The following is a 144,179-nucleotide window of genomic DNA, read 5'->3' on the forward strand; positions in this document are numbered from 1 at the left end:
CTAGGAGTAGAAAAGATTAAATTCTCAAGTTAACGTGTGGTTGGATATTAACCAGAGCCAAACTTCTTGCCTATCCTTAAAAATCACTTATACTTTTCAGAATTATCTCTCTCAGTATTTCTGCATTTCCATTTTGCCTATTCTAAGAAATCACAGATACTTTTCTGAATTATCTCTCTCAGTTTTTGTACATTTCTATTTTGGATGTTCAATTTTTTTCAAATCCAAACTTGAGTTTTCACTCTCCCATTCTTCTCATAAAAAAAAAAGATATAAGGCAAATAGATCACAACAAAATGAAAATTTTAGAATTTTTTTAGGCAAAAATATTTGAAAACTATAATAAATGCAAGTGAAGAAAATTTATTCACGCATTACAAATGAACTCCAAAGTTTTGTTATCCTTGTTTGGGAAATTCGAATAGTTCAACCCCTAATAGCTTGGGGGAATTTTATACGAAAGTGATTTCTAACAGATCCTAACATGTTTTGAGGTGGATATGCATGCCAGAAACATGTTGAAGATGCAAATGACCTAATAATCCAAAATTTTCAAGGTGTAGAACTAATTCCATTCTCAAGTAAACGTGTGTTTGGATATTTACCAGAGCCAAACTTCTTGCCTATCCTTTAAAATCACAGATACTTTTAGGAATCTCTCTCTCAACATTTGTCCATTTCCATTTTGGATGTTCAATTTTTTTTCAAATCCAAACTTGAGTTTTTACTCTCCTATTCTTCTCGTAAACAAAAAGATATAAGGCAAATAGATCAGAACAAAATGAAAATTTTAAAGTTTACGTACTCAAAAGTATTTGAAAACTATAATAAATGAAAGTGAAGAAAATTATTTCACACACTGAAAATGAACTCCAAAGTTTTGTTACCCATGTTTGGGAAATTCCTTTAGTACACCCCAAATAGCTTGGGGGAATTTTATAAGAAAGCGACTTCTAACAGATCCTAACATGTTTTAAATGTGGTGGATATGCATGCCAAAAACATGTTGAAGATGCAAATGACCTAATGATCCAAAAATTTTAGGAAGTGGAAAAAATTAAATTCTCAAGTTAACGTGTGGTTGGATATTCACCAGAGCCAGAATTCTTGCCTATCCATAAAAATCACAGATACCCTTTCGAAATATCTCTCTCAGCATTTGTGCATTTCTATTTTGGATGTGTTATTTTTATTCAAATCCAAACTCTAGTTTTCACTCTCCCATTCTTCTCATAAAAAAATAAAAAAAAAGATATAAGGCAAATAGATCACATCATAATGAAAATTTTAAAGTTTATGTACACAAAAATATTTGAAAACTATAATAAAAGCAAGTGAAGATAATTATTTGACTACTAAAAATAAACTCCAATGTTTTGTTATCCATGTTTGGGAAATTTCACAAGTACAACCCCTAATAACTTGGGGGAATTTTATAAGAAAGTGACTTCTAACTGATCCTAACATGTTTTAAATGTGGCGCATATGCATGTCAGAAACATGTTGAAGATACAAATGACCTAACGCTCGAAAATTTTCAAGGAGTAGAAAAAATTAAATTCTCAAGTTAACGTGTGGTTGGATATTTATCGGAGCCAAACTTCTTGCCTATGCTATGAAATCACAGATACTTTTCGGAATTATCTCTCTCAGCATTTGTACATTTCCATTTTGGATGTTCAATTTTTCTTCAAATCCAAACTTGATTTTTAATTCACCCATTCTTCTCGTAAAGAAAAAGATATAAGGCAAATAGATCACAACAAAAATAAAATTTTAGAGTTTATGTTCGCAAATTTGTTGGAAACAAATAATAAATGCAAGTGAAGTAATTTTTTTCATGCAATAAAATGGAACTCCACTGTTTGGTTATCCAAGTTTGGGAAATTCCACTAGTACAACCCCTAATAGCTTAGGGAAATTGTACAAGAAAGTGACTTCTAACTGATCCTAACATGTTTTAATTGTGGTGGATATGCATGCCAAAAACATGTTGAAGATGCAAATGACCTAATGATCAAAAAATTCGAGTAGAAAAATCAAATTCTCAAGTTAACATGTGGTTGGATATTTAATTGAACCAAACTTCTTGCTTACCCTTAAAAATCACAGATACTTTTCGGAATTATTTCTCTCTGCATTTGTGCATTTCCTTTTTTGAATGTTCAATTTTTTTCAAAATCAAAACTTGAGTTTTCACTCTCCCATTCTTCTCGTAAACAAAAAGATATAAGGCAAATTTAGATCACAACAAAATGAAAATTTTAGAGTTTATGTTCGCAAAAATATATGAAAACTATAATAAATGAAAGCGAATAAAATTATTTCACGCACTAAAAATGAACTCCAAAGTTTTGTTATCCATGTTATGGAAATTCCCCTAAAACAACTCCTAATAGCTTGGGGAAATTTTATAACAAAGTGACTGCTAACTGATCCTAACATGTTTTAAATGTGGTGGATATGCATGCCAGAAACATGTTGAATATTCAAATTACCTAATGATCCAAAAATTTCAATGAGTAGAAAAAATTAAGTTTTTAGTTAATGTGTGGTTGGATATTTATCAGAGCCAAAACTTCTTGCCGATCCGTAAAAATCACAGATACTTTTTGGAATTACTTCTCTCAGCAATTCTGCATTCCCATTTTTTATGTTCAATTTTGTTTCAAATCCAAACTTGAGTTTTCACTTTCCCATTCTTCTCGTAAACAAAAAGATATAAGGCAACAATATCACAACAAAATGAAATTTTAGAGTTTATGTATGCAAAAATATTTGAAAACTACAATAAATGCAAGTGAAGAAAATTATTTCACGCATCCAGAGTTTTGTTATCCATGTTTGGGAAATTCCACTAGTACAACCCCTAATAGCTTGGGGGAGTTTTATAAGAAAGTGACTTCTAACTGATCCTAACATGTTTTAAATGTGGTGGATATCCATGCCAAAAACATGTTGAAGATGCAAATGGCCTAATGATCCAAAAATTTTGAGTAGAAAAAATTAAATTCTCAAGTTAACGTGTGGTTGGATATTTACCAGAACCAAACTTCTTGCCTACCCTTAAAAATCAAAGATACTTTTCGAAATTATTTCTCTCAGCATTTGTGCATTTCCTTTTTTGGATGTTCAATTTTTTTTCAAATCCAAACATGAGTTTTCACTCTACCATTCTTATCGTAAACAAAAAGATAAAAAACAAATTTAGATCACAACAAAATTAAATTTTTAGAGTTTATGTACGAAAAAATATTTGAAAACTATAATAAATGTAAGTGAAGAAAATTATTTCATGCACTAAAAATGAACTCCAAAGTTTTGTTATCCTTGTTTTGCAAATTCCCCTAATAGAACTCCTAATAGCTTGGGGGAATTTTATAAGAAAGTGATTTCTAACTGATCCTAACTTGTTTTAAATGTGGTGGATATGCATGCCAGAAACATGTTGAAGATGCAAATTACATTATGATACAAAAATTTTGAGTAAAAAAATTAAATTCTCTAGTCAACGTGTGGTTGGACATTTACCAGAGTCAAACTTCTTGCCTATCCTTAAAAATCACAGATACTTTTCGGAATTATCTCTCTCAGCATTTCTGCAATTCCATTTTGTATGTTCAATTTTTTTTCAAATCCAAACTTGAGTCTTCACTCTCCCATCCTTCTCGTAAACAAAAACATATAAGGCAAATAGATCACAACAAAATGAATATTTTAGAAAATATGTACGCAAAAATATTTGAAAACTATAATAAATGCAAGTGAAGAAAATTATTTCACGCACTAAAAATGTACTCCAGAGTTTTGTTATCCATGTTTGGGAAATTCCACTAGTACAACCCCTAATAGTTTTTGGGAGCTTTATAAGAAAGTGACTTCTAACTGATCCTAACATGTTTTAAACGTGGTGGATATGCATGCCAGAAACATGTTGAAGATGCAAATGACCTAATGATCCAAAAATTTCAAGGAGTAGAAAAATTAAATTCTCAAGTTAACGTGTGGTTGGATATTTACCAGAACCAAACTTCTTGTCTATCCATAAAAATGACAGATACTTTTGGAATTATCTCTGTCAGCATTTGTGCATTTCCATTTTGAATGTTCAATTTTTTTTCAAATCCAAACTTGAGTTTTCACTCTCCCATTCTTCTCGTAAACAAAAAGAAATAAGGCACATAGATCACAACAAAATGAAAATTTTAGAGTTTATGTATGCAAAAATATTTGAAAACTATAATTAATGCAAAAGAAGAAAATTATTTCACGTGCTAAAAATGAACTCCAAAGTTTTGTTATCCATGTTTGGGAAATTCCACGAGTACAACCCCTAATAGCTTGGGGTAATTTTTAAGAAAGTGACTTCTAACTGATCCTAACTTGTTTTAAATGTGGTAGATATGCATGCCAGAAACAGGTTGAAGATGCAAATGACGTAAAGATCAAAAAATTTCAAGGAGTAGAAAAAATTAAATTCTCAAGTTAAAGTGTGGTTGGTTATTTACCAGAGCCAAACTTCTTGCCTATCCTTAAAAATCACATGGAATTTTTGGAATAATCTCTCTCAGCATTTGTGCATTTCCATTCTAGATGTTCAATTTTTTTTTTACATCCAAACTTGAGTCTTCACTCACCCATTCTTCTCATAAACAAAAAGATATAGTTCACAACAAAATTAAAATTTTAGAGTTTATGTATGCAAAAATATTTCAAAACTATAATAAACGTAAGTGAAAAAAATTACTTCACGCACTAAAAATGAACTCCAAAGTTTTGTTATCCATGTTTGGGAAATTCCACTAATACAACCCCTAATAGCTTTGGGGAAATTTATAAGAAAGTGACTTCTAACTGATCCTAACATGTTTTAAATGTGGTGGATATGCATGCCAGAAACATGTTGAAGATGCAAATCACCTAATGATCCAAAACTTTCGAGTAGAAAAAATTAAATTCTCAAGTTAACGTGTGGTTGGATATTTACCAGAGCCAAACTTTTTGCCTATCCTTAAAAATCACAGATACTTTTCAGAATTATCTCTCTTAGCATTTGTGCATTTCCATTTTGGATGTTCAATTTTTTTTCAAATCCGAACTTGAGTTTTCACTCTCCCATTCTTCTCTTAAACAAAAAGATATAGATCACAACAAAATGAAAATTTTAGACTTTATGTATGCAAAAATATTTGGAAACGATAATAAATGCAAGTGAAGAAAATTATTTCACGCACAAAAAAAGAACTCCAAAGTTTTGTTATACATGTTTGGGAAATTCCACTAGTACAACAACCCCTAATAGCTTGGGGGGATTTTATAAGAAAGTGACTTCTAACTGATCCTAACATGTTATAAATGTGTTGGATATGCATGCCAGAAACATGTTGAAGATTCAAATGACCTCATGATCCAAAAATTTCAAGGAGTCGAAAAAATTAAATTCTCAAGTTAACATGTGGTTGGATAGTTACCAGAGCCTAACTTCTTGTCTATCCTTAAAAATAGAATATACTTTTCGGAATTATCACTCTCAGCATTTGTGCATTTCCATTTTTGAAGTTCTATTTTTTTTCAAATCCAAACTGGAGTTTTCATTCACCCATTCTTCTCGTAAACAAAAAGATATAAGGCAAATAGATCAGAAAAAAAATAAAATTTTAGAGTTTACATATGCAAAAATATTTGAAAACTATAATAAATGCAAGTGAATAAAATTATTTCACGCACTAAAAATGAACTCCAAAGTTTTTTTATCCATGTTTGGGAAATTCCACTAGTACAACCCCTAATTGCTTGGGGGAATTTAATAAGAAAGTGACTTCTAACTGATCCCAACATGTTTTAAATGTGGTGGATATGCATGCCAGAAACATATCGAAGATGCAAATGACCTAATGATCCAAAAATTTCAAGAAGTAGAAAAAATTAAATTCTCAAGTTATCGTGTGGTTTGATATTTACCAGAGCCACACTTCTTGCCTAACCTTAAAAATCACAGATACTTTTCAGAATTATCTCTCTCAGCATTTGTGCATTTCCATTTTTGATGTTCTATTTTTTTTTAAATCATAACTGGAGTTTTCATTCACCCATTCTTCTCGTAAACAAAAAGATATAAGGAAAATAGATCAGAACAAAATAAAATTTTAGAGTTTACATATGAAAAAATATTTGAAAACTATAATAAATGCAAGTGAAGAAAATTATTTCACATACTAAAAATGAACTCCAAAGTTTTTTTATTCATATTTGGGTAATTCCACTAGTACAACCCCTAATAGCTTGGGGGAATTTTATAAGAAAGTGACTTCCAACTCAACCTAACATGTTTTGAATGTGGTGGATATGTATGCCAGAAACATGTTGAAGATGCAAATGACCTAATGATCCAGAAATTTCAAGCTGTAGAAAAAATTAAATTCTCAAGTTAACGTGTGGTTGGATATTTACCAGAGCCAAACTTCTTGCCTAACCTTAAAAATCACAGATACTTTTTGGAATTATCTCTCTCAACATTTTTGCATTTCCATTTCTGGTGTTCAATTTTTTTTCAAATCCAAACTTGAGTTTTCACTCTCGCATTCATCTCATAAACAAAAAGATATAAGTATATCACAACAAAATGAAAATTTTAGAGTTTATGTATGCAAAGATATTTGAAAACTATAATAAATGCAAGTAAAGAAAATTATTTAAAGCATTAAAAATGAACTTCAAAGTTTTGTTATCCATGTTTGGGAAATTCCACTAGTACAACCCCTAATATCTTGGGGGAATTTTATAAGAAAGTGACATCTAACCGATGCTAACATGTTTTTAATGTGGTGGATATACATGCTAGAAACATGTTGAAGATGCACATGACCTAATGATGCAAAAATTTCAAGGAATTGAAAAAATTAAATTCTCAAGTTAACGTGTGGTTGGATATTTACCAGAGCCACAATTCTTGCCTATCTTTAAAAATCGGAGATACCATTTGGAATTACCTCTCTCAGCATTTGTGCATTTCCATTTTGGATGTTCAATTTTTTTTCAAATCCAAACTTGAGTTTTCACTCTGCCATTCTTCTCGTCAGCAAAAAGATAAAAGGCAAATAGATCACAACAAAATGAAAATTTTAGCGTTTATGTATGCAAAAATATTAGAAAACAATAATAAATGCAAGTGAAGAAAATTAGTTCTCGCACTAAAAATGAACTCCAAAGCTTGTTTATCCAAGTTTGGGAAATTCCACTAGTACAACCCCTAATAGCTTGGGGAAACTTTATAAAAGAAAGTGACTTCTAGCTGATCCTAACAAGTTTGAAATGTGGTGGATATGCATGCAAGAAACATGTTGAAGACAAATGACCTAATGATCCAAAAATTTCAAGGAGTAAAAAAAATTAAATTCTCAAGTTAACGTGTGGTTGGATATTTACTAGAGCCAAACTTCTTGCCTATCCTTAAAAATCAAACAGACTTTTTGGAATTATCTCTCTCTGCAATTGTGCATTTCCATTTTGGATGTTCAATTTTTTTTCAAATCCAAACTTAGGTTTTCACTCTCCCATTCTTCTCGTAGACAAAAAGATACAAGGCAAATAGATCATTAAAAAAATGAAAACTTTAGAGTTGATGTATGAAAAAATATTTGAATACTACAATAAATGCAAGTGCAGAAAATTATTTCACGCACTAAAAATGAAGTCCAAAGTTTTGTTATCCATGTTTTGGATATTTCACTAGTACTACCCCTAATAGCTTGGGAGAATTTTATAAGAAAGTGATTTCTAACTGATCCTAACTTGTTTTAAATGTGGTGGATATGCATGCAAGAAACATGTTGAAGATGCAAATGACCTATTGATCCTAAAATTTTGAGTACAAAAAATTAAATTCTTAAGTTAACATGTGGTTGGATATTTACCAGAGCCAAACTTCTTGCCTAACATTAAAAATCACAGATACTTTTTGGAATTATCTCTCTCAGCATTTGTGCTTTTCTATTTTGGATGTTGAATGTTTTTTCAAATCCAAACTTGAGTTTTCACTCTCCAATTCTTCTTGTAAACAAAAAAATATAAGGCAACAAAATGAAAATTTTAGTGTTTATCTAGGCAAACTTATTTGAAAACTTTAATAAATGCAATTGTAAAAAAAATTTTCAAGCACTAAAAATGAACTCCAAAGTTTTGTTATCCATGTTTGGGAAATTCTGCTATTACAACCTCTAATAGGTTGGGGAAATTTTATATAAGAAAGTGACTTCTAAGTGATCCTAACATGTTTTAAATGTGGTGGATATGCATGCCAAAAACATGTTGAAGATGCAAATGACCTAATCATCCAAAAATTTTAAAGAGTTGAAAAAATTAAATTCTCAAGTTAACATGTCATTGGATATTTAGCAGAGCCAAACTTCTTGCCTAAAAATCGCAGATACTTTTTGAGTTATCTCTCTCAGGTTTTGTGCATTTCCATTTTGGAAATTCAATTTTTTTTAAATCCAAACTTGAGTTTTCAATGTCCCATTCTTGTCGTAAACAGAAAGATATAAGGCATATAGATCACAACAAAATGAAAATTTTAGAGTTTATGTATGCAAAGATATTTGAAAACTATAGTAAATGCAAGTGAAGAAAATTTTTTCTCGCACTAAAAATGAACTCCAAAGTTTTGTTATCCATGTTTGGGAAATTCCACTAGTACAACCCCCTCAATAGCTTGGGGGAATTTTATGAGAAAGTGACTTCTAACAGATCATAACTTGTTTTAAGTGTGGTAGATATGCATGCCAGAAACATGTTGAAGATGCAAATGACCTAATGATCCAAAAATTTCAAGGAGTAGAAAAAATTAAATTCTCAAGTTAACGTGTGTTTGGATATTTACCCGAGCCAAACTTCCTGCCTATCCTTAAAAATCACATATACTTTCTGGAATTATCTCTCTCAGCATTTGTGCATTTCCATTTCTAATGCTCAATTTTTTTTCAAATCTAAACTAGAGTTTTCAATCTTCCATTCTTCTCGTAAACAAAAAGATATAAAGAATATAGATCACAAAAAAATGAAAATTTTAGAGTTTATGAATGCAAAAATATTTGAAAACTATAATAAATGCAAGTGAAGAAAATTATTTCACGCACTAAAAATGAACTCCAAAGTGTTTTTATCCTTGTTTTGGAAATTCCACTAGTACAACCCCTAATAGCTTGGGGGAATTTTATTAGAAAGTGACTTCTAACTCATCCTAACATGTTTTAAATGTGGTGGATATACATGCCAGAAACATGTCGAAGATGCAAATGACCTAATGATCCAAAAATTTCTAGGAGTAGAAAAAATTAAATTCTCAAGTTAACGTGTGGTTGGATATTTACCAGAGCCAAACTTCTTGCCTATCCATAAAACCACAGATACTTTTTGGAATTATCTCTCTCAGCATTTGTGCATTTCCATTTAGGACGTTCAATTTTTTTCGTATCCAAAGTTGAGTTTTCACTCTCCCATTCTTCTCGTAAACAAAAAGATATAAAGCAAAGAGATCACTACAAAATCAAAATAGTAGAGTTTATGTAGGCAAAAATATTTGAAAACTATAATAAATGCAAGTGTTGAAAATTATTTCAAGCATTAAAATTGAACTCCAAAGTTTTGTTATCCATGTTTTGGAAATTCCACTAGTACAGCCCCAAATAGCTTGGGTGAATTTTATGTAAGAAAGTGACTTCTAACTGATCCTAACATGTTTTAAATGTGGTGTATATGCATTCCAGAAACATGTTGAAGATGCAAATGACCTAATGAACCAAAAATTTCAAGGAGTAGAAAAAATTAAATTCTCAACTTAACGTGTGGTTGCATATTTACCTGAGCCAAACTACTTGCCTAAAAATCACAGATACTTTTTTGGAATTATCTCTCTAAGCATTTGTGCAATTCCATTTTGCATGTTCAATTTTTTTTCAAATCCAAACTTGAGTTTTCACTCTCCCATTCTTCTCAAAAATAAAAAGTTATAAGGCATATAGATCACAACAAAATGAAAATTTTAGAGTTTAAGTATGCAAAAATATTTGAAAACTATAATAAATGCAAGTGAAGAAAATTATTTTTCGGACTAAAAATGAACTCCAAATTTTTGTTATCCATGTTTGGGAAATTCCACTAGTACAACCCCAATTAGCTTGAGGGAATTTTATACAAGAAAGTGACTTCTAACTGATCCTAACATGATTTAAATGTGGTGGATATGCATGCCAGAAACATGTTGAAGTTGCAAATAAGCTTAATATCCAAAAATTTCAAGGAGTAGAAAAAATTAAATTCTCAAGTTAACGAGTGGTTGGATATTTACCAGAGCCAAAGTTCTTGCCTATCTTTGAAAATCGCTGATACTTTTTGGAATTATCTCTCTCAAGTTTTGTGCATTTCCATTTCTAATGTTCAATTTTTTTTCAAATCCAAAGTTCGGTTTTCACTCTTCCATTCTTCTCGTAAACAAAAATATATAAGGCAAATAGATCACAACAAAATGAAAATTGTATAGTTTATGTATGCAAAAATATTTGAAAACTATAATAAATGCAAGTGAAGAAAATTATTTCACGCGCTAAAAATGAACTCCAAAGTTTTGTTATCCATGTTTGGGAAATTCCACTAGTACAACCCCCAATAGCTTTGGGTAATTTTATATAAGAAAGTGATTTCTAACTGATCCTAACATGTTTCAAATGTGGTGGATAAGCATCCAAGAAACATGTTGAAGATGCAAATGACCTAATGATCCAAAAATTTCAAGGATTTGAAAAAATTAAATTATCAAGTTAACTTGTGGTTGGATATTTACAAAAGGCAAACTTCTTGCCTATCCTTAAAAATCAGAGATACGTTTTGGATTTATCTCTCTCAGCGTTTGTGCATTTCTATTTTGGATGTTCAATTGTTTTGTCAAATCCAAACTTGAGTTTTCACTCTCCCATTCTTCTCATAAATAGAAAGATATAAGGCAAATAGATCACAACGAAATGAAAATTTTAGAGTTTTTGTATGCAAAAATATTTGAAAACTGTAATAAATGCAATTGAAGAAAATTATTTCTCGCACTAAAAAACTAATCCAAAGTTTTGTTATCCAAGTTTGGGAAATTCCTCTAGTACAACCCCTAATAGCTTGTGGGAATTTTATATAAGAAAGTGACTTCTAACTGATCGTAATATGTTTTAAATGTGGTGGATATGCATGCCAGAATCACGTTGAAGATGCAAATGACCTAATTATCCAACAATTTCAAGGAGTAGAAAAAATTAAATTCTCAAGTTAACGTGTGGTTGGATATTTACTAGAGCCAAACTTGTTGCCTATCCTTGAAAATCACAGATACTTTTTGGAATTATCTCTCTCAGCTTTTGTGCATTTCCGCTTCTGATGTTCAATATTTTTTCAAATCCAAACTTGAGTTTTCACTCTCCCATTCTTACCGTAAACAAAAAGATATAAGGTAAATCCATCACAACAAAATGAAAATTTTAGAGTTTATGTACGCAAAAATATTTGAAAACTATAACAAATGCAAGTGAAGAAATTTATTTCATGCACTAAAAATGAACTCCAAAGTTTTGCTATCCATGTTTGGGAAATTCAACTAGTACAACCCCTAATAGCTTTGTGGAATTTTATACAAGAAAGTGACTTCTAACTGATGCTAACATGTTTTAATTGTGGCGGATATGCATGCCAGAAACATGTTGAAGATACAAAGAACCTAATGATCCAAAAATTTCCAGCGGTAGAAAAAATTAAATTCTCAAGTTAACCTGTGGTTAAATATTTACAAAAGCCCAACTCCTTGCCAATCCTTGAAAATCGCATATACTTTTTTGAATTATCTCTCTCAGCATTTCTGCATTTCCATTTTGGATGTTCGATTTTTTTTCAAATCCAATCTTGAGTTTTCAATCTCCCATTCTTCTCGTAAACAAAAAGATATAAGGCATATAGATCACAACAAAAGGAAAACTTTGGAGTTTGAGTATGCAAAAATATTTGAAAACTATAATAAATGCAAGTGAAGAAAATTATTTCTCGCACTAAAAATGAACTCCAAAGATTTGTTATCCATGTTTACGAAATTCCACTAGTACAACCCCTAATAGATTGGTGGAATTTTATATAAGAAAGTGACTTCTAACTGATCCTAACATGTTTTAAATGTGGTGGATATGCATGCCAGAAACATGTTGAAGATGCAAATGACCTAATTATCCAAAAATTTCAAGGAGTAGAAATAGTTAAATTCTCAAGTTAACGTGTTGGTGGATATTTATCAGAACCAAACTTCTTTTCTATCCTTAAAAATCACACATACTTTTTGGAATTATCTCTCTCAGCTTTTGTACATTTCCATTTCTGATGTTCAATTATTTTTCAAATCCAAACAAGAGTTTTCACTCTCCCATTCTTTTCATAAACAAAAAGATATAAGAAAAATAGATCACAACAATATGAAAATTTTAGAGTTTAAGTATTCAAAAATATTTGAAAACTATAATAAATGCAAGGGTAGAAAATTATTTCACTCACTAAAAGTGAACTCCAAAGTTTTCTTATCCAACTTTGGGAAATTCCACTAGTACAACCCCTAATAGCTAGGGTGAATTTTATAAGAAAGTGACTTCTAATAAATGTAAGTGAAGAAAATTATTTCACGCACTAAAAATGAACTCCAAAGTTTTGTTATCCATGTTTGGGAAATTCCACTAGTACAACCCCTAATAGCTTCATGCAATTTTATAGGAAAGAGACTTCTAACTGATCCGAACATGTTTTAAATGTCGTGGAAATGCATGCAAGAAACATGTTGAGGATGCAAGTGACCTAATGATCCAAAAATTTCAACGAGTAGAAAAAATTAAATTCTAAAGTTAACGTGTGGGTGGATATTTACCAGAGCTAAACAACCCACTTTTTGCCAATCCTTAAAAATCAAAGATACTTTTTGGAATTTTCTCTCTCAGCATTTGTGCATTTCCATTTTGGATGTTCGAATTGTTTTTAAGATCCAAACTTGAGTTTTCACTCTCCCATTTTTCTCGTGAACAAAAAAGATAAAGGCAAAGAGATTGCAACAAAATAAAAATTTTAGAGTTGATGTATGCAAAAAATTTTGAAAACTTTTAATAAATGTAAGTGAAACAAATTATTTCACGCACTAAAAACAGAACTCCAAAGTTTTATTATCCATGTTTGGAAAATTCCACTAGTATAACCCCAAATAGCTTGGTAGAATTTTATAGGAAAGAGACTTCTAACTGATCCTAACATGTTTTAAATGTGGTGGATATGCATGCTAGAAACAAGTTGAGGATGAGAGAGACCTAATGATATAAAAATTTCAAGGAGTAGAAAAAATTAAATTCTCAAGTTAACGTGTGATTGGATATTTTGCTAGAGCCAAACAACCCACTTTTTTCCTATCCTTAAAAATCACAGATACTTTTTGGAATTATCTCTCTCAGTATTTGTGCATTTCCATTTTCGATGGTTGAATTTTTTTTCAGATCGAAACTTGAGTTTCCTCTCTCCCATTTTTCTCGTAAACAAAAAAGATAAAAGGCAAATAGATCACAACCAAATGAAAATTTTAGAGTTTATGTATACAAAAAAATTATAAAACTATAATACATGTAAGTGAAGAAAACTATTTCACGCACTAACAATGAACTCCAAAGTAGTGTTATCCATGTTTTGGAAATTCCACTAGTACAACCCCTAATAGCTTGGTGGAATTATATAGGAAAGAGACTTCTAACTGATCCTAACATGTTTTAAATGTGGTGGATATGCATGCCAGAAACATGTTGAGGATGCTAGTGACCTAATTACCCAAAAATTTCATGGAGTAGAAAAAATTTAATTCTCAAGTTAACGTGTGGTTGGATATTTACCAAAGCCAAACAACCCACTTTTTGCCTATCCATTAAAATCACAAATACTTTTTGTAATTATCTCTCTCACTATTTGTGCATTTCCATTTTGGATGTTCAAACTTTTTTTTCAGATTCAAACTTGAGTTTTCACTCTCCCATTTTTCTTATAAACCAAAAAGATATAAGGCAAACAGATCGCAACAAAATGAAAATTTGAGAGTTTATGTATGCAAAACAATTGAAACCTATAATAAATGTAAGTTAAGAAAATAATTTCACGCCCTAAAAATGAACCCCAATGTTTTTCTATCCATGTTTGGGAAATTCCACTAGTGCAACCCTCAATAGCTTGGTGGAATTTTATTAGAAAGAGACTTCTAACTAATCCTAACATGTTTTAAATGTGGTGGATATGCATGCTAGAAAGATGTAGAGGATACAAGTGACCTAATGATCCAAAAATATCAAGGAGTAGAAAAAAATAAATTCTCAAGTGAACGTGTGGTTGGATATTTAGCAGAGCCAAACAACTCACTTTTTACCTATCCTTAAAAATCTCAGATACGTTTTGGAATTATCTCTCTCAGCTTTTGTGCATTTCTATTTTGGATGTTCAAATTTTTTTTTGAGATCCAAACTTGAGTTTTCACTTTCCCATTTTTCACGTAAACAAAAAAGATTCAAGGCAAATATATCACAACTAAATGAAAATTTTAGAGTTTATGTATGCAAAAAAATATGAAAACTATAATAAATGTAAGTGAAGAAAATTATTTCACACACTAAAAATGAACTCCAAAGTTTTGTTATCCATGTTTGGGAAATTCCACAAGTACAACCCTTAATAGCTTGGTGGAATTTATAGGAAAGAGACTTCTAACTGTTCCTAACATGTTTTAAATGTGGTGGATATGCATGCCAGAAACATGTTGAGGATGTATGTGACCTAATAATGATCCAAAATTCCAAGGAGTAGAAAGAATTAAATTCTCAAGTTATCGGGTAGTTGGATAAATACCAGAGCCAAACAACCCACTTTTTCCTTATCATTAAAAATCACAGATACTTTTTGGAATTATCTCTCTCAGCATTTGTTCATTTCCATTTTGGATGTTTGAATTTTTTTTTTCAGATCCAAACTTGAGTTTTCACTATGCCATTTTTCTCGAAAACAAAAAAGATATAGGGCAAATAGGTCACAACAAAATGAAAATTTTAGAGTTTATGCATGGCAGAAAGATGTTGTGGATGCAAGTAACCTAATGATCAAAAAATTTCAAGGAGTAGAACAAATTAAATTCTGAAGTTAACGTGTGGTTGGATATTTACCAGAGCCAAAGAACCCACATTTTGCCTATCCTTAAAATTCACATACTTTTTGGAATTATCTCTCTCAGCATTTGTGCATTTCCATTTTGGATGTTCGAATTGTTTTTTCAGATTGAAACTTGAGTTTGCACTCTCATTTCTCTCGTAAACAAAAAATATATAAGGTAAAATGATCGCAACAAAATGAAAATTTTAGATTTTATGTATGTGAAAAAATTTGAAAACTACAATAACTATAAATGAAGAAAATTATTTCACGAACTAAAAATGTACTCCAAAGTTTTGTTATCCATGTTTGGGAAATTCCAGTAGTACAACCCCTAAATAGCTTGGTGAAATTTTATGGGAAAAAGACTTCTAACTGATCCTAACATGTTTTAAATGTGGTGGATATGCATGCCAGAAACATGTTGAGGATGCAAGTGACCTAATGATCCAAAATTTTCAAGGAGTAGAAAAAATTATATTCTCAAATTAATGTGTGTTCGGATATTTACCAGAGCCAAACAACCCACTTTTTGCGTATCCTTAAAAATCACACATACTTTTTGGAATTATCTCTCTCTCAGCATTTTTGCATTTTCATTTTGGATGTTCGATTATTTTTTTTCAGATCCAAACTTGAGTTTGAACTCTCCCATTTTTCTCGTAAACAAAAAATATATATGGTAAATAGATCGCAACAAACTGATAATTTTAGAGTTTATGTATGCAAAAAAATTTGAAAACTATAATAAATGTATGTGAAGAAACATATTTCACGCACTAAAAATGTACTCCAAATTTTTGTTATCCATGTTTGGGAAAATCCACTAGTACAACCCCTAATAGCTTGGCGGAATTTTATTGGAAAGAGACTACTAACTGATCCTAACATGTTTTAAATGTGGTGGATATGCATGCCAAAAACATGTTAAGGACGCATGTGACCTAATGATCCAAAAATTTCAAGGAGTAGAAAAAATTAAATTCTGGAGTTGACCTGTGGTTGGATATTTACCACAGCCAAACAACCCACTGTTTACCTATCCTTAAAATTCATAGATACTTTTTGGAATTATCTCTCTTAGCATTTGTTCATATCCATTTTGGATGTTCAAATTTTTTTTTCAGATCCAAATTTGAGTTTGCACTCTCCCATTTTCTCGTAAACTAAAATTAGAGTTTATGTATGGAAAAAAAAATTAAAACTATAATAAATGTAAGTGAAGAAAATTATTTCATGCCCTAAAAATGAACTCCAAAGTTTTGTTATTGATGAATGGGAAATTCCACTAGTACAACCCCTAATAGCTTGGTGCAATTTTATAGGAAAGAGACTTTTAACTAACCCTAACATGTTTTAAATGTGGTGGATATGCATGCCAGAAACATGTTGAGGATGCAAGTGACCTAAAGATAAAAAAAAATCAAGGAGTAGAAAAAATTAAATTCTCAAGTTAACGTGTGGTTGGATATTTACTAGAGCCAAACAACCCTTTTTTTGCCTATCCTTAAAAATCACAGATACTTTTTTGAATTATCTCTCTCAGCAGTTGTGCATTTCCATTTTGGATTTTTGAATTGTTTTTTTCAGATCTAAACTTGAGTTTTCACTCTCCTATTTTTCTCGTAAACAAAAAAGATACAAGGCAAAAAGGTCGCCACAAAATAAAATTTTTAGAGTTTATGTATGCGAAAAAATTTGAAAACTATAATCAATGTAAGTGAAGAAAATTATTTCATGAACTAAGAATGAACTCCAAAGTTTTGTTATCCATGTTTGGGAAATGCCACTAGTACAACCCCTAATAGCTTGGTGGAATTTTATAGGAAAGAGACTTCTAATTGATCCTAACATGTTTTAAATGTGACGGATATGCATGCCAGAAACATGTTGAGGATGCATGTGACATAACAAACCAAAAATTTTGAGTAGAAAAAATTAAAATCTCAAGTTAACGAGTGGTTGGATATTTACCAGAGCCAAACAACTCACTTTTTACCTATCCTTAAAAATCACAGATACTTTTTGGAATTATCTCTCTCAACAATTGTGCATTTCCATTTTGGATGTTCAAATATTTTTTCAAATGCAAACATGTGTTTTCACTCTCACATTTTTCTCGAAAACAAAAAAGATATTAGGCATATAGATCGTAACAAAATGAAAATTTTAGAGTTTATTTATGCAAAAAAATTTGAAAACTATAATAAATGTAAGTGAAGAAAATTATTTCACGCACTAAAAATGAACTCCAATGTTTTGGTATCCATGTTTGGGAAATTCCACTAGTTAAAACGCTAATACCGTGGTGGAATTTTATAGGAAAGAGACTTCTAACTGATTCTAACATGTTTTAAATGTGGTGGATATGCATGCTAGAAACATGTTGAGGATGCAAGTGACCTAATGATCCAAAAATTTCATGGAGTAGAAAAAATTAAATTCTCAAGTGAACGTGTGGTTGGATATTTATCAGAGCCAAACAACCCACTTTTTTCCTATCCTTAAAAATCACAAATACTTTTTTGAATTATCTATCTCAGCATTTTGCATATCTATTTTGGATATTCAAATTTTTTTTTTCATATCCAAACTTGAGTTTTCACTCTCCCATTTTTCTCGTAAACAAAAAAGATATAAGGCAAATAGATCGCAACATAATGAAAATATTAGAGTTTATGTATGCAAAAAAATTTGAAGACTATAATAAATGTAAGTGAAGAAAATTATTTGACAACTAAAAATGAACTCCAAAGTTTTGTTATCCATGTTTGGGAAATTCCACTCGTACAAGCCCTAATAGCTTGGTGGAATTTTATTGGAAAGAGACTTCTAAGTGATCCTAACATGTTTTAAATCTGGTGGAGATGCATGCCAGAAACATGTTGAGGATGCAAGTGACCTAATGATAAGAAAATTTCAAGGAGTAGAAAAAATTAAATCCTCAGCAACCCCCTTTTCCCTATCCTTAAAATCACAGATACTTTTGAGAATTATATCTCTCAACAATTTTGCATTTCCATTTTGGATGTTCGAATTTTTTTTTTCAGATCCAAACTTGAGTTTTCTCTGTCCCATTTTTCTCGTAAATAAAAAAGATATCAGGCAAATAGATCGCAACAAAATGAAAATTTTAGTGTTTAAGTAGGCAAAAAAATTTGAAAACTATAATAACTATAAATGAAGAAAATTATTTCACGCACTAAAATGAACTGCAAAGTTTTATTATCCATGTTTGGAAAATTCCACTAGTACAACCACTTATAGCTTGGTGGAATTTTATAGGAAAGAGACTTCTAACTGATCCTAACATGTTTTAAATGTGGTGGAAATGCATGCTAGAAACATGTTGAGGATGCAAGTGACGTAATGATCCAAAAATTTCTAGGAGTAGAAAAAATTAAATTCTCAAGTTAACGCGTGGTTGGATATTTACCAGAGCCAAACAACCCACTTTTGGCCTATCCTTAAAAATCACAGATACTTTTAGGAATTATCTCTCTCAGCATTTGTGCATTTCCATTTTGGATGTTCAATTTTTTGTTTTCAAATTGAAACTTGAGTTTTCAGTATCACATTTTCCTCGTAAACAAAAAGATATAAGGCAAATAGATCGCAAGAAAATGAAAATTTTAGAGTTTATCTATGCAAAAAAAATTGAAAACTATAATAAATGTAAGTGAAGAAAATTATTAGCAGCACAAAAAATAATCTCCAAAGTTTTGTTATTCGTATTTGGGAAATTCCACAAGTACAACCCCTAATAGCTTGGTGGAATTTTATAGTAAAGAGACTTCTAACTGATCCTAACATGTTTTAAATGTGGTGGATATGCATGCCAGAAACATGTTGAGGATGCAAGTGACCTAAGGATCCAAAAATTTCAAGGAGTACAAAAAATTAAATTCTCAAGTTAACGTGTGGTTGGATAATTACTAGAGCCAAACAACCCACTTTTTGCCTATACTTAAAAATCACAGATACTTTTTGGAACTATCTCTTTGAGCATTTGAGCATTTCCAGTTTGGATCTTCAAAAATTGTTTCAGATCCAAACTTGTGTTGTCACTCACCCATTTTTCTTGTAAACGAATAAAAAATAAGGCAAATAGATCGCAACAAAATGAAAATTTTAGAGTTTATGCATTCATAAAAGTTTGAAAACTATAATAAATGTAAGTGAAGAAAATTATTTCAAGCACTTAAAATGAACTCCAAAGTTTTGTTATCCATGTTTGGGAAATTCCTTTAGTACAACCCCTAATAGCTTGGAGAAATTTTATATGAAAGAGACTTATAACTGATCCTAACATGTTTTAAATGTGGTGGATATGCTTGCCAGAAAAATGTTGAGGATACAAGTGACCTATGGATCCCAAAATTTGAAGCAGTAGAAAAAATTAAATTCTAAAGTTAATGTGTGGTTGGATACTTTTGGCCTATCCTTAAAAATCACAGATACTTTTTGGAATTATCTCTCTCAGCATTTGTGCATTTTTATTTTGGATGTTCAAATTTTTTTTTTCTGATCCAAACTTGAGTTTTCAGTATCACATTTTCCTCGTAAACAAAAAGATATAAAGGCAAATAGATCGCAACAAAATGAAAATTTTAGATTTTATGTATGCAAAAAAATTTGAAAACTATAATAAATGAAAGTGAAGAAAGTTATTTCAAGCACTAAAAATAATCTCCAAAGTTTTGTTATTCGTATTTGGGAAATTCCACAAGTACAACCCTTAATAGCTTGGTGGAATTTTATAGTAAAGAGACTTCTAACTGATCCTAACATGTTTTAAATGTGGTGTATATGCATGCCAAAAACATGTTGAGGATGCAAGTGACCTAAGGATCCAAAAATTTCAAGGAGTAGAAAAAATGAAATTCTCAAGTTAATGTGTGGTTGGATATTTACTAGAGCCAAACAACCAACTTTTTGCCTATACTTAAAAATCACAGATACTTTTTTGAATTATCTCTCTCACCATTTGTGCATTTCCATTTTGGATGTTGGAATTTTTCTTTCCAATACAAACTTGAGTTTTCTCACTCCCATTTTTCTTGTAATTAAAAAAGATATTAGTCAAATAGATTGTAACTAAATGAAAATTTTAGAGTTTATGTATGCAAAAAAATTTCAAAAATAAAATAAATGTAAGTGAAGAAAATTATTTCACGTACTAAAAATGAACTCCAAAGTTTAGTTATCCATGTTGGGGAAATTCCACTAGTACAGCCCCTAATAGCTTGGTGGAATTTTATAGGAAAGAGACTTATAACTGATCCGAACATGTTTTAAATGTGGTGGATATGCTTGCCAGAAAAATGTTGAGGATGCAAGTGACCTATGGATCCCAAAATTTGAAGCAGTAGAAAAAATTAAATTTTGAAGTTAACGTGTGGTTGGATACTTTTGGCCTATCCTTAAAAATCACAGATACTTTTTGGAATTATCTCTCTCAGAATTTGTGCATTTTCATTTTGGATGTTCAAAATTTTTTTTTTTTATCCAAACTTGAGTTTTCAGTATCACATTTTCCTCGTAAACTAAAAGATATAAAGGCAAATAGATCGCAACAAAATGAAAATTTTAGAGTTTATGTATGCAAAAAAAAATTGAAAACTATAATAAATGTAAGTGAAGAAAATTATTTCTCTCACTAAAAATAATCTCCAAAGTTTTGTAATCCGTATTTGGGAAATTCCACAAGTACAACCCCTAATAGCTTGGTGAAATTTTATAGGAAAGAGACTTCTAACTGATCCTAACATGTTTTAAATGTGGTGGATATGCATGCCAGAAACATTTTGAGGAAGCTAGTGACCTAAGGATCCAAAAATTTCAAGGAGAAAAAAAATAAAATTCTCAAGTTAATGTGTGGTTGGATATTTACCTGAGCCAAACAACCCACTTTTTGCTTATCCTTTAAAATCACAGCTACTTTTTGGAATTATCACTCTCAGCATTTGTGCATTTGCATTTTGGATGTTCGAATTGTTTTTTCAGATCCAAACTTCAGTTTGCACTCTCCCATTTTTCTCGTAAGCAAAAAAAATATAGGCAAATATATCGCGACAAAAAGAAAATTTTAGAGTTTCTGTTTACAAAAAAATTTGAAAACTATAATAAATGTAAGAGAAGAAAATTATTTCACGCTCTAAAAATGAACTCCAAAGTTTTTTTATCCATGTTTGGGAAATTCCAATTGTACAACCCCTAATAGCTTGGTGGAATTTTATAGGAAAGAGACTTCTAACTAATCCTAAAATGTTTTTAAAGTGGTGGATATGCATGCCAGAAGCATGTTGTGGATTCAAGTGACCTAATTATCCAAAATTTTCAAGGAGTAGAAAGAATTAAATTCCCAAGTGAACGTGTGGTTGGATATTTATCAGAGCCAAACAACCCACTTTTTGCCTATCCTTAAAAATTATAAATACTTTTAGGAATTATCTCTCTCTATATTTGTGCATTTCTATTTTGGATGTTCAAATTTTTTTTTTCAGATTGAAACTTGAGTTTTCACTCTCCCATTTTTCTCGTAAACAAAAAAGATATAAAGCAAATAGATCAGAACAAAATGAAAATTTTAGAGTTTAGGTATGCAAAAAAAATTGAAAACTTTAATTAATGTAAGTGAAGAAAATTATTTCACGCACTAAAATGAACTCCAAGGTTTTGTTATCCATGTTTGGGAAATTCCACTAGTACAACCCTAATAGCTTGGTGGAATTTTATAGGAAAGAGACTTCTAAGTGATCCTAACATGTTGTAAATGTGGTGAAAATTCATGCCAGAAACATGTTGAGGATGCAAGTGACCTAATGATCCAAAAATTTCAAGCAGTAGAAAAAATGAAATTCTCAAGTTAACTAGTGGTTGGATATTTACCAGAGCCAAAAAACCCACTTTTTGCCTGTGCTTAAAAATAAAAGATACTTTTCGGAATTATCTCTCTTAGCATTTGTGCATATCCATTTTGGATGTTCGAATTTTTTTTTCAGATCCAAATTTGGGTTTGCACTCTCCCATTTTCTCGTAAACAAAAAACATATAAGGCTAATAGATCACAAGAAATGAAAATTTTAGAGTTTATGTATGCAAAAAAATTTGAAAACTATAATAAATGTAAGTGAAGAAAATTATTTGACGCACTAAAAATGAACTCCAAAGTTTTGTTATCCATGAATGGGAAATTCCACAAGTACAAACCCTAATAGCTTGGTGGAATTTTACGGGAAAGAGACATCTAACTCATCCTAACATGTTTTAAATGTGGTGGAGATGCATGCCAGAAACATGTTGAAGATGCAAACGACCTAATGATCCAAAAATTTCAAGGAGAAGAAAAAATTAAATTTTGAAGTGAACTTGTGGTTGGATAATTACCAGAGCCAAACAACCCACTTTTTTACTATCCTTAAAAATCACAGATACTTTTTGAAATTATCTCTCTCATCATTTGTGCATTTCCATTTTGGATGTTCGAATTTTTGAGTCAGATCCAAACTTAAGTTTTCACTCTCCCATTTTTCTCGTAAACAGAAAAGACACAAGGCAAATAGATTGAAACAAATTGAAAATTTTAGATTTTATGTATTCAAAGAAATTTGAAAACTATAATAAATGTCAGTGAAGAAAATTATTTCACTCATTAAAAATTAACGGCAAAGTTTTGTTATCCATGTTTGGGAAATTCCACTAGCACAACCCCTTAGCTTGGTGGAATTTATAGGAAAGAGACTTCTAACTGATCCTAACATGTTTTAAATGTGGTGGATATGCATGCCAGAAACATGTTGAGGACGCAAGTGACCTATTGATCCAAAAATTTCGTGGAGTAGAAAAAAATAAATTCTCAAGTTAACGTGTGGTTGGATATTTACCAGAGCCAAACAACCCACTTTTTGCCAATCCTTAAAAATCACAGATACTTTTTGGAATTATCTCTCTCTTCATTTGTGCATTTCCATTTTGGATGTTCGAATTTTTGTTTCAGATCCAAACTTGAGTTTTCATTCTTTCATTTTTCTCCTAAACAAAAAAGATATAAGGCAAATACATTCCAAGAAAATGAAAATTTTAGAGTTTTGTATGCAAAGAAATTTTAAAACTATAATAAATGACAGTGAAGAAAAATATTTCATGCACTAAAAATCAACGCCAAAGTTTTGTTATCCATGTTTGGGAAATTCCATTAGTACCACCCCTAATTGCTTGGTGGAATTTTATAGGACAGAGACTTCTAACTGATCATAACATGTTTTAAATGTGGTGGATATGCATGCAAGAAACATGTTGAGGATGCAAGTGACCTATTTATCAAAAAATTTCAAGGAGTAGAAAAAATTAAATTCTCATGTTAACGTGTGGTTCGATATTTACGAGAGCGAAACAAACCACTTTTTGCCTATCCAAACAAATCACAGATACTTTTTGGAATTATCTCTCTCAGCATTTGTGCATTTCCATTTTGGATGTTTGATTTTTTTTTTCATATCCAAACTTGAGTTTGCACTCTCCCATTTTTCTCAAAAATAAAAAATAAAGATATAAGGCATATATATCACAACAGAATGAAAATTTTAGAGTTTATGTATGCAAAAAAAAAAAAATTGAAAACTATAATAAATATAAGTGAAGAAAATTATTTCATGCACTAAAAATGTACTCCAAAGTTTTCTTATCCATTTCGACTTGTACAACCCCTAATAGCTTGGTGGAATTTTATTGGAAAGAGATTTCTAACTGATCCTAACATTTTTAAATGTGGTAGATATGCATGCCAGAACATGTTGAGGATGCAAGTGACCTAATGATCCAAAAATTTCGAGCAGAAAAAAATTAAATTCTCAAATTAACATGTGGTTGGATATTTACCAGAGCCAAACACTTGACTTTTTGCCTATCCTTAAAAATTACAGATACTTTTTCGAATTATCTCTCTCAGCATTTTTGCATTTCCAATTTGGATGTTCGAATTTTTTTTCAGATCCAAACTTGAGTTTGCATTCTCCCATTTTTCTCGTAAACAAAAAAGTTATAAGGCAAATAGATCGCAACAAAACGAAAATTTTAGAGTTTATGTATGCCAAAAAATTTGAAAACTATAATAAATGTAAGTGAAGAAAATTATTTCACGCACTAAAAATGAAATCCAAAGTTTTGTTATCTATGTTTAGGAAATTCCACTACTACAACCCCAAATAGCTTGGTGGAATTTTATAGGAAAGATACTTCTAACTAATCCTAACATGTTTTAAATGTGGTGAATATGCATGCCAGAAACATGTTGAGGATGGAAGTGACCTAATGATCCAAACATTTCACAGAGTAGAAAATATGAAATTCTCAAGTTAACGAGTGGTTGGATATTTACTAGAGCCAAACAACCCACATTTTGCCTATCCTTAAAAATGACAGATACGTTTTTGAATTATCTCTCTCAGCATTTGTGCATTTCCATTTTTGATGGTTGAATTTTTTTTTCAGATCCAAATTTGAGTTTGCACTCTCCCATTTTTCTTGTTAACAAAAAAAATATAAGGAAAATAGATCGCAACAAAATGAAAATTTTAGAGTTTATATATGCAAAAAAAATTGAAAACTAAAATAAATGCAAGTGAAGAAAATTATTTCACGCACTAAAAATGAACTCCAAAGTTTTGTTATCCATGTTTGGGAAATTCCACTAGTACGACCCCTAATAGCTTGGTGGAATTTTATAGGAAAGAGACTTCTAACGGATGCTAACATGTTTTAAATGTGGTGGATAAGCATGCCAGAAACATGTTGAGGATGCATGTGACCTATTGATCCAAAAATTTCATGGAGAAGAAAAAAATAAATACTCAAGTTAAAGTGTGGTTGGATTTACAAGAGCCAAACAACCCACTTTTTCCCAATCCTAAAAAATCACAGATACTTTTTGGAATTATCTCTCTCAGCATTTGAGCATTTCAATTTTGGATGTTCGAATTTTTTTTTAGATCGAAACTTGAGTTTTCTCTCTCCAATTTATATCGTGAACAAAAAAGATATAAGGCAAATAGATCACAACAAAATGAAAATTTTAGAGTTTATGTATGCAAAAAAAATTGAAAACTATAATAAATGTAAGTGAAGAAAATTATTTCACGCACTAAAAATGAACTCGAAAGTTTTGTTCTCCATGTTTGGGAAATTCCACTAGTACAACCCCTAATGGCTTGGTGGAATTTTATAGGAAAGGGATTTCTAACTGATCCTAACATGTTTTATACGTGGTGGATATGCATGCCAGAAACATGTTGAGGATGCAGGTGTCTTAATGATCCAAAAATTTCAAGGAGTTGAAAAAATTATATTCTCAAGTGAACGTGTGGTTGGATATTTACCAGACCCAAACAACCCACTCTTTGCCTATCCTTAAAAATCACAGATACTTTTTGGTATGCATAAAAATTTAAAAACTGTAATAAATGTAAGTGCGGAAAATTATTTCACGCACTACAAATGTACTCCAAAGTTTTGTTATCCATGTTTGGGAAATTCCACTAGTACAACCCCTAATAGCTTGGTGGAATTTTAAAGGAAAGAGACTTCTAACTGATCCTAACTTGTTTTAAATGAGGTGGAATTGCATGCCAGAAACATGTTGAGGATGTAAGTGACCTGATTATCATAAAATTTCATGGAGTAGAAAAAATTTAATTATGAAGTTAACGTGTGGTTGGATATTTACTAGAGCCAAACAACCCACTGTTTGCCTATCCTTAAAATCATAGATACTTTTTGGAATTATCTCTCCCAACATTTGTGCATATCCATTTTGGATGTTGGAATTTTTCTTTCAAATCCAAACTTGAGTTTTGACTCTCCCATTTTTTTCGTAATTAAAAAAGATATATGGCAAATAGATCGTAACAAAATGAAAATTTTAGAGTTTATGTATGCAAAGAAATTTGAAAACTACAATAAATGTAAGTGAAGAAAATTATTTCACGTACTAAAAACGAACTTCAAAGTTTTGTTATTCATGTTAGGGAAATTCCACTAGTATAAACCCTAATAGTTTGGGGAATTTTATAGCAAAGAGACTTCTAACTAATCCTAACATGTTTTAAATGTGGTGGAAATGCATGCCAAAACATGTTGAGGACGCAAGTGACCTAATGATCCAAAAATTTCATGGAGTAGAAAAAATTAAATTCTCAATTTAACATGTGGTTGGATATTTAATAAAGCCAAACAACCCACTTTTTGCCTTTCCTTAAAAATCACAGATATGTTTTGGAATTACCTCTCTCAGCTTTTGTGCATTTCCATTTTGGATGTTCGAATTTTTTTTTCAGATCAAAACTTTATTTTTCCCTCTCCCATTTTTCTCGTAAACAAAAACATTATAAGGAAAATAGATCGCAACAAAATGAAAATTTTAGAGTTTATGTATGCAAAGAAATTTGAAAACTATAATAAATGTAAGAGAAAAAATTTATTTCACACACTACAAATGAACTCCAAAGTTTTTTTATCCATGTTTGGGAAATTCTACAAGTACAACCCCTAATAGCTTGGTGGAATTTTAAAGGAAAGAGACTGCAAACTGATCCTAACATCTTTTAAATGTGGTGGAAATGCAAGTGACCTAATTATCCAAAAATTTCATGGAGTAGAAAAAATTTAATTCTCTAGTTAACGTGTGGTTGGATATTTACCAGAGCTAAACAACCCACTTTTTTCCTACCCTTAAAAATCATAGATAGTTTTTGGAATTATCTCTCTCAGCATTTGTACATTTCCATTTTGGATGTTGGAATTTTCCTTTCAAATCCGAACTTGAGTTTTCACTCTCCCATTTTTCTCTTAATTAAAAAAGAAATAAGGAAAAAAGATCGTAACAAAATGAAAATTTAAGAGTTTATGTAAACAAAGAAATTTGAAAACTATAATAAATGTAAGTGAAGAATATTATTTCACGTACTAAAAATGAACTCCAAAGTTTTGTTATCCATGTTTGGGAAATTCCACTAGTACAACCCCTTATAGCTTGGTGGAATTTTATAAGACAGAGACTTCTAACTGATCCTAACATGTTTTAAATGTGGTGGATATGCATGCCAAAAACATGTTGAGGATGCAAGTGACCTAGTGATCCAAAAATTTCATTCAGTAGAAAAAATGAAATTCTCAAGTTAACGTGTGGTTTGATATTTACAAGAGCCAAACAACCCACTTTTTGCCTATCCTGAAAAATCACAGATACTTTTTGGAATTATCACTCACAACATTTGTGCATTTCCATTTTTTATGGTTGAATATTTTTTTCAGATCCAAATTTGAGTTTGCACTCTACCATTTTTCTCGTAAACAAAAAAGATATAAGGCAAAAAGATCGCAACAAAATAAAAATTTTAGAGTTTATTTATGCAAAAAAAATTGAAAAATTTAATTAATGTAAGTGAAGAAAATTATTTCACGCACTAAAATGAACTCCAAGGTTTTGTTATCCATGTTTGGGAAATTCCACTAGTACAACCCCTAATAGCTTGGTGGAATTTTATAGGAAAGAGACTTCTAAGTGATCCTAACATGTTTTAAATGTGGTGAAAATTCATGCCAGAAACATGTTGAGGATGCAAGTGACCTAATGATCCAAAAATTTCAAGCAGTAGAAAAAATGAAATTCTCAAGTTAACTAGTGGTTGGATATTTACCAGAGCCAAAAAACCCACTTTTTGCCTGTGCTTAAAAATAAAAGATACTTTTCGGAATTATCTCTCTTAGCATTTGTGCATATCCATTTTGGATGTTCGAATTTTTTTTTCAGATCCAAATTTGGGTTTGCACTCTCCCATTTTCTCGTAAACAAAAAACATATAAGGCTAATAGATCACAAGAAATGAAAATTTTAGAGTTTATGTATGCAAAAAAATTTGAAAACTATAATAAATGTAAGTGAAGAAAATTATTTGACGCACTAAAAATGAACTCCAAAGTTTTGTTATCCATGAATGGGAAATTCCACAAGTACAAACCCTAATAGCTTGGTGGAATTTTACGGGAAAGAGACATCTAACTCATCCTAACATGTTTTAAATGTGGTGGAGATGCATGCCAGAAACATGTTGAAGATGCAAACGACCTAATGATCCAAAAATTTCAAGGAGAAGAAAAAATTAAATTTTGAAGTGAACTTGTGGTTGGATAATTACCAGAGCCAAACAACCCACTTTTTTACTATCCTTAAAAATCACAGATACTTTTTGAAATTATCTCTCTCATCATTTGTGCATTTCCATTTTGGATGTTCGAATTTTTGAGTCAGATCCAAACTTAAGTTTTCACTCTCCCATTTTTCTCGTAAACAGAAAAGACACAAGGCAAATAGATTGAAACAAATTGAAAATTTTAGATTTTATGTATTCAAAGAAATTTGAAAACTATAATAAATGTCAGTGAAGAAAATTATTTCACTCATTAAAAATTAACGGCAAAGTTTTGTTATCCATGTTTGGGAAATTCCACTAGCACAACCCCTTAGCTTGGTGGAATTTATAGGAAAGAGACTTCTAACTGATCCTAACATGTTTTAAATGTGGTGGATATGCATGCCAGAAACATGTTGAGGACGCAAGTGACCTATTGATCCAAAAATTTCGTGGAGTAGAAAAAAATAAATTCTCAAGTTAACGTGTGGTTGGATATTTACCAGAGCCAAACAACCCACTTTTTGCCAATCCTTAAAAATCACAGATACTTTTTGGAATTATCTCTCTCTTCATTTGTGCATTTCCATTTTGGATGTTCGAATTTTTGTTTCAGATCCAAACTTGAGTTTTCATTCTTTCATTTTTCTCCTAAACAAAAAAGATATAAGGCAAATACATTCCAAGAAAATGAAAATTTTAGAGTTTTGTATGCAAAGAAATTTTAAAACTATAATAAATGACAGTGAAGAAAAATATTTCATGCACTAAAAATCAACGCCAAAGTTTTGTTATCCATGTTTGGGAAATTCCATTAGTACCACCCCTAATTGCTTGGTGGAATTTTATAGGACAGAGACTTCTAACTGATCATAACATGTTTTAAATGTGGTGGATATGCATGCAAGAAACATGTTGAGGATGCAAGTGACCTATTTATCAAAAAATTTCAAGGAGTAGAAAAAATTAAATTCTCAAGTTAACGTGTGGTTCGATATTTACGAGAGCGAAACAAACCACTTTTTGCCTATCCAAACAAATCACAGATACTTTTTGGAATTATCTCTCTCAGCATTTGTGCATTTCCATTTTGGATGTTTGATTTTTTTTTCATATCCAAACTTGAGTTTGCACTCTCCCATTTTTCTCAAAAATAAAAAATAAAGATATAAGGCATATATATCACAACAGAATGAAAATTTTAGAGTTTATGTATGCAAAAAAAAAAAAATTGAAAACTATAATAAATATAAGTGAAGAAAATTATTTCATGCACTAAAAATGTACTCCAAAGTTTTCTTATCCATTTCGACTTGTACAACCCCTAATAGCTTGGTGGAATTTTATTGGAAAGAGATTTCTAACTGATCCTAACATTTTTAAATGTGGTAGATATGCATGCCAGAACATGTTGAGGATGCAAGTGACCTAATGATCCAAAAATTTCGAGCAGAAAAAAATTAAATTCTCAAATTAACATGTGGTTGGATATTTACCAGAGCCAAACACTTGACTTTTTGCCTATCCTTAAAAATTACAGATACTTTTTAGAATTATCTCTCTCAGCATTTTTGCATTTCCAATTTGGATGTTCAAATTTTTTTTCAGATCCAAACTTGAGTTTGCATTCTCCCATTTTTCTTGTAAACAAAAAAGTTATAAGGCAAATAGATCGCAACAAAACAAAAATTTTAGAGTTTATGTATGCCAAAAAATTTGAAAACTATAATAAATGTAAGTGAAGAAAATTATTTCACGCACTAAAAATGAAATCCAAAGTTTTGTTATCTATGTTTAGGAAATTCCACTACTACAACCCCAAATAGCTTGGTGGAATTTTATAGGAAAGATACTTCTAACTAATCCTAACATGTTTTAAATGTGGTGAATATGCATGCCAGAAACATGTTGAGGATGGAAGTGACCTAATGATCCAAACATTTCACGGAGTAGAAAATATGAAATTCTCAAGTTAACGAGTGGTTGGATATTTACTACAGCCAAACAACACACATTTTGCCTATCCTTAAAAATGACAGATACGTTTTTGAATTATCTCTCTCAGCATTTGTGCATTTCCATTTTTGATGGTTGAATTTTTTTTTCAGATCCAAATTTGAGTTTGCACTCTCCCATTTTTCTTGTTAACAAAAAAAATATAAGGAAAATAGATCGCAACAAAATGAAAATTTTAGAGTTTATATATGCAAAAAAAATTGAAAACTAAAATAAATGCAAGTGAAGAAAATTATTTCACGCACTAAAAATGAACTCCAAATTTTTGTTATCCATGTTTGGGAAATTCCACTAGTACGACCCCTAATAGCTTGGTGGAATTTTATAGGAAAGAGACTTCTAACGGATGCTAACATGTTTTAAATGTGGTGGATAAGCATGCCAGAAACATGTTGAGGATGCATGTGACCTATTGATCCAAAAATTTCATGGAGAAGAAAAAAATAAATACTCAAGTTAAAGTGTGGTTGGATTTACAAGAGCCAAACAACCCACTTTTTCCCAATCCTAAAAAATCACAGATACTTTTTGGAATTATCTCTCTCAGCATTTGAGCATTTCAATTTTGGATGTTCGAATTTTTTTTTAGATCGAAACTTGAGTTTTCTCTCTCCAATTTATATCGTGAACAAAAAAGATATAAGGCAAATAGATCACAACAAAATGAAAATTTTAGAGTTTATGTATGCAAAAAAAATTGAAAACTATAATAAATGTAAGTGAAGAAAATTATTTCACGCACTAAAAATGAACTCGAAAGTTTTGTTCTCCATGTTTGGGAAATTCCACTAGTACAACCCCTAATGGCTTGGTGGAATTTTATAGGAAAGGGATTTCTAACTGATCCTAACATGTTTTAAACGTGGTGGATATGCATGCCAGAAACATGTTGAGGATGCAGGTGTCTTAATGATCCAAAAATTTCAAGGAGTTGAAAAAATTATATTCTCAAGTGAACGTGTGGTTGGATATTTACCAGACCCAAACAACCCACTCTTTGCCTATCCTTAAAAATCACAGATACTTTTTGGTATGCATAAAAATTTAAAAACTGTAATAAATGTAAGTGCGGAAAATTATTTCACGCACTACAAATGTACTCCAAAGTTTTGTTATCCATGTTTGGGAAATTCCACTAGTACAACCCCTAATAGCTTGGTGGAATTTTAAAGGAAAGAGACTTCTAACTGATCCTAACTTGTTTTAAATGAGGTGGAATTGCATGCCAGAAACATGTTGAGGATGCAAGTGACCTGATTATCATAAAATTTCATGGAGTAGAAAAAATTTAATTATGAAGTTAACGTGTGGTTGGATATTTACTAGAGCCAAACAACCCACTGTTTGCCTATCCTTAAAATCATAGATACTTTTTGGAATTATCTCTCTCAGCATTTGTGCATTTCCATTTTGGATGTTGGAATTTTTCTTTCAAATCCAAACTTGAGTTTTGACTCTCCCATTTTTTTCGTAATTAAAAAATATATATGGCAAATAGATCGTAACAAAATGAAAATTTTAGAGTTTATGTATGCAAAGAAATTTGAAAACTACAATCAATGTAAGTGAAGAAAATTATTTCACGTACTAAAAACGAACTTCAAAGTTTTGTTATTCATGTTAGGGAAATTTCACTAGTATAAACCCTAATAGTTTGGGGAATTTTATAGCAAAGAGACTTCTAACTGATCCTAACATGTTTTAAATGTGGTGGAAATGCATGCCAAAACATGTTGAGGACGCAAGTGACCTAATGATCCAAAAATTTCATGGAGTAGAAAAAATTAAATTCTCAATTTAACATGTGGTTGGATATTTAATAGAGCCAAACAACCCACTTTTTGCCTTTCCTTAAAAATCACAGATACGTTTTGGAATTACCTCTCTCAGCTTTTGTGCATTTCCATTTTGGATGTTCGAATTTTTTTTTCAGATCAAAACTTTATTTTTCACTCTCCCAATTTTCTCGTAAACAAAAACATTATAAGGAAAATAGATCGCAACAAAATGAAAATTTTAGAGTTTATGTATGCAAAGAAATTTGAAAACTAAAATAAATGTAAGAGAAAAAATTTATTTCACACACTACAAATGAACTCCAAAGTTTTTTTATCCATGTTTGGGAAATTCTACAAGTACAACCCCTAATAGCTTGGTGGAATTTTAAAGGAAAGAGAATGCAAACTGATCCTAACATCTTTTAAATGTGGTGGAAATGCAAGTGACCTAATTATCCAAAAATTTCATGGAGTAGAAAAAATTTAATTCTCTAGTTAACGTGTGGTTGGATATTTACCAGAGCTAAGCAACCCACTTTTTTCCTACCCTTAAAAATCATAGATAGTTTTTGGAATTATCTCTCTCAGCATTTGTTCATTTCCATTTTGGATGTTGGAATTTTCCTTTCAAATCCAAACTTGAGTTTTCACTCTCCCAATTTTCTCGTAATTAAAAAAGAAATAAGGAAAAAAGATCGTAACAAAATGAAAATTTAAGAGTTTATGTAAACAAAGAAATTTGAAAACTATAATAAATTTAAGTGAAGAATATTATTTCACGTACTAAAAATGAACTCCAAAGTTTTGTTATCCATGTTTGGGAAATTCCACTAGTACAACCCCTTATAGCTTGGTGGAATTTTATAAGACAGAGACTTCTAACTGATCCTAACATGTTTTAAATGTGGTGGATATGCATGCCAAAAACATGTTGAGGATGCAAGTGACCTAGTGATCCAAAAATTTCATTCAGTAGAAAAAATGAAATTCTCAAGTTAACGTGTGGTTTGATATTTACAAGAGCCAAACAACCCACTTTTTGCCTATCCTGAAAAATCACAGATACTTTTTGGAATTATCACTCACAACATTTGTGCATTTCCATTTTTTATGGTTGAATTTTTTTTTCAGATCCAAATTTGAGTTTGCACTCTACCATTTTTCTCGTAAACAAAAAAGATATAAGGCAAAAAGATCGCAACAAAATAAAAATTTTAGAGTTTATTTATGAAAAAAAAATTGAAAACTATAATAAATGCAAGTGAAGAAAATTATTTCATGCACTAAAAATGAACTCCAAAGTTTTGTTATCCATGATTGGGAAATTCCACTAGTACAAACCCTAATAGCTTGGTGGAATTTTATAGGAAAGAGAGTTCTAACTGATCCTAACATATTTTAAATGTGGTGGATATGCATGCTAGAAACATGTTGAAGATGCAAATGACCTAATGATCCAAAAATTTCAAGGAGAAGAAAAAATTAAATTTTGAAGTTAACTTGTGGTTGGATAATTACCAGAGCTAAACAACCCACTTTTTTCCTACCCTTAAAAATCATAGATACTTTTTGGAATTATCTCTCTCAGCATTTGTGCATTTCCATTTTGGATGTTGGAATTTTCCTTTCAAATCCAAACTTGAGTTTTCACTCTCCCATTTTTCTCCTAATTAAAAAAGAAATAAGGCAAACAGATCGTAACAAAATGAAAATTTAAGAGTTTATGTAAGCAAAGAAATTTGAAAACTTAAACAAATGTAAGTGAAGAAAATTATTTCACGTACTAAAAATGAACTCCAAAGTTTTGTTATCCATGTTTGGGAAATTCCACTAGTACAACCCCTTATAGCTTGGTGGAATTTTATAGGACAGAGACTTCTAACTGATCCTAACATGTTTTAAATGTGGCGAATATGCATGCCTGAAACATGTTGAGGATGCAAGTGACCTAATGATCCAAAAATTTCAAAGTGTTGAAAAAATTAAATTCTCAAGTTAATGTGTGGTTGTATATTTACCAGATCCAAGCAACCCACTTTTTGCCTATCCTTAAAAATAACAAATAATTTTTTGGAATTATCACTCTCACCATTTGTCCATTTCCATTTTGGATGTTTGAATTTTTCCTTCAGATCCAGACTTGAGTTTTCACTCTCCCTTTTTTCTCGTACACAAAAAAGATATAAGGCAAATAGATCGCAACAAAATGAAAATTTTAGAGTTATGTATGCAAATGAATTTAAAAACCATAAGAAATGAAAGCGAAAAAATTATTTCACGCACTACAAATGAACTCCAAAGTTTTGTTATCCATGTTTGGGAAATTCAACTAGTACAACCCCTAATAGCTTGGTGGAATTTTATAGGAAAGGGACTTCTACTTCATCCTAACATGTTTTAAATGTGGTGGATATGCAAGCCAGAAACATGTTGAGGATGCAAGTGACCTAATTATCCAAAAAATTCATGCAGTTGAAAAAATTTAATTCTCAAGTTAACGTGTGGTTGGATTTTTACCAGAGCCAAACCACCCACTTTTTGCCTATCCTTAAAAATCATAGATACTTTTTGGAATTATCTCTCTTAGCATTTGTGGATTTCCATTTTGGATGCTGGAATTTTTCTTTCAAATCAAAAATTGAGTTTTCCCTCTCCCATTTTTCTCGTAATTAAAAAATATATAAGGCAAATAGATCGTAACAAAATGAAAATTTTAGAGTTTATGTATGCAAATAAATTTGAAAACTATAATAAATGTAAGTGAAGAAAATTATTTCACGTTCTAAAAATGAACTCCAAAGTTTTGTTATCTAGGTTTGGGAAATTCCACTAGTACAGCCCCTAATAGCTTGGTGGAATTTTTTAGGGAAGAGACTTCTAACTGGTCCTAACATGTTTTAAACGTGGTGAATATGCATGCCAGAAACATGTTGAGGATTCAAGCGACCTAATGATCCAAAAGTTTCAAGGAGTAGAAAAAATTAAATTCTCAAGTTAACGTGTGGTTGGATATTTACCAAAACCAAACAACCTACTTTTCGCCTATCCTTAAAAATCACAAATACTTTTTGGAATTATCACTCTCACCATTTGTGCATTTCAATTTTTGGATGTTCGAATTTTTCTTTCAGATCCAAACTTGAGTTTTCACTCTCCCATTTTTCTCGTAAACAAAAAGATATAAGGCAAATATCTCTCAACAAAAAGAAAATTTTAGAGTTATGTATGCAAAGAAATTTGAATACTAAAATAAATGTAAGTGAAGAAAAATATTTCACGCACTAAAAATGAACTCCAAAGTTTTGTTATCCATGTTTGGAAAATTCCACTAGTACAACCCCGAATAGCTTGGTGGAATTTTATAGGAAAGAGACTTCTAACTGATCCTAACATGTTTTAAATGAGGTGGATATGCATGCCAAAAACATGTTGAGGATGCATGTGACCTAGTGATCCAAAAATTTCATTCAGTAGAAAAAATGAAATTCTCAAGTTAACGTGTGGTTTGATATTTACAAGAGCCAAACAACCCACTTTTTGCCTATCCTTAAAAATCACAAATACTTTTTGGAATTATCACTCACAACATTTGTGCATTTCCATTTTTTATGGTTGAATTTTTTTTTCAGATCCAAATTTGAGTTTGCACTCTACCATTTTTCTCCTAAACAAAAAAGATATAAGGCAAAAAGATCGCAACAAAATAAAAATTTTAGAGTTTATGTATGCAAAAAAATTTAAAAACTATAATAAATGCAAGTGAAGAAAATTATTTCACGCACTAAAAATGAACTCGAAAGTTTTGTTATCCATGATTGGGAAATTCCACTAGTACAAACCCTAATAGCTTGGTGGAATTTTATAGGAAAGAGAGTTCTAACTGATCCTAACATATTTTAAATGTGGTGGATATGCATGCTAGAAACATGTTGTGGTTGCAAACGACCTAATGATCCAAAAATTTCTAGGAGAAGAAAAAATTAAATTCTGAAGTTAACGTGTGGTTGGATATTTACAAGAGCCAAACAACCCACTTTTTACCTATCCTTAAAAATCACTAATACATTTTGGAAATATCTCTCTCATCATTTGTGCATTTCCATTTTGGATGGTCGAATTTTTTTTTCAGATCCAAACTTGGGTTTTGATTCTTTCATTTTTCTCGTAAACAAAAAAGATATAAGGCAAATAGATTCCAACAAAAATGAAAATTTTAGAGTTTATGTATGCAAAGAAATTTGAATATTATAATAAATGATTGTGAAGAAAAATATTTCACTCACTAAAAATGAACGCCAAAGTTTTGTTATCCATGTTTGGGAAATTCCACTAGTACAACCCCTAATTGCTTGGTGGAATTTTATAGGAAAGAGACTTCTACCTGATCATAACATGTTTTAAATGTGGTGGATATGCATGCCTGAAACATGTTGAGGATGCAAGTGACCTAATGATCAAAAAATTTCAAGGAGTAGAAAAAATTAAATTCTCAAGTTAACGTGTGCTTGGATATTTACAAGAGCCAAACAACCCACTTTTTGCCTATCCTTAAAAATCACAGATACTTTTTAGAATTATCTCTCTCCTCATTTTTGCATTTCCATTTTTGATGTTTGAATTTTTTTTTCAGATTCAAATTTGAGTTTGCACTGTCCCATTTTTCTCGTAAACAAAAAAGATATAAGGCAAATAGATCGCAACAAAATGAAAATATTAGAGTTTATGTATGCAAAGAAATATGAAAGCTATAATAAAAGTAAGTGAAGAAAATTATTTCACGCACTAAAAATGAACTCCAAAGTTTTGTTATGCATGATTTGGGAAATTCCACTAGTACAAACCCTAAAAGCTTTGTGGAATTTTATCAGAAAGAGACTTCTTACTGATCCTAACATGTTTTAAATGTGGTGGATATGCATGCTAGAAACATGTTGAGGTTGCAAACGACCTAATGATCCAAAAATTTCCAAGGAGAAGAAAAAATTAAATTCTGAAGTTAATGTGTGGTTGGATAATTACGAGAGCCAAACAACCCACTTTTTGCCTATCCCTAAAAATCACAGATACTTTTCAGAATTATCTCTCTCGGCATTTTTGCATTTCCAATTTGGATGTTCGAATTTTCTTTCCAGATCCAAACTTGAGTTTGCATTCTCCCATTTTTCTCGTAAACAAAAAAGATATAAGGCAAATAGATCGCAACAAAATGAAAATTTTAGAGTTTATGTATGCAAAAAAACTTGAAAACTATAATAAATGTAAGTGAAGAAAATTATTTCACGCACTAAAAATGAAATCCAAAGTTTTGTTATCTAAGTTTGGGAAATTCCACTAGTACAACCCCAAATAACTTGGTGGCATTTTATAGGAAAGAGACTTCTAACTGATCCTAACATGTTTTGAATGTGGTGAATATGCATGCGAGAAACATGTTGAGGATGCAAGTGACCTAATGATCAAAAAATTTCAAGGAGTAGAAAAAATGAAATTCTCATGTTAACAAGTGGTTGGATATTTACCAGAGCCAAACAACCCACTTTTTGCCTATCCTTAAAAATCACAGATACATTTTGGAATTATCTCTCTCAGCATTTGTGCATTTCCATTTTTGATGGTTGAATTTTTTTTTCAGATCCAAATTTGTGTTTTCACTGTCCCATTTTTCTCGTAAACAAAAAAGATATAAGGCAAATAGATTGCAACAAAATCAAAATTTTAGAGTTCATGTATGCAAAAAAAATTGAAAACTATAGTAAATGTAAGTGAAGAAAATTATTTCACGCACTAAAAATGAAATCCAAAGTTTTGTTATCCATGTTTGGGAAATTCTACTAGTACAACCCCTAATAGCTTGGTGGAATTTTGTACGCATGAGACTTCTAACTGATCCTAACATGTTTTAAATATGGTGGATATGCATACAAGAAAACTGTTGAGGATGCAGGTGACCTAATGATCCAAAAATTTCGAGGAGTAGAAAAAATTAAATTCTCTAGTTAACTTGTGGTTGGATATTTACCAGAGCGAAACAAACCACTTTTTGCCTATCTTTACAAATCACAGATACTTTTTGGAATTATCTCTCTTAGATTTTGTGCATTTCCATTTTGGATGTTCGATTTTTTTTTTCAGATCCAAACTTGAGTTTGCACTCTCCCATTTTTCTCAAAAATAAAAAAAGATATAAGGAAAATAGATCACCACAGAGTGAAAATTTTAGAGTTTATGCATGCAAAAAATCGAAAACTATAATAAATGTAAGTGAAGGAAATTATTTCACGCACTAAAAAAGTACTCCAAAGTTTTCTTATCCATGTTTAGGAAATTCCACCTGTACAACCCCTAATAGCTTGGTGGAATTTTATAGGAAAGAGACTTCTTAATGACCCTAACATGTTTTAAATGTGGTGGATATGCATGGCAAAACATGTTGAGGATGCAAGTGACCTCATGATCCAAAAATTTCGAGTAGAAAAAATTAAATTCTCAAGTTAACGTGTTGTTGGATATTTTACCAGAGCCAAACAACCGACTTTTTGGCTATCCTTAAAAATCACAGACACTTTTTAGAATTATCTCTCTCAGCATTTTTGCATTTCCAATTTGGATGTATGAATTTTTTTTTCACATCCAAACTAGAGTTTGCATTCTCCCAATTTTCTCGTAAACAAAAAAGTTATAAGGCAAATAGATCGCAACAAAATGAAAATTTTAGATTTTATGTATGCAAAAAAATTTGAAAACTATAATAAATGTAAGTGAAGAAAATTATTTCACGCACTAAAAGTGAAATCCAAAGTTTTGTTATCCATGTTTGGCAAATTCCACTAGTGCAACCCGAAATTGCTTGGTGGAATTTTATAGGAAAGAGACTTCTAACTGATCGTAACATGTTTTAAATGTGGTGAATATGCATGCCAGAAACATGTTGAGGATGCAAGTGACCTAATGAACCAAAAATTTCAAGCAGTAGAAAATATGAAATTCTCAAGTTAACGAGTGGTTGGATATTTAATAGACCCAAACAACCCACTTTTTGCCTATCCTTAAAAATCACAGATACTTTTTTGAATTATCTCTCTCAGCATTTGTGCATTTCCATTTTTGATGGTTGAATTTTTTTTTGAAGATCCAAATTTGAGTTTGCACTCTCCCATTTTTCTCGTAAACAAAAAAGATATAAGGCAAATAGATCGCAACAAAATAAAAATTTTAGAGTTTTTGTATGCAAAAAAATTTGAAAACTATAATAAATGCAAGTGAAGAAAATTATTTCATGCACTAAAAATGAACTCCAAAGTTTTGTTATCCATGATTGGGAAATTCCACTAGTACAAACCCTAATAGCTTGGTGGAATTTTATGGGAAAGAGACTTCTAACTGATCCTAACTTGTTTTAAATGTGGTGGATATGCATGCCAGAAATATGTTGAGGTTGCGAACGACCTAGTGATCCAAAAATTTCTAGGAGAAGAAAAAATTAAATTCCGAAGTTAACGTGTGGTTGGATATTTACAAGAGCCAAACAACCTACTTTTTGCCTATCCTTTAAAATCACAGATACTTTTTGGAATTATCTCTCTCACCATTTGTGCATTTCCATTTTGGATGTACGAATATTTGTTTCAGATCCAAACTTGAGTTTTCATTTTTCTTGTAAACAAAAAAGATATAAGGCAAATAGATTCCAACAAAATGAAAAGTTCAGAGTCTATGAATGCAAAGAAATTTGAAAACAACAATAAATGATAGTGAAGAAAAATATTTCATGTACTAAAAATGAACCCCAAAGTTTTGTTATCCATGTTTGGGAAATTCCACTAGTACGACCCTAATAGCTTGGTGGAATTTAATAGGAAAGAGACTTCTAACTGATTCTAACATGTTTTAAATGTGGCGGATATGCATGCCAGAAACATGTTGAGGATGCATGTGACATATTAATCCCAAAATATCATGCAGTAGAAAAAAATAAATACTCAAGTTAACGTGTGGTTGGATATTTACAAGAGCCAAACAACCCACGTTTTCCCATTCCTAAAAAATCACAGATACTTTTTGGAATTATCTCTCTCAGCATTTGAGCATTTCAATTTTGGATGTTCGAATTGTTTTTTTAGATCCAAACTTGAGTTTTCTCTCCCAATTTTTCTCGTAAACAAAAAAGATATAAGGCAAATAGATCACAACAAAATGAAAATTTTAGAAATTATGTATGCAAAAAAATTTGAAAACTATAATAAATGTAAGTTAAGAAAATAATTTCTCACACTAAAAATGAATTCCAAAGTTTTGTTATCCATGTTTGGGAAATTCCACTAGTACAACCCCTAATTGCTTGGTGGAATTTTATAGGAAGGAGATTTCTAACTGATCCTAACATGTTTTCGACGTGGTGGATTTGCATGCCAGAAACATGTTGAGGATGCAGGTGTCCTAATGATCCAAAAATTTCAAGGAGTAGAAAAAATTAAATTCTCAAGTGAACGTGTGGTTGGATATTTACCAGAGCCAAACAACCCACTTTTTGCCTATCCTTCAAAATCACAGATACTTTTTGGTATGCAAAAAAATTTGAAAACTATAATAAATATAAGTGCAGAAAATTATTTCACGCACTAAAAATGTACTCCAAGGTTTTGTTATCCATGTCAAGGAAATTCCACTAGTACAACCCCTAATAGCTTGGTGGAATTTTATAGGAAAGAGACTTCTAATTGATCCTAACTTGTTTTAAATGAGGTGGATATGCATGCCATAAACATGTTGAGGATGCTAGTGACCTAATTACCCAAAAATTTCATGGAGTAGAAAAAATTTAATTCTCAAGTTAACGTGTGGTTGGATATTTACCAGAGCCAAACAACCCACTTTTTGCCTATCCTTAAAAATCATAGATACTTTTTGGAATTATCTCTCTCAGCATTTGTGCATTTCCATTTTGGATGTTGGAATTTTTCTTTGAAATCCAAACTTGAGTTTTCACTCTCCCATTTTTCTCGTAATTAAAAAAGATATTAGGCAAATAGATCGTAACAAAATGAAAATTTTAGAGTTTATGTATGGAAAGAAATATGAAATCTATAATAAATCTAAGTGAAGAAAATTATTTCACGTACTAAAAATGAACTTCAAAGTTTGGTTATCCATCTTTGGGAAATTCCACTAGTACAACCCCTAATAGCTTGGTGGAATTTTATAGGAAAGAGACTTCTACCTGATCCTAACATGTTTTAAATGTGGAGAATATGCATCCAAGAAACATGTTGAGGATGCAAGTGACCTAGTGATCCAAAAATTTCAAGAAGTAGAAAAAAATAAATTCTCAAGTTATCGTGTGGTTGGATATTTAATAGAACCAAACAACACACTTTTTGCCTATCCTTAAAAATCACATATACTTTTTTGGAATTATCACTCTCACCATTTGTGCATTTCCATTTTGGATGTTCGAATTTTTCTTTCAGATCCAAATTTGATATTTCACTTTCGCATTTTTCTCGTAATTAAAAAAGATATAAGGCAAATAGATTGCAACAAAATGATAATTTTAGAGTTATGTATGCAAAGAAATTCGAAAAATATAATAATTGTAAGTGAAGAAAATTATTTCACGCACTAAAAATGAACTCCAAAGTTTTGTTATCCGTGTTTGGGAAATTCCACTAGTACAACCCCTAATGGCTTGGTGGAATTTTAAAGGAAAGAGACTTCTAACTGATCCTAACATGTTTCAAATGTGGTGGAAATGCATGCCAAAAGAATCATGAGGAAGCAAGTGACCTAATGATCCAAAAATTTCATGAGTAGAAAAAATTAAATTCTCAAGTTAACGTGTGGTTGGATATTTACCAGAGCCAAACAGCCTACTTTTTGCCTATCCTTAAAAATCACAAATACTTTTTGGAATTATCTCTCTCAGCATTTGTGCATTTCCATTTTGGATGTTCGATTTTTTTTTCAAATCCAAACTTTCTTTTTCACTCTCCCATTTTTCTTGTAAACAAAAAAGATATAAGGCAAATAGATCGCAACAAAATGAAAATTTTAGAGTTTATGCATGCAAAGAAATTTGAAAACTATAATAAATGTAAGAGAAGAAAATTATTTCACCCACTTCAAATGAACTCCAAAGTTTTGTTATCCATGCTTGGGAAATTCAACTAGTACAACCCCTAATAGCTTGGTGGAATTTTATAAGAAAAAGACTGCACGTTGATCCTAACATGTTTTAAATGTGGTGGATAAGCATGTCAGAAACATGTTGAGGATGTAAGTGACCTAATTATCCAAAAATTTCAAGGAGTAGAAAAAATTAAATTCTCAAGTTAACATGTGGTTGGATATTTACCAGAACAAAACAACCCACTTTTTAACTACCCTTAAAAATCACAAATACTTTTTTTGAATTATCACTCTCACCATTTGTGCATTTCCATTTTGGATGTTCAAATTTTTCTTTCAGATCCAAACTTGAGTTTTCACTCACCCATTTTTCTCGTAAATAAAAAAAGATATAAGGCAAATAGATCGCAACAAAATGAAAATTTTAGAGTTATGTATGCAAAGAAATTTGAAAACTATAATAAAGGATAGTGAAGAAAATTATTTCACACACTAAAAATGAACTCCAAAGTTTTGTTATCTATGTTTGGGAAATTCCACAAGTACAACCCCTAATAGTTTGGTGGAATTTAATAGGAAAGAGACTTCTAACTGGTCCTAACATGTTTCAAATGTGGTGGATATTCATGCCAAAAGCATGTTGAGGATGCAAGTGACCTAATCATCCAAAAATTTCATTGAGTAGAAAAAATTAAATTCTCAAGTTAACGTGCGGTTGGATATTTACAAGAGCCAAACAACCCACTTTTTGCCTATCCTTAAAAATAACAGATACTTTTTGGAATTATCTCTCTCAGCATTTGTGCATTTCCATTTTTTATGTTTGAATTTTTTTTTTCAGATTCAAATTTGAGTTTTCACTCTTGCATTTTTCTCGTAAAAAAAAAGATATAAGGAAAAAAGATCGCAACAAAATGAAAATTTTAGAGTCCATGTATGCAAAAAAAATTGAAACTATAATAAATGTAAGTGAAGAAAATTATTTCACGCTCTAAAAATGAACTCCAAAGTTTTGCTATCCATGATTGGGAAATTCCACTAGTACAAACCCTAATAGCTAGGTGGAATTTTATGGGAAAGAGACTTCTAACTGATCCTAACATGTTTTAAATGTGGTGGATATCCATGGGAGAAACATGTTTAGGATGCAAGTGACCTAATGATCAAAAAATTTGAAGGAGTAGAAAAAATTAAATCCTCAAGTTAACGTGTGGTTGGATATTTACCAAAGCCAAACAACCCACTTTTTGCCTATAATTAAAAATCACAGATACTATTTAGAATTATATGTCTCACCAATTTTGCATTTCCATTTTGGATGTTCGAATTTTTTTTTTTAGATCCAAACTTGAGTTTTCAGTCTCCCATTTTTCTCGGAAACAAAAAAGATATAAGGCAAATAGATCGTAACAAAATGAAAATTTTAGAGTTTATGTAAGCAAAAATATTTGAAAACTGTAATAAATGTAAGTGAAGTAAATTATTTCACGCACTAAAAATGAACTCTAAAGTTTTGTTATGCATGTTTTGGAAATTCCACTAGTACAACCCCTAATAGCTTGGTGGAGTTTTATAGGAAAGACACTTCTAACTAATCCTAACATGTTTTAAATGTGGTGGATATGCATGCCAGAAACATGTTGAGGATGCAAGTGATGTAATGATCCAAAAATTTCAAGGAGTAGAAAAAATTAAATTCTCAAGTTAACGTGTGGTTGGATATTTACCAGAGCCACACAAACCACTTTTGGCCTATCCATAAAAATCACATATACTTTTTGGAAATATATCTCTCAGGATTTGTGCATTTCCATTTTGGATGTTTAAATTTTGCTTTTTTATCCAGTCTTGAGTTTTCAGTATCCCATTTTCCTCGTAAACAAAAAAGATATAAGGCAAATAGATCGCCACAAAGAGAAAATTTTAGAGTTTATGTATGCAAAAAAATTTGCAAACTATAATCAATGTAAGTGAAGAAAATTATTTCACACACTAAAAATAATTTCCAAAGTTTTGTTATCCGTGTTTGGGAAATTCCACAAGTACAACCCCTAATAGCTTGGTGGAATTTTATTGCAAAGAGACTTCTAACTGATCCTAATATGTTTTAAATGTAGTGGATATGCATGCCAGAAATATGTTGAGGATGTAAGTGACCTAAGGATCCAAAAATTTGGAGTAGAAAAATTTAAATTCTCAAGTTAACATGTGGTGGGATATTTATCTGAGCTAAACAACCCACTTTTTGCTTATGCTTAAAAATCACAGCTACTTTTTGGAATTATCTCACTCAGCATTTGTGCATTTCTATTTTGGATATTCGAATTGTTTTTTCAGATCCAAACTTGAGTTTGCACTCTCCCATTTTTCTTGTAAACAAAAAAGATATAAGGCAAATAGATCGCAACAAAATGAAAATTTTAGAGTTTATACATTCAAAAAAAATTGAAAACTATAATAAATGTAAGTGAAGAAAATTAGTTCACGCACTAAAAATGAACTCCAAAGTTTTGTTATCCATGTTTGGCAAATTCCACTAGTACAACCTCTAATAGCTTGGTGGAATTTTATAGGAAAGAGACTTCTAACTAATCCTAACATGTTTTAAATGTGGTTGATATGCATGCCAGAAACATGTTGAGGATGCAAGTGACCTAAGCATCCAAAAATTTTGAGTAGAAAAATTTAAATTCTCAAGTTAACATGTGGTGGGATATTTATCTGAGCCAAACAACCCACTTTTTGCTTATGCTTAAAAATCATAGCTACTTTTTGGAATTATCTCACTCAGCATTTGTGCATTTCTATTTTGGATGTTCGAATTGTTTTTTCAGATCCAAACTTGAGTTTGCACTCTCCCATTTTTCTTGTATAAAAAAAAGATATAAGGCAAATAGATCGCAACAAAATGAAAATTTAAGAGTTTATGTGTGCAAAAAAAATTGAAAACTATAATCAATGTAAGTGAAGAAAATTATTTCACGCATTAAAAATGAACTCCAAAGTTTTGTTATCCACGTTTGGGAAATTCGACTAGTAAAACCCTTAATAGCTTGGTGGAATTTCATAGGAAAGAGACTTCTAACTGATCCTGACATGTTTTAAATGTGGTGAAAATGCATGCGAGAAACAGGTTGAGGATGCAAGTGACCTAATGATCCAAAAATTTCGAGTAGAAAAAATGAAATTCTCAAGTTAACTTGTGGTTGGATATTTACGAGAGTCAAACAACCCACTTTTTGCTTATCCTTAAAAATCTCAAATACTTTTTGGAATTATCTCTCTCAGCATTTGTGCATTTCCATTTTTTATGTTTGAATTTTTTTTATCCAAATTTTAGTTTGCACTGTCCCATTTTTCTCCTAAACAAAAAAGATATGAGGCCAAAAACAAAAATTTTAGAGTTTATGTACGCAAAAATATTTGAAAACTATAATAAATGTAAGAGAAGAAAATTATTTCACGCCCTAAAAATGAACTCCAAAGTTTTGTTATCCATGATTGGGAAATTCCACTAGTACAAACCCTAATAGGTTGGTGGAGTTTTACGGGAAAGAGACTTCTAACTGATCCTAACATGTTTTAAATGTGCTGGATATGCATGCCAGAAACATGTTGAGGTTGCAAACGACCTAATGATGCAATTATTTCACGGAGAAGAACAAATTAAATTCAGAAGTTAACGTGTGGTTGGATATTTACCAGAGCCAAACAACCCCCTTTTACCTATCCTAAAAAATCACGGATACTTTTTTGTATGCAAAAAAATTTGTAAACTATAATAAATGTAAGTGCAGAAAATTATTTCACGCACTAAAAATGTACTCCAAAGTTTTTTTATCCATGTTTGGGAAATTCCACAAGTACAACCCCTAATAGCTTGGTGGAATTTTATAGGAAAGAGACTTCTAACTGATCCTAACATGTTTTAAATGAGGTGGATATGCACGCCAGAAACATGTTGTGGATGCAAGTTACCTAATGATCCAAAAATTTCTAGGAGTAGAAAAAATTAAATTCTCAAGTTAACGTGTGGTTGGATATTTTCCAGAGCCAAACAACCCACTTTTTGCCTATCCTTAAAAATCATGGATACTTTTTGGAATTATCTCTCTCAGCATTTGTTCATTTTCATTTTGGATGTTCCAATTGTTTTTTCATATCCAAACTTGAGTTATCACTCTGCCATTTTTCTCATAAACAAAAAAGATATAATGCAAATAGATCGTAACAAAATGATTATTTTAGAGTTTAAGTATGCAAAAAAAATTGAAAACTATAATAAATGTAAGAGAAAAAAATTATTTGACGCACTACAAATGAACTCCAAAGTTTTGTTATCCAAGTTTGGGAAAGTCAACTAGTACAACCCCTAATAGCTTGGTGGAATTTTATAGGAAAAAGACTTCTAACTAATCCTAACATGTTTTAAATGTGGTGGATATGCATTTCAGAAACATGTTGAGGATGCAAGTGACCTAATTATCCAAAAATTTCATGGAGTAGAAAAAATTTAATTCTCAATTTAATGTGTTGTTGGTTATTTACAAGAGCAAAACAACCCACTTTTTGCCCATCCTTAAAAATCAAAGATACTTTTTGGAATTATCGCTCTCAGCATTTGTGCATTTCCATCTTGGATGTTGGAATTTTTCTTTCAAATCCAAACTTGAGTTTTCACTCTCCCATTTTTCTCGTAATTAAAAAAGATATAAGTCAAATAGATCGTAACATAATGAAAATTTTAGAGTTTATGTATGCAAAGAAATTTGAAAACTATAATAAATGTAAGTGAAGAAAATTATTTCGCGTACGAAAAATTAACTCCAAAGTTTTGTTATCCATGTTTGGGAAATTCCACTAGTACAACCCCTAATAGCTTGGTGGAATTTTATAGGAAAGAGACTTCTAACTGATCCTAACAAGTTTTAAATGGGGTGGATATGCATGTCAAAAACATGATGAGGATGCAAGAGGCCTAATGATCCAAAAATTTCAAGGAGTAGAAAAAATTAAATTCTCAAGTTAACGTGTGGTTGAATATTTACCAGAACCAAACAACCCACTTTTTGCCTACCCTTAAAAATCACAAATACGTTTTTGGAATTATCACTCTCACCACTTGTGCATTTCCATTTTGGATGTTCAAAATTTTCTTTCAGATCCAAACTTGAGTTTTTTCTCTCCCTTTTTTCGCATAAACAAAAAAGATATAAGGCAAATAGATCGCAAAAAATGAAAATTTTAGAGTTATGTATGCAAAGAAATTTGAAAACTATAATAAATGAAAGAGAAGAAAATTATTTCACGCACTACAAATGAACTCGAAAGTTTTGTTATCCATATTTGGGAAATTCAACTAGTACAACCCCTAATAGCTTGGTGGAAATTTATTGGAAAGAGACTTCTAACTGATCCTAACATGTTTTAAATGTGGTGGATATGCATGTCAGAAACATGTTCAGGATGCAAGTGACCTAATTATCCAAAAATTTCGTGGAGTAGAAAAAATTTAATTCTCAAGTTAACGTGTGGTTTGATATTTACTAAACTTAAAAATCACCGATAGTTTTTTGAATTATCTCTCTCACCATTTGTGCATTTCCATTTTGGATGTTGGAATTTTTCTTTCAAATCCAAACTTGAGTTTTCTCACTCCCATTTTTCTCGTAATTAAAAAAGATATTTGTCAAATAGATTGTAACTAAATGAAAATTTTAGAGTCTATGTATGCAAAGAAATTTCAAAAATAAAATAAATGTAAGTGAAGAAAATTATTTCACGTACTAAAAATGAACTCCAAAGTATAGTTATCCATGTTGGGGAAATTCCACTAGTACAGCCCCTAATAGCTTGGTAGAATTTTATAGGAAAAAGACTTCTAACTAATCCTAACATGTTTTAAATGTCGTGAATATGCATGCCATAAACATGTTGAGGATGCAAGTGACCTAATGACCCAAAAATTTTAAGGAGTAGAAAAAATTAAATTCTCAAGTTAACGTGTGGTTGGATATTTAGCAGAGCCAAAAAACCCACTTTTTGCCTATCCTTAAAAATCAGAGATAATTTTTTGAATTACCTCTGTCAGCATTTGTGCATTATCATTTTGGACGTTCCAATTGTTTTTTCAGATCCAAACTTGAGTTTTCACTCTCCCATTTTTCTCGTAAACAAAAAAGATATAAGGCAAATAGATCACAAAAAAATGAAAATTTCAGAGTTTATGTATGCAAAAAAATTTGAAAACTACAATAAATGTAAGTGAAGAAAATTATTTCATGCTCTAAAAATGAACTCAGATGTTTTGTTATCCATGTTTGGGAAATTCCACAAGTACAACCCCTAATAGCTTGGTGGAATTTTATAGGAAAGAGACTTCTAACTAATACTAACATGTTTTAAATGAGGTTGATATGCATGCCAGAAAGATGTTGACGATGCTAGTGACCTAATGATCCAAAAATTTCTAGGAGTAGAAAAAATTAAATTCTCTAGTTAACGTGTGGTTGGATATTTACCAAAGCCAAACAACCCACTTTTTGCCTATCCTTAAAAATCACAGATACTTTTTGGAATTATCTCTCTCAGCATTTGTCCATTTCCATTTTGGATGTTCGAATTTTTTTTTCAGATCCAAACTTGAGTTTTCACTCTCTCATTTTTCACATAAACAAAAAAGATATAAGGCAAATAGATCGCAATAGAATGAAAATTTTAGAGTTTTGGTATGCAAAAAAATTTGAAAACTATAATAAATCTAAGAGAAGAAATTTATTTCACGCACTACAAATGAACTCCAAAGTTTTGTTATCCTTGTTTGGGAAATTCAACTAGTACAACCCCTAATAGCTTAGTGGAATATTATGGGAAAGAGACTTCTAACTGATCCTAAAAAGTTTTAAATCTAGTGGATATGCATGTCAGAAAGATGTTGAGGATGCAAGTGACCTAATTATCCAAAAATTTCAAGCAGTAGAAAAAATTAAATTCTCAAGTTAACGTGTGGTTGGATATTTTCCAGAGCCAAACAACCCACTTTTTTCCTATACTTAAAAATCACCGATACTTTTTTGAATTATCTCTCTCAGCTTTTGTGCATTTCCATTTTGGACGTTCCAATATTTTTTTCAGATCCAAACTTGAGTTTTCACTCTCCCATTTTTCTCGTAAACAAAAAAGATATATGGCAAATAGATCGCATCAAAATGAAAATTTTAGAGTTTAGGTATGCAAAAAATTTGAAAACTACAATAAATGTAAGTGAAGAAAATCATTTCACGCATTAAAAATGAACTCAGATGTTTTGTTACCCATGTTTGTGAAATTCCACTAATACAACCCCTAATAGCTTGGTAGAATTTTATAGGAATGAGACTTCTAACTGATCCTAACATGTTTTAAATGAAGAGAATATTCATGCTAGAAACAAGTTGAGGATGCAAGTGACGTAGTTATCCAAATATTTCATGGAGTAATAAAAATAAATTCTCAAGTTAACGTGTGGTTGGATTTTCACCAGAGCTAAACAACCCACTTTTTGCCTTTCCTTGAAAATCACAGACACTTTTTGGAATTACCTCTGTCTGCATTTGTGCATTTCCATTTTGGATGTTCGAATTGTTTTTTCAGATCCAAACTTGAGTTTTCACTCTCCAATTTTTCTCGTAAACAAAAAAGATATAAGGCAAATAGATCGCAACAAAATGAAAATTTCAGAGTTTATGTATGCAAAAAAATTTGAAAACTACAATAAATGTAAGTGAAGAAAATTATTTCACGCACTAAAAATGAAATGAGATGTTTTGTTATCCATGTTTGGGAAATTCCACAAGTACAACCCCTAATAGCTTGGTTGAATTTTATAGGAAAGAGACTTCTAACTGATACTAACATGTTTTAAATGAGGTGGATATCCATGCCAGAAACAAGTTGACGATGCTAGTGACCTAATGATCCAAAAATTTCTAGGAGTAGAAAAAATTAAATTCTCAAGTTAACGTGTGATTGGATATTTACCAAAGCCAAACAACCCACTTTTTGCCAATCCTTAAAAATCACATATACTTTTTGGAATTATCTCTCTCAACATTTGTGCATTTCCATTTTGGATGTTCGAATTTTTTTTTTCAGATCCAAACTTAAGTTTTCACTCTCCCATTTTTCTCATAAAAAAAAATATATAAGGCAAATAGATCGCAACAGAATGAAAATTTTAGAGTTTTTGTATGAAAAGAAATTTGAAAACTATAATAAATGTAAATGAAGAAAATTATTTCACGCACTACAAATGAACTCCAAAGTTTTGTTATCCTTGTTTGGGAAATTCAACTTGTACAACCCCTAATAGCTTAGTAAAATATTATAGGAAAAAGACTTCTAACTGATCCTAAGAAGTTTTAAATGTGGTGGATATGCATGTCAGAAAGATGTTGAGGATGCAAGTGACCTAATTATCCAAAAATTTCAATGAGTAGAAAAAATTAAACTCTCAAGTTAAAGTGTGGTTGGATATTTACCAGAGCCAAACAACCCACTTTTTGCCTATACTTAAAAATCACCGATACTTTTTTGAATTATCTCTCTCAGCTTTTGTGCATTTCCATTTTGGACGTTCCAATTGTTTTTTCAGATTCAAACTTGAGTTTTCACTCTCCCATTTTTCTCGTAAACAAAAAAGATATATGGCAATTAGATCGCATCAAAATGAAAATTTTAGAGTTTATGTATGTAAAAAATTTGAAAACTACAATAAATGTATGTGAAGAAAATTATTTCACGCATTAAAAATGAACTCAGATGTTTTTTTACCCATGTTTGTGAAATTCCACTAGTACAACCCCTAACAGCTTGGTGGAATTTTATAGGAAAGAGACTTCTAACTCATCCTAACATGTTTTAAATGTGGAGAATATTCATGCTAGAAACAAGTTGAGGATGCAAGTGACATAATTATCCAAATATTTCATGGAGTAATAAAATTAAATTCTCAAGTTAACGTGTGGTTGGATATTCACCAGAGCTAAACAACCCACTTTTTGCCTTTCCTTGAAAATCACAGAAACTTTTTGGAATTACCTCTCTCAGCATTTGTGCATTTCCATTTTGGATTTTGGATTTTTTTTTTCAGATCCAAACTTGAGTTTTCACTCTCCCATTTTTCTCGTAAAAAAAAAAGGTATAAGGCAAATAAATCGCAACAAAATGAAAATTTCAGAGTTTATATATGCAAAAAAATTTGAAAACTACAATAAATGTAAGTGAAGAAAATTATTTCACACACTAAAAATGAACTCAAACGTTTTGTTATCCATGTTTGGGAAATTCCACAAGTACAACCCCTAATAGCTTGGAGGAATTTTTATAGGAAAGAGACTTCTAACTGATACTAACATGTTTTAAATGAGGTGGATATGCATGCCAGAAACATGTTGACGATGCTAGTGACCTAATGATCCAAAAATTTCTAGGAGTAGAAAAATTAAATTCTCATGTTAACGTGTGGTTGGATATTTACCAAAACCAAACAACCCACTTTTTGCCTATCCTTAAAAATCACAGATACTTTTTGGAATTATCTCTCTCAGCATTTGTGCATTTCCATTTTGGATGTTCGAATTTTTTTTTTCAGATCCAAACTTGAGTTTTCACTCTCCCATTTTTCTCATAAACAAAAAAGATATAATGCAAATAGATCGCAACAGAATGAAAATTTTAGAGTTTTTGTATGCAAAGAAATTTGAAAACTATAATAAATGTAAGTGAAGAAAATTATTTCACGCACTACAAATGAACTCCAAAGTTTTGTTATCCTTGTTTTGGAAATTCAACTAGTACAACCCCTAATAGCTTAGCGGAATATTATAGGAAAGAGACTTCTAACTGATCCTAAGAAGTTTTAAATGTGGTGGATATGCATGTCAGAAAGATATTGAGGATGCAAGTGACCTAATTATCCAAAAATTTCAAGGAGTAGAAAAAATTAAATTATCAAGTTAACGTGTGGTCGGATATTTACTAGAGCCAAACAACCCACTTTTTGCCTATACTTAAAAATCACTGATACTTTTTTGAATTATCTCTCTCAACTTTTGTGCATTTCCATTTTGGACGTTCCAATTGTTTTTTCAGATCCAAACTTGAGTTTTCACTCTCCCATTTTTCTCGTAAACAAAAAAGATATATGGCAAATAGATCGCATCAAAATGAAAATTTGAGAGTTTATGTATGCAAAAAATTTGAAAACTACAATAAATGTAAGTGAAGAAAATTATTTCACGAATTAAAAATGAACTCAGATGTTTTGTTACCCATGTTTTTGAAATTCCACTAGTACAACCCCTAACACCTTGGAGGAATTTTATAGGAAAGTGACTTCTAACTTATCCTAACATGTTGAGGATGCAAGTTACCTAATGAGCCAAAAATTTCAAGGAGTAGAAAAAATTAAATTCTCAAGTTGACGTGTGGTTGGATATTTAGTAGAGCCAAACAACCAACTTTTTGCCTATCCTTAAAAATCACAGATACTTTTTGGAATTATCTCTCTCAGCCTTTGTGCATTTCCATTTTGGATGTTTGAGTTTTTTTTTCAGATCCAAATTTGAGTTTTCACTCTCCCATTTTTCTCGTAAACCAAAAAGATATAAGGCAAATTGATCGCAACAAAATGAAAATTTTAGTGTTTATGTATGCAAAAAAATTTGAAATCTATAATAAATGTAAGTGAAGAAAACTATATCACGCACTAAAAATGATCCATGTTTGGAAAATTCCACTAGTGCAACCCCTAATAGCTTGGTGGAATTTTATAGGAAAGAGACTACTAACTGATGCTAACGTGTTTTAAATGTGATGGATATGCATGCCAGAATCATGTTGAGGATGTAAGTGACCTAATGATCCAAAAATTTCAAGGAGTAGAAAAAATTAAATTCTATAGTTAACGAGTGGTTGGATATTTGCCAGAGCCAAACAACCCACTTTTTGCCTATGCTTACAAATCACAGATACTTTTTGAAGTTATCTAACTCAGCATTTGTGCATTTCCATTTTGGATGTTCGGATTTTTATTTCAGATCCCAACTTGAGTTTGCACTCTCCCATTTTTCTTGTTAACAAAAAAGATATAAGGCAAATAGATCGCAACAAAATGAAAATTTTAGAGCTAATTTATGCAAAAACATTTGAAAACTATAATAAATGTAAGTGAAGAAAATTATTTCACACACAAAAAATGTACTCCAAAGTTTTGTTATCCATGTTTGGGAAATTCCACTAGTACCACCCCTTATAGCTTGGTGGAATTTTATAAGAAAGAGACTTCTAATTGATTCTAACATGTTTTAAATGAGGTGGATATGCATGCCAGAAACATCTTGAGGATGCAAGTGACCTAATGATCCAAAAATTTCATGAAGTAGAAAAAATTAAATTATCAAGTTAACGTGCGATTGGATATTTACAACAGCCAAAGAACCAACTTTTTACCTATCCTTAAAAATCACAGATACTTTTAGGGATTATCTCTCACAGCATTTGCGCATGTCAATTTTGGATGTTCGAATTTTCTTTTTCAGATCCAAACTTGAGTTTTCACTCACCCATTTTTCTCGTAAACAAAAAAGATATAAGGCAAAAAGATCGCAACAACATCAAATTTTAGAATTTATGTATGGAAATAAATTTGAAAACTATAATAAATTTAAGTGAAGAAAATTATTTCACACTCTAAAAGTGAATTCCAAAGTTTTTTTTCCATGTTTGTGAAATTCCACAAGTACAACCCCTAATAGCTTGGTTGAATTTTATAGGAAAGAGACTTTTAACAGATCGTAACACGTTTTAAATGTGGTAGATATGCATGCCAAAAACATGTTGAGGATGCAAGTGACCTAATGATCCAAAAATTTCAGGGAGGAGAAAAAATTAAATTCTCAAGTTAACGTGTGGTTGGATATTTACCAACGCCAAACAACCCACTGTTTGCCTATCCTTAAAAATCACAGATACTTTTTGGAATTATCTCTCTCAGCATTTGTGCATTACCATTTTTTATGTTCAAAATTTTTTTCTAGATCCAAACTTTAGTTTTCACTCACCCATTTTTCTCATAAACAAAAAAGATATAAGGCAAATAGATCGCAACAAAAAAAATTTAGACTTCATGTTTTCAAATTAATTTGTAAACTATAGTAAATGTAAGTGAAGAAAATTATTTCACGCACTAAAAGTGAACTCCAAAGTTTTGTTATCCATGTTTCGGAAATTCCACAAGTACACCCCGTAATAGCTTGGTGGAATTTTATGGGAAAGAGACTTCTAACTGATCCTAACATGTTTTAAATCTGGTGGATATGCATGCCAGAAACATGTAGTCAAGGCAAGTGACCTAATGATCAAAAAAATTCAAGGAGTAGAAAAAATTAAATTCTCAAGTTAACGTGTGGTTGGATTTTTACCAGAACTAAACTACCCACTTTTGACCTACTTAAAAATCACACATACTTTTTGGAATTACCTCTCTCAGCATTTGAGCATTTCCTTTTTGGATGTTTGATTTTTTTTTCAGATCCAAACTTGAGTTTTCACTCTCCCATTTTTCTCGTAAACAAAAAAGATATAATTCAAATATATCGCAAAAAAATGAAAATTTTAGAATTAATAAATGCAAAAAAAATTCAAAGTTTAGAAAATTATTTCACGCACTAAAAATGAACGCCAAAGTTTTGTTATCCATGTTAGTAAAATTCCACTATTACAACCCCTAATAGCTTGGTGGAATTTTATAGGAAATAGACTTTTAACTGATCCTAACATGTTTTAAATGTGGGGGATATGCATGCCAGAAACATGTGGAGGATGCCAGTGACCTATTGAACCAAAAATTTCAAGGAGTAAAAAAAACTAAATTCTCAAGTTAACGTGTGGTTGGATATTTACAAGAGCCAAACAACCCACTTTTTGGCTATCCGTAAAAATCACAGATACTTTTTGGAATTATCTCTCAGCATTTGTGCATTTCCATTTTGGATGTTTGATTTTTTTTTTTCAGATCCATACTTGAGTTTTCACTCTCCCATTTTTCTCGAAAGCAAAAAAGATATAAGGCAAATACATCACAACAAAATGAAAATTTGAGAGTTTATGTATGCAAAAAAATTTGAAAACTATAAAAAATTTAAGTGAAGAAAATTATTTCACGCACTAAAAAGGAACTGCAAAGTTTTGTTGTCCATGTTAGGATAATTCCACTAGTACAACCCCTAATAGCTTGGTGGAATTTTATAGGAAAGTGACTTCTTACTGATCCTAACATATTTTAAATGTGGCGGATATGCATGCCAGAAACATGTTGAGGATGCAAGTGACCTAATGATCCAAAATTTTCAAAGAGTAGAAAAAATTAATTTCTCAAGTTAACGTTACCAGAGCCAAACAACCCACTTTTTGGCTATCCTTAAAAATCACAGATACTTTTTAAAATTATCTCTCTCAGCATTTGTCCATTTCGATTTTGGATGTTCGAATTTTTTTTCTCGATCCTAACTTGAGTTTTCACTCTCCCACTTTTCTCGTAAACAAAAAAGATATAAGGCAAATAGATCGCAACAAAATGAAAATTTTAGAGTTTATGAATGCAAAAAAAATTGAAAACTATAATAAATGTAAGTGAAGAAAATTATTCCACGCACTAAAAATGAACTCCAAAGTTTTGTTATCTATGTTTGTGAAATTCCTCTAGTACAACCCCTAATAGCTTGGTGGAATTTTATAGGAAAGAGACTTTTAACTAATCCTAACATTTTTAAATGAGGTGGATATGCATGCCAGAAACTTGTCAAGGATGCAAGTGACCTATTGATCCAAAAATTTCAAGGAGTAGAAAAAATTAAATTCTCAAGTTAACGTGTAGTTGGATATTTACCAGAGCCAAACAACCCACTTTTTCCCTATCCTTAAAAATCACAGATACTTTTTGGAATTATCTCTCTCAGCATTTGTGCATTTCCATTTTGGATGTTAAAATTTATCTTTCAGATCCAAACTAGAGTTTTCACTCTCCCATTTTTCTCGAAAACAAAAAGGATATAAGGCAAATTGATAGCAACAAAATGAAAATTTTAAAGTTTATGTATGCAAAGAAATTTGCAAACTATAAAATATGTAAGTGAAGAAAATTATTTCACGCACTAAAAATGAACTACAAAGTTTTGTTATCCATGTTTGGGAAATTCCATTAGTACAACCCCTAATTGCTTGGTGCAATTTTATAGGAAAGAGCCTTCTAACTTATCCTAACATGTTTTAAATGTGGTGGATATGATTGCAGGAAACATGTTGAGTATGCAAGTGACGTAAAGACCCAAAAATTTCAAGTAGTACAATAAATTATATTCTCAAGTTAACGTGTGGTTGGATATTTACCAGAGCCAAACAACCCACTTTTTGCCTATCCTTAAAAATCACTGATAATTTTTGGAATTATCTCACTAAGTATTTGTGCATTACCATTTTGGATGTTCGAGTTTTTTTTTCAGATCATAACTTGAGTTTTCACTCTCCTATTTTTCTCGTAAACAAAAAAGATATAACCAAATAGATCGCAACAAAATGAAAATTTTAGAGTTTATGTTTGCAAAAAAATTTGAAAACTATAATAAAAGTTAGTGAAGAAAATTATTTCACGCAATAAAAGTGAACTCCAAAATTTTGTTATCCATGTTTGGGAAATTCCAGAAATACAACCCCTAATAGCTTGGTCGAATGTTATAGGAAAGAGACTTCTAACTGATCCTAACATGTTTTAAATGTGGTGGATTTGCATGCCACAAACAAGTTGAGGATACGAGTGACCTAATCATCCAAAAATTTCAAGGAGTAGAAAAAATTAAATTCTCTAGTTAACGTGTGGTTGGATATTAACTAGAGTCAAACAATCTACTTTTTGCTTATCCTTAAAAATCACAGATACTCTTCAGACTTACGTCTCTCAGAATTTTTGCATTTCCATTTTTTATGTTCGAATTTATTTTTCAAGTCCAAACTTGAGTTTTCACTCTCCCATTTTTCTCGTAAACAATAAAGATATAAGGCAAATAGATCGCAACAAAGTGAAAATTTTTGAGTTTATGTATGCAATAAAATTTGAAAACTATGATAAAAGTAAGAGTAGAAAATTATTTCACGCACTAAAAATGTACTCCAAAGTTTTGTTATCCATGTTTGGGAAATTCCACTAGTACAACCCCCAATAGCTTGGTGGAGTTTTATAGGAAATAGACTTCTAACTGATCCTAACATGTTTTAAATGTGGTGGATATGCATGCCAGAAACATGTTGAGGATGCTAATGACCTAATGATGCAAAAATTTCAAGTAGTAGAAAAAATTAAATTCTCAAGTTAACGTGTGATTGGTTATTTACCAGAGCCAAACAATCCTCTTTATGCCTATCCTAAAAAATAACAGACACTTTTTGGAATAATCTCTCTCAGCATTTGTGCATTTCCATTTTGGATGTTCGAATTTTTCTTTCAGATCAAAACTTGAGTTTTCACTCTCCCATTTTTCTCGTAAACAAAAAAGATATAAGGAAAATAGATCGCATCAAAATGAATATTTTAGAGTTTATGCATGCAAAGAAATTTATAAACTATAATAAATGTAAGCAAAGAAAATTATTTCATGCACTAAAAATGAACTCCAAAGTTTTGTTATCCATGTTTGGGAAATTCCACTAATACAACCCCTAAAAGCTTGGTAGAATTTTATAGGAAAGAGCCTTCTAACTTATCCTATCATGTTTTAAATGTGGCAGATATGCATGCCAGAACCATGTTTAGGATGCAAATGACCTAAAGACCCAAAAATTTCAAAGAGTAGAAAAAATTAAATTCTCAAGTTAACATGTGGTTGGATATTTACCAGAGCCAATCAACCCACTTTTTGCCTATCATTAAAAATCACAGATACTTTTTGGAATTATCTCTCTCAGCATTTTTGCATTACCATTTTGGATGTTCGAATTTTTTTTTCAGATCCAAACTTGAGTTTTCACTCTCCCATTTTTCTTGTAAACATAAAAGATATAAGGCAAATAGATCGCAACAAAATGAAAATTTTAGAGTTCAGGTATGCAAAGAAATTTGTAAACTATAATAAATCTAAGTGAAGAAAATTATTTCACGAACTAAAAATGAACTCCATAGTTTTGTTATCCTTGTTTTTCAAATTCCACTAGTACAACCCCTATTAGCTTGGTGGAATTTTATAGGAAAGTGCCTTCTAGCTGATCCTAACATGTTTTAAATGTCGTGGATATGCATGCCAGAAACATGTTGAGGATGCAAGTGACCAATGACCCAAAAATTTCAAGGAGTAGAAAAAATTAAATTCTCAAGTTAACGTGTGGTTGGATATTTATCAGAGCCAAACAACCCACTTTTTGCCTATCTGTAAAAATCACAGATACTTTTTGGAATTATCTCCCTCAGCATTTGTACATTTCAATTTTTGGATGTTTGAATTTTTGTTTCAGATCCAAACTTTAGTTTTCACTCTCCCATTTCTCTCGTAAAAAAAAACATATAAGGCAAATAAATAGCAACAAAATGAAAATTTTAGCGTTTAAGTATGCAAAGAAATTTGAAAACTATAATAAATGTCAGTCAAGAAAATTATTTCACGCTCTAAAAATGAACTCCAAAGTTTTGTTTTTAATGTTTGGGAAATTCCACTAGTACAACCCCTAATAGCTTGGTGGAATTTTATAGGAAAGAGACTTCTAACTAATCCTAGCATGTTTTAAATGTGGTGGATATGTATGCCTTAAACATCTTGAGGATGGAAGTGACCTAATGATAAAAAATTTTATGGAATAGAAAAAATTAAATTCTCAAGTTAACGTGCAGTTGGATATTTACCAGAGCCAAACAACCCACTTTTTACTAATCCTTAAAAATCAAACTTTTTGCCAATCATTAAAAATCACAAAGACTTTTTGGAATTATCTCTCTCAGCATTTGTGCATTTCCATTTTTGAAGTTCGATATTAGAGTTTATGTATGCAAAAAATTTTGAAAACTATAATCAATGTAGGAGAATAAAATTATTTCTTGCACTAAAAATGAACCCGAAAGTTTTGTTATCAATGTTTGGGAAATTCCACTACAACAACACCTAAAAGCTTGGTGGAATTTTATAGGAAAGAGACTTCTAACTGATCTTAACATGTTTTAAATATGGTGGATATGCATGCCAGAAACATCTTGAGGAAGTAAGTGTCCTAATTATACAAAAATTTCATGGAATAGAAAAAATTAAATTCTCAAGTTAACGAGCGGTTGGATATTTACCAGAGCCAAACAGCCCTCTTTTTGCCTATCCTTAAAAATCAAACTTTTTGCCTATCCTTAAAAATCACAAATATTTTTTGGAATTATCTCTCTCAGCATTTGTGCATTTCCATTTGTGACGTTTGAATTTTTTTTTCAGATCCAAACTTTAGTTTTCACCCTCCCATTTTTCTCATAAACATAAAAGATATAAGGCAAATAGATCGCAACAAAATAAAAATTTTAGAATTAATGCATGCAAAAAAAATTAAAAACTATAATAAATCTATGTGAACAAAATAATTTCAGGCACTAAAAATTAACTCCAAAGTTTTGTTATCCATGTTTGTGAAATTCCACTAGTACAACCCCTAATAGCTTGGTCGCATTTTATAGGAAAGAGACTTTTAACTGATACTAACATGATTTAAATGTGGTGGATATGCATGCCTGAAACATTGTGAGGATGCAAGTGACCTATTGATCTAAAAATTTCAAGGAGTAGAAAAAATTAAATTCTCAATTTAACGTGTGGTTGGATATTTACTGGACCCAAACAACCCACTTTTTGCCTATCCTTCAAAATCACAGATACTTTTTTGAATTATCTCTCTCAGCATTTGTACGTTTCCATTTTAGATGTTCGAATTTTTTTTTCAGATCCAAACTTGAGTTTTCACTCTCCCATTTTTCTCGTAAACAAAAAAGATATAAGGCAAATAGATCACATCAAAATGAATATTTTAGAGTTTATGTGTGCAAAGAAATTTGTAAACTATAATAATTGTAAGCGAAGAAAATTATTTAACGCACTAAAAATGAACTCCAAAGTTTTGTTATCCAAGATTGGGAAATTCCACTAGTACAACCACTAAAAGCTTGGTGGAATTTTATAGGAAAGAGCTTTCTAACTCATCCTAACATGTTTTAAATGTGGCAGATATGCATGCCCGAAACATGTTTAGGATGCAAATGACCTAATGACCCAAAAATTTAAAGGAGTAGAAAAAATTAAATTCTCAAGTTAACATGTGGTTGGATATTTACAAGCGCGAAACAACCCACTTTTTGCCTATCCTTAAAAATCATAGATACTTTTTGGTATTATCTCTCTCAGCATTTGTGCATTTCCATGTTATCCATGTTTGGGAAATTCCAGTAGTACAACCCCTAATAGCTTGGTGGAATTTTAAAGGAAAGAGACTTCTAACTGATCCTAACATGTTTTAAATGTGGTGGATATGCATGCCAGAAACATCTTGAGGATGCAAGTGACCTAATGATCTAAAAATTTCATGGAATAAAAAAAATTAAATTCTCTGGTTAACGTGGGGTGTCATATTTATGAGAGCCAAGCACCCAACTTTTTGCCTATCCGTAAAAATCAAACTTTTTTCCTATCCTTAAAAATTACAAATACTTTTTTGAATTAGCTCTCTTAGCATTTGTGCATTTCCATTTTGGATGATCGAATTTTTTTGCCAGATCCAAACTTTAGTTTTCACTCTCCCATTTTTATCGTAAAAAAAAAGATATATGGCAAAATAGATTGCAGCAAAATGAAAATTTTAGAGTTTATGTTTGCAAAAAAATATTGAAAACTATAATAAATGTTAGTGAAGAAAATTATTTCACACACTAAAAATGAACTCCAAAGTTTTGTTATCCATGTTTGGGAAATTCCACTTGTTCAACTCCTAATAGCTTAGTGGAATGTTATAGGAAAGAGACTTCTAATTAATCCTAACATGTTTTAAATGTGGTGGAAAGGCATGCCAGAAACATCTTGAGGATGCATGTGACCTAATGATAAAAAAATTACATGGAGTAGAAAAAATTAAATTTTCAAGTAAATGTGTCGTTGGATATTTACAAGAGCCAAACAACCCACTTTTTGCCTATCCTTGAAAATCACAGATACTTTTTGGATTTATCTCTCCCAGCATTTGTGCATTTCCATTTTGGATGTTCGAATTTTTTTTTTCAGATCAAAACTTGAGTTTTCACTCTCCCATTTTTCTCGTAAACAAAAAAGATATAAGGCAAATAGATTGCAACAAAATGAAAATTTTAGAGTTTATGTATGCAAAAAAAATTTTAAACTACAATAAATCTAAGTGAAAAAAATTATTTCACGTACTAAAAATGAATTCCAAAGTTTTGTTATTCATGTTTGGGAAATTCCACTAGTACAACCCCTAATAGATTGGTAGAATTTTATAGCAAAGAGACTTCTATCTAATCCTAACATGTTTTAAATGTGGTGGATATGCATGCCAGTAACATGTTGAGAATGCAAGTGATCTAATGATGCAAAAATTTCAAGTAGAAGAAAAAGTTTAATTCTCAACTAAACGTGGGGTTGAATATTTACCAAATCGAAACAACCCACTCTTATCCTATGCTTAAAAATCACAGATAATTTTTGGAATTATCTCTCTCAGCATTTGTGCATTTCCATTTTGGATGATCGAATTTTTGTTTCAGATCCAAACTTGATTTTTCACTCTCCCATTTTTCTCGTAAACAAAAAAGATATAAGGAAAATATATCGCAAAAAATGAAAATTTTAGAGTTTATGTATGCAAAAAAATTTGAAAACTATAATAAATGTAAGCGAAGAAAATTATTTCATGCACTAAAAATGTACTCCAAAGTTTTGTTATCCATGTTTGGGAAATTTCACTTGTACAACCCCAAATAGCTTGGTGGAATTTTGTAGGAAAGAGACTTCTAACTGATCCTAACATGTTTTAAATGTGGTGGATTTGCATGCCACAAACATGTTGAGGATGCGAGTGACCTAATCATCCAAAAATTTCAAGGACTAGAAAAAATTAAATTCTCAAGTTAACTTGTGGTTGGATATTTACTAGAGCCAAACAATCTACTTTTTGCTTATCCTTAAAAATCACAGATACTTTTCGGACTTACGTCTCTCAGTATTTGTGCATTTCCATTTTTGATGTTCGAATTCTTTTTTTCAGATCCAAACTTGATTTTTCACTCTCCCATTTTTCTCGTAAACAAAAAAGACATAAGGCAAATAGACAATAACAAAATGAAAATTTTCGAGTTTATGTATGCAAAAAAATTTGAAAACTATGATAAATGTAAGAGTAGAAAATTAGTTCACGCACTAAAAATGTACTCCAAAGTTTTGTTATCCATGTTTGGAAAATTCCACTAGTACTGCCCCCAACATGTTTTAAATGTGGTGGATAAGCATGCTAGGAACATGTTGAGGATGCTAATGACCTAATGATGCAAAAAATTCAAGTTGTAGAAAAAATTAAATTCTCAAGTTAACGTGTGAATGGTTATTTACCAGAGCCAAACAATCCTCTTTATGCCTATCCTTAAAAATAACAGATTCTTTTTGGAATTATATCACTCTCAGCATTTGTGCATTTCCATTTGGGAAGTTCGAATTTTTCTTTCAGATCCAAACTTTAGTTTTCACTCTCCCATTTTTCTCGCAAACTAAAAACATATAAGGCAAATAGATCGCAATAAAATGAAAATTTTGGAGTTTATGAAGCAAAGAAATTTGTAAACTATAATAAATGTAAGTGAAGAAAAATATTTCATGCACTAAAAATGAACTCCAAAGTTTTGTTACCCATGTCTGGGAAATTCCACTAGTAAAACCTCTAATTGCTTGATGGAATTTTATAGGAAAGAGCCTTCAAATTGATTTTAACATGTTTTAAATGTGGGGGATACGCCTGCCAGAAACATGTTGAGGATGCAAGTTATCTAATGATGCAAAACTTTCAAGGAGTAGAAAAATTAAATTCTCAAGTTAACGTGTGGTTGGATATTTACCAGAGCCAAACAACCCACCTTTTGCCTATGCATAAAAATCATGGATAATTTTTTGAATTATCTCTCTCAGCATTTGTGCATTTCCATTTTGGAAGTCCGAATTTTTGTTTCAGATACAAACTTGAGTTTTCACTCTCCCATTTTTCTCGTAAACAAAAAGGATATAAGGAAAACAGATCGCAAGAAAATGAAAATTTTAGAGTTTATGTATGCAAAAAAATTTGAAAACTATAATAAATGATTGTGAAGAAAATTATTTCACGCACTAAAAATGAACTCCAAAGTTTTGTTCTCCATGTTTGGGAAATTCCACTAGTACAACTCCTAATGGCTTGGTAGAATTTTATAGGAAAGAGACTTCTATCTGATCCTAACATGTTATAAATGTGGTGGATATGCATGCCAGAAACATGTGGAGAATGCAAGTGATCTAATGAGCCAAAAATTTCAAGAAGTAGAAAAAATTAAATTTTCAAGTTAACGAGTGGTTGGATATTTACCAGAGCAAAACAACCCACTTTTTGCCTATCCTTAAAAATCAAAGATAATTTTCGGAAATATCTCTCTCAGCATTTGTGCATTTCCATTTTGGATGATCGAGTTTTTATTTCAGATAGAAACTTGAGTTTTCACTCTCCCATGTTTCTCATAAACAAAAACGATATAAGGAAAATAGATCGCAAGAAAATAAAAATTTTAGAGTTAATGTATGCAAAAAAATTTGAAAACTATAATAAAAGTAAGTGAAGAAAACTATTTCACGCACTAAAAATGAACTCAAAAGTTTTGTTATCCATGTTTGGGAAATTCCACTTGTACAACCCCTAATAGCTTGGTGGAATTTTATGGGAAAGAGACTTCTAACTGATCCTAACATGTTTTAAATGTGGTGGATTTGCAAGCCATAAACATGTTGAGGATGCAAGTGACCTAATCATCCAAAAATTTCAAGGAGTAGAAAAAATTAAATTTTCAAGTTCACGTGTGCAGGGATATTTACCAGAGCCAAACAATCCACATTTTGCCTATCCTTAAAAATCACAGATACTTTTTGGAATTACCTCTCTCAGCATTTGTGCATTTCCATTTTGGATGTTTGAATTTTTTTTTTCAGATCCAAACTTGAGTTTTCACTCTCCAATTTTTATCGTAAACAAAAAAGATATGAGGCAAATAGATCGCAGCAAAATGAAAATTTTAGAGTTTACGAATGCAAAAAAATTTGAAAACTATGATAAATGTAAGAGGAGAAAATTATTTCACGCTCGAAAAATGTACTCCAAAGTTTTGTTATCCATATTTGGGAGATTCCACTAGTACAACCCCCAATAGCTTGGTGGAATTTTTTAGGAAATAGACAACTAACTGATCTTAACATGTTTTAAATGTGGTGGATATGCATGCCAGAAACATGTTGAGGATGCAAGTGACCTATTGATGCAAAAATTTCAATTAGTAGAAAAAATTAAATTCTCAAGTGAACGAGTGATTGGTTATTTTCCAGAGCCAAACAATCCACTTTATGCCTATCCTTAACAATCACAGATACTTTTTGTAATTATCTCTCTCACCATTTGTACATTTTCCATTTTGGATGTTTGAATTTTTCTATCAGATGCAAACTTTAGTTTTCACTCTCCCATTTTTCTCGTAAACTAAAAAGATATAAGGCAAATAGATTGCAACTAAATGATAATTTTCGTGTTTATGTATGCAAAAAAATTTGTAAACTATAATAAATGTAAGTGAAGAAAATTATTTCACGCACTAAAAATGAACTCCAAAGTTTTGTTATCCATGTCTAGGAAATTCCACTAGTATGACATCTAATAGCTTGGTGGAATTTTATAGGAAAAAGCCTTCTAATTGATCCTAACATGTTTTAAATGTGGTCGATATGCACGCAAGAAACATGTTGAGGATGGAAGCTATCTAATGATGCAAAAGTTTCAAGGAGTAGAAAAAATTATATTCTCAAGTGAACGTGTGGTTGAATATTTACCAGAGCCAAACAACCCACTTTTCGTTTATGCTTAAAAATCACAGATAATTTTTTGAATTATCTCCCACAACATTTTTGCATTTCCATGTTGAATGTTTGAATTTTTGTTTCAGATTCCAACTTGAGTTTTCGCTCTCCCATTTTTCTCGTAAACAAAAAAGATATAAGGAAAATAGATCGCAAAAAAATGAAAATTTTAGAGTTTATGTATGCAAAAAAATTAAAAACTATAATAAATGTAAGTGAAGAAAATTATTTCACGCACTAAAAATGAACTCCAAAGTTTTGTTCTCCATGTTTGGGAAATTCCACAAGTACAAAGCTTGGTGGACTTTGATAGGAAAGAGTCTTCTATCTGATCCTAACATGTTTTAATTGTGGTGGATATGCATGCTAGAAACATGTTGAGGATGCCAGTGATCAAATGATGAAAAAATTTCATGGTGTAGAAAAAATTAAATTCTCAAGTTAACGTGTGTGGTTGGATATTTACCAGAGCGAAACAGCCCACTTTTTGCGTATCCTTAAAAATTACAGATAATTTTTGGAATTATCTGTCTCAGCATTTGTGCATTTCCACTTTGGATGATCGAATTTTTTTTTCAGATCCAAACAAGAGTTTTCACTTTCCCATTTTTCTCGTAAACAAAAAAGATATAAGCCAAATAGATAGCAAAAAAATGAAAATTTTAGAGTTTATGTATACAAAAAAATTTGAAAACTATAATAAATGTAACTGAAGAAAATTATTTCACGCACTAAAAAAGAACTCCAAAGTTTTGTTATCCATGTTTGGGAAATTCCACTTGTACAAACCCTAATTGCTTGGTGAAATTTTATAGGAAAGAGACTTCTAACTGATCCTAACATGTTTAAAATGTGGTGGATATGCATGCCACAAACATGTTGAGGATGCAAGTGACATGTTGAGGATGCAAGTAACCTAATCATCCCAAAATTTCAAGGACCAGAAAAAATTAAATTCTCATGTTAATATGTGGTTGGATATTTACTAGAGCCAAACCGTCCACTTTTTGCCTATCCATAAAAATCACAGATGCTTTTTGGAATTGTCTCTCTCAGCATTTGTGCATTTCCATTTTGGAAGATTGAATTTTTGTTTTAGATCCAAACTTGAGTTTTCACTCTCCCATTTTTCTCATAAACAAAAAAGATATAAGAAAAATAGCTCGCAACAAAATGAAAATTTTAGAGTTAATGAATGCAAAAAAATTTGAAAACTATAATAAATTTAAGTGAAGAAAATTATTTCACGCACTAAAAATGAACTCTAAAGTTTTATTATCCATGTTTGAGAAATTCCACTAGTACAACCCCTAACAGCTTGGTGGAATTTTATATGAATGAGACTTCTAACTAATCCTAACAAGTTTTAAATGTGGTGGACATGCATGCCAGAAACATGTTGGGGATGCAAATGACCTAATGATGCAAAAATTTCAAGGAGTAGAAAAAATTAAATTCTCAAGTTAACGTGTGGTTGGATATTTACCAGAGCCAAACAACCCACATTTTGCCTATCCTTAAAAATCACAGATACTTTTTGGAATTATCTCTCTCAGCATTTGTACATTTCCATTTTGGATGTTCAAAATATTTTTTTAGATCCACACTTTAGTTTTCACTCTCCCATTTTTCTCGTAATCAAAAAAGATATAAGGCAAATAGATCGCAACAAAATGAAAATTTTAGAGTTTATGTATGCAAAATAATCTGAAAACTATAAAAAATGTACGTGAAGAAAATTATTTCACACACTAAAAATGAACTCCAAAGTTTTGTTATCCATGTTTGGGAAATTCCACTTGTGCAAACCCTAATAGCTTGGTGGAATTTTATAGGAAAGAAACTTCTAACTGATCCTAACATGTTTTAAATGTGATGGATTTGCATGCCACAAACATGTTGAGGATGTAAGTGACCTAGTCATTCAAAAATTTCAAGGAGTAGAAAAAATTAAATTCTCAAGTTAATGAGTGGTTGGATATTTACCAGAGCCAAACGATCCACTTTTTGCCTATCATTAAAAATCACAGATACTTTTTGGAATTACCTCTCTCAATATTTGTGCATTTGCATTTTGGATGTTCGAATTTTTTTTTTCAGATCCAAACTTGAGTTTTCACTCTCCCATTTTTCACGTAAACAAAAAAGATATAAGGGAAATAGATCGCAACGAAATGAATATTTTAGAGTTTATGAATGCAAAAAAATTAGAAAACTATAATAAATATAAGAGAAGAAAATTATTTCACGCACTAAATATGAACTTCAAAGTTTTGTTATCCATGTTTGGGAAATTCTATTAGTACAAACCCTAACAACTTGGTGGAATTTTATATGAAAGAGACTTCTTACTGATCCTAACATGTTTTTAATGTGGTGGATATGCATGCCAGAAACAACTTGAGGATGCAAGTGACCTAATGATGCAAAAATTTAAAGGACTAGAAAAAATTAAATTCTCAAGTTAACGTGTGGTTGCATATTTACCAGAGCCAAACAACCCACTTTTTGCCTCTCGTAAAAAATCACAGATAATTTTTGAAATTATCTCTCTCAGCATTTGTACATTTCCATTTTGGAGGTTCAAATTTTTTTTCAGATCCAAGCTATAGTTTTGACTCTCCCACTTTTTCTCGTAGACAAAAAAGATATAAGGCAAATATATTGCAACAAAATGAAAAATTTAGAGTTTATGTATGCATTAAAATTTGAAAACAATAATAAATGTAAGTGAAGAAAATTATTTCACGCACAAAAAATGAACTACAAACTTTTGTTCTCCATGTTTGGGAAATTCCACTAGTACAACCCCTAATAGCTTGGTGGAATTTTATAGGAAAGAGACTTCTAACTGATCCTAACATATTTTAAATGTGGTGCATATGCATGCCAAAAACATGTTGAAGATGCAAGTGACCTAATCATCCAACAATTTCATGGAGTAGAAAAAATTAAATTCTCAAGTTAACTTGTGGTTGGATATTTACCAGAGCCAAACGATCCACTTTTTGCCTATCCTTAAAAATCATAGATTCTTTTTGGAATTACCGCTCTAAGCATTTTTGCATTTCCATTTTGGATGTTCGAATTTTTTTTTCAAATCCACAATTGAGTTTGCACTCTCCCATTTTTCTCGTAAACAAAAAAGATATAAGGCATATAGATCGCAACAAAATGAAAATTTTAGAGTTTATGTATGCAACAAAATTTGAAAACTATAATATATGTAAGTGAAGAAAATTATTTCATGCACTAAAAATGAACCTCAAAGTTTTGTTATCCATGTTTGGGAAATTCCTCTAGTACAACCTGTAATAGTTTGGTGGAATTTTATAGGAAGGAGACTTCTATCTAATCCTAACATGTTTTAAATGTGGTGGATATGCATGCCAGAAACATGTTGAGGGTGCAAGTGATCTAATGATGCAAAAATTTCAAGGAGTAGAAAAAATTAAATTCTCAAGTTAAACGTGCGGTTGGATATTTACTGGAGCCAAACAACCCACTTTTATCCTATCCTTAAAAATCACAGATAATTTTTGGAATTATATCTCTCAGCAGTTGTGCATTTCCATTTTGGATGATCGAATTTATTTTTCAGATCCAAACTTAAGTTTTCACTCTCCCATTTTTCTCGTAAACAAAAAAGATATAAGGAAAATAGATCACAAAAAAATAAAAATTTTAGAGTTTATATATGCAAAAAAATTTGAAAACTATATTAAATGTAAGTGAAAAAAATTATTTCATGCACTAAAAATGAACTCTAAAGTTTTGTTATCCATGTTTGGGAAATTCCACTTGTACAACCCCTATTAGCTTGGTGGAATTTTTTAGGAATGAGACTTCTAACTGATCCTAAGATGTTTTAAATGTGGTGGATTTGCATGCCACAAACATGTTGAGGATACAAGTGACGTAATCATCCAAAATTTTCAAGGTGTAGAAAAATTAAATTCTCAAGTTAGCGTGTGGTTAGATATTTACCGGAGCCAAACAATCCACTTTTTGCCTATTCTTAAAAATCACAAAGACTTTTTGGAATTACCTCTCTCTGCATATGTGCATTTCCATTTTGGATGTTCGAATTTTTTTTTTCATATCCAAACTTGAGTTTTCACTCTCGCTTTTTTCTCGTAAACAAAAAAGATATAAGGCAAATAGTTCGCAACAAAATGAAAATTTTAGAGTTTATGTAAGGAAAAAATTGGAAAACTATGATAAATGTAAGAGAAGAAAATTATTTCACGCACTAAAAATGTACTCACAAGTTTTGTTATACATGTTTGGGAAATTCCACTAGTAGAGGCCCTAATAGCTTGGTGGAATTTTATAGGAAAGAGACTTCTAACTGATCCTATCATGTTTTAAATGTGGTGGATATGCATGCCAGAAACATGTTGAGGATGCAATTGACCTAATAATGCAAAAATTTCAAGTATTAGAAAAAATTCAATTCTCAAGTTAACATGTGATTAGTTATTTACCAGAGCCAAACAACCCGCTTTTTGCCTGTCCTGAAAAATCATGGATACGTTTTTTGCATTTCCATTTTGGATGTTCGAATTTTTCTCTCAAATCCAAACTTTAGTTTTCACTCTCCTATTTTTCTCGTAAACTAAAAAGATATAAGGCAAATAGATCGCAACAAAATGAAAATTTTAGAGTTTATGTATGCAAAAAAATTTGAAAACTATAATAAATGTAAGTGCAGCAAATTATTTCGCGGACTAAAAATGAACTCCAAATTTTTGTTCTCCATGTTTGGGAAATTTCACTTGTACAACCCCTAATAGCTTGGTGGAATTTTATGGGAAAGAGACTTCTAATTGATCCTAACAAGTTTTAAATGTGGTGGATATGCATCCCATAAACATCCTGAGGTTGCAAGTGACCTAATGATCCAAAAAATTAATGGAGTAAAAAAAATTAAATTTTCAAGTTAACGTGTGGTTGGATATTTTCCAGAGCCAAACAACCCACATTTTCACTATCCATAAAAATCAAAATTTTTGCCTATCCTTAAAAATCACAAATACTTTTTGGAACTATCACTTTCAGTATTTGTGCATTTCCGTTTTGGATGTTCAAATCTTTTTTTCAGATTCAAACTTTAGTTATCACTCTCCCATTTTTCTCCTAAACAAAAAAGATATAAGGGAAATAGATCTCAAGAAAATAAAAAAATTATAGTATATGTATGCAAAAAAATTTGAAAATTATAATAAATGAAAGTGAAGAAAATTATTTCACGCACTAAAAATGAACTCCAAAGTTTAGTTATCCATGTTTGGGAAACCCTAAACCCTAAACCCTATTAGCGTTGTGGAATTTTATAGGAAAGAGACTTCTAACAGATCCTAACATGTTTTAAATGAGGTGGATATGCATGCCAGAAACAGATTGAGGATGCAAGTGACATAATTACCCAAAAATTTCAAGGAGAAGAAACAAATTAAAATTTCAAGTTAACGGGAGGTTGGATATTTACCAAATCCAAACAACCCACTTTTTGCCTACCCTTAAAAATCACAGATAATTTTTTGAATTATCTCTCTCAGCATTTGTGCATTTCCACTTTGGATGTTCCAATTTATGTTTCAAATCCAAACTTGAGTTTTCACTCTCCCATTTTTCTCGTACATAAAAAAGATATAAGGCAAATAGATCACAACAAAAAGAAAATTTTAGAGTTTATGTATGCCAAAAAATTTGAAAACTATAATAAATGTAAGTGAAGAAAATTATTTGACGGACTAAAAATGAACTCAAAAGTATTGTTATCCATGTTTGGCAAATTCCACTAGTACAACCCCTAATAGCTTGGTGGAATTTTTTAGGAAAGAGACTTCTAACTGATCCTAACATATTTTAAATGTGGTGGATATGCATGCCAGAAACTTGTTGAGGATGCAAGTGATCTAATGATGCAAAAATTTCAAGGAGTAGAAAAAATTAAATTCTCAAGTTAACGTGTGGTTGGTTATTTACCAGAGCCATACAACCCACTTTCTACCTATCCTTTAAAATCACAGAAAATTTTTGGAATTATCACTCTCAGGATTTGTGCATTTCCATTTTGGATGTTCGAATTTTTATTTCAGATCCAAACTTGAGTTTTCACTCTCCCATTTTTCTCGTACACAAAAAAGAAATAAGGCAAATAGATCGCAACAAAATGAAAATTTTATAGTTTATGTATGTGAAAAAATTTGAAAACTATAATAAATGTAAGTGAAGAAACTTATTTCACGCACTAAAATTGAACTCAAAAGTTATGATATCCATGTTTTAGAAATTCCACTAGTACAACCCCAAATAGCTTGGTGGAATTTTATTGGAAAGAGACTTCTAACTGATCTTAACATGTTTTAAATGTGGTGGATATGCTTGCCAGAAACATGTTGAGAATGCAAGTGACCTAATGATCCAAAATTTTCAAGGAATAGAAAATATTAAATTCTCCAGTTAACGTGTGGTTGGTTAATTACCAGAGCCAAACAACCCACTTTTTGCCTATCCTTAAAAATCACAGATACTTTTTGAAATTACTCTGTCAGCATTTGTCCATTTCCATTTTGGATGTTCGAATTTTTTTTTCAGATCCAAACTTGAGTTTTCTCTCTCCCATTTTTCTCTTAAACAAAAAAGATATAAGGCAAATAGATCTCTACAAAATGAAAATTTTAGAGTTTATGTATGCAAAAAAGATTGAAAACTATAATAAATGTAATAGAAGAAAATTATTTCACGCACTAAAAAGGAAGTCCAAAGTTTTGTTATCCATGTTTGGGAAATTCCACTAGTACAACCCCTATTAGCTTGATGGAATTTCATTGGAAAGAGACTTCTAACTGATCCTAACATGTTTAAAATGTGGTCGATATGCATGCCAGAAACATGTTGAGGATGCAAGTGACCTGATGATCCAAAAATTTCATGGTGTAGAAAAAATTAAATTCTCAAGTTAACGTGTGGTTTGATATTTACTAGAGCCAAACAACCCACTTTTTGCCTATCCTTAAAAATCACAGTTACTTTTTGGAATTATCTCTCTCAGCATTTGTGCATTTCCATTTTGCATGTTCGAATTTCTTTTTTAGATCCAAACTTTAGTTTTCACTCTCCCATTTTTCTCGTAAACAAAAAAGATATAAGGCAAATAGATCGCAACAAAATGAAAATTTAAGAGTTTACGTATGCAAAAAAATTTGAAAACTACAATAAATATAAGTTAAGAAATTTATTTCACGCACTAAAAATGATCACCAAAGTTTTGTTCTCCATGTTTGGCAAATTCTACTAGTACAACCCCTAATAGATCGGTGGAATTTTATAGGAAAGAGACTTCTAACTGATCCTAACATGTTTTAAATGTGCTAGATATGCATGGCAGAAACATGTCGAGGATGCAAGTGACCTAATGAGCCAAAAATTCGATGGAGTAGGAAAAAATAAATTCTCAAGTTAACGTGTGGTCGGTTATTTACCAGAGCCAAACAACCCACTTTTTGCCTATCCTTAAAAATCACAGATACTTTTTGGAATTATCTCTCTCAGCATTTGTGCATTTCCATTTTGGATGTTCGAATTTTTTTTTCAGATCCAAACTTGAGTTTTCACTTTTCCATTTTTTTCGTAAACAAAAAAGATATAAGGCAAATAAATCGCAACAACATGAAAATTTTAGAATTTATGTATGAAAAAAAATTTGATAACTATAATAAATGCAATTGAAGAAAGTTATTTCACGGACTGAAAATGAACTCCAATGTTTTGTTATCCATGTTTTTAAATTCCACTAGTACAACCCCTAATAGCTTGGTGGAATTTTATACGAAAGAGAGTTTTAACTGATCCTAACATGTTTTAAATGTGGTGGATATGCATGCCAGAAACATGTTGAGGATGCAAGTGACCTAATGATCCAAAAATTGCAAGAAGTTGAAAAATTAAATTGTCAAGTTAACGTGAGGTTGGATATTTACCAGAGCCAAACAACCCACATTTTGCCTATCCTTAAAAATCACATATACTTTTTGGAATTATCTCGCTCAGTATTTGTGCTTTTCCATTTTGGATGTTCGAATTGTTTTTTCAGATCCAAACATGAGTTTTCTCTCTCCCATTTTTCTCGTAAACAAAAAGATATAAGGAAAATAGATCTTAAAAAAATGAAAATTTAAGAGTTTATGTATGCAAAAAAATTTGAAAACTATAATAAATGTAAGTGAAGAAAATTATTTCATGCATTAAAAATGAACTCCAATGTTTTGTTATCCATGTTTGGGAAATTCCACTAGTACAACCCCTAATAGCTTGCTGGAATTTTATAGGAAAGAGACTTCTAACTGATCCTAACATGTTTTAAATGTGGTGGATATGCATTCCAGAAACTAGTTGAGGATGCAAATGACCAAATCTTCAAAAAATTTCAAGGAGAAGAAAAAATTAAATTCTCAAGTTAACGTGTGGTTGGATATTTACCTGAGCCAACCAACCCAGTTTTTGCCTATCCTTAACCACCACAGATACTTTTTGGAATTATCTCTCTTAGCATTTGTGCATTTCCATTTTGGATGTTCGAATTTTTTTTTCAGATCCAAACTTTTGTTTTCATTCTCCCATTTTTCTTGTAAACAAAAAAGATATAAGGCAAATAGATCACAACAAAATAAAAATTTTAGATTTTAGGTATGCAAAAAAATTTGAAAACTATAATAAATGTAAGTGAAGAAAATTATTTCACGCACTAAAAATGAACTCCAAAATTTTGTTCTCCAAGTTTGGGAAATTGCACTAGTACAACCCCTAGTAGCTTGGTGGAATTTTATAGGCAAGAGACTTCTAACTGATCCTAACAAGTTTTAAATGTGGTGGATATGCATCCCATAAACATCTTGAGGATGCAAGTGACCTAATGATCCAAAAATTCATGGACTAGAAAAAATAAAATTCTCAAGTTAACATGTTGTTGGATATGTTTCTGAGTTGGATATTTTTCTGAGCCAAACAACCCACATTTTGCCTATCCATAAAAATCAAAATTTTTGCTTATCCTTAAAAATCACAAATACTTTTTGGAATTATCACTCTCAGTATTTGTGCATTTCCATTTTTGAGGTTCAAATTTTTTTTTCAGATCCAAACTTTAGTTTTCACTCTCCCATTTTTGACGTAAATAAAAAAGATATAAGGCAAGTAGATCGCAACAAAATGAAAATTTTAGAGTTTATGTATGCAAAAAAAATTGAAAACTATAATAAATTTAAGTGAAGAAAATTATTTCACGCACTAAAAATGAACACCAAAGTTTAGTTATGCATGTTTGGGAAATTCCACTAGTACAACCCCTATTAGGTTGATGGAATTTATACGAAGGAGACTTCTGACAGATCCTGACATTTTTTAAATGTGGTGGATATGCATGCCAGAAACATGTAGAGGATGCTAGTGACATAATTACCCAAAAATTTCAAGGAGTATAAAAAATTAAATTCTCAAGTTAACTTGTGGTTGGATATTTACAAGAGGCAAACAACCCACTTTTTGCCTCTCCTTTAAAATTGCAGTAATTTTTTGAATTATTCTCTCAGCATTTGTGCATTTCCACTTTGGATGTTCCTATTTTAGTTTCAGATCCAAACTTGAGATTTCACTCTGCCGTTTTTTTTTGTACACAAAAAAAAAAAAAGGCAAATAGATCGCAACAAAATGAAAATTTTAGAGATTATGTATGCAAAAAAATTTGAAAACTATAATAAATGTAAGTGAAGAAAAATATTTCACGCACTAAAAATGAACTCCAAAGTTTTGTTATCCATGTTTGGCAAATTCCACTAGTACAACTTATAGGAAAGAGACTTCTAACTGATCCTACCATGTTTTAAATGTGGTGGATATGCTTGCCAGAAACTTGTTGAGGATGCAAGTGATCTAATGATGCAAAAATTTCAAGGAGTAGAAAAAATTAAATTCTCAAGTTAACGTGTGGTTGGATATTTACCAGAGCCAAACAACCCACTTTTTGCCTATCCTTAAAAATCTCAGATACTTTTTGGAATTACCACTCTCAGAATTTGTGCATTTCCATTTTGGATGTTCGAATTTTTGTTTCAGATCCAAACTTGAGTTTTCACTTTCCAGCTTTTCTCATAAACAAAAAGGACATAAGGCCAATAGATCGCAACAAAATAAAAATTTTAGAGTTTATGTATGCAAAAAATTTAAAACTATAATAAATGTAAGAGAAGAAAATTATTTCACTCACTAAAAATAAACTTCAAAGTTTTGTTATCCATGTTTGGGAAATTCCACTAGTACAACCCCTATTCTCTTGATGGAATTTTATAGGAAAGAGACTTCTATCTGATCCTAACATGTTTTAAATGTGGTGGATATGCATGCCAGAAACATGTTGAGGATGCAAGTGACCTAATGATCCAAAAATTTCTAGGTGTAGAAAAAATTAAATTCTCAAGTTAACGTGTGGTTGGATATTTATATGGGCCAAACAACCCACTTTTTACCTATCCCTAAAAATCACAGATACTTTTTGGAATTATCCCTCTCAACATTTGTGCATTTCCATTTTGGATGTTCAATTTTTTTTTTAAGATCCAAACTTGAGTTTTCACTCTCCCATTTTTCTAGTAAACAAAAATAGATATAAGGCCCATAGATCGCAACAAAATTAAAATTTCAGAGTTTATGTATGAAATTTTTTTTGAAAACTATAATAAATTTAAGTGAAGAAAATTACTTCACGCACTAAAAATGAACTCCAAAGTTTTGTTATCCATGTTTGGCAAATTCCACTAGTACAACCCCTAATAGCTTGGTGGAATTTTATATCGAAAGAGACTTCTAACTGATCCTAACATGTTTTAAATGTGGTGGATATGCATGCCAGAAATATGTTGAGGATGCGAGTGACCTAATGATCCAAAAATTTTAAGGGGTAGAAAAAATTAAATTCTCAAGTTAACGTGTGGTTGGATATTTACCTGAGCCAAACAACCCACTTTTTACCTATCCTTAAACACCAAAGTTACTTTTTAGAATTATCTCTCTCAGCATTTGTGCATTTCCATTTTGGATGTTCGAAATTTTTTTTCAGATCCAAACTTTTGTTTTCACTCTCCCATTTTTCTTGTAAACAATAAAGATATAAAGCAAATAGATCACAAAAAAATGAAAATTTTTGAGTTTATGTATGCAAAAAATTTGAAAACCATAATAAATGTATGTGATGAAAATTATTTCACACACTAAAATGAACTCCAAAGTTTTGGTCTCCATGTTTGGGAAATTCCACTAGTACAACCCCTAATAGCTTGGTGGAATTTAATGGGGAAGAGACTTCTAACTGATCCTAACAAGTTTTAAATGTGGTGGATATGCATCCAAGAAACATCTTGAGGATGCAAGTCACCTAATGATCCAAAAAATTCATGGAGTTGAAAAAATTAAATTCTCAAGTTAACGTGTGGTTGCATATTTTCCAGAGTCAAACAACCCACATTTTGCCTATCCATACAAATCAAATTTTGGCCTATCATTAAAAATCATAAATACTTTTTGGAATTATCACTATCAGTATTTGTGCATTTCCATTTTCGGATGTTCGAATTTTTTTTTCATATCCAAACTTTAGTTTTCACTCTCCTATTTTTCTCGTAAACAAAAAATATATAAGGAAAATCGATCGCAACAAAATGAAAATTTTAGAGTTTATGTATGCAAAAAAATTTTAAAACTAATAAATGTAAGTGAAGGAAATTATTTCACGCACTAAAAATGAACTCCAAAGTTTAGTTATCCATGTTTGGGAAATTCCACTAGAACAACCCCTATTAGCGTGGTGGAATTTTATAGGAAAGAGACTTCCAACTGATCCTAACATGTTTTAAATGTGGTGGATATGCATGCCAAAAACATGTTGAGGATTCAAGTGACATAATTACCAAAAAATTTCAAGGAGTAGAAAAAATTAAATTCTCAAGTTAACGTGTGGTTGGATATTTACCAGAGCCAAACAACCCAGTTTTTGCCTATCCTTAAAATCACATATACTTTTTGGAATTATCTCTCTCAGAATTTGTGCATTTCCACTTTGGTCGTTCGAATTTTTGTTTCAGATCCAAACTTGAGTTTTCACTCTCCCATTTTTCTCGTAAATAAAAAAGATATAAGGCAAATAGATCCCAACAAAATGAAAATTTTAGAGTTTAAGTATGCAAAAAAATTTGAAAAATATAATAAATGTAAGTGAAGAAAATTATTTCACTTACTAAAAATGAACTCAAAAGTTTTGTTATCCATGTTTGGCAAATTCCACTAGTACCCCTAATAGCTTAGTGGAATTTTATAGGAAAGAGACTTTTAACTGATCCTAACATGTTTTAAATGTGGTGGATAGGGATGCAAGAAACTTGTTGAGGAAGCAAGTGATCTAGTGATGCAAAAATTTCAAGCAGTAGAAAAAATTAAATTCTCACGTTTAAGTGTGGTTGGATATTTACCAGAGCCAAACACTTTTTGCCTATCCTTAAAAATCACAGTTAATTTTTGAAATTATCTCTCTCAACATTTTTGCATTTCCCTTTTGGATGTTCGAATTTTTTTTTCAGATCCAAACTTGTGTTTTTACTCTCCCATTTTTCTCGTAAAAAAAAAGATACAAGGAAAATAGATCGCAACAAAATGAAAATTTTATAGATTAAGTAAGCAAAAAAATTTCAAAACTTTAATAAATGTAAGTGAAGAAAATTATTTGATGCACTAAAAATGAACTCCAAAGTTTTGTGATCCATGTTTGGGAAATTCTCAAGTTAACATGAGGTTGGATATTTACCAGAGCCAAACAACCCACTTTTTGCCTATCTTTAAAAATCACAGATACTTTTTGGAATTATCTCTCTCAGCATTTGTGCATTTCCATTTTGGATGTTCAAATTTTTTTTTTCATATCCAAACTTGCGGTTTCACTCTCCCAGTTTTCTCATAAACAAAAAAGATACAAGGCAAATAGATCGCAACAAAATGAAAATTTTAGAGTTTATATAAGCAAAAAATGTTGAAAACTATAATACAAGAAAGTGAAGAAAATTATTTCTTGCAGTAAAAATGAACTCCAAAGTTTTGTTATCCATTTTTGGGAAATTCCACTAGTAGAACCGCTAATAGCTTGGTGGAATTTTATAGGAAAGAGACTTCTAACTGATCCTAACATGTTTGAAATGTGGTGGATATGCATGCCTGAAACATGTTGAGGATGCAAGTGACCTAATCATACAAAAATATCAAGGAGTTCAAAAAATTAAATTCTCAAGTTAGCATGTGGTTGGATATTTACCTGAGCCAAACAACCCACTTTCTCCCTCTCCTTAAACATCACAGATACTTTTTGGAATTATCTCTCTCATCATTTGTGCATTTCCATTTTGGATGTTCGAATTTTTTTTTTAGATCCAAACTTTTGTTTTCACTCTCCCATTTTTCTCGTAATCAAAAAAGATATAAGGCAAATAGATCACAACAAAATGAAAATTTTAGAGTTTATGTATGCAAAAAAAATTGAAAACTATAATAAATGTAAGTGAAGAAAATTATTTCACGCACTAAAAATGAACTCCAAAGTTTTGTTCTCCATGTTTGGGAAATCCCACTAGTACAACACCTAATAGCTAGGTGGAATTTTATAGGAAAGAGACTTCTAACTAATCCTAACAAGTTTTAAATATGGTGGATATGCATCCCAGAAACATGGTGAGGATGCAAGTGACCTAATGATCCAAAAAATTCATGGAGTGGAAAAAAATTAATTCTCAAGTTAACGTGTGCTCTGATATTTTCAAGAGCCAAACAACCCACATTTTGCCAATCCATAAAAATCAAAGTTTTTGCCTATCCTTAAAAATCACAAATACTTTTTGGAATTATCACTCTTAGTATTTGTGCATTTCCATTTTCGATGTTCAAATTTTTTTTTTCAGATCCAAACTTTAGTTTTCACTCTCCTATTTTTCTCGTAAACAAAAATGATATAAGGCAAATAGATCGCAAGAAAATAAAAATTTTAGAATTTATCTATGCATAAAAGTTTGAAAACTATAATAAATGTAAGTGAAGAAAATTATTTTATGCACTAAAAATGAAGTCCAAAGTTTTGTTATCCTTGTTTGGGAAATTCCACTAGTACAACCCCTAATATGTTGGTGGAATTTTACAGGAAAGAGACTTCTAACTGATCTTAACATGTTTTAAATGTGGTGGATATGCATGCCAGAAACTTGTTGAGAATGCAATAATGATCCAAAAATTTCACGGAGTAGAAAAAATTAAATTCTCAAGTTAAAGTGTGGTTGGAAATTTAACAGAGCAAAACAACCCACTTTCTGCCAACACTTAAAAATCACAGATACTTTTGGCAATTATCTCTCTCAGCATTTGTGCAGTTCCTTTTTGAATGTTCAAATTTGTTTTTAGGTTCCAAACTTGAGTTTTCACTCTCCCATTTTTCTCGTAAATAAAAAAAGATAAAAGGCAAATAGATCGCAACAAAATGAAAATTTTAGAGTTTATGTATGCAAAAAAATTTGAAAACTATAATAAATGTAAGTTAAGAAATTTATTTCACGCACTAAAAATAAACTCCAAAGTTTTGTTATCCATGTTAGGGAAATTCCACTAGTACAACCTCCCATAGCTTGGTGGAATTTTATAGGAAAGCGACTTCTAACTGATCCTCACATGTTTTAAATGTGGTGGATATGCATGCCAGAAACATGTTGAGGATGCAAGTGACCTAATGAATGAAAAATTTCTAGGAGTAGAAAAAATTAAATTCTCAAGTTAACGTGTGGTTGGATATTTTACATGGGCCAAACAACCCACTTTTTTCCTATCCATAAAAATCTCAGATACTTTTTGGAATTATCCCTCTCAACATTTGTGCATTTCCATTTTGGATGTTCAAATTTTTTTTTAAGATCCAAACTTGAGTTTTCACTCTCCCATTTTTCTCGTAAACAAAAATAGATATAAGGAACGTACATCGCAACAAAATTAAAATTTCAGAGTTTTTGTATGCAAAACAATTTGAAAACTATAATAAATTTAAGTGAAGAAAATTATTTCACGCACTAAATATGAAGTCCAAAGTTTTGTTATCCATGTTTGGGAAATTCCACTAGTACAACCCTAATAGCTTGGTGGAATTTTATATTGAAAGAGACTTCTAACTGATCCTAACATGTTTTAAATGTGGTGGATATGCATGCCAGAAACATGTTGAGGATGCGAGTGACCTAATAATTCAAAAAGTTCAAGAGGTAGAAAAAATTAAATTCTCAAGTTAACGTGTGGTTGGATATTTACCAGAGCCAAACAACCCACTTTATGCCTATCCTTAAAAATCACAGATAATTTTTGGAATTATCTCTCTCAGCATTTGTGCATTTCCATTGTGGATTTTGAAATTAGTTTTTCAGATCCAAATTTGAGTTTTAACTCTCCTAGTTTTCTCGTAAATAAAAAAAGATATAAGGCAAATAGATCGCAAAAAAATGAAAATTTAAGACTATATGTATGCAAAAAAAATTGAAAACTATAATAAATGTATGTGAAGAAATTTATTTCACGCACTAAAAATGAAATTCAATGTTTTGTTATCCATGTTTGGGAAATTCCACAAGTACAACCCCTAATAGCTTGTTGGAATTTTATAGGAAAGAGACTTTTAACTGATCCTAACATGTTTTAAAAGTGGCGGATATGCATGCCAGAAACATGTTGAGGATGCAAGTGCCCTAATGATCCAAAAATATGGAGTCGAAAAAAGTAAATTCTCAAGTTAACGTGTGGTTGGATATTAACCAGAGCCAAACAACCCACTTTTGGCCTATCCTTAAAAATCACACATATTTTTTGGAATTATCTCTCTCACCATTTGTGCATTTCCATTTTGGATGTTCAAATTTTTTTTTCAGATCCAAACTTGAGTTTTCACTTTCCCATTTTTCTCGTGAACAAAAATAGATATAAGGCACATAGATTGCAACAAAACAAAATTTTCAGAGTTTATGTATGCAAAAAAATTTGAAAACTATAATAAATTTAAGTGAAGAAAATTGTTTCACCCACTAAAAATGAACTCCAAAGTTTTGTTATCCATGGTTGGGAAATTCCACGAGTACAACCCCTAATAGCTTTGTGGAATTTTATATGAAAGAGACTTCTAACTGATCCTAACATGTTTTAAATGTGGTGGATATGCATGCCAGAAACATGTTGAGGATGCAAGTAACCTAATGATCCAAAAATTTCAAGCAGTAAAAAAAATTAAATTCTCAAGTTAACGTGTGGTTGGAAATTTACCAGAGCCAAACAACCCACTTTTTTCCTATCCTTAAAAATCACAGATACTTTTTGGAATTATCTCTCTCAGCATTTGTGCATTTCCATTTTGGATGTTCAAATTTTTTTTTTCAGATCCATACTTGTGTTTTCACTCTCCCATTTTTCTCGTAAACAAAAATAGATATAAGGCACATAGATCACAACAAAATGAAAATTTCAGAGTTTATGTATGCAAAACATTTTGAAAACTATAATAAATTTAAGTGAAGAAAATTATTTCATGCACTAAAGAAGATATCCAAAGTTTTATTATCAGGTTTAGGAAATTCCACTAATACAACCCCTAATAGCTTGGAGGAATTTAATAGGAAAGAGACTTCTATCTGATCCTAACATGTTTTAAATGTGGTGGATATGTATGCCAGAAACTTGTAGAGGATGCAAGTGACCTAATGATCCAAAAACTTCAAGGAGTAGAAAAAATTAAATTCTCAAGTTAACGTGTGGTTGGATATTTACCAGAGCCAAACAACCCACTTTTTGCCTATCCTTAAAAATCAAAGATACTTTTTCGAATTTTGTCTCTCAAAATTTTTGCATTTCCATTTTGGATGTTCAAATTTATTTTTCAGATCCACACTTGAGTTTTCACTCTCCCACTTCTCTCGTAAACAAAAAAGATATAAGGCAAATATATCAAAACAAAATGAAAATTTTACAGGCTATGAATGTAGAACAATTTTAAAACTAAAATAAATGTTAGTGAAGAAAATTATTTCTTGCACTAAAAAAGAACTCAAAAGTTTTGTAATCCATTTTCGGAAATTCCACAAGTACAACCCCTAATAGCATGGGGAAATTTTATAGGAAAGAGACTTCTAACTGATCCTAACATGTTTTAAATGTGGTGGATATGGGTGCCAGAAACATGTTGAGGAAGCAAGTGTCGTAATGATCCAAAAATTTTATGGAGTAGAAAAAATTAAATTCACAAGTTAGCGTGTGGTTGAATATTTACAAGAGCCAAACAACCCACTTTTTTTCCTATCCTTAAAAATCACAGATACTTTTTGGAATTATCTCTCTCAACATTTGTTCATTTCCATTTTGGCTGTCCAAATTTTTTTTTTAGATCTAAACTTGAGTTTTCACTCTCCCATTTTTCTCGTTAACAAAAATAGATATAAGGCACAGAGATCGCAACAAAAAGAAACTTTCAGAATTTATGTATGCAAAATAGTTTGAAAAATTTAATAAATTCAAGTGAAGAAAATAATTTCATGCACTAAAATTGAACTCCAAAGTTTTGTTATCCATGTTTGGAAAATTCCACGAGTACAACCCTAATAGCTTGGTTGAATTTTATAGGAAAGAGACTTCTAACTGATCCTAACATGTTTTAAATGTGGTGGATATGCATGCCAAAAACATGTGCATGATGCAAGTGACCTAATGATCCCAAAATTTCTATGAGTAGAAAAAATTAAATTCTGAAGTAAACGTACGGTTGGATATTTACCTGGGCGAAACAACAGACTTTTTCCCTATCCTTAAAAATCGCAGATACTTTTTGGAATTATGTCTCTCAGCATTTGTGCATTTCCATTTTGGATGTTAAATTTTTTTTTTTCAGATCCAAACTTTAGTTTTCACATTTCCATTTTTCAAGTAAACAAAAATAGATATAAGGCACATAGATCGGAATAAAATTTAAATTTCAAAGTTTTTGTATGCAAAATAATTTGAAAACTATAATAAATTTAAGTGAAAAAAATTATTTCTTGTCGAAAAAATGAACTCCAAAGTTTTGTTGTCCATGTTTCGGAAATTCCACGAGAACAACCCCTAATAGCTCGGTGGAATTTTATAGGAAAGAGACTTCTAACTGATCCTAACACGTTTTAAATGTGGTGGATATGCATGCCAGAAACATGTTGAGGATGCAAGAGACCTAATGATCCAAAAATTTCCAGGAGTTGAAAAAATTAAATTCTCAAGTTAACGTGTGGTTGGATATTTACCTGGGTGAAACAACCCACTTTTTGCCTATCCTTAAAAATCACATATACTTTTTGGAATTATCTCTCTTAGCATTTGTGCATTTCCATTTTGGATGTTAAATTTTTTTTTTCAGATCCAAACTTGAGTTTTCAATCTCCCATTTTTCAAGTAAACAAAAATAGATATAAGGCACCTAGATCGCAATAAAATTAAAATTTAAGAGTTTAAGTATGCAAAATAATATGAAAACTATAATAAATTTAGCTGAAGAAAATTATTTCTTGTAGAAAAAATGAACTCCAAAGTTTTGTTATCCATGTTTGGGAAATTCCACTTGTACAACCCCTAATAGCTTGGGGAAATTTTACAGGAAAGAGACTTCTAACTAATCTTAACATTTTTTAAATGTGGTGGATATGGTTGCCAGAAACATGTTGAGGATGCAAGTGACCTAATGATCCAAAAATTTCAAGGAGTAGAAAAAATTAAATTCTCTAGTTAACCAGTGGTTGGATATTTACCATAGCCAAACAACCCACTTTTTGCTTATCCTTAAAAATCATAGATACTTTTTGGAATTATCTCTCTCAGCATTTGTGCATTTCCATTTTGGATGTTCAAATTTCTTTTCAGATCCAAAGTTGAGTTTTCACTCTCCCATTTTTCACGTAAACAAAAAAAGATATAAGGCAAATAGATCACAACAAAATGAAAATATTAGAGTTTATGTATGCAAAAAAATTTGAAAACTATAATAAATGTAAGTGAAGAAAATTATTTCACACACTAAAAATGAAACCAAAAGTTTTGTTATCCATCTTTGGGAAATTCCACTAGTACAACCCTTAAGAGCTTGGTGGAATTTTATAGGAAAGAGACTTCTAACTGATCCTAACATGTTTTAAATGTGGTCGATATGCATGCCAGAAACATGTTGAGGATGCAAGTGACCTAATGATCCAAAAATTTCAAGGAGTAGAAAAAATCAAATTCTGAAGTGGTTGGATATTTACCAGAGCCAAACAACCCACTTTTTGCCTATCCTTAAAAATCATAGATACTTTTTGGAATTATCTCTCTCAGCATTTGTGCATTTCCATTTTGGATGTTCAATTTTTTTTCAGATCCAAACCTGAGTTTTCACTCTCCATTTTTCTCGTAAACAAAAAAGATATATGGCACATAGATCGCAACAAAATGAAAATTTCAGAGTTTATGTATGCAAAACAATTTGAAAACTATAATAGATGTACGTGAAGAAAATTATTTCACACACCAAAAATGAACTCCAAAGTTTTGTTATCTGAGTTTGGGAAATTCCACTTGTACAACCCCTAATAGATTGGTGGAATCTTATAGGAAAGAAGAGACTTGTAACTGATCCTAACATGTTTTTAATGTGGTGGATATGCATGCCAGAAACATGTTGAGGATGCAAGTGACGTAATGATCCAAATATTTCAAGGAGTAGAAAAAATGAAATTCTCAAGTTAACGTGTGGTTGGATATTTACCAGGGCCAAACAACCCACATTTTGCCTATCCTTAAAAATCACAGATACTTTTTGGAATTATCTCTCACAGCAGTTGTGCATTTCCATTTTGGATGTTCAAATTTTTTTTTCAGATCCAAACATGAGTTTTCACTCTCCCAAATTTCAGGTAAACAAAAAAAGATATAAGGCAAATAGATCGCAACAAAATGAAAACCTTAGAGTTTATGTATACAAAAAAATTTGAAAACTATAATAAATGTAAGTTAAGAAATTTATTTCACGCACTAAAAATAAACTCCAAAGTTTTGTTATCCATGTTAGGGAAATTCCACTAGTACAACCTCTCATAGCTTGGTGAAATTTTATAGGAAAGCGACTTCTAACTGATCCTCACATGTTTTAAATGTGGTGGATATGCATGCCAGAAACATGTTGAGGATGCAAGTGACCTAATGAATGAAAAATTTCTAGGAGTAGAAAAAATTAATGTGTGGTTGGATATTTACCAAAGCCAAACAACCCAATTTTTCCCTATCCATAAAAATCACAGATACTTTTGTGAATTATCTCTCTCAGCATTTGTGCATTTCCATTTTGGATGTTGAAATTTTTTTTTCAGATACAAACTTGAGTTTTCACTCTCCCTTTTTTCTCCTAAACAAATAAAGATATCAGGCAAATAGATCGTAACAATATAAAAATTTTATAGGTTATGTATGCAAAAAAATTTGAAAACTATAATAAATTTAAGTGAAGGAAATTATTTCACGCACTAAAAATGAAGTCCAAAGTTTTGTTATCCATGTTTGGGAAATTCCACTAGTACAACCCCTAATATCTTGGTGGAATTTTATAGAAAAGAGACTTCTAACTTATCCTAACATGTTTTAAATGTGGTGGATATGCATGCCAAAAACATTTTGAGGATGAGAGTGTCCTAATGATCCAAACATTTCAAGGAGTAGAAAAAATTAAATTCTCAAGTTAACGTGAGGCTGGATATTTACCACAGCAAAATAACCCTCTTTTTGCATATCCATAAAAATCACAGATAACTTTTGGAATTATATCTCTCAGCATTAGTGCATTTCCATTTTGGATGTTCAAATTTTTTTTTCAGGTCAAAACTTGTGTTTTCACTCTCCCATTTGTCTCGTAAAAAAAAAAGATATAACGCAAATAGTTCGCAACAAAATGAAAATTTCAGATTTTATGTATGCAAAAAAATTTGAAAACTATAATAAATGTAACAGAAGAAAATTATTTCATGCACTAAAAATGAACTCCAAAGTTTTGTTATCCATGTTTAGGAAATTCCACTAGTATAACCCTTAATAGCTTGGTTGAATTTTATAGGAAAGAGACTAGTTACTGATCCTAACATGTTTTAAATGTAGTGGATATGCAGGCCAGAAATACGTTGAGGATGCAAGTGACCTAATGATCCAAAATTTTCTAGGAGTTGAAAAAATTAAATTCTCAAGTTAACGTGTGGTTGGGCCAAACAACCCACTTTTTGCCTATCCTTAAAAATCACAGATACTTTTTGGAATTATCTCTCTCAGCATTTGTGCATTTCCATTTTGGATGTTAAAATTTTTTTTTCAGATCCAAACTTGAGTTTTCACTCGCCCATTTTTCTCGTAAACAAAAATAGATATAAGGCTCATAGATCGCAACAAAATTAAAATTTAAGAGTTTATGTATGGAAAAAAATTTTACAACTATAATAAATTTAAGTGAAGAAAATTATTTCACGCACTAAAAATGAACACCAAAGTTTTGTTATCCATGTTTGGGAAATTCCACTTGTACAACCCCTAATAGCTTGGTGGAATTTTATAGGAAAGAGTCTTCTAACTGATCCTTACATGTTTTAAATGTGGTGGAAATGCATGCCAGAAACATGTTGAGGATGCAAGCGACTTAATGATCCAAAAATTTCAAGGAGTAGAAAAAATTAAATCCTCACGTAAATGTGTGGTTGAATATTTACCAGAGCCAAACAACCCACTTTTTGCCTATCCTTAAAAATCACATATACTTTTTGGAATTATCTCTCTTGCAATTTGTTCATTTCCATTTTGGATGTTCAAAATTTTTTTTCAGATCCATACTTGAGTTTTCACTCTCCCATTTTTCTCGTTAACAAAAATAGATATAAGGCACAGAGATCGCAACAAAAAGAAACTTTCAGATTTTATGTATGCAAAACAGTTTGAAAACTTTAATAAATTTAACTGAAGAAAATTATTTCATGCACTAAAATTGAACTCCAATGTTTTGTTATCCATGTTTGGAAAATTCCACTTGTACAACCCCTAATAGCTTGGGGAAATTTTATAGGAAAGAGACTTCTAACTGATCCTCACATGTTTTAAATGTGGTGGATATGGGTGCCAGAAACATGTTGAGGATGCAAGTGACCTAATGATCCAAAAATTTCAAGGAGTAGAAAAAATTAAATTCTCAAGTTAACGTGTGGTTGGACATTTGCCAGAGCCAAACAACCCACTTTTTGCCTATCCTTAAAAATCACAGATACTGTTTGGAATTATCTCTCTCAGCATTTGTGCAATCCATTTTGGATGTTCAAAATTTTTTTTGAGATCCACGCTTGAGTTTTTACTCTCCTGTTTTTCTCGTTGACAAAAATAGATATACGGCACATAGATCGCTACAAAATGAAAATTTCAGATTTTATGTATTTAAAATTATTTGAAAACTATAATAAATTTAAGTAAAGAAAATTATTTCATGCCCTAAAAATGAACTCCAAATTTTTGTTATCCATGTTTGGGAAATTCCACGAGTAAAACCCTTAATAGCTTTGTGGAATTTTATAGGAAAGAGACTTCTAACTGATCCTAACATGTTTAAAATGTGGGGGATATGCATGCCAAAAACATGTTGAGGATGCAAGTGACCTAATGATCCAAAAATTTCGAGTAAAAAAAATTAAATTCTCAAGTTAAGGTGCGGTTGGATATTTACCAGAGCCAAACAACCCACTTTTTGCCTATCCTTAAAAATCATAGATACTTTTTGGAATGATCTCTCTCAGCATTTGTGCATTCCATTTTGGATGTTCAAAATTTTTTTTCAGATCCAAACTTGAGTTTTTACTCTCCTATTTTTCTCATTGACAAAAATAGATATAAGGCACATAGATCGCTACAAAATGAAAATTTCAGAGTTTATGTATGCCAAATTATTTGTAAACTATAATAAATTTAATTGAAGAAAATTATTTCATGCCCTAAAAATGAACTCCAAAGTTTTGTTATCCATGTTTAGGAAACTCCACTAGTACAACCCCTAATATCTTGGTAGAATTTTGTAGGAAAGAGAATTCTAAGTGATCCTAATATGTTTTAAATGTGGTGGATATGCTTACCAGAAACATGTTGAGGATGCAAGTGACCAAATGATAAAAAATTTCAAGGAGTAGAAAAAATTAAATTCTATTTTTAACCTGTGGTTGAATATTTACTAGAGCCAAACAACCCACTTTTTCCAGATTCTTAAAAATTACAGATACTTTTTGGAATTTTCTTTCTCAAAATTTTTCCTTTTCCATTTTGAATATTAAAATTTTATTTTCAGATCCAAACATCACTTTTCATACCCCCATTTTTCTCGTAAAAAAAAAAGATATAAGGCAAATAGTTCGCAACAAAATGAAAATTTCAGAGTTTAGATATGCAAAACAATTTTAAAACTATAATAAATGTACATGAAGAATATTAATTCTCGCACTAAAAATGAACTCCAAAGTTTTGTTATCCATGTTTGGGAAATTCCTCTAGTACAACCACTAATAGTCTGATGGAATTTTATAGGAAAGACACTTCTAACTGATCCTAACATGTTTTAAATGTGGTGGAAATGCATGCCTGAAACATGTTGAGGAGGCAAGTGACCTAATGATCCAAAAATTTCAAGGAGTAGAAAAAATTAAATTCACAAGTTAACGTGTGGTTGGATATTTACCAGAGCCATGCAACCCACTTTTTGCCTATCCTTAAAAATCACAGATACTTTTTGGAATTATCTCTCTCAGCATTTGTGCATTTCCATTTTGGATGTTCAAATTTTTTTTTCAAATCCAAACTTGAGTTTTCACTCTCCCATTTTTCTTGTAAACAAAAATAGATACAAGGCAAATAGATCCAAACAAAATGAAAATTTCAAAGTTTATGTATGCAAAATAATTTGAAAACTGTCATAAATGTAAGTGAAGAAAATTATTTCACGCACTAAAAATGAACTCCAATGTTTTGTTATCCATGTTTGGGAAATTCCACTAGTACAACCTCTAATCTTTGATGGAATTTTATAGGAAAGGAACTTCTAACTGTTCGTAACAGGTTTTAAATGTGGTGGAAATGTTTGCCTGAAACATGTTGAGGATGCAAGTGACCTAATGATCCAAAAATTTCAACGAGTAGAAAAAATTAAATTCTGAAGTTAACATGTGGTAGGATATTTACGAGAGCCAAACAACCCACTTTTTGCCAATCCTTACTAATCACAGATACTTTTTGGAATTATCTCACTCAGCATTTGTGCATTTCCATTTCGGATGTATAAATTTTTTTTCATATCCAAACTTGAGTTATCTCTCTCCCATTTTTCTCGCAAACAAAAACGATATAAGGCAAATAGATCGCAACAAAATGAAAATTTCAGTGATTAATAATACAAAAAAATTTAAAAACTATAATAAATGTAAGTGAAGAAAATTATTTCTTGCTCTAAAAATGAACTCCAAAGTTTTGTTATCTATGTTTGGGAAATTCCTCTACTACAACCCCTAATAGCTCGGTGGAATTTTATTGGAAAGAGACTTCTAACTGATCCTAACATGTTTTCAAAGTGGTGGATATGCATGCCTGAAACATGTTGAGGATCCAAGTGACCTAATGATCAAAAAATTTCAAGCAGTAGAAAAAATTCAATTCTCAAGTTAACGTGCGGTTGGATATTTACCAGAACCATGCAACCCACTTTTTGCCTATCCTTAAAAATAAAAGATACTTTTTGAAACTATCTCTCTCAGCATCTGTGCATTTCCATTTTGGATGTTAAAATTTTTTTTCATAGCCAAACTTAAGTTTTCACTCTCCCATTTTTCTCGTAAACAAAAAAAGATATACAGCGAACAGATCCCAATAAAATGAAAATTTCAGAGTTTATGTATGGAAAAAAATTGAAAACTATAATAAATGAAAGTGAAGAAAATTATTTCATGCACTAAAAATGAACTCCAAAGTTTTGTTATCCATGTTTGATAAATTCCACTAGTCCAACCCCTAATAGATTGGAGGAATTTTATAGGAAAGAGACTTCTTAGTCCTAGCAAGTTTTAAATTTGAGGGATATGCATGCCTGAAACATGTTGAGGATGCAAGTGACCTAATGATAAAAAAATTTCTAGAACTAGAAAAAATTAAATTCTCAAGTTAACGTGTGGTTGGATATTTACCTGGGCCATACAACCCACTTTTTGCTTATCCTTAAAAATCACAGATGCTTTTTGGAATTATCTCTCTCAGCATTTGTGCATTTCCATGCTGGATGTTCAAATTTTTTTTTCATATCCAAACTTGAGTTTTCACTCCCTTTTTTCATGTAAACAAAAATAGATATAAGGCTCATAGATCGCAATAAAATTATAATTTCAGAGTTTATGTATGCAAAAAAAATTGAAAACTAAAATAAATGTAAGTGAAGAAAATTATTTCACGCATTAAAAATGAACTCCAAAGTTTTGTTATCCATGTTTGGGAATTTCCACTATTACAACCCCTAATAGCTTGGTGGATTTTTATAGGAAAGAGACTTCTAACTGATTCTAACATGTTTTAAATGTGGTGGATACGCATGCCAGAAACATGTTGAGGATGCAAGTGACCTAATGATCCAAAAATTTCAAGGAGTTGAAAAAATTAAATTCTCAAGTTAACGTGTGGTTGGATATTTACTAGTGCCAAAAACCCCACTTTTTGCCTATCCTTAAAAATTACAGAGACTTTTTGAAATTATCTCTCTCAGCATTTGTGCATTTCCATTTTGGATGTTCAAATTTTTTTTTCAGATCCAAACTTGAGTTTTCACTCTCCCATTTTTCTCATAAAGTAAAAAGGATATAAGGCAAATAAATTGCAACGAAATGAAAATTTTAGAGTTTATGCATGCAAAAACATTTGAAAACTAAAATAAATGTAAGAGAAAAAAATTATTTCACGCACTAAAAATGAACTCCAAAGTTTTGTTAGCCATGTTTCGGAAATTCCAATAGTACAACCCCCAATAGCTCTGTGGAATTTTATAGGAAAGAGACTTCCAACTGATCGTAACATGTTTTAAATCTGGTAGATATCCATGCCAGAATCATGTTGAGGATGCAAGTGACCAAAGGATCCAAAAATTTCAAGGAGTAGAAAAAATTAAATTCTCAAGTTAACGTGTGGTTGGATATTTACAAGAGCCAAAAAACCCACTTTTTGCCTATCCTTAAAAATCACAGATACTTTTTGCAATTATCTCTCTCAGCATTTGTGCATTTCCGTTTTGGATCTTCAATTTTTGTTTTCAAATCCAAACTTGAGTTTTCACTCTCCCATTTTTCTCGTAAACAAATAAAGATATAAGGCAAATAGATCGCAACATAATGAAAATTTTAGAGTTTATGTGTGCAAAAATATTAGAAAACAATAATAAATGTTAGTGAAGAAAATTAATTCACGCACTAAAAATGAACTCCAAAGTATTGTTATCCATGTTTGGGAAATTCAACTAGTACAACCCCTAATAGCTTTGTGGAATTTTATAGGAAAGAGACTTCTAACTGATCCTAACATGTTTTAAATGTGGTGGATATGAATGCCAAAAACATGTTGAGGATGCAAGTGACCTAAAGATCCAAAATTTTCAAGAAGTAAAAAAATTAAATTCTGAAGTTAACGTGTGGTTGGATATTTACAGAGCCAAACAACCCACTTTTTGCCTATTTTTTAAAAATCACAGATACTTTTTGGAATTATCTCTCTCAACATTTTTGCACTTCCATTTTGGATGTTCAAATTTGTTTTTCAGATCCAAACATGAGTTTTCACTCTCCCATTTTTCTCGTAAACAAAAATAGATCTAAGGCACATAGATCGCAACAAAATGAAAATTTCAGAGTTTATGTATTCAAAACAATTTGAAAACTATAATAAATTTAAGTGAAGAAAATTTTTTCATGCACTAAAAACGAAATTCAAAGTTTTGTTATCCATTTTTGGGAAATTCCACTAGTACAACATCGAATAGCTTGCTAGAATTTTATAGGAAAGAGACTTCTAACAGATCGTCACATGTTTTAAATGTGGTGCATATGCATGCCAGAAACATGTTGAGGATGCAAGTGACCTAATGATCCAAAAATTTCTAGGAGGAGAAATAATTAAATTCTCAAGCTAACATGTGGTTGGATATTTACTAGAGCCAAACAACCAACTTTTTGCCTAACCTTAAAAATCATAGATACTTTTTGGAATTATCTCTCTCAACATTTGTGCATTTCCATTTTGCATGTTCAAAATTTTTTTTCAGATACAGACTTGAGTTTTCACTCTCCCATTTTTCTCGTAAACAAAAAACGATATAAGGAAAATAGATCGCAACCAAATAAAAATTTTAGAGTTTATCTATGCAAAATAATTCGAAAACTTTAATAATGTAAGTGAAGAAATTTTTTTCCCGCACTAAAAATGAACTCCGAAGTTTTGTTATCCATGTTTGGGAAATTCCACTAGTACAACCCCTAATAGCTTGGTGGAATTTTATAGGAAAAAGACTTCTAACTGATCCTAACATGTTTTGAATGTGGTGGATATGCCTGCCAGAAACATGTTGAGGATGCAAGTGACCTAATGATCCAAATATTTCGAGTAGAAAAAAATAAACTCTCAAATTAACGTGTGGATGGATATTGACCAGAGCCAAACAACCCACTTTTTGCCTATCCTTAAAAATCACAGATACCTTTTGCAATTATCTCTCTCAGCATTTGTTCATTTCCATTTTGAATGTTAAGTTTTTTTTTTATATCCAAACGTGAGTTTTCACTCTTCCATTTTTCGCTTAAACAAAAAAAGATATAAGGCATAGAGATCGCAACAAAATAAAATTTTTAGAGTTTATGTATGCAAATAAATTTGAAAACTATATTAAATGTGAGTGAAGAAAATTATTTCACGCACTCAAAATGAACTCCAAAGTTTTGTTATCAATGTTTGGGAAATTCTACTAGTACAACCCCTAATAGCTTGGTGGAATTTTACAGGAAAAAGACTTCTAACTGATCCTAACATGTTTTAAATGTGGTGGATATGCGTGCCAGAAACATGTTGAGGATGCAAGTGACCTAATGATCCAAAAATTTCAAGGAGTAGATAAAATGAAATTCTCAAGTTAACGTGTGGTTGGATATATACCAGAGCCAAATAACCCACTGTTTGCCTTTCCTTAAAATTATAGATACTTTTTGGAATTATAACTCTCAGCATTTGTGCATTTCCATTTTGGATGTTCAAATTTTTTTTTTAGATCCAAACATGAGTTTTTTGTCTCCCATTTTTCTCATAAACAGAAAAAGATATAGGCCACGTAAATCTCAACAAAATGAAAATTTAAGAGTTTATGTATACAAAAAAATTGAAAACTATAATAAATGTAAGTGAAGAAAATTATTTCAGGCACTAAAAATGAACTCCAAAGTTTTGTTATCCAAGTTTTGGAAATTCCACTAGTGCAACCCCTAATAGCTTGGTGGAATTTTATAGGAAAGAGACTTCCATCTAATCCTAATATATTTTAAATGTAGTGGATATGCATGCCAGAAACATGTCGAGGATGCAAGTGACCCAATGATCCAAAAATTTCAAGGAGTAGAAAAAATTAAATTCACAAGTTAACATGTGGTTGGATAATTACCCGAGCCAAACAACCCACTTTTTGCCTATCCTTCAAAAATCATAGATACTTTTCGGAATTATCTCTCTCAGCATTTGTGCATTTCCATTTTGGATGTTCAATTTTTTTTTTGATCCAAACATGAGTTTTTACTCTACCATTTTTCTCGTAAACAGAAAAAGATATAGGGCAAATAGATCGCAACAAAATGAAAATTTAAGAGTTTATGTATGCAAAAAAATTGAAACTTATAATAAATGTAAGTGAAGAAAATTATTTCATGCACGAAAAATGAACTCCAAAGTTTTGTTATCCAATCTTTGGAAATTCCACTATTGCAACCCCTAATATCTTGGTGGAATTTTATAGGAAAGAGACTTCCAACTAATCCTAACATATTTTAAATGTAGTGGATATGCATGCCAGAAACATGTTGAGGATGCAAGTGACCCAATCAACCAAACATTTCAAGGACTAGAAAAAATTAAATTCTCAAGTTAACGTGTGGTTGGATATTTTCCAGAGCCAAACAACCCACTTTTTGCCTATCCTTAAAAATCACAGATACTTTTTTCAATTATCTCTCTCAGCATTTGTGCATTTCCATTTTGGATGTTGGAATTTTTTTAAGATCCAAACTTGAGTTTTCACTCTCCATTTTTCTCGTAAATAAAAAATGATATAAGGCACACAGATCGCAACAAAATGAAAATTTTAGAGTTTATGTATGCAAAACAATTTGAAAACTATAATAAATGTATGTGAAGAAAATTATTTCATGTACTACAAATGAACTCCAATGTTTTGTTATCCATGTTTTGGAAATTCAGTTAGTACAACCCCTATTAGCTTGGTGGAATTTTATAGGAAAGAGACTTCTAACTGAGCCTAACATGTTTTAAATGTGGTGGATATGCATGCCAGAAACATGTTGAGGATGCAAGTGACCTAATGATCCAAAAATTTCAAGGAGTAGAAAAAATTAAATTCTCAAGTTAACGTGCGGTTGGATAATTACCAGAGCCAAACAACCCATTTTTTCCTATCCTTAAAAATCACAGATACTTTTTGGAATTATCTCTCTCAACATTTGTGCATTTCTATTTTCGATGTTCAAATTTTTATTTCAGATCCAAACATGAGTTTTCACTATCCCATTTTTCATGTAAACAAAAAAAGATATAAGTCAAATTGATCGCAACAAAATGAAAAATTTAGAGTTTATATATGCAAAAAAAGATTTGAAAACTATAATAAATGTAAGTGAAGAAAATTATTTCACGCACTAAAAATTAAAACCCATAGTTTTGTTATCCATCTTTGGAAAATTCCACTACTACAACCCCTAATAGCTTGGTGGAATTTTATAGGAAAGAGACTTCTAACTGATCCTAACACGTTTTAAATGTGATGGATATGCATGCCAAAAACATGTTGAGGATGTAAGTGACCTAAAGATCCAAAAATTTCAAGGAGTAGAAAAATTCAAATTCTAAAGTGGTTGGATATTTACCAGAGCCAAACAACCCACTTTTTGCCCATCCTTAAAAATCGCAGATACTTTTTGGAATTATCTCTCTCAGCATTTGTGCATTTCCATTTTGGATGTTCAAATTTCTTTTTCAGATCCAAACTTGAGTTTTCACTCTCCCATTTTTCTCGTCATCAAAAAAGATATAAGGCACATAGATCGCAACAAAATGAAAATTTCAGAGTTTATGTATGCAAAACAATTTGAAAACTGTAATAGATGTAAGTGAAGAAAATTATTTCACGCACCAAAAATGAACTCCAAATTTTTGTTATCTAAGTTTGGAAAATTCCACTCTTACAACCCCTAATAGATTGGTGGAATCTTATAGGAAAGAAGAGACTTCTAACTGATCCTATCATGTATTTAATGTGGTGGATATGCATGCCAAAAACATGTTGAGGATGAGAGTGACGTAATGATCCAAATATTTCAAGGAGTAGAAAAAATTAAATTCTCAAGTTAACATGTGGTTGGATATTTACCAGGGCCAAACAACCCACATTTTGCCTATCCTTAAAAATCACAGATACTTTTCAGAATTATCTCTCTCAGCATTTGTGCATTTCCATTTAGGTTGTTCAAATTTTTTTTTTCAGATCCAAACAAGAGTTTTCACTCTCCCATTCTTCACGTAAACAAAAAAAGATGAAAGGCAAATAGATCGTAACAAAATGAAAATTTCAAATTTTATGTATGCAAAAAAATTTGAAAACTATAGTAAATGTAAATGAAGAAAATTATTTCACGCACTAAAAATGAAACCCAAAGTTATTTTATCCATGTTTTGGAAATTCCACTAGTACAACCCCTAATAGCTTGGTGGAATTTTATAGGAAAGAGACTTCTAACTGATCCTAACAAGTTTTAAAAGTGGTGGATATGCATGCCAGAAACATGTTGAGGATGCGAGTGACCTAATGATCCAAAAATTTCAAGGAGTAGAAAAAAATTAACTTGCGGTTGGATATTTACCAAAGCCAAACAACCCAGTTTTAGCCTTTCCTTAAAAATCACAGATAATTTTGTGAATTATCTCTCTCAGCATTTGCGTATTTCCATTTTGTATGTTGAATTTTTTTCCCAATCCAAACTAGAGTTTTCACTCTCCCTTTTTTCTCGTAAACAAAAAAATATATAAGGCAAATAGCACACAACAAAACAAAAATTTTATAGGTTATGTACGCAAAAAAAATTGAAAACTACAATAAATTTAAGTGAAGAAAATTATTTCACGCACTAAAAATGAACTCCAAAGTTTTGTTATCCATGTTAGGGAAATTCCACTAGTACAACCCTTAATAGCTTGGTGGAATTTTATAGGAAAGAGACTTCTAACTAATCCTCACATGTTTTAAATGTGGTGGATATGCATGCCAAAAACATGTTGAGGATGCAAGTGACCTAATGATCCAAAAACTTCAAGGAGTAGAAAAAATTAAATTCCCCAGTTAACGTGTGGTTGGATATTTACATGGGCCAAACAACCCACTTTTTGCCTATCCTTAAAAATCATAGATACTTTTTGGAATTATCTCTCTCAGCATTTGTGCATTTCTATTTTGGATGTTCAGTTTTTTTTTTCAGATCCAAACTAGAGTTTTCACCCTCCCATTTTTCTCATAAAAAAAATAGATATAAGACACATAGATCGCAACAAAATTAAAACTTCAGAGTGTATGTATGGAAAAAAATTTGAAAACTATAATAAATTTAAGTGAAGAAAATTATTTCACACACTAAAAATGAACTCCAAAGTTTTGTTATCCATGTGCTGAAATTCATTTAGTACAAACCCAAATAGCTTGGTGGAATTTTATAGGAAAGAGTCTTCTAACTGATCCTAACATGTTTTAAATGTGGTGGATATGCATGCAAGAAATATGTTGAGGATGCAAGTGACTTAATGGTCCAAAAATTTCAAGGAGTAAAAAATTAAATTCTCAAGTTAACGTGTGGTTGGATATTTACCAGATCCAAACAACCCACTTTTTGCCTATTCTTAAAAATTATAGATACTTTTTGGAATTATCTCTCTCCGCATCTGTGCATTTCCATTTTGGATGTTCAAATTTTTTTTTCAGATGTAAACTTGGGTTTTTACTCTCCCATTTTTCTCGTAAACAAAAAAGATATAAGGTACATAGATCCCAACAAAATCAAATGTCACAGTTTATGTATGCAAAAAATTGAAAACTATAATAAATGTAAGTGAAGAAAATTATTTCACGCAATAAAAATGAACTCCAAAGTTTTGTTATCCAGGTTTGGGAAATTCCACTAGTACAACCCGTAAAAGCATGGTGGAATTTTATAGGAAAGAGACTTCTACCTGATCCTAACATGTTTTAAATGAGGAGAATATGCATGCCTGAAACATGTTGAGGATGCAAGTGACCTAATGATCCAAAACTTTCAAGGAGTAGAAAAAAGTAAATTCTCAAGTTAACGTGTGGTTGAATATTTAGTAGAGCCAAACAACCCACTTTTTGCCTATCCTTAAAAATCACAGACATTTTTTGGAATTATCTCTCTCATCATTTGTGCATTTCCATTTCGGATGTTCAAATTTTTTTTTCAGATCCAAATTTAATTTTTCACTCTCCCATTTTTCACGTAAACAAACATAGATATAAGGCACTTAGATCGCAGCAAAATTAAAATTTCAGACTTTATGTATGCAAAACAATTTTAAAAGTATAATAAATTTAAGTGAAGAAAATTATTTCACGCACTAAAAATGAACTCCACAGTTTTGTTATCCATGTTTGGGAAATTCAACTTGTACAACCCCTAATAGCTTGGTAGAATTTTATAGGAAAGAGACTTCTAACTGATCCTAAGATGTTTTAAATGTGGTTGATATTCTTGCCATAAACATGTTGAGGATGCAAGTAACCTAATAATCCAAAAATTTCAAGGACTAGAAAAAATTAAATTTTCAAGTTTACGTGTGGTTGAAAATTTACCACAGCCAAACAACCCACTTTTTTCCTATCATTAAAAATCATAGATAGTTTTTGGAATTATCTCTCTCAGAATTTGTGCATTTCCATGTTGGATGTTCAAATTTTTTTTTCAGATCCAAACTTGAGTTTTCACTTTCCCATTTTTCTCGTAAACAAAAATAGATATAAGGCACATAGATCGCAACAAAATGAAATTTTTAGAGTTTATGTATGCAAAAAAATTTGAAAACTATAATATATGTTAGTGAAGAAAATTATTACTCGCACTAAAAATTAACACCAACGTTTTGTTATACACGTTTGGGAAATTCCACAAGTACACCCCCTAGTAGCTTGGTGAAATTTTATAGGAAAGAGACTTCTAACTGATCCTAACATGTTTTAAATGTGGTAGATATGCATGCCAGAAACATGTTGAGAATGCAAGTTAGCTAATGATCCAAAAATTTCGAGTAGAAAAAATTAAATTCTCAACTTAACGTGTGTTTGGATATTTACCAGAGCCACACAACCCACTTTTTGCCTATCCTTAAAATCACAGATAATTTTTGGAATTATCTCTCTCAGCATTTGTGTATTTCCATTTTGGATGTTGAAATTTTTTTTCAGATCCAAACTTGAGTTTTCTCTCTCCCTTTTTTATTTTAAACAAAAATAGATATAAGGCACATAGATCGCAACAAAATAAAAATTTCAGAGTTTATGTACGCAAAACAATTTTAAAAATATAATTAATTTAAGTGAAGAAAATTATTTCACGCACAAAGAACTCCAAAGTTTTGTTATCCATGTTTGGGAAATTCCACTAGTACAACCCCTAATAGCTTGGTGGAATTTTATAGGAAAGAGAATTCTAACTGATCCTAACATGTTTTAAATGTGGTGGAAGTGCATGCCAGAAACATGTTGCCGATGCAATTGACCTAATGATCCAAAAATTTCAAGGAGTAGAAAAATTAAATTCAGAAGTTAACGTGTGGTTGGATATTTACCAGAGCAAAACACCCACTTTTTGCCTATCCTTAAAAATCATAGATAGTTTTTGGAATTATCTCTCTTAACATTTGTTCATTTCCATTTTGGATGTTCAAATTTTTTTTTTAGATCCAAACTTGAGTTTTCACTATCCCATTTTTCTCGTAAACAAAAAAAATATAAGGAAAATTGATCGCTACAAAACAAAAATTTCAGGGTTTATGTATGCAAAAAAATTTGAAAACTATAATAAATGTAAGTGAAATTCCACTAGTACAACCCATAATAGCTTGGTAGAATTTTGTAGGAAAGCGAGTTCTAACATATCCTAACATGTTTTAAATGGGGTGGATATGCTGGCCAGAAACATGTTGAGGATGCAAGTGACCAAATGATCCAAAAATTTCTAGGAGCAAAAAAAATTAAATTCTAAATTTAACGTGGTGTTGTATATTTACCTGAGCCAAACAACCCACTTTTTGCCTATCCTTTAAAATCACAGATACTTTTTGGAATTATCTCCCTCAGCATTTGTGCATTACCATTTTGGATATTCAAATTTGTTTCCAGATCTAAACTTGAGTTTTCTCTCTCCCATTTTTCTCGTTAAAAAAAATAGATATAAGGCACGTAGATTGCATCAAAATTAAAATTTTAGAATTTATGTATTTAAAATTATTTGAAAACTATAATAACTTTAAGTGAAGACAATTATTTCATGCACTAAAAATGAACTCCAAAGTTTTGTTATCCATGTTTTGGAAATTCCACGAGTACAACCCCTAATAGCATGGTGGAATTTTATAGGAAAGAGGCTCCTAACTAATCCTAACATGTTTAAAATGTGGTGGATATGCATGCTATAAACATGTTGAGGATGCGAGTGACCTAATGATCCAAAAATTTCAAGGAGTAGAAAAATTAAATTCTCAAGTTAACGTGTGCTTGGATATTTACCAGAGCTAAACAATCCACTCTTTCCTGATCCTTAAAAATCACAGATACTTTTTGGAATTATCTCTCTCAGCAATTTTGCTTTTCCCTTTTCGATATTCAAATTTTTTTTTCAGATCCAAACTTTAGTTTTCACTCTCCCATTTTTCTCGTAAACAAAAAAGATATAAGGCAAATTGATCGCAACAAAATGAAAATTGTAGAGTTTAAGTATGCAAAACGATTTTTAAACTAAAATAAATGTACGTGAGGAATATTAATTCTCGCACTCAAAATGAACTCCAAAGTTTTGTTATCCATGTTTGGGAAATTCCACTAGTACAACCCCTAATTGTTTGGTGGAATTTTATAGGAAAGACACTTCTAAAAAATCCTAACATGTTTTAAATGTGGTGGATATGCATGCCTGGAAAATGTTGAGGATGCAAGTGACCTAATGATCCAAAAATTTCGAGGAGTAGAAAATATTAAATTCTCAAGTTAACGTGTGGTTGGATATTTACCAGAGCCATGAGACCCAGTTTTTGCCTATCCTTAAAAATCACAAATACATTTTGGAATTATCTCTCTTAGCATTTGTGCATTTCCATTTTGGATGTTCAAATTGTTTTTTCAAATCCAAACTTGAGTTTTCACTCTCCCATTTTTCTCGTAAAAAAAAAAAGATATAAGGCAAAAAGAGCAAAACAAAATGAAAATTTTCTGAGTTTATCTTAGCAAAATAATTTGAAAGCTATCATAAATGTAAGTGAAGAAAATTATTTCACGCACTAAAAATGAACTCCAATGTTTTGTTATCCACATTTTGGAAATTCCACTAGTACAACCTCTAATAGCTTGGTGGAATTTTATAGGAAAGCGACTTCTAACTGATCGTAACAGGTTTTAAATGTGGTGGATATTTATGCCAGAAACATATTGAGGATGCAAGTGACCTAATGATCCAAAAATTTCATGGAGTAGAAAAAAATAAATTCTCAAGTTAACGTGTGGTAGGATATTTACCAGAGCCAAAAAACCCACTTTTTGCCTATCCTTATAAATCATAGATACTTTTTTGAATTATCCCTCTCAGGATTTGTGTATTTCCATTTTGGATGTTTCAATTTTTTTTTCCTATCCAAACTTGGGTTTTCACTCTCCCATTTTTCTCGTTAACAAAAAAGATAAAAGGCAAATAGATCGTGACAAAATGAAAATTTCAGTGTTTAATAATGCAAAAAAAATTGAAAACTATAATAAATGTTAGTGAAGAAAATTATTTCTAGCACTAAAAATGAACTCCAAAGTTTTGTTATCCATGTTTGGGAAATTCCACTAGTACAACCCCTAATAGCTTGGTGGAATTTTATAGGAAAGAGACTTCTAACTGATCCTAACATGTTTTGAATGTGGTGGATATGCATGCCTCAAACATGTTGAGGATGCAAGTGACCTAATGATCCAAAAATATCAAGGAGTAGAAAAAATTAAATTCTCAAGTTAACGTGTGGTTGGATATTTACCAGAGCCAAGCAACCCACTTTTTGCCTATCCTTAAAAATCACAGATACTTTTTGGAATTATCTCTCTCAGCATCTGTGCATTTCCATTTTGGATGTTCACATTTTTTTTTTCAGTGCCAAACTTGAGTTTTCACTCTCTCATTTTTCTAGTAAACAAAAAAGATATACGGCAAATAGATCCCAACAAAATGAAAATTTCGGAGTTTATGTATGGAAAAAAAATTGAAAACTATAACAAATGTAAGTGAAGAAAATTATTTCATGCACTAAAAATGAACTCCAAAGTTTTGTTATCCATGTTTGGGAAATTCCATTAGTACAACCCCTAATAGATTGGTGGAATTTTGTAGGAAAGAGACTTCTAACTGGTCCTAGCAAGTTTTAAATGTGGTGGATATGCATGCATGAAACATGTTGAGGATGCAAGTAACCTAATGATCCAAAAATTTCTAGGAGTAGAAGAAATTAAATTCTCAAGTTAACGTGTGGTTGGATATTTACCTGGGCCAAACAACCCACTTTTTGCCTATCCTTAAAATCACAGATACTTTTTGGAATTATCTCTCTCAGCATTTGTGCATTTCCGTTTTGGATGTTCAAATTTTTTTTTTCAGATACAAACTTGAGTTTTCACTCTCCCATTTTTCACGTAAACAAAAATAGATATAAGGCACATAGATCACAAAAAAATTAAAATTTCAGAGTTTATGTATGCAAAACCATTTTAAACTTTAATAAATTTAAGTGAAGAAAATTATTTCACGCACTAAAAATGAACTCCAAAGTTTCGTTATCAATGTTTTGGAAATTCCACTTGTACAACCCCTAATACCTTGGTGGAATTTTATAGGAAAGAGACTTCTTTCTGATCCTAACATGTAGTAAATGTGTTGGTTAAGCATGCCAAAAACATGTTGAGGTTGCAAGTGACCTAATAACCTTACAATTTTAAGGAGTAGAAAAAATTAAATTCTCAAGTTAACGTGTGGTTGAATATTTACCAGAGCCAAACAACCCACTTTTTTCCTATCCTTAAAAATCATAGATACTTTTTGGAATTATCTCTCTCAGCATTTGTGCATTTCCATGTTGGATGTTCAAATTTGTTTTTCAGATCCAAACTTGAGTTTTCACTCTCCCATTTTTCTCATAAACAAAAATAGATGTAAGGCACATAGATCGCAAAAAAATGAAAATTTCAGAGTTTATGTATGCAAAACAATTTGAAAACTATAAGAAATTTAAGTGAAGAAAATTATTTTTCGCATTAAAAATAACTCAAAATTTTTGCTATCCATGTTTGGGAAATTCCACTTGTACAACCCCTAATAGCTTTGTTGAATTTTATAGGAAAGAGACTTCTAACTGATACGAATATGTTTTAAATGTGGTGGATATGCATGCCAGAAACATGTTGAGGATGCAAATGACCTAATGATCCAAAAATTTCAAGGAGTACAAAAAATTAAGTTCTCAAGTTTAACGTGTGGTTGGATATTTACCAGAGCCAAACAACCCACTTTTTGCCTATCCTTAAAAATCACAGATACTTTTTGGAATTATCTCTCTCAGCATTTGTGCATTTCCAATTTGGATGTTTGAATTTTTTTTTCACATCCATACTTGAATTATCACTCTCCCATTTTTCTCCTTAACAAAAATAGATATAAGGCACATAGATCGCAACAAAATGAAACTTTCAGTGTTTATGTATGCGAAACAATTTGAAAACTATAATAAATTTAAGTGAAGAAAATTATTTCATGCACTAAAAATGAACTCCAAAGTTTTGTTATCCATGTTAGGGAAATTCCACGAGTACAACCCCTAATAGCTTGGTGGAATTTTATAAGAAAGAGACTTCTAACTGATCTTAACATGTTTTAAATATGGTGGATGTGCATGCCTGAAACATGTTGAGGATGCAAGTGACCTAATGATCCAAAATTTTCTAGGAGTAGAAAAAGTTAAATTCTCAAGTTAACGTGTGGTTGGATATTTACCTGGACCAAACAACCCACTTTTTGCCTATCCTTAAAAATCACAGATACTTTTTGGAATTATCTTTCTCAGCATTTGTGCATTTCCATTTTGGATGTTCTAATTTTTTTTCAGATCTAAACTTGAGTTTTCGCTGTCCTATTTTTCACGTGAACAAAAATAGATATAAGGAACGTAGATCACAACAAAATTAAAATTTCAGAGTTTATGTAAGCAAAACAATTTGAAAACTATAATAAATTTAAGTGAAGAAAATTATTTCACTCCCTAAAAATGTACTCCAAAGTTTTTTCATCCAGGTTTGGGAAATTCCACTTGTACAACCCCTAATAGCTTGGTGGAATTTTATAGGAAAGAGACTTCTAACAGATCCTAACATGTTTTAAATGTGGTTGATATGCATGCCAGAAACATGTTGAGGTTGCAAGTGACGTAATATTCCAAAAATTTCTAGGATTAGAAAAAATTAAATTCTAAAGTTAACGTGTGGTTGAATATTTACCAGAGCCAAACAACCCACTTTTTGCCTATCCTTAAATACCACAAATAATTTTTGTGATTTTCTCTCTCAGCATTTGTGCATTTCCATTTTGGATGTTCAAATTTGTTTTTCAGATCCAAACTTGAGTTCTCACTCTCCCATTTTTGTCGTAAACAAAAATAGATATAAGGACATAGATTGCAACAAAATGAAAATTTCAGAGTTTATGTATGCAAAAAGATTTGCAAACTATAATAAATGTAAGTGAAGTAAATTATTTCACGCACTAAAAATGAACTCCAAAGTTTTGTTATGCACATTTGGGAAATTTCACAAGTACAACCCCTAATAGCTTGCTGGAATATGATAGGAAAGAGACTTCTAACTGATCCTAACATGTTTTGAATGTGGTGGATAAGCCTGCCAGAAACATGTTGAGGATGCAAGTGACCTAATGATCAAAAAATTTCAAGGAGTAGAAAAAATTAAATTATGAAGTTAACGTGTGGTTGGATATTTACAAGGGCCATACAACCCTCTTTTTGCCTATCCTTAATAATCACAGATACTTTTTGGAATTATCTCTCTCAGCATTTGTGCATTTCTGTTTAGGTTGTTTGAATTTTTTTTCAGATCCAAACTTGAGTTTTCATTCTCCCGTTTTTCTCGTAAACAAAAAAGAGAAAAGGCAAATAGATCGCAACAAATTGAAAATTTTAGAGTTTATGTATGCAAAAAAATTTGTAAACTATAATAAATGTAAGTGAAGAAAATTATTTCACGCTCTAAAAAGGAACTCCAAAGTTTTGTTATCCATGTTCGGGAAATTCCACTGGTACATCCCTTAATAGCTTTGTGGAATTTGAAAGGAAAGAGACATCTAGCTGATCCAAACATGTTTTAAATGTAGTGGATAGCATACCATAAACATGTTGAGGATGCAAGTGACGTAATGTTCCAAACATTTCAAGGAGTAGAAAAAATTAAATCCTAAAGTTAACGTGTGGTTGGATACTTACCAGAGCCAAATAAACCACTATTTTCCTATCCTTAAAAATCACAGATACTTTTTGGAATTATCTCTCTCAGCATTTGTGCATTTCCAATTTGGATGTTCGAATTTATTTTTCAGATCCAAACTTGAGTTTTCTCTCTCCCATTTTTCTCGTCAACAAAAATAGATATAAGGCACATAGATCGCAACAAAATGAAACTTTCAGAGTTTATGTATGCAAAACAATTTGAAAACTATAATAAATTTAAGTGAAGAAAATTATTTCATGCACTAAAAATGAACACCAAAGTTTTGTTATCCATGTTTGGGAAATTCCACAAGTACAACCCCTAATTGCTTGATGGAACTTTATAGGAAAGAGGCTTCTAACTGCTCCTAAGATGTTTTAAATGTGGTGAATATGCATGCCAGAAACATGTTGAGGATGCAAGTTACCTAATTATCCAAAAATTTCGAGTTGAAAAAATTAAATTCTCAAGTTAACGTGTGGTTGGATATTTACCAGTGCCAAACAACCCACTTTTTGCCTATCCTTAAAAATCACAGATACTTTTTGGAATTATATCTCTCAATATATGTGCATTTCCATTTTTTATGTTCAAATTTTTTTTTCAGATCCAAACTTGAGTTTTCACTCCCCCATTTTTCTCGTAACCAAAAATAGATATAAGGCACATCGATAGCAACAAAATAAAAATTTTAGCGTTTATGTATGCAAAACAATTTGAAAACTATAAAAATTTTAAGTGAAGAAAATTATTTCACGCACTAAAAATAACTCCAAAGTTTTGTTATCCATGTTTGGGAAATTCCACTAGTACAACCCCTAATAGCTTTGTGGAATATTATAGGAAAGAGACTTCTAACTGATCCTAACATGTTTTAAATGTGGTGGATATGCATCCCAGAAACAGGTTGAGGATGGAAGTGACCTAATGATCCAAACATTTCAAGGAGTAGAAAAAATTAAATTCTCAAGTTAATGTGTGGTTGGATATTTACCAGAGCCGAACAACCCACTTTTTGCCTATCCTTAAATATCACAGATAGTTTTTGGAATTATATCTCTCAGCATTTGTGTATTTCCATTTTGAACGTTCAAATTTTTTTTTCAGATCCAAACTTGAGTTTTCACTCTCCCATTTTACTCGTAAACTAAAAAAGATATAAGGCAAATAGATCGCAACAAAATAAAAATTTTAGAGTTTATGTAAGAGAAAAAATTTGAAAACTATAATAAATGTAAGTGAAGAATATTATTTCACGCAAAATGAACTCCAAAGTTTTGTTATCCATGTTTGGGAAATTCCACTAGTACAACCCCTATTAGCTTGGTGGAATTTTATAGGAAAGAGAATTCTAACTGATCCTAACATGTTTTAAATGTGGTGGATATGCATGCCAGAAACATGTTGAGTATGCAAGTGACCTAATGATCCAAAAATTTCAAAGAGTAGAAAAAATTAAATTCTAAAGTTAACATGTGTTTGGATATTTACCAGAGCCAAACAACCCACTTTTTGCCTATCCTTAAAAATCACATATACTTTTTGGAATTATCTCTCTCAGCATTTCTGCATTTCCAGTTTTGATGTTCAAATTTTTCTTTCAGATCCAAACTTGAGTTTTCACTCTCCCATTTTTCTCGTTAACAAAAATAGATGTAAGGCACATAGATCGCAACAAAATGAAACTTTCAGAGTTTATGTATGCAAAACAATTTGTAAACTATAATAAATTTAAGTGAAGAAAATTATTTCATGCACTAAATATGAACTCCAAAGTTTTGTTATCCATGTTTGGGAAATTCCACTAGTACAACCTCGAATAGCTTTGTGGAATTTTATAGGAAAGAGACTTCTAACTGAGCGCTACAGGTTTTAAATGTGGTGGATATGCATGCCAGAAACATGGTGAGGATGCAAGTGACCTAATGATCCAAAAATTTCAAGGTGTTGAAAAAATTAAATTTTCAAGTTAACGTGTGGTTTGATATTGACCTCGAACAAAAAACCCACTTTTTGCCTATCCTTAAAAATCACAGATACTTTTTGGAATTATCTCTCTTAGCATTTGTGCATTTCCATTTTGGAAGTTCTAATTTTTTTTTCTGATCCAAACTTGAGTTTTCACTCTCCCATTTTTCACATAAACAAAAATAGATATAAGGCACATAAAACGCAAAAAAATTAAAAATTCAGAGTTTATGTATACAAAACAATATGAAAACTATAAAAAATTTAAGTGAAGAAAATTATTTCAAGCACTAAAAATGAACTCCAAAGTTTTTTTATCCATGTTTGGGAAATTCCACTTGTTCATCCTCTAATATCTTGGTGGAATTTTATAGGAAAGATACTTCTAATTGATCCTAACATGTTTTAAATGTGGTGGATATGCATGCCAGAAACATGTTGAGGATGCAAGTGACCTAATCATCAAAAAATTTGGAGTAGAAAAAATTAAATTCACAAGTTAACGTGTGGTTGAATATTTACCAGAGCCAAACAACCCACTTTTTGCCTATCCTTAAAAATCACAGATACTTTTTGGAATTATCTCTCTCAGCATTTATGCCTTTCCATTTTGGATGTTCAAATTTGTTTTTCAGATCCAAACTTGAGTTTTCACTCTCCCATTTTTTCTCATAAACAACAATAGATAAAAGGCACATAGATCGCAACAAAATGAAAATTTCAGAGTTTATGTATTCTAAAATATTTGAAAACAATAATAAATATAAGTGAAGAAAATTATTTCACGTACTAAAAATGAACTCCAAAGTTTTGTTATACACGTTCGGGAAATTCCACTAGTCCAACCCCTAATAGCTTGGTGGAATTTTATAGGAAAGAGACTTCTAACTGATCCTAACAAATTTTAAATGTGTGGATATGCATGCCAAAAACATGTTGAGCATGCAAGTTACCTAGTTATCCAAAAGTTTCAAGTAGAAAAAATTAAATTCTAGAGATAACGTGTGGTTGGATATTTACTAGAGCCAACACAACCCACTTTTTGCCTATCCTTAAAAATCACAGATACTTTTTGGAATTATCTCTCTCAGCGTTTGTGAATTTCCATTTTGAATGTTCAAATTTTTTTTCAAATCCAAACTTGTGTTTTCACTCTCCCATTTTTCTCGTAAAAAAAAAAAGATATAAGGAAAATAGATAGCAACAAAATGAAAATTTTGGACTTCATGTTGGCAAAAAAATATGCAAACTATAATAAATGTACGTGAAGAAAATTATTTCACGCACTAAAAATGAACTCCAATGTTTTGTTATCCATGTTTGGGAAATTCCACTAGTACAACCCCTAATAATAGCTTGGGGGAATTTATAGGAATGGGACTTCTAACTCATCCTAACATGTTTTAAATATGGTGGATAAGCATGCCAGAAACATGTTGAGGATGCAGGTGACCTAATGATCCAAAAATTTCAAGGAGTAGAAAAAATCAAATTCTGAAGTTAAAGTGTGGTTGGATATTTACCTGAGCCAAACAACCCACTTTTTTCATATCCTTTAAAATCAAAGATACTATTTGGAATTATCTCTCTCAGCATTTGTGCATTTCCATTTTCGATGTTCAATTTTTTTTTTTCAGATCCAACTTTGAGTTTTTCGCTCTCCCATTTTTCTCGTAAACAAAATAGATATAAGGCAAATAGATCACAACAAAATGAAAATTTTAGAGTTCATGTATGCAAAAAAATTTGCAAACTATAATAAATGTAAGTGAAGAAAATTATTTCACGCACTAAAAATGAACTCTAATGTTTTGTTATCCATGATTAGGAAATTTCACTAGTAAAACCCCTAATAATAGGATGGTGGAATTTTATAGGAATGGGACTTCTAACTGATACTAACATGTTTTAAATGTGGTGGATATGCATGCCAGAAACATGATGAGGATGCAAGTTACCCAATTATCCAAAAATTTCAAGGAGTAGAAAAAATTAAATTCTCAAGTTAACGTGTGGTTGGATAATTACCAGAGCCACGCAACCCACTTTTTCCCTATCCTTAAAAATCACAGATACTTTTTGGAACTATCTCTCTCAGCATCTGTACATTTCCATTTTGGGTGTTCAAAATTTTTTTTCAGATCCAAACTTGAGTTTTCACTCTCCCATTTTTCTCGTTCATAAAAATAGCTATAAGGCACATAGATCACAACAAAATGAAAATTTCAGAGTTTATGTATGCAAAATTGTTGAAAACTATAATAAATTTAAGTGAAGAAAATTATTTAATGCACTAAAAATGAACTCCAAAGTTTTTTTATCCGTGTTTGGGAATTTCCTCTAGTACAACCCCTAATAGCTTGGTGGAATTTCATAGGAAAGAGACTTCTAACTGATCCTAACATGTTTTAAATGTGGTGGATATGCATGCCAGAAACATGTTGAGGATGCAAGTGACCTAATGATCCAAAAATTTCTTGGAGTAAAAAATATTAAATTCGCAAGTTAACGTGTGGTTGGATATTCACCAGAGCCACACAACCCACTTTTTGCCTATCCTAAAAAATCACAGATACTTTTTGGAATTATCTCTCTCATCATTTGTGCATTTCCATTTTGGATGTTAAAATTTGTTTTTCAGATCCAAAATTGAGTTTTCACTCTCCCATTTTTATCGTAAACAAAAAAAGATATAAGGCAAATAGATAGCAACAAAATGAAAATTTCAGAGTTTATGTATGCAAAATAATTTGAAAACAATTATAAATGTAAGTGAAGAAAATTATTTCACGCACTAAAAATGAACTCCAAAGTTTTGTTATCCATGTTTGGGAAATTCCACTAGTACAACCTCTAATAGCTTTGTGGAATTTTATAGGAAAGAGACTTCTAACTGATCGCAACAGGTTTTAAATGTGGTGGATATGCATGCCAGAAACATGGTGAGGATGCAAGTGACCTAATGATCCAAAAATTTCAAGGTGTAGAAAAAATTAAATTCTCAAGTTATCGTGTTGTTGGATATTTACCAGAGCCATGCAACCCACTTTTTTCCTATCCTTAAAAATCACAGATACTTTTTGGAATTATCTCTCTCAGCAACTGTTCATTTCCATTTTGGATGTTCAAATTTCTTTTTCAAATCCAAACTGTAGTTTTTCGCTCTCCCGTTTTTCTCATAAACAAAAATGATATAAGGCAAATAGAATGCAAAAAATGAAAATTTAAGAGTTCATGTTTGCAAAAAAATTTGCAAACTATAATCAAAGTAAGTGAAGAAAATTATTTCACGCATTAAAAATGAACTCCAAAGTTTTGTTATCAATGTTTGGGAAATTCCACTAGTACAACCCCTAAAATAGCTTGGTGGAATTTTATAAGAAAGGGACTTCTAACTGATCCAAACCTTTTTTAAATGTGGTGGATATGCATGCCAGAAACATGTTGAGGATGCAAGTTACCTAATTATCCAAAAATTTCAAGGAGTAGAAAAAATCAAATTCTCAAGTTAACGTGTTGTTGGATATTTACCAGAGCCAAACAACCCACTTTTTGCCTATATTTGAAAGTCACAGATACTTTTTGGAATTACCTCTCTCAGCATTTGTGCAATTCCATTTTGGTTGTTCAAATTTTTTTTTTAGACCCAAACTTGAGTTTTCACTCTCCGATTTTTCTCGTAAACAAAAAAGATAACGCAAATAGATCGCAGCAAAATGAAAATTTCAGAGTTCATGTATGCAAAAGAATTTGTAAACTATAATAAATGTAAGTGAAGAAAATTATTTCTTGCACTAAAAATGAACTCCAAAGTTTTCTTATCCATGTTTGGGAAATTCCTCTAGTACAACCCCAAATAATTGCTTGGTGGAATTTTATGGGAAAGGGACTTCTAACTGATCCTAACATGCTTTAAATGTGATGGATATGCACGCCAGAAACATGTTGAGGATCGAAGTGACCTAATGATCCAAAATTTTAAAGGAGTAGAACAAATCAAAATCTCAAGTGAACATGTGGTTGGATATTAACCAGAGCCAAACAACCCACTTTTAGCCTATCCTTAAAAATCACAGATACTTTTTGGAATTATCTCTCTTAGCGTGTGTGCATTTCCATTTTGGATGTTCAAATTTTTTTTCAAATCCAAACTTGTGTTTTCACTATCCCATTTTTCTCGTAAACAAAAAAGATATAAGGGAAATTGATAGCAACAAAATGAAAATTTTAGAGTTCATGTTTGCAAAAAAATTTGCAAACTATAATAAATGTATGTGAAGAAAATTATTTCACGCACTAAAAATGAACTCTAATGTTTTGTTATCCATGATTGGGAAATTCCACTAGTAAAACCCCTAATAATAGGATGGTGGAATTTTATAGGAATGGGACTTCTAACTGATCCTAACATGTTTTCAATGTGGTGGATATGCATGCCAGAAACATGATGAGGATGCAAGTTACCTAATGATCCAAAAATTTCTAGGAGTAGAAAATATTTAATTCTCAAGTTAACGTGTGGTTGGATAATTACCAGAGCCACGCAACCCACCTTTTCCCTATCCTTAAAAATCACAGATACTTTTTGGAACTATCTCTCTCAGCATCAGTGCATTTCCATTTTGGGTGTTCAAGTTTTTTTTTCAAATCCAAACTTTAGCTTTCACTCTCCCATTTTTCTCGTTAATAAAAATAGCTATAAGGCACATAGATCGCAACAAAATGAAAATTTCAGAGTTTATGTATGCAAAATTATTGAAAACTATAATAAATTTAAGTGAAGAAAATTATTTCATGCACTAAAAATGAACTCCAAAGTTTTTTTATCCATGTTTGGGAATTTCCTCTAGTACAACCCCTAATAGCTTGGTGGAATTTCATAGGAAAGAGACTTCTAACTGATCCTAACATGTTTTAAATGTGGTGGATATGCATGCCAGAAACATGTTGAGGATGCCAGTGCCTAGTGATCCAAAAATTTCAAGGAGTAGAAAAAATTAGATTCTCAAGTTAACGAGTGGTTGGATATTTACCAGAGCCAAACAATCCACTTTTTGCATATCCTTAAAAATCACAGATACTTTTTGGAATTATCTCTCTCAGCATTTGTGCATTTCCATTTTGGGTGTTTTCTAGTTTTTTCAAATTCAAACTCTAGTTTTCAATCACCCAATTTTCTCGTAAAAAAAAAAAGAAATAAGGCAAATAGTTCGCAACAAAATGAAAATTTTAGAGTTTATGTATGCAAAAAAATTTGAAAACTATAATAAATGTAAGTGAAGAAAATTATTTCACGCACTAAAAACGAACTCCAAAGTTTTGTTATCCAAGTTTTGGAAATTCCACTAGTACAACCCCTAATAGCTTGATAGAATTTTATAGGAAAGAGAATTCTAACTGATCCTAACATGTTTAAAATGTGATGGATATATATGCCAGAAACATGTTCAGGATGCAAGTGACCTAATGATCCAAAAATTTCAAGGAGTAGAAAAAATTAAATTCTCAAGTTAACGTGTGGTACGATATTTACTAGAGCCAAACAACCCACTTTTTGCCTATCCTTAAAAATCACAGATACTTTTCAGAATTATCTCTCTCAGCATTTGTGCATTTCCATTTTGGATCTTCAATTTTTTTTTTCAGATCCGAACTTGAGTATTCACTCTCCCATTTTTCTCGTTAAAAAAAATAGATATAAGGCACATAGATCGCAACAAAATGAAAATTTCAGAGTTTTTGTAGGCAAAACAATTTGAAAATGATAATAAATTTAAGTGAAGAAAATTTTTTCATGCACTAAAAATGAACTCCAAAGTTTTTTTATCCTTGTTTGGGAAATTCCACGAGTACAACCCCTAACAGCATAGTGGAATTTTAAAGGAAAGAGACTTCTAACTGATCCTAACATGTTTTAAATGTGGTGGATATGCATGCCAGAAACATGTTGAGGACGCAAGTGACCTAATGATCCAAAAATTTCAAGGAGTAGAAAAAATTAAATTCTCAAGTTAACGTGTGGTTGGATATTTACCAGCGCCAAATAACCCACTTTTTCCCGATCCTTAAAAATCACAGATACTTTTTGGAATTATCTCTCTCAGCATTTTTGCATTTCCATTTTGGATATTTAAATTTTTTTTTCAGATCCAAACTTGAATTTTCACTCTCCCATTTTTCTCCTAAAAAAAAAAGATATAAGGCGACTAGATCACAACGAAATGAAAATTTCAGAGTTTATGTATGCAAAACAATTTTAAAACTATAATAAATGTAAGTGAAGAAAATTATTTCTCGCACTTAAAATGAACTCCAAAGTTTTTTTATCCATGTTTGGAAAATTCCACTAGTACAACCCTAATAGGTTGGTGGAATTTTATAGGAAAGAGATTTCTATCTAATCCTAACATGTTTTAAATGTGGTGGATATGCATGCCTGAAACATGTTGAGGATGCAAGTGACCTAATGATCCAAAAATATCAAGGTTTAGAAAAAATTAAAATCTCAAGTAAATGTGTGGTTGGATATTTACCAGAGCCATGCAACCCACTTTTTGCCTATCCTTAAAAATCACAGATACTTTTTGGAATTATCTTTCTCAGCATTTGTGCATTTCCATTTTGGATGTTCAAATTTTTTTTTCAAATCCAAACTTGACTTTTCACTCTCCCATTTTTCTCGTAAACAAAAATAGAAATAAGGGAAATAGATCCCAACAAAATGAAACTTTCAGAGTTTATGTATGCAAAATAATTTGAAAACTGTCATAAATATAAGTGAAGAATATTATTTCACGCACTAAAAATGAACTCCAATGTTTTGTTATCCATGTTTTGGAAATTCCACTTGTACAACCTCTAATAGCTTGGTGGAATTTTATAGGAAACTGGCTTCTAACTGATCGCAACAGGTTTTAAATGTGGTGGATATGTATGGCAGAAATATGTCGAGGATGCAAGTGATCTAATGATCCAAAAATTTCAAAGAGTAGAAAAAATTACCTTTTCAAGTTAACATGTGGCTGGATATTTACCACATCCAAACAACCCAATTTTTCCCTATCCTTAAAAATCACAGATACCTTTTTGAATTATCTCTCTCAGTATTTGTGCATTTCCATTTTGGATGTTTAAATTTTTTTTCATTTCAAAACTTGAGTTTTCACTCTCCCGTTTTTCTCGTAAACGAAAAAGATATAAGACAAATAGATCGCAACAAAATGAAAATTTTAGAGTTTATGTATACAAAAAAATTTGAAATCTTTAATAAATGTAACTGAAGAAAATTATTTCTCGCACTAAGAATGAACACCAAAGTTTTGTTATCCCTGTTTGGGATATTCCACTAGTACAACCCCTAATAGCTTGGTGGAATTTTATAGGAAAGAGCCTTCTAACAGATCCTAACATGTATTACATGTGGTGGATATGCATGCCTGAAACATGTTGAGGATGCAAGTGACCTAATGATCCAAAAATTTGAAGGAGTAGAAAAAATTAAATTCTCAAGTTAACTTGTAGTTGGATATTTACCAGAGCCATGTAACCCACTTTTTGCCTATCCTTAAAAATCAAAGATACTTTTTGGAATTATCTCTCTTAGCATCTGTGGATTTCCTTTTTGGATGTTCAAATTTTTGTTTCAGGGCCAAACTTGAGTTTTCGCTCTATCTTTTTTCTCGTAAACTAAAAAGATATAACGCAAATAGATCCCAACAAAATGAAAATTTCAGATTTTATGTATGCAAAAAAATTGAAAACTATAATAAATGTATGTGAAGAAAATTATTTCATCCACTAAAAATGAACTGCAAAGTTTTGTTCTCCATGTTTGGGAAATTCCACTAGTACAACCCCTAATAGCTTGGTTGAATTTTATAGGAAAGTGACTTCAGACTGATCCTAGAAAGTTTTAAATGTGCTGAATATGCATGCCTGAAACATGTTGAGGATGCAAGTGACCTAATGATTCAAAAATTTCTAGGAGTAGAAAAAATTAAATTCTCAAGTTAACGTGTGGTTGGATATTTACCTGGGCCAAACAACCCACTTTTTGCCTATCCTTAAAAATCAAAGATACTTTTTGGAACTATCTCTCTCTGCATTGGTGCATTTCCATTTTGGATGTTGAATTTTTTTTTTTCAGATCAAAACTTGAGTTTTCACTCTCGCATTTTTCACGTAAACAAAAATAGATATAAGGCACATCGATCGCAACAAAATTTAAATTTTATAGTTTATGTATGCAAAAAAATTTTAAAACTATAACAAATTTCACTAAAGAAAATTATTTCATGCGCTAAAAATGACTTTCAAAGTTTCGTTATCCATGTTTGGGAAATTCCACTTGTACAACTCCTAATAGCTTGGTGGAATTTTATAGGAAAGAGACTTCTAACTGATCCTAACATGTTGTAAATGTGGTGAATATGCATGCCAAAAACATGTTGAGGATGCAAGTTACCCAATAATCCAAATATTTCAAGGAGAAGAAAAAATTAAATTCTCAAGTTAACGTGTGGTTGGATAATTACCAGAGCCACCATGGAACCCACTTTTTGCCTATCCTTAAAAATCACAGATACTTTTTGGAATTATCTTTCTCTGCATTTGTGCATTTCCATTTTGTATGTTAAATTTTTTTTTCAAATCCAAACTTGAGTTTTCACTCTCCCATTTTTCTCGTAAACAAAAATAGAAATAAGGAAAATAGATCCCAACAAATTGAAACTTTCAGAGTTTATCTATGCAAAATAATTTGAAAACTGTCATAAATATAAGTGAAGAATATTATTTCACGCACTAAAAATGAACTCCAATGTTTTTTTATCATGTTTGGGAAATTCCACTTGTACAACCTCTAATAGCTTGGTGGAATTTTATAGGAAACTGGTTTCTAACTGATCGCACCAGGTTTTAAATGTGGTGGATATGTATGCCAGAAACATGTTGAGGATGCAAGTGATCTAATGATCCACAAATTTCAAAGAGTAGAAAAAATTACATTCTCAAGTTAACATGTGGCTGGATATTTACCAGATCCAAACAACCCACATTTTGCCTATCCTTAAAAATCACAGATACTTTTTGGAATTATCTCTCTCAGCATTTGTGCATTTCCATTTTGGATATTTAAATTTTTTTTCATTTCCAAACTTGAGTTTTCACTCTCCCATTTTTCTCGTAAACAAAAAAGATATAAGACAAATAGATCACAACAAAATGAAAATTTTAGAGTTTATGTATGCAAAAAAATTTGAAATCTATAATAAATGTAAGTGAAGAAAATTATTTCACGCACTAAAAATGAACTCCAAAGTTTTGTTATCTATGTTTGGGAAATTCCACTAGTACAACCCCTAATAGCTTTGTGGATGTTTATAGGAAAGAGACTTCTAACTGAAGCTAACATGTTTTAAATGTGGTGGATATGCATGCCAGAAACATGTTAAGGATGGAAGTGACCTAATGATTCAAAAATTTCAAGCAGTAGAAAAAATTAAATTCTCAAGGTAACTTGTGGTGTGATATTTACCAAAGCCAAACCACCCACTTTTTGCCTATCCTTAAAAATCACAGATACTTTTTGGAATTATCTCTCTCAGCATTTGAGCATTTCCATTTTGGATGTTCTAATTTTTTTTTTTTCAGATCCAAACTTGAGTTTTCACTATCCTATTTTTCATGTAATCCAAAAAGATATAAGGCAAATAGATCGCAACAAAATGAAAATTTCAGAGTTTAAGTATGCATAAAAAAATTGAAAACAATAATAAATGTAAGAGAAGAAAATTATTTCTCGCACTATGAATGAACACAAAAGTTTTGTTATCCCTGTTTGGGATATTCCACTAGTACAACCCCTAATAGCTTGGTGGAATTTTATAGGAAAGAGACTTCTAACAGATCCTAACATGTATTAAATGTGGTGGATATGCATGCCTGAAACATGTTGAGGATGCAAGTGACCTAATGATCCAAAATTTTCAAGGAGTAGAAAAAATTAAATTCTCAAGTTAACGTGTTGCTGGATATTTACCTGAGCCATGTAACCCACTTTTTGCCTATCCTTAAAAATCAAAGATACTTTTTGGAATTAACTCTCTTAGCATCTGTGGATATCCTTTTTGGATGTTCAAATTTTTTTTCAGAGCCAAACTTGCGTTTTCGCTCTCTCTTTTTTCTCGTAAACAAAAAAGATATAAGGCAAATAGATCCCAACAAAATGAAAAATTCAGAGTTTATGTATGCAAAAAAATTGAAAACTATAATAAATGTATGTTAAGAAAATTATTTCATGCACTAAAAATGATCTACAAAGTTTTGTTCTCCATGTTTGGGAAATTCCAATAGTACAACCCCTAATAGCTTGGTGGAATTTTATAGGAAAGAGACTTCAGACTCATCCTAGAGTGTTTTAAATGTGCTGGATATGCATGCCTGAAACATGTTGAGGATGCAAGTGACCTAATGATTCAAAAATTTCTAGGAGTAGAAAAAATTAAATTCTCAAGTTAACGTGTGGTTGGATATTTACCTGGGCCAAACAACCCACTTTTTGCATATCCTTAAAAATCAAAGATACTTTTTGGAACTATCTCTCTCAGCATTTGTGCATTTCCATTTTGGATGTTGAATTTTTTTTTCATATCAGAACTTGAGTTTTCACTCTCCCATTTTTCAAATAAACAAAAACAGATATAAGGCACATTGATCGCAACAAAATTAAAATTTTATAGTTTATGTATGCAAAAAATTTTAAAACAATAATAAATTTCACTGAAGAAAATTATTTCTTGCGCTAACAATGAATTTCAAAGTTTCGTTATCCATATTTGGGAAATTCCACTTGTACAACCCCTAATAGCTTGGTGGAATTTTATAGGAAAGAGACTTCTAACTGATCCTAACATGTTGTAAATGTGGTGGATATGCATGCCAGAAACATGTTGAGGATGCAAGTTACCCAATAATCCAAAATTTTTAAGGAGAAGAAAAAATTAAATTCTCAAGTTAACGTGTGGTTGGATAATTACCAGAGCCACCATGCAACCCACTTTTTACCTATCCTTAAAAATCACAGATACTTTTTGGAATTATCTTTCTCAGCATTTGTGCATTTCCATTTTGGATGTTCAATTTTTTTTTTCAAATCCAAACTTGAGTTTTCACTCTCCCATTTTTCTCATAAACAAAAATAGAAATAAGGCAAATAGATCCCAACAAAATGAAACTTTCAGAGTTTATGTATGAGAAATAATTTGAAAACTGTCATAAATATAAGTGAAGAATATTATTTCATGCACTAAAAATGAACTCCATTGTTTTTTTATCCATGTTTGGGAAATTCCACTTGTACAACCTCTAATAGCTTGGTGGAATTTTAAAGGAAACTGGCTTCTAAATGATCGCAACAGGTTTTAAATGTGGTGGATATGTATGCCAGAAACATGTTGAGGATGTAAGTGATCTAATGATCGAAAAATTTCAAAGAGTAGAAAAAATTACAATCTCAAGTTAACATGTGGCTGGATATTTACCAGATCCGAACAACCCACTTTTTGCCTATCCTTAAAAATCACAGATACTTTGTCGAATTATCTCTCTCAGCATTTGTGCATTTCCATTTTGGATGTTTAAATTTTTTTTCATTTCCAAACTTGAGTTTTCACTCTCCCATTTATCTCGTAAAAAAAAAAGATATAAGACAAATAGATCGCAACAAAATGAAAATTTTAGAGTTTATGTATGCAAAAAAATTTGAAATCTATAATAAATGTAAGTGAAGAAAATTAATTCACGCACTAAAAATGAACTCCAAAGTTTTGTTATCCATGTTTGGGAAATTCCACTAGTACAACCCCTAATAGCTTTGTGGATGTTTAAAGGAAAGAGACGTCTAACTGAAGCTAACATGTTTTAAATGTGGTGGATATGCATGCCAGAAACATGTTTAGGATGGAAGTGACCTAATGATTAAAAAATTTCAAGCAGTTGAAAAAATTAAATTCTCAAGTTAACGTGTGGTGTGATATTTACCAAAGCCAAACAACCCACTTTTTGCCTATCCTTAAAAATCACAGATACTTCTTGGAATTATCTCTCTCAGCATTTGTGCATTTCCATTTTGGATGTTCTAATTTTTTTTTCAGATCCAAACTTGAGTTTTCACTCTCCCATTTTTCACGCAAACAAAAAATATATAAGGCAAATAGATCACAACAAAATGAAAATTTCAGAGTTTAAGTATGCATAAAAAATTTGAAAACTATAATAAATGTAAGAGAAGAAAATTATTTCTCGCACTAAGAATGAACACCAAAGTTTTGTTATCCCTGTTTGGGATATTCCACTAGTACAACCCCTAATATCTTGGTGGAATTTTATAGGAAAGAGACTTCTAACAGATCCTAACATGTATTAAATGTGGTGGATATGCATGCCTCAAAACATGTTGAGGATGCAAGTGACCTAATGATCCAAAAATTTTAAGGAGTAGAAAAATAAAATTCTCAAGTTAACGTGTTGTTGGATATTTACCAGAGCCATGTAACCCATTTTTTGCCTATCCTGAAAAATCAAAGATACTTTTTGGAATTATCTCTCTTACCATTTGTGGATTTCTTTTTTGGATGTTAAAATTTTTTTTTCAGCGCCATACTTGAATTTTTGCTCTCTCTTTTTTCGCGTAAACGAAAAAGATATAAGGCAAATAGATCCCAACAAAATGAAAATTTCAGAGTTTATGTATGCAAAAAAATTGAAAACTATAATAAATGTATGTGAAGAAAATTATTTCATGCACTAAAAATGAACTCCAAAGTTTTTTTCTCCATGTTTGGGAAATTCCAATAGTACAACCCCTAATAGCTTGGTGGAATTTTATAGGAAAGAGACTTCAGACTGATCCTGGCAAGTTTTAAATGTGCAGGATATGCATGCCTGAAACATGTTGAGGATGCAAGTGACCTAATGATTCAAAAATTTCTAGGAGTAGAAAAAAATATATTCTCAAGTTAACGTGTGGTTGGATATTTAGCTGGGCTAAACAACCCACTTTTTGCCTATCCTTAAAAATCAAAGATACTTTTTGGAACTATCTCTCTCAGCATTTGTGCATTTCCATTTTGGATGTTGAATTTTTTTTTTTCAGATCAGAACTTGAGTTTTCACTCTCCCATTTTTCATGTAAACAAAAATAGATATAAGGCAAATCGATTGCAACAAAATTAAAATTTTATAGTTTATGTATGCAAAACAATTTTAAAACTATAATAAATTTCACAGAAGAAAATTATTTCATGCGCTAAAAATGAATTTCAAAGTTTCTTTATCCATGTTTGGGAAATTCAACTTGTACAACCCCTAATAGCTTGGTGGAATTTTATAGGAAAGAGACTTCTAACTGATCCTAACATGTTGTAAATGTGGTGGATATGCATGCCAAAAACATGTTGAGGATGCAAGTTACCCAATAATCCAAAAATTTCAAGGAGAAGAAAAAATTAAATTCTCAAGTTAACGTGTGGTTGGATAATTACCAGAGCCACCATGAAACCCACTTTTTGCGTATCCTTAAAAATCACAGATACTTTTTGGAATTATCTTTCTCAGCATTTGTGCATTTCCATTTTGGATGTTCAAAATTTTTTTTCATATCCAAACTTGAGTTTTCACTCTCCCATTTTTCTCGTAAACAAAAATAGAAATAAGGCAAATAGATCCCAACAAAATAAAACTTTCAGAGTTTATGTATGAGAAATAATTTGAAAACTGTCATAAATATAAGTGAAGAATATTATTTCATGCACTAAAAATGAACTCCAATATTTTGTTTTCCATGTTTGGGAAATTCCACTTGTACAACCTCTAATAGCTTGGTGGAATTTGGTAGGAAACTGGCTTCTAACTGATCCCAACAGGTTTTAAATGTGGTGGATATGTATGCCTGAAACATGTTGAGGATGCAAGTGATCTAATGATCCAAAAATTTCAAAGAGTAGAAAAAATTACATTCTCAAGTTAACATGTGGCTGGATATCTACCAGATCCAAACAACCCACTTTTTCCCTATCCTTAAAAATCACAGATACTTTTTGGAAACATCTCTCTCAGCATTTGTGCATTTCCATTCTGGATGTTTAAATTTTTTTTCATTTCCAAACTTGAGTTTTCACTCTCCCATTTTTCTCGTAAATAAAAAAGATATAAGACAAATAGATCGCAACAAAATGAAAATTTTAGAGTTTATGTATGCAAAAAAATTTGAAATCTATAATAAATGTCAGCGAAGAAAATTATTTCACGCACTAAAAATGAACTCCAAAGTTTTGTTATCCATGTTTGGGAAATTCCACTAGTACAACCCCTAATAGCTTTGTGGATGTTTAAAGGAAAGATACTTCTAACTGAAGCTAACCTCTTTTAAATGTGGTGGATATGCATGCCAGAAACATGTTAAGGATAGAAGTGACCTAATGATTCAAAAATTTCAAGCAGTAGAAAAAATTAAATTCTCAAGTTAACGTGTGGTGTGATATTTACCTGAGCCAAACATCCCACTTTTTGCCTTTCCTTAAAAATCACAGATACTTTTTGGAATTATCTCTCTCAGCATTTGTGCATTTCCATTTTGGATGTTATAATTTTTTTTTTCAGATCCAAACTTGAGTTTTCACTGTCCTATTTTTCACATTAACAAAAAAGATATAAGGCAAATAGATCGCAACAAAATGAAAATTTTAGAGTTTAAGTATGTAAAATAATTTGAAAACCATAATAAATGTAAGAGAAGAAAATTATTTCTCGCACTAAGAATGAACACCAAAGTTTTGTTATCCCTGTTTGGGATATTCCACTAGTACAACCCCTAATAGCTTGGTGGAATTTTATAGGAAAGAGACTTCTAACAGATCCTAACATGTATTAAATGTGGTGGATATGCATGCCTGAAACAAGTTGAGGATGCAAGTGACCTAATGATCCAAAAATTTCGAGTAGAAAAAATTAAATTCTCAAGTTAACGTGTTGTTGGATATTTACCAGAGCCATGTAACCCACTTTTTGCCTATCCTTAAAAATCAAAGATACTTTTTGGAATTATCTCTCTTAGCATCTGTGGATTTCCTGGATGTTCAAATTTTTTTTCAAACCTAAACTTGAGTTTTCGCTCTCTCTTTTTTCTCGTAAACAAAAAAGATATAAGGCAAAAATATCCCAACAAAATGAAAATTTTAGAGTTTATGTATGCAAAAAAATTGAAAACTATAATAAATGTATGTGAAGAAAATTATTTCATGCACTAAAAATGAACTCCAAAGTTTTGTTCTCCATGTTTGGGAAATTCCACTAGTACAACCCCTAATAGCTTGGTGGAATTTTATAGGAAAGAGACTTCAGTCTGATCCTAGCAAGTTTTAAATGTGCTGGATATGCATGCCTGAAACATGTTGAGGATGCAAGTGACCTAATGATTCAAAAATTTCTAGGAGTAGAAAAAATTAAATTCTCAAGTTAACGTGTGGTTGGATATTTACCTGGGCCAGACAACCCACTTTTTGCCTATCCTTAAAAATCAAAGATACTTTTTGGAACTATCTCTCTCAGCATTTGTGCATTTCCATTTTGGATGTTGAATTTTTTTTTTTTCAGATCCAAACTTGAGTTTTCACTCTCCCATTTTTCACGTAAACAAAAATAGATATAAGGCACATCAATCGCAACAAAATTAAAATTTCATAGTTTATGTATGCAAAACAATTTTAAAACTATTATAAATTTAACTGAAGAAAATTATTTCTTGCGCTAAAAAAGAATTTCAAAGTTTCATTATCCATGTTTGGGAAATTCCAGTTGTACAACCCGTAATAGCTTGGAGGAATTTTATAGGAAAGAGACTTCTAACTGATCCTAACATGTTGTAAATGTGGTGGATATGCATGCCAGAAACATGTTGAGGATGCAAGTTACCCAATAATCCAAAATTTTCAAGGAGAAGAAAAAATTAAATTCTCAAGTTAACGTGTAGTTGGATAATTACGAGAGCCACCATGCAACCCCTTTTTTGCCAATCCTTAAAAATCACAGATACTTTTTGGAATTATCTTTCTCAACATTTGTGCATTTCCATTTTGGATGTTAAAATTTTTTTTTCAAATCCAAACTTGAGTTTTCACTTTCCCATTTTTCTCGTAAACAAAAATAGAAATAAGGCAAATAGATCCCAACAAAATGAAACTTTCAGAGTTTATGTATGCAAAATAATTTGAAAACTGTCATAAATATTAGCGTAGAATATTATTTCACGCACTAAAAATGAACTCCAATGTTTTGGTATCCATGTTTGGGAAATTCCACTTGTACAACCTCTAATAGCTTGGTGGAATTTTATAGGAAACTGGCTTCTAACTGATCGTAACAGGTTTTAAATGTGGTGGATATGTATGGCAGAAACATGTTGACGATGCAAGTGATCTAATGATCCAAAAATTTCAAGGAGAAGAAAAAATTACATTCTCAAGTAACATGTGGCTGGATATTTACCAGATCAAAACAACCCACTTTTTGCCTATCCTTAAAAATCACAGATACTTTTTGGAATTATCTCTCTCACATTTGTGCATTTCCAATTTGGATGTTTAAAATTTTTTTCATTTCCAAACTTGAGTTTTCACTCTCCCATTTTTCTCGTAAACAAAAAAGATATAAGATAAATAGATTGCAACAAAATGAAAATTTTACAGTTTAAGTATGTAAAATAATTTGAAAACTATAATAAATGTAAGAGAAGTAAATTATTTCTCGCACTAAGAATGAACACCAAAGTTTTGTTATCCCTGTTTGGGATATTCCACTAGTACAACCCCTAATAGCTTGGTGGAATTTCATAGGAAAGAGACTTCTAATTGATCCTAACATGTATTAAATGTGGTGGATATGCATGCCTGAAACATGTTGAGGATGCAAGTGACCTAATGATCCAAAAATTTCGAGTAGAAAAAATTAAATTCTCAAGTTAACGTGTTGTTGGATATTTACCAGAGCCATGTAACCCACTTTTTGCCTATCCTTAAAAATCAAAGATACTTTTTGGAATTATCTCTCTTAGCATCTGTGGATTTCCTGGATGTTCAAATTTTTTTTCAAACCCAAACTTGGGTTTTCGCTCTCTCTTTTTTCTCGTAAACAAAAAAGATATAAGGCAAAAAGATCCCAACAAAATGAAAATTTTAGAGTTTATGTATGCAAAAAAATTGAAAACTATAATAAATGTATGTGAAGAAAATTATTTCATGCACTAAAAATGAACTCCAAAGTTTTGTTCTCCATGTTTGGGAAATTCCACTAGTACAACCCCTAATAGCTTGGTGGAATTTTATAGGAAAGAGACTTCAGTCTGATCCTAGCAAGTTTTAAATGTGCTGGATATGCATGCCTGAAACATGTTGAGGATGCAAGTGACCTAATGATTCAAAAATTTCTAGGAGTAGAAAAAATTAAATTCTCAAGTTAACGTGTGGTTGGATATTTACCTGGGCCAAACAACCCACTTTTTGCCTATCCTTAAAAATCAAAGATACTTTTTGGAACTATCTCTCTCAGCATTTGTGCATTTCCATTTTGGATATTGAATTTTTTTTTTTTCAGATCCAAACTTGAGTTTTCACTCTCCCATTTTTCACGTAAACAAAAATAGATACAAGGCACATCAATCGTAACAAAATTAAAATTTCATAGTTTATGTATGCAAAACAATTTTAAAACTATTATAAATTTAACTGAAGAAAATTATTTCTTGCGCTAAAAAAGAATTTCAAAGTTTCATTATCCATGTTTGGGAAATTCCAGTTGTACAACCCGTAATAGCTTGGAGGAATTTTATAGGAAAGAGACTTCTAACTGATCCTAACATGTTGTAAATGTGGTGGATATGCATGCCAGAAACATGTTGAGGATGCAAGTTACCCAATAATCCAAAATTTTCAAGGAGAAGAAAAAATTAAATTCTCAAGTTAACGTGTAGTTGGATAATTACCAGAGCCACCATGCAACCCCTTTTTTGCCTATCCTTAAAAATCACAGATACTTTTTGGAATTATCTTTCTCAACATTTGTGCATTTCCATTTTGGATGTTAAAATTTTTTTTTCAAATCCAAACTTGAGTTTTCACTCTCCCATTTTTCTCGTAAACAAAAATAGAAATAAGGCAAATAGATCCCAACAAAATGAAACTTTCAGAGTTTATGTATGCAAAATAATTTGAAAACTGTCATAAATATTAGCGTAGAATATTATTTCACGCACTAAAAATGAACTCCAATGTTTTGGTATCCATGTTTGGGAAATTCCACTTGTACAACCTCTAATAGCTTGGTGGAATTTTATAGGAAACTGGCTTCTAACTGATCGTAACAGGTTTTAAATGTGGTGGATATGTATGGCAGAAACATGTTGACGATGCAAGTGATCTAATGATCCAAAAATTTCAAGGAGAAGAAAAAATTACATTCTCAAGTAACATGTGGCTGGATATTTACCAGATCAAAACAACCCACTTTTTGCCTATACTTAAAAATCACAGATACTTTTTGGAATTATCTCTCTCACATTTGTGCATTTCCAATTTGGATGTTTAAAATTTTTTTCATTTCCAAACTTGAGTTTTCACTCTCCCATTCTTCTCGTAAACAAAAAAGATATAAGATAAATAGATTGCAACAAAATGAAAATTTTACAGTTTAAGTATGTAAAATAATTTGAAAGCTATAATAAATGTAAGAGAAGTAAATTATTTCTCGCACTAAGAATGAACACCAAAGTTTTGTTATCCCTGTTTGGGATATTCCACTAGTACAACCCCTAATAGCTTGGTGGAATTTCATAGGAAAGAGACTTCTAATTGATCCTAACATGTATTAAATGTGGTGGATATGCATGCCTGAAACATGTTGAGGATGCAAGTGACCTAATGATCCAAAAATTTCGAGTAGAAAAAATTAAATTCTCAAGTTAACATGTTGTTGGATATTTACCAGAGCCATGTAACCCACTTTTTGCCTATCCTTAAAAATCAAAGATACTTTTTGGAATTATCTCTCTTAGCATCTGTGGATTTCCTGGATGTTCAAATTTTTTTTCAAACCCAAACTTGGGTTTTCGCTCTCTCTTTTTTCTCGTAAACAAAAAAGATATAAGGCAAAAAGATCCCAACAAAATGAAAATTTTAGAGTTTAAGTATGCAAAAAAATTGAAAACTATAATAAATGTATGTGAAGAAAATTATTTCATGCACTAAAAATGAACTCCAAAGTTTTGTTCTCCATGTTTGGGAAATTCCACTAGTACAACCCCTAATAGCTTGGTGGAATTTTATAGGAAAGAGACTTCAGTCTGATCCTAGCAAGTTTTAAATGTGCTGGATATGCATGCCTGAAACATGTTGAGGATGCAAGTGACCTAATGATTCTAAAATTTCTAGGAGTAGAAAAAATTAAATTCTCAAGTTAACGTGTGGTTGGATATTTACCTGGGCCAAACAACCCACTTTTCGCCTATCCTTAAAAATCAAAGATACTTTTTGGAACTATCTCTCTCAGCATTTGTGCATTTCCATTTTGGATGTTGAATTTTTTTTTTTTCAGATCCAAACTTGAGTTTTCACTCTCCCATTTTTCACGTAAACAAAAATAGATATAAGGCACATCAATCGCAACAAAATTAAAATTTCATAGTTTATGTATGCAAAACAATTTTAAAACTATTATAAATTTAACTGAAGAAAATTATTTCTTGCGCTAAAAAAGAATTTCAAAGTTTCATTATCCATGTTTGGGAAATTCCAGTTGTACAACCCGTAATAGCTTGGAGGAATTTTATAGGAAAGAGACTTCTAACTGATCCTAACATGTTGTAAATGTGGTGGATATGCATGCCAGAAACATGTTGAGGATGCAAGTTACCCAATAATCCAAAATTTTCAAGGAGAAGAAAAAATTAAATTCTCAAGTTAACGTGTAGTTGGGATAATTACCAGAGCCACCATGCAACCCCTTTTTTGCCTATCCTTAAAAATCACAGATACTTTTTGGAATTATCTTTCTCAACATTTGTGCATTTCCATTTTGGATGTTAAAATTTTTTTTTCAAATCCAAACTTGAGTTTTCACTCTCCCATTTTTCTCGTAAACAAAAATAGAAATAAGGCAAATAGATCCCAACAAAATGAAACTTTCAGAGTTTATGTATGCAAAATAATTTGAAAACTGTCATAAATATTAGCGTAGAATATTATTTCACGCACTAAAAATGAACTCCAATGTTTTGGTATCCATGTTTGGGAAATTCCACTTGTACAACCTCTAATAGCTTGGTGGAATTTTATAGGAAACTGGCTTCTAACTGATCGTAACAGGTTTTAAATGTGGTGGATATGTATGGCAGAAACATGTTGACGATGCAAGTGATCTAATGATCCAAAAATTTCAAGGAGAAGAAAAAATTACATTCTCAAGTAACATGTGGCTGGATATTTACCAGATTAAAACAACCCACTTTTTGCCTATCCTTAAAAATCACAGATACTTTTTGGAATTATCTCTCTCACATTTGTGCATTTCCAATTTGGATGTTTAAAATTTTTTTCATTTCCAAACTTGAGTTTTCACTCTCCCATTTTTCTCGTAAACAAAAAAGATATAAGATAAATAGATTGCAACAAAATGAAAATTTTACAGTTTAAGTATGTAAAATAATTTGAAAACTATAATAAATGTAAGAGAAGTAAATTATTTCTCGCACTAAGAATGAACACCAAAGTTTTGTTATCCCTGTTTGGGATATTCCACTAGTACAACCCCTAATAGCTTGGTGGAATTTCATAGGAAAGAGACTTCTAATTGATCCTAACATGTTTTAATTGTGGTGGATATGCATGCCAGAAACATGTTGAGGATGCCAGTGACCTAATGATCCAAAAATTTCAAGGAGTAGAAAAATTAGATTCTCAAGTTAACGAGTGGTTGGATATTTACCAGAGCCATACAACCCACTTTTTGCATATCCTTAAAAATCAAAGATACTTTTTGGAATTATCTCTCTCAGAATTTGTGCATTTCCATTTAGGAAGTTTAAATTTTTTTTTCAAATTCAAACTCTAGTTTTCAATCTCCCAATTTTCTCGTAAACAAAAAAAGAAATAAGGCAAATAGTTCGCAACAAAATGAAAATTTTAGAGTCTATGTATGCAAAAAAATTTGAAAACTATAATAAATGTAAGTGAAGAAAATTATTTCACGCACTTAAGACGAACTCCAAAGTTTTGTTATCCAAGTTTTGGAAATTCCACTAGTTCAACCCCTAATAGCGTGGTAGAATTTTATAGGAAAGAGAATTCTAACTGATCCTAACATGTTTTAAATGTGATGGATAGGCATGCTAGAAACATGTTGAGGATGCAAGTGAGCTAATGATCCAAAAATTTCAAGGAGTAGAAAAAATTAAATTCTCAAGTTAACGTGTGGTTCGATATTTACCAGAGCCAAACATCCCACTTTTAGCCTATCTTTAAAAATCACAGATACTTTTTGGAATTATCTCTCTCAACATTTGTGCATTTCCATTTTGGATCTTCAATTTTTTTTTTCAGATCCGAACTTGAGTTTTAACTCTCCCAATTTTCTCGTTAACAAAAACAGATATAAGGCACATAGGTCGCAACAAAATGAAAATTTCAGAGTTTATGTATGCAAAACAATTTGAAAACTATAATAAATTTAAGTGAAGAAAAATTTTTCACCCACTAAAAATGAACTCCAAAGTTTTTATATCCTTGTTTGGGAAATTCCACGAGTACAACCCCTAATAGCATGGTGGAATTTTAAAGGAAAGAGACTTCTAACTGATCCCAACATGTTTAAAATGTGGTGGATATGCATGCCAGAAACATGTTGAGGATGGAAGTGACCTAATGATCCAAAAATTTCAAGGAGTAGAAAAAATTAAATTCTCAAGTTAACGTGTGGTTGGATATTTACCAGCGCCAAACAACCCACTTTTTCCCGATCCTTAAAAATCACAGATACTTTTTGGAATTATCTCTCTCAGCATTTTTGCATTTCCATTTTGGATTTTCAATTTTTTTTTTCAAATCCAAACTTGAATTTTCTCTCTCCCATTTTTATCGTAAACAAAAAAGATATAAGGCAACTAGATCGAAACAAAATGAAAATTAGTTTATGTATGAAAAACAAATTTAAAACTATAATAAATGTAAGTGAAGAAAATTATTTCTCGCACTAAAAATGAACTCCAAAGTTTTGCTATCCATGTTTGGAAAATTCCACTAGTACAACCCTAATAGCTTGGTGGAATTTTAGAGGAAAGAGATTTCTAACTAATCCTAACATGTTTTAAATGTGGTGGATATGCATGCGTGAAACATATTGAGGATGCAAGTTACCTAATGATCCAAAAATATCAAGGAGTAGAAAAAATTAAAATCTCAAATTAACGTGTGGTTGGATATTTACCACAGCCATGCAACCCACTTTTTGCCTATCCTTAAAAATCACAGATACTTTTTGGAATTTTATTTCTCAGCATTTGTGCATTTCCATTTTGGATGTTCAAATTTTTTTTTCAAATCCAAACTTGAGTTTTCACTCTCCCATTTTTCTCACAAACAAAAATAGAAATAAGGCAAATAGATCCCAACAAAATGAAACTTTCAGAGTTTATGTATCCAAAATAATTTGAAAAATGTCATGTATGTAAGTCAAGAATATAATTTCACGCACTAAAAATGAACTTCAATGTTTTGTTATCCATGTTTGGGAAATTCCACTAGTACAACCTCTAATAGCTTGGTGGAATTTTATAGGAAACTGGCTACTAACTGATCGTAATAGGTTTTAAATGTGGTTGATATGTATACCAGAAACATGTTGAGGATGCAAGTGATCTAATGATCCAAATATTTCAAGGAGTAGAAAAAATTAAATTCTCAAGTTAACATGTGGCTGGATATTTACCAGATCCAAACAACCCACTTTTTGCCTATCCTAATAAATCACAGGTACTTTTTGGAATTATCTCTCTCAACATTTGTGCATTGCCATTTTGGATGTTTAAATTTTTTTTTCATATCCAAACTTGAGTTTTCACTGTCCCATTTTTCTCGTAAACAAAAAAGATATAAGACAAATAGATTTTAAATTTTAGAGTTTATGTATAGAAAAAATTTGAAAACTATAATAAATGTAGGTGAAGAAAATTATTTCACGCACTAAAAATGAACTTCAAAGTTTTGTTATCCATGTTTGGGAAATTCCACTAGTACAACCCCTAATAGCTTTATGGATGTTTATAGGAAAGAGACTTCTAAGTGATGCTAACATGTTTTAAATGTGGTGGATATGCATGCTAGAAACATGTTAAGGATGCAAGTGACCTAATGATTCAAAAATTTCAAGCAGTAGAAAAAATTAAATTCTCAAGTTAACGTGTGGTTGGATATTTACTAGAGCCAAACAACCCACTTTTTGCCTATCCTTAAAAATCACAGATACTTTTTGGAGTTATCTCTCTCAGCATTTGTGCATTTCCATTTTGGATGTTCTAATTTTTTTTTCAGATCCAAACATGTGTTTTCACTGTCCTATTTTTATTGTAAACAGAAAAGATATAAGGCAAATAGATCGCAACAAAATGAAAATTTCAGAGTTTCTGTCTGCAAAAAAATTTGAAAACTATAATAAATGTAAGTGAAGAAAATTATTTCTCGCACTAAGAATGAACACCAAAGTTTTGTTATCCATGTTTGGGATATTCCACTAGTACAACCCCTAATAGCTTGGTGGAATTTTATAGGAAAGAAATTTCTAATAGATCCTAACATGTATTAAATGTGGTGGATATGCATGCCTGAAACATGTTGAGGATGCAAGTGACCTAATGATCCAAAAATTTCAAGGAGTAAAAAAAATTAAATTCTCAAGTTAACGTGTTGTTGGATATTTACAAGAGCCATGCAACCGAGTTTTTGCCTGTCCTTAAAAATCAAAGATACTTTTTGGAATTATCTTTCTCAACATCTGTGCATTTCCATTTTGGATGTTCAAATTTTTTTTTCTTAGCCAAACTTGAGTTTTCACTCTCTCTTTTTTCTTGTAAACAAAAAAGATATAAGGCAAATAGATCCCAACAAAATGAAAATTTCAGAGTTTATGAATGCAAAAAAATTGAAAACTATAATAAATGTATGTGAAGAAAATTATTTCATGCATTCAAAATGAACTCCAAAGTTTTGTTCTCCATGTTTGGGAAATTCCACTAGTACAACCCCTAATAGCTTGGTGGAATTTTATAGGAAAGAAACTTCAGACTGATCCTAGCAAGTTTTAAATGTGGTAGATATGCATACCTGAAACATGTTGAGGATGCAAGTGACCTAATGATCCAAAAATTTCTAGGAGTAGAAAAAATTAAATTCTCAAGTTAACGTGTGGTTGGTTATTTACCTGGGCCAAACAACCCACTTTTTGCCTATCCTTAAAAATAAATGATACTTTTTGGAACTATCTCTCTCAGCTTTTGTGCATTTCCATTTTGGATGTTCAAATTTTTTTTTAAGATCCAAACTTGAGTTTTAACTCTCCCATTTTTCACATAAACAAAAATAGATATAAGTCACATAGATCGCAACAAAATTTAAATTTTATAGTTTATGTATGCAAAAAAATTTTAAAACTATAATAAATTTAAGTGAAGAAAATTATTTCATGCGCTAAAAATGAACTCCAAAGTTTCGTTATCCATGTTTAGGAAATTCCACTTGTACAACCCCTAATAGCTTGGTGGAATTTTATAGGAAAGAGACTTCTAACTGATCCTAACATGTTGTAAATATGGTGGATATGCATGCCAGAAACATGTTGAGGATCCAAGTTACCCAATAATCCAAAAATTTCAAGGAGTAGAAAAAATTAAATTCTCATGATAACGTGTGGTTGGGTAATTACCAGAGCCATGCAACCCACTTTTTGCCTATCCTTAAAAATCACAAATACGTTTTGAAATTATCTCTCTCAGCGTTTGTGCATTTCCATTTTGGATGTTCAAATTTTTTTTCAAATCCAAACTTTTGTTTTCACTCTCCCTTTTTCTCGTAAACAAAAAAGATATAAGGCAAATAGATAGCAACAAAATGAAAATTTTAGAGTTCATGTTTGCAAAAAAATTTGCAAACTATAATAAATATATGTGAAGAAAATTACTTCACGCACTAAAAATGAACTCCAATGTTTTGTTATCCATGTTTGGGAAATTCCACTTGTACAACCCCTAATAATAGCTTGGGGCAATTTTATTGGAATGGGACTTCTAGCTAATCCTAACGTGTTTTAAATATGGTGGATATGCATGCTAGAAACATGTTGAGGATGCAGGTGACCTAATTATCCAAAAATTTCAAGGAGTAGAAAAAATCAAATTCTGAAGTTAAAATGTGGTTGGATATTTACATAAGCCAAACAACCCACTTTTTTCATGTCCTTAAAAATCAAATATACTATTTGGAATTATCTCTCTTAGCATTTGTGCATTTCCATTTTTTATGTTCAAATTTTTTTTTCACATCCAAACTTGAGTTTTCACTCTCCCATTTTTCTCGTAAACAAAATAGATATAAGGCAAATAGATCGCAACAAAATGAAAATTTTAGAGTTCATGCATGCAAAAAAAATTGCAAACTATAATAAATGTAAGTGAAGAAAATTATTTCACGCACTAAAAATGAACTCTAATGTTTTGTTAACCACTTTTTGGAACTATCTCTCTCAGCAACTGTGCATTTCCATTTTGGATGTTCAAAATTTTTTTTCAGATCAAAACTTGAGTTTTCACTCTCCCATTTTTCTTGTAAACAAAAACGATATAAGCAAATAGATCGTAACAAAATGAAAATTTCAGAGTTTATATATGCAAAACAATTTTAAAACTATAATAAATGTACGTGAAGAATGTTTTTCTCGCACTAAAAATGAACTGCAAAGTTTTGTTATCCATGTTTGGGAAATTCTACTAGTACAACCCTTAATAGTTTGTTGGAATTTTATAGGAAAGACACTTCTAACTGATCCTAAAATGTTTTAAATGTGGTGGATATGCATGCCTGAAACATGATGAGGACGCAAGTGACCTAATGAATAAAAAATTTCAAGGAGTAGAAAAAAAAAATTCTGAAGTTAGCGAGTGGTTGGATATTAACAAGAGCCAAACAACCCACTTTTTGCCTATCCATAAAAATCACAGATACTTTTTGGAAATATCACTTTCAGCATTTGTGCAATTCCGTTTTGGATGTTCAAAGTTCTTTTTTCAAATCCAAACTTTAGTTTTCACTCTCCCATTTTTCACGTAAACAAAAATAGATATAAGGATAATAGATCCGAACAAAATGAAAATTTCAGAGTTTATGTATGCGAAATAATTTGAAAACTATCATAAATGTAAGTGAAGAAAATTTTTTAACGCACTAAAAATGAATTCCAAAGTTTTGTTATCCAAGTTTGGGAAATTCCACTAGTACAACCTCTAATAGCTTGATGGAATTTTATAGGAAAGAGACTTCTAACTGATCGTAACAGGTTTAAATGTGATCGATATGCATGCCAGAAACATGTTGAGGATGCAAGAGACCTAATGATCCAAAAATTTCAAGGAGTAGAAAAAATTAAATTCTCAAGTTATCGTGTTGTTGAATATTTACCAGAGCCAAACAACCCACTTTTTGCCTATCCTTAAAAATCACAGATACTTTTTTGAATTATCTCTCTCAGAATTTGGGTATTTCCATTTTGAATGTTCAAATTTTTTTTTCGTATCCAAACTTGAGTTTTCACTCTCCCATTTTTCTTGTAAACAAAAAAGATATAAGGCAAATAGATCGCAACAAAATGAAAATTTCAGAGTTTATGTATGCAAAAAAATTTGAAAACTATAATAAATGTAAGTGAAGAAAATTATTTCTCGCACTAAAAATGAACTCCAAAGTCTTGTTAACTATGTATGGGAAATTCCACTAGTACAACCCCTAATAGTTTGGTGAAATATTATAGGAAAGAGATTTCTAACTGATCCTAACATGTTTTAAATGTGGTTGACATGCATGCTTTAAACATGTTGACGACGCAAGTGACCTAATGATCCAAAAATTTCAAGGAGTAGAAAAAATTAAATTCTCAAGTTAACTTGTGGTTGGATATTTACCAGAGCCATGCAACCCACTTTTTGTCTATCCTTAAAAATCACTGATACTTTTTGGAATTATCTCTCTCAGCATCTCTGCATTTCCATTTTGGATGTTCAATTTTTTTTTTCAGTGCCAAACTTGAGTTTTCACTCTGTCTGTTTTCTCGTAAACAAAAAAAGATATAAGGCAAATAGATCCCAACAAAATGAAAATTTCGGAGTTTATGTATGCAAAATAATTGAAAACTATAATAAATCTATGTGAAGAAAATTATTTCATGCACTGAAAATGAACTCCAAAGTTTTGTTCTCCTTGTTTGGGAAATGCCACTAGTACAACCCCTAATAGCTTGGTAGAATTTTATAGGAAAGAGACTTCAGACTGATCCTAACAAGTTTTAAATGTCGTGGATATGCATGCCTGAAACATGTTGAGGATGCAAGTGACCTAATGATACAAAAATTTGTAGGAGTAGAAAAAATTAAATTCTCAAGTTAACGTGTGGTTGGATATTTACCATGGCCAAACAACCCACTTTTTGCCCACCCTTAAAAATCACAGATACTTTTTGGAATTATCTCTCTCAGCATTTGTGCATTTCCATTTTGGATGTTCAAAATTTTTTTTCAGATCCAAACTTGAGTTTTCCCTCTCCCATTTTTCACGTAAAAAAAATAAATATAAGGCACATATATAGCAACAAAATTAAAATTTCAGAGTTAATGTATGCAAAACATTTTGAAAAATATAATAAATTTAAGTGAAGAAAATTATTTTATGCACTAAAAATGAACTCCAAAGTTTTGTTATCCATGTTTGGGAAATTCCACTTGTACAACCCCTAATAGCTTGGTGGAATTTTTTAGGAACGAGACTTCTAACTGATCCTAACATGTTTTAAATGTGGTGGATATGCATGCCAGAAACATGTTGAGGATGCAAGTGACCTAATAATCCAAAAAATTCAAGGACTAGAAAAAATTAAATTCTCAAGTTAACGTGTGGTTGAATATTTACTGGAGCCAAACAACCCACGTTTTTCGTATCCTTAAAAATCACAGATACTTTTTGGAATTATGTCTCTCAGCTTTTGTGCATTTCCATTTTGGATGTTTAAATTTATTTTTCAGATCCAAACTTAAGTTTTCACTCTCCCATTTTTCTCGTAAACCAAAATAGATATACAACACATAGATCGCAACAAAATGAAAATTTCAGAGTTTGTGTATGCAAAACATTTTGAAAAATATAATACAAGTAAGTGAAGAAAATTCTTTCACGCACAAAAAATGAACTCCAAAGTTTTGTTATGCACGTTTGGGAAATTCCACTAGTACAACCCCTAATAGCTTGGTGGAATTTGATAGGAAAGAGACTTCTAACTGATCCTAACATGTTTTAAATGTGGTGGATATGTATGCCAGAAACATGTTCAGGATACAAGTGACCTAATGATCCAAAAATTTCAAGGAGTAGAAAAAATTAAATTCTCAAGTTAAGGTGTGGTTGGATATTTACCAGATCCAAACAACCCACTTTTTCCCGATCCTAAAAATCACATATACTTATTGGAATTATCTCTCTCAGCATTTTTGCATTTCCATTTTGGATATTCAAATTTTTTTTTCAGATCCAAACTTGAGTTTTCACTCTCCCATTTTTCTCGTAAACAAAAAAGATATAAAGCAAATACGTCGCAACAAAAAAAAAATTTCAGAGTTTATTTATGCAAAAAAATTTTAAAACTATAATTAAATTATGTGAAGAATATTAATTCATGCACTAAAAATGAACTCTAAAGTTTTCTTATCCACATTTGGGAAATTCCACTTGTACAACCCCTAATAGTTTGGTGGAATTTTATTGGAAAGACACTTCTAACTGATCCTAACATGTTTTAAATGTGGTGGATATGCATGCTTGAAACATGTTGAGGCTGCAATATGATCAAAAAAATTTGTGTAGAAAAAATTAAATTCTCAAGTTAATGTGTGGTTGGATATTTACCAGAGCCATGCAACCCCTTTTTGCCTATCCTTAAAAATCACAGATACTTTTTGGAATTATCTCTCTCAGCATTTGTGCATTTCCATTTTGGATGTTCAATTTTTTTTTCAAATCCAAACTTGAGTTTTCTCTATCCCATTTTTCTCGTAAACAAAAATAGAGATATGGCAAATAGATCCCAACAAAATGAATATTTCAGAGTTGATGTATGCAAAATAATTTCAAATCTATCATAAATGTAAGTGTTTCATGCACTAAAAATGAACTCCAAAGTTTTGTTATCCATGTTTGTGAGATTCCACTAGTACAACCTCTAATAGCTCGGTGGAATTTTATAGGAAAGAGACTTCTAACTGATCGTAACAGGTTTTAAATGTGGTTGATATGCATGCCAGAAACATGTTGGGGATGCAAGTCACCTAATGATCCAAAAATTTCAAGGAGTAGAAAAAATTAAATTCTCAACTTAACGTGTGGCTGGATATTTACCAGACCCAAACAACCCACTTTTTGCCTATCCTTAAAAATCATAGATACTTTTTGCAATTATCTCTCAGCATTTGTGCGTTTCCATTTTGGATGTTCAAAATTTTCTTTTCTTATCCAAACTAGAGTTTTCACTCTCCCTGTTTTCTCGTGAAAATTTCAGAGTTTATGAATGCAAAAAAATTTGAAAACTCTAATAAAAGTAAGTGTTGAAAATTATTTCACGCACTAAAAAAGAACTCCAAAGTTTTTTTGTCCATGTTTGGTAAACTCCACTAGTACAACCCCTAATAGCTTGGTGGAATTTGATAGGAAAGAGACTTCTAACTGATCCTAACATGTTTTAAATGTGGTGGATATGCATGCCAGAAACATGTTCTGGATACAAGTGACCTAATGATCCAAAATTTTCAAGGGGTAGAAAAAATTAAATTCTCAAGTTAAGATGTGGTTGGATATTTACCAGAGCCAAACAACTCACTTTTTCCCGATCCTTAAAAATCACATACACTTATTGGAATTATCTCTCTCAGCATTTTTGCATTTCCATTTTGGATATCCAAATTTTGTTTCAGAATCAAACTTGAGTTTTCACTCTCCCATTTTTCTCGTAAACAAAAAAGATACAAGGCAAATACATCGCAACAAAATGAAAATGTCAGAGTGTATGTACGCAAAAAAAATTAAAACTGTAATTAATGTACGTGAAGAATATTATTTCACGCACTAAAAAGGAACTCCAAAGTTTTCTTATCCATGTTTGGGAAATTCCACTAGTACAACCCCTAATCGTTTGGTGGAATTTTATAGGAAAGACACTTCTAACTGATCCTAACATGTTTTAAATGTGGTGGATATGCATGCTTGAAACATGTTGAGATTGCAAGTGACCTAATGATCAAAAAATTTCGTGTAGAAAAAATTAAATTCTCAAGTTAATGTGTGGTTGGATATTTACCAGAGCCATGCAACCCCTTTTTGCCTATCCTTAAAAATCACTGATACTTTTTGGAATTATCTCTATCAACATTTGTGCATTTCCATTTTGGATGTTCGAATTTTTTTTTCAAATCCAAACTTGAGTTTTCTTTATCCCATTTTTCTCGTCAAAAAAATTGATATATGGCAAATAGATCCCAAAAAAATGAAAATTTCAGTGTTTATGTATGCAAAATAATTTCAAATCTATAATAAATGTAAGAGAAGAAAATTATTTCATGCACTAAAAATGAACTCCAAAGTTTTGTTATCCATGTTTTGGAAATTCCCCTAGTACAACCTCTAATAGCTCGGTGGAATTTTATAGGAAAGAGACTTCTAACTGATCATAACAGGTTCCGAATGTGGTGGATATGCATGCCAGAAACATGTTGAGGATGCAAGTGACCTAATGATCTAAAAATTTCAAGTAGTAGAAAAAATTAAATTCTCAACTTAACGTGTGGTTGGATATTTACCAGAGCCAAACAACCCACTTTTTTCCTATCCTTAAATATCACATATACTTTTTGGAATTATCTCTCTCAACATTTGTGCGTTTCCATTTTGGATGTTCAAAATTTTCTTTTCTTATCCAAACTGGATTTTTCACTCTCCCAGTTTTCTCGTAAAAAAAAAAAAGATATAAGACAAATAGATCGCAACAAAATGAAAATTTTAGAGTTTATGAATGCAAAAAAATTTGAAAACTATAATAAATATAAGTGAAGAAAATTATATATCGCACTAAAAATGAACTCAAAATTTTTGTTACCCATGTTTGGAAAATTCCTCTAGTACAACCCCTAATAGCTTTGTGGAATTTTATAGGAAAGAGACTTCAAATTGATCCTAACATGTTTTAAATGTAGTGGATATACATGTCTGAAATATGTTGAGGATGCGATGACCTAATGATCCAAAAATTTCAAGGAGTAGAAAAAATTATATTCTCAAGTTAAAGAGTGGTTGGATATTTACCAGAGCCAAACAACCCACTTTTTGCCTTTCCTTAAAAATGACAGATACTTTTTGGAATAATCTCTCTCAGCATTTCTGCATTTCTATTTTGGGTGTTCAAATTTTTTTTTCAAAGCAAAACTTGAGTTTTCACTCTCCCATTTTTCTCGTAAACAAAAAAGATATATGACAAATAGATCGCAACAAAATGAAATTTTTAGAGTATATGTACACAAAAAAAATTGAAAACTATAATAAATGTAAGTGAAGAAAATTGTTTCACGCACTAAAAATGAACTCCAAAGTTTTGTTATCCATGTTTGGGAAATTCCACTAGTACAACCCCTAATAGCTTGGTGGAATTTTATAGGAAAGAGATTTCTAATTGATCCTAACATGTTTTAAATGTGGTGGATAGGCATGGCAGAAACATGTTGAGGATGCAAGTGACCTAATGATCCAAAAATTTCAAGGAGTAGAAAAAATCAAATTCTCAAGTTAACCTGTGGTTGGATATTTACCAGATCCAAACAACCCACTTTTTGCCTATCCTTAAAAATCACAGATACTTTTTGGAATTATCTCTCTCAGCATTTGTGCATTACCATTTTGAATGTTCAAATTTTTTTTTTCAGATCCAAACTTGAGTTTTCACTCTCCCATTTTTCTCGTAAACAAAAAAAAATAAGTTAAATAGATCTAAGCAAAATGAAAATTTTAGAGTTTATGTAAGTAAAACAATTTTAAAAATATAATAAATGTAAGTGACGAAAATTGTTTCTCGCACTAAAAATAAACTCCAAAGTTTTGTTATCCATGTTTGGGAAATTCCACTAGTACAACCCCTAATAAGTTGGTGGAGTTTTATAGGAAAGTGACTTCTAACTGATCCTAACATGTTTTAAATGTGGTGGATATGCATGCCTCAAAACATGTTGAGGATGCAAGTGACCTAATGATCCAATAATTTCAAGGAGTAGAAAAAATTAAATTCTCAAGTTACCGTGTGGTTGGATATTTACTAGAGCCATGCAATCCAGTTTTTGCCTATCCTTAAAAGTAACCAATACTTTTTTAGATTATCTCCCTCTGCATCTGTGCTTTTCCATTTTGGATGTTCAAAATTTTTTTTAGATCCAAACTTGAGTTTTCACTCTCCCATTTTTCTCGTAAACAAAAAAGATATAAGGCAAATAGATCCCATCAAAATGAAAATTTTAGTGTTTCTGTATGCAAAAAAATTGAAAACTATAATAAATGTAAGTGAAGCAAATTATTTCACGCACTAAAAATGAACTCCAATGTTTTGTTATCCATGTATGGGAATTTCCACTAGTACAACCCCTAATAGCATGGTGGAATTTTATAGGAAAGAGACTTCTAACTGCTCCTAACATGTTTTAAATATGGTGGAAATGTATGCCAGAAACATGTTGTGGATGCAAGTGACCTATAGATCCAAAAATTTTGAGTAGAAAAAATTAATTTCTCAGGTTAACGTGTGGTTGGATATTTACTTGGGCCAAACAACCCACTTTTTGCCTATCCTTAAAAATCACAGATACTTTTTGGAATTATCTCTCAGCATTTTTGCATTTCCATTTTGGATGTTCAAATTTTTTTCAGATCCCAACTTGAACTTTTAATCTCCCATTTTTCTCGTAAACAAAAAAGACATAAGGCAAATAGATCGCAACAAAATGAAAATTTGGGAGTTTAAGTCTGCAAAATAATTTGAAAACTAAAATAAATGTAAGTGAAAAAAATTATTTCACCCACTAATATGAACTCCAAAGTTTTGTTATCCATGTTTGGAAAATTTCTCTAGTAGAACCCCTAATAGCTTGGTGGAATTTTTTTGGGAAGAGACTTCTAACTGATCATAACATGTTTTAAATGTGGTGGATATGCATGCCAGAACCATGTTGAGGATGCAAGTGACCTAATGATCCAAAAATTTCAAGGAGTAGAAAAAATTAAATTCTCAAGTTAATGTGTGGTTGGATAAATACCAGAGCCAAGCAACCCACTTTTTGCCTATCCTAAAAAATCACAGATACTTTTTGGAATTATCTCTCTCAGCATTTGTACCTTTCCATTTTGGATGTTCGAATTTTTTTTTTTTATCCAAACTTGAGTTGTCACTCTCCCATTTTTCTCGTAAACAAAAAAGGTATCAGGTAAATGGATTGCAATAAAATGAAAATTTTAGAGTTTGTATATGCAAATTTTTTTTAAAACTATAACATATGTAAGTGAAGAAAATTATTTCACACACTAAAAATGATCTCCAAAGTTTTGTGATCAATGTTTGGGAAATTCCTCTAGTAAAACCCCTAATAGATTGGTGGAATTTGATAGGAAAGAGACTTCTAACTGATCCTAACATGATTTAAATGCGGTGGATATGCATGCCAGAAACATGTTGAGGATGCAAGTGACCTAATGATCCAAAATTTTCAAGGCGTAAAAAAATTTAAATTCTCAAGTTAACGTGTGGTTCGATATTTTCCAGGGCCAAAAAACACCTTTTTTTCTATCCTAAAAAATCATAGATAATTTTTGGAATTATCTCTCTCAGCATTTGTGCCTTTCTATTTTGGATGTTCGAATTTTTTTTCAGATCCAAACTTGAGTTGTCACTCTCCCATTTTTCTCGTAAATAAAAAAGATAAAAGGCAAATAGATCGCAACAAAATGAAAATTTTAGAGTTTAAGAATATAAAAAATTGAAAAATATAATAAATATAAGTGATGAAAAGTATTTCACATACTAAAAATGAGCTCCAAAGTTTTGTTATCAATGTCTTGGAAATTCCACTAGTACAACCCCTAATAGCTTGGTGGAATTTGATAGGAAAGAGACTTCTAACTGATCCTAACATGTTTTAAATGTGGTGGATATGCATGCCAGAAACTTGTTCAGGATGGAAGTGACCAAATGATCAAAAAATTTCATGGAGGAGAAAAAATTAAAATCTCAAGTTAACTTGTGGTTGGATATTTATAGGGAAAAACGACCCACTTTTTCCATATCCTTAAAAATCACAGATACTTTTTGGAATTATCTCTCTCAGCATTTGTGCATTTCTATTTTGTACGTTCGAATTTTTTTCAGATCCAATCTTAAGTTTTCTCTCTCCCATTTTTCTCGTAAACAAAAAAGATATAAGGCGAATAGATCGCAACAAAATGAAAAATTTAGAGTTTATGTATGCTAAAAATTTAAAACTAAAATAAAATGTATGTGAAGAAAATTATTTCACGCACGAAAAATGAACACCAAAGTTTTGTTATCCATGTTTGGGAAATTCCACTGGTACAACCCCTAATAGCTTGGTGGAATTTTATAGGAAAGCGACTTCTAACTGATCCTAACTTGTTTTAAATGTGGTGGATATGCATGCTAAAAACATGTTAAGGATGCAAGTGACCTAATGATCCAAAAGTTTCATGGAGTAGAAAAAATTAAATTTTCAAGTTAACTTGTGGTATGATATTTATCAGGGCCAAACTACCCACGTTTTGCCCTTCCTTAAAAATCACAGATATTTTTTTTTAATTATCTATCTTAGCATTTGTTCATTTCCATTTTGCATGTTCGAATTTTTTTCATATGCAAACTCGAGTTTTCACTATCCCAATTTTCTTGTACATAAAAAAGATATGAGGCAAATAGATCGCAACAAAATGAAAATTTTAGAGTTCACGTATGCAAAAAAAAATTGAAAGCTAAAATAAATGTAAGTGAGGAAAATTATTTCACGCACTAAAAATGAACTCCAAAGTTTTGTTATCCATGTTTGGGAAATTCCACTGGTACAACCCCTAATAGCTTGGTGGAATTTTATAGGAAAGAGACTTCTAAGATATCCTAAAATGTTTTAAATGTGGTGGATATGCATGCCAAAAACATGTTGAGTATGCAAGTGATCTAATGATCCAAAAATTTCAAGGAGTAGTAAAATTTAAATTCTCAAGTTAGCGTGTGGTTGGATCTTTACTAGAGCCAAACAACCCACTTTTTGCCTATCCATGAAAATCACTGATACTTTTTGGAATTATCTCCCTCAACATTTATGCATTTCCATTTTGGAAGTTCGAATATTTTTTTAGATCCAAACTTGAGTTTTTTCTCTCCCATATTTCTTGTAAACAAAAAAGATATAAGGGACATAGATCGCAGCAAAATGAAAATTTTAGAGTTTACGTATGCAAAAAAAATTGAAAACTCTAATAAATGTAAGTGAAGAAAATTATTTCACATACGAAAAATGAACTCTTATGTTTTGTTATCCTTGTTTGGGAAATTCCACTAGTACAACCCCTAATAGCTCGCTGGAATATGATAGGAAAGAGACTTCTAACTGATCCTAACATGTTTTGAATGTGGTGGATAAGCCTGCCAGAAACATGTTGAGGATGCAAGTGACCTAATGATCAAAAAATTTCATGGAGTAGAAAAAATTAAATTCTGAAGTTAACGTGTGGTTGGATTTTTACCAGGGCCATACAACCCTTTTTTTGCCTATCCTTAATAATCACAGATACTTTTTGGAATTATCTCTCTCAGCATTTGTGCATTTCCATTTAGGTTGTTTGAATTTTTTTTTAGATCCAAACTTGGGTTTTCACTCTCCCATTTTTCTCGTAAAGAAAAAAGATATAAGGCAAATAGATCGCAACAAATTGAAAATTCTAGAGTTTATGTATGCAAAAAAATTTGAAAACTATAATAAATG

This window comes from Aristolochia californica, unplaced genomic scaffold, assembly GCF_029961685.1.
Source record: "Aristolochia californica isolate CCGP_79_NKW_82.1479 unplaced genomic scaffold, dmAriCali1.0.hap1 SCAF_2, whole genome shotgun sequence".
NCBI classification, from domain to species: domain Eukaryota; kingdom Viridiplantae; phylum Streptophyta; class Magnoliopsida; order Piperales; family Aristolochiaceae; genus Aristolochia; species Aristolochia californica.